Below are 144,179 nucleotides of genomic sequence, written 5' to 3'. Positions count from 1 at the left end.
CAAAAATGTTAGATGTCGATGTTAATACTCGTAGATCGAATGAATAGGTATATGTAACTGCCCTGATTTCCTGTTTTTTTTTTTTTTATTATAATAATTTTAATTGATTTTTTTCCAACTATGTGGGTAATATAAAATTTGAAGTAAAACATTGAAGAGAGAGGAGTTATAAAAACTATTACTTTATTAATTGGTAATTTTTAAACATGAAGTTTGTATAAATGCGATTGTTGCTAGTTGATACTTTGCTAGATTATTAATTATATATAAATATAATTGGTAACTTTTGACGATAAATTTAATTTCGTTTATAGTATCATAATTTATTACATTTTATAAGGAACTTGTAATTTGATGATTTAAAAACTTGTTTCACTGTAATATCGTCGAAATTTTGCAGATTGGCTTAGAGAAAAAGTGTTTATTAGGTTTTCTGAAAAAACTGCATTTTTCTGCATTAGATACCTATATGACAAGCCGTTTAGTATACTAACGAACTAACGTTCATTCACATTCAAAATAAATATTAATTGTATATAATGATATTATTTTATAACAATTAATTTATAAGATTTTGGGATATAATAAATTTAAAAAATATAACGTCATCCCGTTTGAGTGATATAATTAAGAAAGATGATGGCAATTGAATGTTTTCGTTTATGGGTTCATGTGTGTTACACGTATTATATCTATGCATTATGCAGATGCATAACTGTCATGTGTATACAATATATTTAATAATACCTATAGTTAATAATATTTATTATTAATTATTAACTTTATTATTATATTTTGCTGTACACGACAGCGAGGCGATGCATTTAAGCAAGTATTTCGTTGGAAAAAAACAGGTGAATGGCCTCTATTTTGGTGATGGAAAGAGAAAGGAAAAAGGGTTTTCCACGGTACTGGGCACACAAGTGTATGCCAATAATGGACGCTAGCGTGTATTTAATATATATATATATACGTTTAAAACATCCTTTTCGAGTGGGGAGGACTAACTTTTTTTATTACAAAAATGGAGAGGGTGCCCTTTGATGTGATGTGATGCTGCACAGTATAAAAGGCCGTGGCTCTCTCCGTTATATATTGAAGTTAATAGATTACACGCCACCGACCCCGCGACGATGTTTAAAAGTCGTAATAAAAATTCTTCGAGTAGGGCGGCCGCCGTTCGTGATGCCGCCACCCTATCTTCAATAACGTCGCCGCGTGACCCTCTTATTCTCATCATTCGCGACTATATAATATGTATTGTACACGTTTTATACTACTCTTTGTGCACACTGTGCACAGCCACCGCGTTTTACGCAACGTAACCGTTTTTATTTGAAATATTTATTGTTTTGACATATAGCTAAACCATAACTCACAATAATAATATTATTGTAAATAAGGCTAAATAATAGGTATTTAACATGTATGCCTATATTCCTTTAAATAATTACTAAAAATAAACCCGTTACCAATAGTATTCGAATATACAGGTATGATTTTATGTTTTTGTTCGATTCAAAATAGTAACATAGATTCCTCCGAGTTACTTTTCTATGAATGGATTTAATTTTAAAAATAATCATATGAGGTCACAAACTTTGTTCATTGTTCCATCTTATCATAATAACTATTATAGTTCCACATCATTTTTTTTCCAGAGTTTTTGTTTTAGCTTACAACAATATTATTGACATTGATTTCTTTTTTATTTCGGGTCACGTTGCAAAATGTTTATGTAGCATCAAGTTCTGCTACTGCTATCAATTCTTTGTAATTTTATTTAATCCTAGTGTCACATCTATTATTTTTAATTATATTTCTATAGTTGTTATGTTTATTTGATGTATATATATATTTAATGTACAATTGTTACTGTTTAAATTTTAAATGTCATGAAATTATTATCACTTACTGTACTATTTTTCTAAAGGGCTGTTTTTACCCGTTTATTAATAAAATAAATAAATATAGAGGTACTTTATATTATATGATATTCTCGTATTCGGAAATAGATGTATCATATTATATTAATATATTATAATAATAATAATATAATAATATAGACGTAAAATATTCATATAATATTTATATACATATACTACTATATATCGTATATTAATATATATTATTATCATATACTATTTATATATTATACATCATATATTTGCAATATATATTACACAATGAAGGTGAAGTAAATAATAATAAACAACAAGATAACTTATAATTAATAAGTTTTATTTTGACTTTACTTTCGAGTGCTAATTTTTTTAACATAAAAACACTTAGTTTTCTTTTGATGGCGTAAATTTTAATTAGTTTCCACCCAATTATCTTCCACCAATTGAATTATTGCTTTTAAAAGTTATAAGAAAATTTTCTGAAATTAAAATACACATTAATCAGCATTATTATATATATATATATTATTTATGTAGGGTTTAGAATTTATAAATAAATTATTAAATCTATCGAACATGATTAATAGCTATATAGTGAGTAGTGAACTGTGTAATTATATACCTAATTATGTAAATATTTTAATAAACAAATACTTATGTTACTATAGATACAATATATATAATTTGGTTTGCAATAAAAACAAAATTAATATTACAATCATATACGTTTTTTATCATTTATTTGAAATGTACCCAATTATTATACTTAATAGTTATAAAAAAAAAAAAAATTACTGCCAATAATATAATTTGAAAAATAGTGCATAAATACATTATTATTAAGGTATTCATATTTATCTATAGATATTGTATTGTTGTATCATTTAACTAATAATTTTAGTATTAGTAATTTTTTTTTGTTTGAATGCATACATCATGTATAACTACATCTTCATACATAATATGATCGTTCGACTATTAAATAATATAGTGGCTAATAAAAATAATAATAAAAAAAAAATACCTTAAAGTATATTATTTTTAATTAGTTGTGTCAATATAATATGACGTGTATTTATATTTGTGTACGAAAGTATAAAGTAATATAGGCTTAAGCTATATATTTTATATTTATAGGCACTATCCAGTATTCTCATTAATAAATTAATTTTTAAAATCTTTGTAATAAAACACATTAATTATACGTAGTTCTATTTGTTTTTATTATGATTTTAGTTAATTTTTATATAATTAAAAATAATTTAATAAAGAATCTGATTTATTTACCTACTTATGTTAAGAACCTTTTTTTATATTGAGATATCTTTAGAATTTTAGAAAGTTTACTTTCAATATAATATACCATATAGTATCAAATACATATTTAGATAAAAACATCTTACATAGGTATATTTTTATAATTTTGCCTACCTAATAAGCAGGGCTTGGATCTTATAACACTAAAAATAAATGAAATATGCGCTATAATATGACCTAAAAAATCATTAAATAAGCGCTATAATATTCCCCAAAAACATGAAAAATAGCAAAAATAAAAATGTATTCTGTTCATAATTAAAAAAAACTTATATTTATAATAATTATTGTTCGATAGGCCAATACGCCAAACTATTTAAAAATAGACATTAATATGAACGAAAACGGGTATTTTTCATATGTATTAAAAAAAAAAATAATAATTAAAATAGATGACAACATTTTTATAATTTTCATATCACATTCATTTCATTTTCATATCAATTTATGAAAATACAAAATAAAACTTTATATTATGCAAACTAGCAAGCAATAGCATTATAAAAATTCATATTTGGAGTCCCTGGTGCATAAAATAAATTTATTACACTAATGAATAATTTCACTTACAATCAGTCACCATCATTCATCAGTTATGACTAATGAATTAATAACATTTTGATAATACAGTGTTGTTAAAATGGACAATTTCTTATTTTAAGAATAAAAAAAGTAGTTAGTGACGTTAGTGTAATAGTGTACATAATATAACATATAAGTATAATGTCAATTAAAACTAATATTTTTAATAACAGTGTTATTGTTTTAAAAAAATTGACTTATTTATGGATATATACGTGTAACGTGTACATGATTTCATTAAATTAGCCTCCAATGTTCAATGCATAAAAAATATTCGTATAATAACTTCGCGTGTATGCAAATTGATTTTGTGCAATATGTTATTATTTATTTACGGTACAGGGACAAAAAACAAGTTAAACGATGTACCACGTGCATCTGATCTTGACACGTGTTTCTTTCCATTCTTATTTGCTTATTGAATTGACAAATCGTTATTATTTTTACATGTGCTTTTAAAAAAATGAACAATGATGCAAAACAATGTGTTAAATTGGCATTAATAATTGTCATTATGCGTATCCGTTACTCACATATTATTTTGATATCGTTGATTTTTTTCATCTTTTATCGTAGTCTGTAGACGAATCGGCGGCGGTGTGTTGTTGTTTATAAGGGTCCGGGATTTTTGTCGACTTAATATGGCGATGATGGCTAAACGGTGATTTTACCAGAATTTTGTCTATGGTAGTCGTATCTACTCCCATTGATAATGGTTCCAGATTTAAATTATTTCCACGAATAATTTTATTTAAATGTATGATTAATATCGACTAAATCCGAATTAAAGGTAATTTAATGATGATGATGAATGGTATTTTTCGGTTATAATAATCTGGCGAAAATCTCGATTTCGTTATCGCAGTACTTCAAACTGTACTGTGAGCTAGTATTTATTTGAAGTTCAAATTTTATATATTCCACCTCTTTCAGTTTCAATCAAAAGTAAGTGAACCTAATAATTAAAAAAAAAAATAAGATGGATAAATTATTAACTAATAACGATTTTGTGGTAGGTACTTCACATTATTTTGGAAATAAAAATGTTAGCACAATTATGAAGAACATTTCACAACGTTTGACACATTGTACGTATTATGGAACTCCTTTGAATTTGTTGAACCGACACAAAACTTAAGACCTGAAATATAATGTTTTGTACTCGAACAACTATTTTTTTTTGATCATTAAAATATTGTAGACGTTACAATTTTATTTACACGGGTGCATGATTCAAAAAATACATGCCTTACAAATTTCTGTACATTTTTTGTGATTTTATTGAAAGTCGTTTATGTTGCCCCGTTCTCTATAAACTATACAGTACTACTCCAGCATGCACACAATACACAAATAATTATATGCAATAACTTATGTATAAAAAAAAAAATAGTTTCAATTTGATTATTTTGTAAATGATTTTTAAAATATTATATTTATAAAAATACAGAATAATAGTCAATAGTCAATAGGTATTTATACATCTACTTTATATAAATTATGAATTTAGGATTTTTTATACTTAATTCATTAATGCTTTATATACAATAATATAATATGGTTAGGTTAAGTTATTTTCCTTGATGTTTAATGAAAACCGTTAGAATAAAATAATAAAAATCGATGTAGTAATTTAGCAACAATTTAATACAATTGAAATAATTTCAGAATTACCTATATAGTTAAAAAAAAATTATTATTATTATGTATAAATGTATAATATAATAAAATTAATATCTCTATTATTTTATTAAATTATATAATTATAAAAAATGTTCATCTATTTATTTTTATTTTTTTAATAAACGTAATCGTTTTAATAAAACGAATGGAATTTCTTCTTTGACCTTAGATATTATGAATCCTTTAATCCGGTCCACCCAGATAACGACGTACGATTTGATATTAAAAAACAAATAAACCATCGAAATCGTGTCTATTGAAATACTATAGTAGCGAATGTAGTGTAATAATTAAACGCAATACTGAGTACCGTGTCACTTTTTATTATTTTTATTTTTTTAATAATAATAATTCAAATTATAAAAAGGGGGCGAGTGAATTGCTGCGGCGCGTTTGACAAACGATGCGCGTGCGACAAATAGCCGTGGCTCGGATCAAGTGGAAACACATTATCGTATACATACAATACATAGCTGTCCGAGAGCAGCTGTTTTTCCGCACCCCATTTTCATATCACACTACCCGCCCAAATAAATGAATTGTTCGTGAAGACGGTGGCATCAGTGACGACTGTACGTCGAGTTTTTGCGGTTTGATTATTATTACATACCCCACGTCAATCCACACTTGCACTTTGGAGTACCAATATAATATTATTAATATTGCTATTATAATACATAGAAACGTTGTATAATTTTATCTAACCGAACTACCGTATCCAGCGTATATATTTTTTAAATTTAAATATATTTATGAGTACACGGCGTAGTCGTGTAGAGATAACCTACCTATAATAGTAAATAGCTAAAAGTAAAAACTTTTTGTGAGACATTTTTTTTACGCCATTAATTTTATCGAAAATTCAAAATTTGTGTACTAGAGAGGTTTATCAGCGATCCCTCACTACCTATTCATGTTTGATTTTTAATTATTCAAATTTATCTGCGTGTTTATTTATTTAATGCTTACTACTTACAAAACTAATATAAATTTATAAGATCATAATTTTTTGTAAGACGAAAAATAATATTTTGTATGATATACAAACACATGTTTAACATTGTATTATTTATTTCCTCTCTCACAATTTTATTCGTTTCGCCTCGCTCGTTCGGGGTTTACTGTAAACTATATAATATAAATATGTACGTAAAACAAAGAAGAATTTTAATTAAGACGGGTGCACCAAGACTTACACGGAATCTTGCTCTGTCGGCTGTGAGAGAAAGCTGCACAAAGAACGGTTGATATGCACAATCAACGACCGCAAATGCGCCTTTCAAGATTCCTCTTAATTACACAACTTGAAAATATATACATTTCACCGTAACCGCAAACTATAAGTTCCTCGACCAGGACATGTATATTATATTATTATTACATTTTACGATACACATTTTAAATATTAATAAAATTTAGATAATATAGAGCCACTACTTATAGCAACATACAAGTATTTATTCTTTATTATCTTATTTAAGGATTTATTCCGCATACCTACTCTTTTTTGTATTGCATCCTCAAAACGGGACGCAATTAAACGTACAAATGCATTAAGAGGATTCAATACCGACTTTTTCTGTCTCTATTTAATACATGTTGGGCATGGAAATTTAGTTGTGGTAATTTCCAAATATACTGTTTGATCAAGTGAAGTGATAATAAATCTGAAAACAGATTTGAATTTGTCTACTTATTGATATTGACTTTCCCACATTTTTTATTTTATCACCTTAAATTCAAAAAAAAGGTTGTATCAAAAAAGTAGAGATTAAAAATTGTCATATTTCAAATTTAGGAGAAATTATAAACAAAAAAAAGGTATTCATATTTCTTATCGCTTCACTTCATCAATCGGTATGTTTTTCAAAAAATCCATCTAAATTTCTATGTTTCGTGTGTGTTAAACAAAGACAGAAGCAGTCGGTATCAAATCCCCTTAAGTAAATAATGGTTTGGAATAAGGAATTCATTATAGATAGTGTCATTAAAAATAATAATAAGTAATAACGAGAAAACATGAAAAATAAATATATTTATTTCGAAAAATGTTGTTTTTAAAAATAGTAATAGTTTTTGAAATAATGAGTACTTACATTAATTGACCACCTAGTATATTGAGTATGGTTTTAAATTATAATATACGTACATTAGATACAATATTTTTTTAAATAGTAATGTAACTAATATCTCGAACAAATAACAAAACATATATCATACATCATACAGTATACGTCAGTAGTTGTGCATGTCAATAACTATTAGGTGTAATGTAATAAAGCCACCGTCATATGAAAGTTTATACATCAAGACTATACATAAATAATATCGCTAAGAACCCCATCTATTAATTATAAGGCAGTCGATTTATCTCTTACATTATTTCGTTTGACTGCATTTTGTCATACTTCTGTAAACGTAGGTAATAATATTATTTAGTTTTAAATTTTGCATGATGGATGAAATACAAAGAAAATTCCAATGTATTTTGATAGGTGATATTTATTTTCTCAAGAGATAACATCTCAATGGATATTTGTTTGAAGATATTTTGACTTGCTGCAGTCACCAGAAGTGGTCACCAAGCCTAAATATTATATATTTATTATTTACACAATATAATATTTGTGTAATTGTGTTTATTTTTTTTTCGGGGGGGGGGGGAGGTAAGAACTTGATTTTTTATCTAAAAATAAAATCGTATAATAAGCAGTTACTAATATTCAAGTATACTTCTAATAAGTTTATTATGGTAAAATTCACTATACCTAATAATATAATAAAAGGAATCATATGGCGAATGGCGCGTTGCTATAATTGAGATTTCGGCAGAGCCGACTGAATGAACGGCGTTATTTATGATCCGGATGATAAATTCTAAAATTTCAGCGAATCGACATGAATATATAATATACGCATGCGTGTACGCAATACTAACAGTAATTACGACAGCAGACTAAAGGAATTAGGAAACTAAAATTGGATCGAATTCTCGTCGTCGAGTATCGTATTCGAGATGAGACGACAGAGATGCTACGTTGCGTATATTATTATATTATTATTTATTATTATGTATGTATATATATATTTATATTTATATATAACTCGGATTTTATAAACAAAAATAATAATATGTTCAATATGTTTATTATACTGGGTGATCTATTTGAAGTAAGACACTCATTATTTCGAAAACTATTAACGTTTATAAAGTTAAGTATTTAAATTAAGTAATTTTAAACAGCTTAAAAAAAACAATATTTTTTTACTATTTTATTTGAACGTTATAATTTTGTTTTTTTTTTAAAAAAATTATTATTACTTTGATATATAAAATTATGTGGTGTGGATCGGAGTGGTACAACGGTATCCCGCTGCAAAATATTGATGCACTACACTCGTCATCTAAACTTAAAACATTCATAAAGTCATAACTAATACACTACTTGTCCGTAGATTGATTTATAGATATTGAAAATATTATGTTTCACAATTTGACGTCGCTTTGGAATATGAAACTAAAAATATATGTTGTTATTAAAATGAGGAAAAATCGTATTTAGTAATATAAAATAATAAGAAATATATCGTCTTTTCTCAAAAATGTTTTTTCGTAACTTAAAAGTATGTAAGCGAAATATTTTTAAAAAATGTTAGTTCGTTTTCAAAAATAATGAATTTTGTTTAACATTAAATGGATTACCCCGTATATATTAATTATATTATAATTGTAATATATATATATCTTCGCCCCGCAATTGTATGCGTATAATAATACACACACACACACACACATATATATTATAATATATTATGCGCGCGCATTTTTAGAGGTTTGTACTGTTAATTTACGACCTCACGTCACCGGTTTCCGGCCGTAATACATCATTAGTCGGGTATACGAGTCATATAATATATAGTTCATGCCGTGTGAAATCGCTGTTGTGGTAAATATAATATCGTCAATGCTGATGCCGCCGCGCGTCATCATTTTGTACATATGTATATGTATATAATATTACAATGTTATGTTATGTCGTTTAATATTATGTTTTATTAAATTGCGCGATATTGTCAATGTTGTATGTATAGCGTTACGCGTGCGTACTGCTTATATTATAATATTAATTGTAATAATATGCCATAGGTATTAGGTAGGCATGTAATATGTTGCTAAAGCTAAATATACGTATAACATTTTCTTATACACGGTATCTATTTTATTGATGATTGGCAGATTTAAAATTAAAATGATAGTTCTCAAAAACCCAAGTGTGGGAGGGGGGTATATGCAAACTTATCCACGAGTCATCGTGACATAAATATTTACCCTGATGTAATATAGATGTTCTAAATAATAAAATATAGGAAAAATCCTTCACGTTCACACATAAGCATTTACCAATTATTAAACAACCGTGAAATCCGTCTCAAATTATTCAATATTTCTATGTATTATAATCAGGGTTCGGGACTTAAGGTATTTGCTTATTTTTATGGATTGACTTAAAATGTAGCCGAGTGCTATGGAAGTGTATGTCATGTTAAAACACGTTCAATTATGAAATTTGAAAGTGCATTTTTCAAAAATTTTTCAAAAATATGCTTATTACCAGTTTTTCTGATAATTTTTGCTTTTTTGACCAATTTTTCTACTTTTTATGATTTTTTTTTCAGAAAATCTCTCGAAAAATCTATAAAAAATAAGGCTAATTATATTATTTTTAGCACAGTTACAAATTATGTCTATAATACCTAATTTATTATATAAAAAGAAAGTTTTTTTTTTGATTAAATATTTTTTTCACTTGTGGGTGTAGAGTGTAGGGTGAGTATAAAATAATTAAGTGGTTAAAACATATCTAAATTGTAGGTAGATACTATATAGGTATAAATTACTATTATATACTTAATATATGTATTTCAAAAACAAAAATAGTAAAAAAATTGGTTACATTTATTTTTACAATTTTCATCTAAACTTATCCAAAATATGTAATTTTAATATATTAATATATTATAAATAAATTATTTAAATATATTATATATATTTATAAATCTGCTCAAAATAATAAAATAATATATTTATTTTCATTCTCTCTTTTTTTTTCTCGCTTTCTCTCTCTCTTTATATATATATATATATATTATGATATATTGTTATAAACATTAAACCATCAGAATTATTGGTTTTTTTTTATAAATTAAATTAAAAATAATATTTATTAACAAATATTTGATTAAAAAACAATAACAATAATATCAACTTATATTTTCATCTATGAAAATACGAAATACGAAAACATCAAAATTTGCAGTGTGTGCACTATAATATCACCGAAATATGCGCATACATCTATGATATAATATAGTATGATTAGTATGTGTATATTCTTAAAGTAATCATAGTGTCATTATATATTATTGTTTTCATTTGAATATCTCGATTGTTCAGTTTTGTGCACGGAATTCTTCAAACTATTATTTTCTTTTAAATCACTAGAATCATCGCCCTACATTTCTTCGCCATTAGTGTTTTCTAATAAAAATGTCCAATGCAAACACGTTTGACATCATTCATGTTTGAATGTAAAAAAAAATCGAAAACAATAACATCAATAACTTTATTTGGTCTGGTCGTGCAAGGTAAAAATTTACCGAATACGTAACAAACAACTAACAAATAGCTTTTGTGATTGACAAAATAACACTGATATAAAATGATTCAATGCAACTAGGTTACAACTTACAATGATTAAAGTCAATAAAGTAAGATAATGATCTATTGATATCATTAATCTCAGTATTGCTTCACTAAACATAAAATAATAACATTTTTATTTCGAGTCTTAGATAATAATAACGCTAATATTAAAAGTGGGACATTATTTTCTACGCATGGCTAATTTTCAAAATTAAACCAACTTTTATTTATTCTACAATATATGGGCATATGCTGTAAAAACGTCGTAGACTATTTTTATGTGTAAGGGGTACATATAAAAAACATTAATTTACAAATTAAAATAATAGAGAAAAAATTATAAAATATGGTTTACAAGGCTAAACAGAAAATTAATACAACTAAAAAATGTTAACATTTCAGTAAAGTATTTAGAAATATTTTCTTATATTAATTTATCATTTTTCTTATCATAAAACGCTCTTTTATTCAAAATATTAATATTATTATAGTTATATTGTTATTTATTTATTCATTATATCGATTATTCTTTTATTTTGAGCCTTCGCCGATTTTGCAATAAAAAATAAATTTTACTAAATTAAAGTTTAACAATAATATATATATGTTACCTATTATGATTATTGAATTTTCAGTAAAATCAATATGCCGCACATCAAATTTCGGGAGTATTTAGTATAATAGTATAAAGTATAAACCGCTTAGATATATCGTAAAATCGAGTAACTGGGACACTTTTTCAATGTAATTTTACTTTAGAAATAGAGTACATAATATAATTAAATTATAATTGAGAAAAAAATGTGCGTACTGACTTACATATTATAAATTTGTAAATTTTCTAATAATATATGGTATAATTAGGTATAATAGCAATAATTTTTAATTCTTTAACGTGTATTATTTTGGTTGATAATTTCGTATACATAACAATATGATGAGTTATAAACATTGATATATTTTTTTTATCGTTTTTATCGTATAATGTTTAAAATAAATGCAATAATATAATAAAATAATAGTACGTATTGATTTTCCAAGAAAACGATTTAATTGTAAAACTTTTAATTTGATGTCATCAAATACTTAAATGTACTTACAAAGTTTTAATTGCATTATATGAATTAATGATGTAATCGCTTCTATTGTTTGGAGCTACAGAAAGTACTACTATGATCAAATAATGAAAAAATCATTAATCAAAAGATAAAAGTAGAAAGAATGCGTATATTATACAGAGCGATTCACCAACCACATGCTTGTCATTTTTATCTCTCAATAATGTAGTTATTTAAATTCATATATTTGGATTTGTTCAGTGCATATTATATTTAAAGGCAATATTTTCAAATATTTAAATTTTTATACCATTTAAAGAAAGTACTATGGAAATACAAATTTGCTTTTTTTAAATGAGAATTTTTTACTGCAAACTGTTCGGTAAATGATTTTTTTTTTTTAATATTTATACATCTAAGTAAAAATTCAAACGAGTAGCTTCTAAATTAAAATTGTACATCTACACTTAATATAACAATTATTGAAAGATATAAGATAAGATATAAAACAGATATATTTATATTTTAAAGTTTAGTTGGTACTTATTATGAGTATAATCTGTCAATTTTTACTAATTATAAAATGCTAATATATAATTAATTATTGAAACTTAAAACCATCATATAGATCTATATGTGTCTCCAGGGGGACAAGACGGGACACTAGTCCCTCTAGAATTTTAAATTTGTTTTCCAAAGCATTATCTGTATCCAATTGTAATAATTTAATGTAATAGTATGGAAACATAATAATGTATTATGATTAAAATGTATAAAAAGATCATTATTAGAATATTTGAAAATTTTAAAAATTAGATTTCAAATACATTGTATTTTACGTACATGGTACGTTATTAAGGAAAAATGGAGATAAGCAAACTTAGTGAATCACTTTGGATAATAATATAAATAATATAAATAATAATGTATAATCATAATATTATTATCTAATAAATAATTCATCAGTAAGTTTTATAATTGTAAACGAAATATTGTTTTTGAAGTAAAATGAATGATTCGTTTTTGACACTTTATTAGTGTAAATATTCAATATTATAGTTCAAATGTACATTATTTTTATTTATAACTTTTTTTACTCTATTGAACGAGTACAATTAAACTAATATTATACATTTGTGTAATATTGTTACTTTGTCAAGTCATTCATTTAAAATGTTTTATTATTATTATTTTTGATCGTTATAAACGTTTAATTATATCTATAATGTTATATATAATACTTATTTAACTATTAGTTATATTTAAGTAGTGTTTGATCACGGGGTAGATTCCTTCTTCCTATATCTATATACCATGTTAACATTTTAACTATTCTATTACATTATACTTGTTTATTGTATGTATTATGCTATAGATTCTACATTTTAATATTTTAGTTATAATAAAAAAAAATAAAATATTAAATATATAAATTATATATTTAGTATGCCATATAGTATTTTATTACTTTTTATAATTATAATATAATTTATTATTATGTTAGTTGCGCAGACGGTAGCGCGTGCGCATACAATTACTATAACAAATCTGTTTGTATAACAATTATACGTAAAATATAGAAGACATATTATATAATACCTATATAGACCTTAAACTATAGTATAATTTAATAAGTCTATGGACTATGGTAATATCATATATGTAATATACTAATGTAGTAATATGTATGCCCATATGCAATAACCACGTATCTTATACGACTAGTTTGAATTTTGAATTAGGTATATCAACATTTTTAGAAAAGTTACCCACTAAATAGTTTACAGTAAAAAAGTGGGAATATCATTTAAAAAACAGAAGTTATTGTATTACCACATAGAATACTTTTTGCATAGTACGAACAATTTCAAATATGGTCTTTAAGTAGGTATATTTAGAAATTTCAACAAATAGAATTTGAATATAATAAGTATATTGATTATTACAGGAAAAACTAGGGATGAGCGTGCTTAGAAAATTACCTTGTGCATAGTCAAACGGAAATTTTACAGTGAATTCGTGGATAGCCAGCTGTATTTAACGGTATTAACGTCTATCGAACATGTTCGTGAATTGAAAACTTTTATGGCTTAGGTATAACTCCTATAAATACTGCACAATATTATACATGTTAAAATATTATATTATACACACGAAATTTGTTTTCTTCGGTGAAAATATGTAGGTACCTATACATAAATATACGATCCTCGCTCGTGGTTTTCCACCTTATGCGTATACATTTAATAATTAATAAATTATGTCTTGTGTAATATACATTGAATAGCACACAGCGCCCTCTTCCTCTTGTACTGCAGGCTATAATACTCGTCCACCATATATTATATCCACGGGTACTCTATACACACACAATATATTGTAATATCGCACCACTCTTCCGGAGGGGACTCGATAAATCAAACGGGCGAATTATTAAATATATATACGACCCAAAGCACCTGTTTGGCGTATGCGTATATTAATAAAACAAATAATAAATTAGTTTCGGATCAATGGACGCGCGTACTTTACGATGAGGGGTGGACTGCAATACACACGCGCTCGACGTATTATCATTATTATTCGGACATATTATATTATACGCGAATACTGCTCGCTCATGCATAATAATAATAATATGTAATACTAGAATTCGGGGCGTGTCGTAAACGCAATCACGCATCACACTGGATTAATCGGAATTGTACTATATACAGATGTATTTTACGCGTATGTTTAACATTATAATAAGTAGATAAACTGCTAAACTATCTACGTGGATGAAACTAGAATATTAATTTTCAGAGTAAATTTCTGTGTTTTTGGCAAATAATGTTTTTTATAGTTTGAATTATTTGTATAACTCTAAATGTTTACGAATAAATATAATTTTAATTATTTCATTAAAATTACAGAATAACTTGGGAATTTCATATAATTTCAATCAACAAGAAACTCACCCAAAGCTATTCCAAAATGAAAACTACCCATTATAGTAAAGTATAAGTCAACACTCCAAATTCCGATGATCACATACACATCGGTTCAGTGTGGGCGTCAGTTTTTCTCACAAACATCAAAAAGTCTAACCTTTTAAAACAAATTTTTACGGATAAGTCTAAAATGGTGCCATGGTTCACGATTAATGGGTATAACATGGGAATTCCCCTTCTTCAAGACTATATTGAAACCCAGTTTAAAAATGTCTGTAAAAATATTGTATACAGACTGTATAAAGATATTAATAAAAATATTTTAATAACTATATAAAAACAAAGGCATTGTCTTGGAAAATTATTGTTTAAGTCAATTAAATAGTGCTCATGATTGACATACGATCGTCAGCCCTTTCTCACACTCGTCATTTCTTTCTATCGACTCCTCGGTATGCTTAAATTATATATATATATATTATAGAGGGTGCGCACGTCAAGAAGAATTTGTGGCTTTTGGGTACACGTCGTATTGTCGTCAAATAATAATAATAATATAATATATTCGTGCGGATGAAGAAGCAGGAAGATTCTCAGGTTATTATAATGGCTGTAGAGGGTCGTCCGGATATTTCGATCGTCAAATTATTATTATTATTATTATTACCATTATTAATAACGTTATATGCGTGTGCAGACATTATATTAAATTGCCGAGTCTTGCATCATACCAGTCCCTAGAACGGACAACAGCGAGCGATTATTAATTTTGCAGAGCAATAAATATTCTACGCCAATCGTATTGTATATTTAGTAAGCGCACAAAAAAAAATCAATACACCTATATATATAAATGAATACCATTTATAATATAGATTATGATTTTATTATGCGTTTATTGTACGTGTGTATGTATAATATGACGGCTCTTGCACATTACATGAAGTAAATATAAAATAATATAGATACAGTGTGCAGTTTTGTAAGTTTTTTTATTAAAAGTATTTGAGTAAGGGTATTTTAATAAATGTATTTAAATATTTTCATGGACGTATTTCGTATTTTTATTTTAAAATACTTTTCAAAATTCAAAAGAATTATTCTTTGCATTTTAGATTGTTTTTTTTTGTTGATAATAATCATTATATTATTTTCTTTATATCTAATTAAATATTAAAATTAGATTATCAAACATTTATTTATTTTATTATATATTTCAATAATAACTGATATTATTAATAATTAATATTAAAGTAATTCAGAATTATGATACAACAAATTTATTTTTATTTTTCAATAAAAGAACAAAGTAAGTTGTATAAAGTTCTAATGATAGATACTTATTACTGTGACTTGACAATCTTAAATTATAATAGTTATAATAATTATTACAAAATTAATTTTCTTACGTACTTGTAATATAATAAAATAAATTAAATTAAAAAAAGTATTTTAATATATGCCAAGTAGTTCTATTTGTAATTAAATGTTTATTCTTAAAATTATTTAATATATATTTTAAATGTTTTTCCGAATAAATGAACTTGTATCTGTAAGTATTTATAAATACAATGTTTAAGACTGACATTGAAGTATGACTGTACGAGTACACACACATATATATATATATATATATTATATACTGTACAAATCGCACAGGTATATAAACATATTGTTATACCATATGTTATACAAATATATTTTTTTAATTTTATTTAAAAATAACACTTTAGATATTCGTTATGTTATCCAATACAGTCTAGTAGCGTGGTCAACAGTATTTTGAAATAAAAGGGGGTGCAGGGAAAAATGGCTTTATTTCAATAAGCCGTGGTGAGTCATACATTCCATATGATATGTATTATAAAATGGTGAGTAGAAAATAGTCACTATGCATGCGATTATGAACGACTTATTATCGTAAGCTCAACTTCTATAAAAATACTCGAATCTTACGTTAAAATAAAATATTTTACATTATATTTATAATGTATTCACATTCTGATTTTTGGAATTTTTAAAAATATTGGTTTTCATTAAATGTAAATAGCTACCTTGTTTTTAAATAGGTACTTTCATTTTTTTATAGATTATAAGAAGTGTTCTGTGGCCAAACAAATTACATTTTTTTTCCAAATTTATCTCCATTCTATTTTTATTGAACTTTCGTATGATAGATGATTTTATTTTTGCTCAAACAAATAGTTTTTGTGGTAATTGCATTTTTTGTAGGCAGATGGAACTAGGAATGGAAAAAGGAGTGAGTTAGACACAAAATATGCACTTTCATAAGTCATATAAAATAAATAGTCAATGTTTTATATAAAGGTTAAGTATAAATATATAAAATATTGTATATTATGTATATACCTATTTTTATAGTGATAGTAAAATATCACTTATTTTTTTAATGTACTTTATCAACAAGAAAGAATCTTATAATTATTAAATATCTATAAGGTATCTCTTCCTTCCTTATATCCAACCCTGCGAGTCACATAGTCTATAATTTAAAAGGATTTAAATGATATGAGCATCATTGTGCTTAGTAAATCCTTCTGCGTCTACGATACGCGGTCGTCCAAAATCAATATGTGCAAAATCTCTGTCTTGAGCATTTATACATGTAGTAAATTATTATACATTTGTACCTTTATATATTATAATACTAGACACGCGTTGCTTAACCGTAGTTGCTGCACGTGCGTTTCCTGGTGACCGTATGTATACATACACACATAAGTATTATGCGTATGTACTATGTATATGAAAAAGACGGATGATTAACTCTCTCATTATATACCATACATGTATATAATATAATCTTGTCTCGAAACGCGTTTCCGGTACATATATTTATATGTGTGTGTGTACAATATGTATTTTAAACTTATACTCTTGTCGGACGAATATTAAATTATCGCGATGAGCGTGTTCTTATTACAACATTATAACTTTTCCGCGCGTTTACTTCGGATAACGCACCACCAATTACACGGTCATTTGACGCCGTGTCCAATATAATAGTATAATATAAGTCGTTTTTCATCGTAACCGCCCTCTTCAATTAATCGGCCCATTAACAACGTGTGTGTAGTATACGCGATAAAAGTTACTCTCTCTGCGCATTGCACGTGTGTGTATGTGTATACGTGTATATATATATATATAAATTGTACATTGGCATCGTTCGTTTTGCTCGGCGACGGTCCATTTATCACGTGGACTGTACGGAATTAACGAAATTTACAAGCGCGAGAAACGGTAAACCAATATATGTATATAAATATATAAATGAGGATGAGAGAATTATTTACAAAGAATACAACCGTCGTAGGACGATGCGCTGCATTTTTGACATTATTTCGTATAATAGCGTCTCGCTAGATTGCATCTTACATTCTTACATACACCCCGGGTCGATGCATCGTGTAATATTATTATTATTTGTTGAATTTAAATATATATATATTACTTATAAAGTAACATTAATCAAGTATCTTATATGATCTTAGTAAATTTAGAATTTTGCGAAACTTAATATTCGGTTTATACATTTTTAATAAATAAAGCTTATCCGATACTATAGTAAAAAGTTCAAATTTGTATTAATCGTGATAATGATGGACGACAACTAGTCTATTATTACTCATCAACCAGAAATCATGAAAAAATCAATTGATATCGTAGTTTATAATATTACGTAATATATTATATCGACAAATAATAAATAGAGTCCTGCAGGTTCTCTTATAAATACCCAACGGAGAACCCCTGAAAACGAAAATAAACAACATCAATATAGTGGGACGCAATTTGTTTATACATTTTTTGCGGGATGCAAATAAGATGACTAGCTCAATAAACGTATAGTCAATGTAGCGTCTAAAGGTCTTTTTTCTAATAAGTAATGAGAATACATTGACTACACACAACACAGGTTACCATATTATTATTTTTAACATTTTTATATTGTGTATTATGTACATATGTATTTATTGTTTTTCAACATTTATATCAGAACTATGTAAAATATGAATATTGTTGTAATATATTTAATGTTTATTAAACAATGTTTAATAAGCAAACAAACGATATATGCAATACCTATCTCTGTCATTAATTAATTCAGTAACTTGAGTAACCCTATAGTTCATTACATTTACATACTACGAATATTTGAATACGATTTTTCACCATAGTAATATGACTAATATGTATGAATATGCCTACGAATATGTTTATATTTTAGATGAATAAGTATAAAGTATATGTAATGTGAATAATTTAGTGTAGTTTATATATTATACATAAATATCATGACAAAAGTGATAAAAGAAAGGTCATTAGTAAAACTCGAATATGATAAATTTATATGTAAAAAACTGCAAAATATTTACTACATTATTTACCTATTCCTTTAAGCTATGCAGAATTTCCCAATTAGTTAACATATTATGGTTATAATTTCCGTCAGGTACATAAATAAAAAATGGCCGCTATTAGAAATAATAGCTACACACCGACTAACTATATAAAAAAATACCTTAATCTGTGGATAGTGCCATCGTGATGATAATGCTATTGACAGTTAATACTTTATTCGATCCCAATTATTGACGGTGGTTTGTGAACGCGAGTACCGCATCACGTAATATTGCCGTTGCAATACCCGCAAAGAACGTTTCACGAAATGTCAGTTGTTTTTTTTCATGGTATATTTTATATATTTACTAATGTGGTTTTCCCGTGCATGAGTTTTCCACGAAACGTTTTGCATTGATATGGAACAGAACACGGTCACTGTCCGATCGCCGATATACTGAACCGATATAACTTAACCGCCACAAAGCACGTAATAAGGCTGGTAATAAGATATTTGTTGATAATACTTATTATTATTATTATTATTATTTGAAATAAATTATGATAGTATGTTGTTTTAGGGTAGAGAATTTTAAAAATATGGAGACCAGCTTAGATGACCATAGTAGTTATCTAATAGTTATAAAGATTCGTTGGAATCAGGCCGTGTATGGTTGTATACCAACATAGTTATGAGTAACGTACCTATATAATAATGTTATGTAAGACTGATATTAATAATATAGAATACACTATACATCGAACCCAGATATTATATTATACATAACATAATTATGACCAATATATTTTTATTGCAAAGATTTAAAATTAAACTTCATTCAATTTTTTAACTTATGATTTAAGTTACGCCTCTTTTATACATGTTTTCACAAACAACTCTAAATCATCTTAACCACTTAATAAAAGATCAATCCATCCCAACATTACCATGAAATCCTAATTGTAGTTTAAAAAGAAAATGGTGTTGTGACTTATTACAAAGACATGTCCCTAATAATCGTTTCAAAATAAATAATAATTAAAAAAAAATGAATAAAAATAGTTCCACTTAATTATATGGGTGACTGCTTAATCAACTCCTTTGTGTAAGCTACAACCATAAAATGTAAGTTTATTGTGCATCTTATAGCATAGATTGTTTATTTCAAAAAAAAATGATAAAAAAAAAATTCTGACGAAAGATTAAATGTTATTGTTAGTGAATTTAAATTGGAAAACCTAGTTAAGAAAAAAATTGTCGACGTATTAAGGAATTTATAGTCTTTTAAATGATAAAATAAGTCTTGGAGATGATACAAATTAATATTTCACAGTTTTCCTTTCGTTCTACTAACTTATTGTATACAACGATACGTCTTTGTAATTATATGTTCAAGTTACCACTTAATAGATTACTAATTTTTCTTAAATTTCTTTATTCTTATATAAAAAGGGTTTGGGACTTGTTGCATTTAAAACTATCGAAATATACAGTCAAAATTATCAAAATATGTCTAAAAATATACAGCTTTGTTTTTGAAAACGCATAAAAAATATTATAATCATAAAAATGTAAAATTTGGGTAGGTGCATAAAAAAATATCGTAAAAAATATTAATTGATTATAATTTATAATTTATAAAAAAAACTGGCACTATACTAAGTTAATAAGAAATTACGGAAACGTATGATATATGCGATTAGTTAACCGTGATTAATAAACGAACACGTACTGTTTTTCATTTCATCGTACAATTTAGAATCTAGGTAGATGTCATACGATATGACAACGTCCACAACTATATACAATTGTCGATATTGTCGATAAAAAGATTGATTCTTAAGCGACAAAGAAACTTTCGTAAACAGACGTATGAGTCAGATAAAACAGATTACAACGTTAATTTATTAAAAAAATATATTTTTGAATGTTTCCAAGCATGATTTTTCAGAACAATTTTACGATCATACAAATTGACGAATACGAAAAATGCTAAAAATTGCTCAATATGCACTTTTTCTAAAATATGACGAAATATTTAAAAATATTCAAATTTAAACTTAGTATTTAGATTCGCCATAGTATTCGATATAAGACATTTATAACTCACCTAGAATAATCTATGACCACTATAAAAAAACATGCAAATGCAAGAAGTCCCGAACCCTATAGGGCACTTATAAATATTTGTATTTTTTCTTTACTGCAGAACTGTACCTTTTTGACGTTATATATTATTATAGTAACTATATACCTATATTATATGACCTTTTATTTTTTTCTTGTGATATCATAGCTATAACGTATAGGAATTACAATAGTATTACTTAATATTTCTGCTTTGAGATCTATACATCGGAAATCAATAACTTTCATACTTTATTTGATTTTTTTATACATATATGCACAGTATATATTATTATGAATTTATGCCATTCGAATTTTAGCATACGAGATCACTCTTATAATAATATATTATATTAGTACTACATATTATACAAAATTTGAATAATTTCATTTTATGTTTAGTATTCAAAATTTATAATTATATTTTATTTCTAGTTGGAGAATTTGTAAGAACTAAGTAGGTATATATATAATTACTCAATACCTGTATTGCTTTAAAAATTTCGTAAAATAAGTATATAACTAAATAGTATATACCATTATACTATTACCATACTATTTAGACAAAACATAAATATGACAAAATATGACAATTAGACAATTTTTCGAAGCGTTTAGTAAATAAGGAGACTTATAGACTCATCTTATATTATATATTTATGGTTATGCCTGAAAGGTTGTCAAAATGCACACGATGTTGACGAAAATTCTTGTAATAGACCTTGTGTAGATATTGCATATGTTATTACTATGCGTTATTACTGATTAGTTTATTACATTATAGAATTGATATAGATACTTTTGTTTATTATCAATATTTAATGCACGTAAAAATAATGCCAAAATATATAAGACACTGTATTGTATTATTACTTGTAAGGGGAGGTACGAAAAAAAAAATACATAAAAATCATATCTGTGTTCGAAAAACATAATCGGAAAAAATTTATGACGGCGTCAACAGCAGCCGCGAATACCGGTCGTATGAGAAATCGACGACGACTGCGACGGTAAAATACCACTGCATTGTGCCCGGTAGCTGAGTAAAAATTAAAATATACAGATATAGTAAATACGGTTTTAAATAATTAAAAAAACATGTTTGACATGTTAATGTGGACCACTACCTTTTTGTCGGTTGATTAATCGTCAAGCCTGTACAGAGACGTTATATCTGTCTAGAAATCTCCAGACGCAACGTACCATCGCGTTACTATAAGTATATAATATATATTATACATTATACCAAACCGTTGTCATCCCCACTCCTACATAAATTAAAAAACGTATTGTCTGAGGTTATACAGAAAAATAAATAGAATATCATAAAAAATGCACAATAAACATTATTTTTGTAAGAATATACAATTTAGACACATAATATACGTACATATACTATTCTTAATCAATGATAATATTTGCTTTCTTACCTACTGTTGAATCATGTGTTGGATATGAATAGATTAAATGAGTGATCTGTAATTGAACCACATTTTATCTACCTACTTTGTATACAATATTTGTTTATATTTTATTACCCGAGTATCGAGACACAAATTAAATTTATATTATTAAAGGGTACTCTGAGATAGAGCCATAAATGTATAACATAAAAGTAGGCAAATATATAACATTTATTAATTACAGAATGAAATTGTATATATTTTTGTTGGAATATAGCAAACGAATCTTAACATGATGACTGTCCTGAGCAAAAGCACATTTATAATTTTATTAAAAAAAAAAAAAAAAACAATAATATTGGGTAAGTGAATGGTATGCTGTACAGTGATTGTCTAGTGAATCACTATAAAATGCTGTGTTCAATTTCAATTTGGTAATACATCATTATACATGAAAAACAATTCTGAGTAAATATATATATATATTGGTTTCACATTAATATATACCCACAAATATATTCCATGGCAAAATATCCAGCATAAATATTAATTCAAAATTTAAATCTTTTTATAAAAGTTATATAGATGCAATTATTATTAATATTTATAGAATACAAAAAAATTAATTAAAAAATGTTAAAAATTATTAAAATTATAAGTTTTTTGTCAAAACTTATAATACTTATTATAATACTAAGATATGTGCTATATTGTTACGTTCATTTCCCCCAGCCCCCCTACATATCAATTTTCGCAAATTTTTTTTTAGTATGTCATTTGTTTATATTTGTTTGACCACACTCACAATTTGTTTGATGTCAGTTCATCTCGGAAAATCTGACTGGGAAACGTACGTTCTATTGTTTTTAAGTATTTATTGTTATTCGTTTCATCGTATTATCCTCTTACAACGACATTTAACAGCTCGTCCAAATTTTTATATTTTTGTCTTTTTTATTGTTGATAAAATGATACACTATACCATTATAATACAAATAAAAAATAACACACATTCACTTTAGATAAAGTTCGATTATTACTTCTAATAAAGCTTAACATTTTAAATAATTATTTACGCGGGATATTTTGTCCAGGAACCATATATATTATATCTATAAGTCTATCATTATTTATTCAGCATATTTTTCATAATATTTCGTAGTATTTTATTTTATTATTAGTATTAAGGAAGGTTGATTTAATAGTTTCTAAAAACAATGTATTTATTATATTATTAAAATGTAATTGTTATAATTCTATACATTTCTACCATATTATATTATTATTATTATTATTATTATTATTATTAGTTTAATACCAACGAATAATGTTTTTGAATTAAAAAAAAAATAACTAATTCTTCGAATAAACATAGAATAAAACAAATTTGAACTTTAATTTAAATTAGAAATCAAATATAATTTCTAAATTTCCACCACCTAAATCTCGGAACCCATCGTGCTAGGGCCACTGCCTTTTCTTTCATTAACAGTACCAATAATCATTCAAGGGCCCCTTAAACCGCCACCTCCGCTACCGAAAACTGGGTAAGCTGTTGAACTCTTCTTTTGCAAGTACAACGACACCGAAAACATATCATTGGATTCCAATTACAATTGAACTCCATAAGTTAGTGCTGAAACCTCCCGCGCGAGGAGAGAAAAGTCGGGAAACGTCTTTTGACACAATGATGTCGAATGACGTTAATATACGCTCTCAAAGCACGTTTGCAGGCTGCAATTAAAAATGCAAGAACTTCTGACTGAAAAATCTTATATATTTTAATTATGTGGGTTTTGATCAATTATTATTAATTAGTATAGGTACTTCAAAAGTAATCAACGTATACAAAACTTAGTACCATCACTATACAAATGTATGCATATTGTATAATGAATGGAACCTAACAAAATTTAAAAGGATCAGCATATAATATATGTGTCCACATATATTATAAATCCATTTAGGCATTATCGACATAATAAACATTATTATTATAAATTTAATATTATTATTATTATTTGTACCCCCATTATGTATTATTACGAAGAATTTATGTATTTCTTTCATATTTTTTCAATATTGATACATATATAGCTAAGGTATTGCTGTTTTATGTTGAAACGATAATAACATTTCCCTCGAAATGGCGTGCTCGGGACTCCGGGCATACCTTTGAATGGCATAACTTAGAATATGAATAAATATATTATAATGTCAACATTTATTATATATTAATTTTCACAGTTATACACACAGAAAAATATTAAATTATATTAACATGTATTATGTATACATTTATTATTACGTGTGTACATATTGTGTATCGTGTATGTACCTAAACTGTTAAAAACTTCATTGGTGAACAAACTACAACGGATATAAGTGTATAATATACCATTAATAGTTTCTAAAAAAATATATTTTTAATATGACGGACTGTCGACTAAATATAAATATGAACGAATCAAACTTAATTGATTGGTTTTATATACTGCAGGCATACGATAAAGTTCAACTACCCAAGACCAGATTTTGATATTTTGCTCCTCGACCTTAAGGGCAGGTAGTTTTCTTGACTGAAAATATAAATGATAATTTATTTATAACAAACATACATAACAAAATAAGTGTTAACTGTTGACTGTTGATTACAAACAGTTTAACTAATTTCAAAATAATTATGACAGTAATATCTTATAAAGATAAATATTATACGAATATAATAATAATTTTAATTTACTTATAACTATAAAAGTGGTTTTTGAATGTATAATATAAATGATGATTATTGATTGCAATATGCGATTCTATAATATATACTATTATTGATGATAAAATATATTATTTTAGTGTAAACCAAAAACCTATCCTATTGTAGACTAATATAGTGAAAGTTTATATATATATGTACAGGAATTTGTTTGTTATATTCATATTATATACACTGTGTTTAGACGTAAAATATATATATGTGTAGTTACAACACTACATATTATAGGTATATAGTACGTAAAATGGCGGTGTCCACTGGTGCAGCAGTGGTAGAGTACCTACTATTATTATTATTTTTTTTCGTATTGCAAAAATCGTCACACGGGCAGTAATAATACGCGGCGTATACAATTAACGAGTTTTAAATTGGTCGGACGGAGCGGCTGGACATGAAAGGGAACTTTTTATCGGAAGAATTTGCGGAATATCCTTTTGATGTGACCGCTTATTCTTCGTCCGTTTCTCTCCTGCGTGTGTTTTTATTTTATTATTATTACTATGTTTTTTTTTTCATTCTCCTCTCGCTTATACACATACACACACACAAACACATACTATGTATATAATATATATATATTACGTACCCTCTGTATATACCTTTCCTTCGCGGCGTATACTTTTTACCTACGACCTCAAAACTGGAATACATATTATATACACACTCGCGAGACGCGCGCGTACATTATACTATATTATTTTGTCTCCGACAGATAGATAGATCGTTCGGTTCTCATCATCACCACGCTATACGCAACTATAATATACACGCCCTTCTGAAATGTAGCTGGCAGCATGACACCGTAGCAATCGATACTGTAGATTATCCATATTGTGGTCGCCGCCTTACAGTATGTACCTATACTTAATTGGTTTGGAATACGGACGAATATACAATTGGTGATCACCCAATATGCGAACATAAGTAGACATTTAAGAAAAATTAACGAAGGCGAGCTTTTATATATATACTATACTATTGTATTCCCAAATTTTGCATGGATTAAAATTAATCTATATCGTTTTTCGTTCTGCTTTAATTTAAATATACCTATTAAGGTGATTGAAAAGAATATTTTTTGATCGTATGCGCAACCAAATTTCTATGAAAAGGATCATAAAATAAAATTTTCTGAATTTTTTCAGTTTCTAAAAATGTATTTTGGAGGTTCCTGGAATCAATTTAAGTTAATTTTTGAAAAATGTTGTTTTTTCATACAAAGGTACGTACTAAATACGACTAATATAATTCTATTACGTATTAATGTACCAATATAAAATACGCCGCTTTAGTATTGGCATATCTCCGTTTTAGTGTATACTTTATAAGAAAATCAGCATCTGTGTAAACTAATAAACAACTTATAATTTGACCGAGATGGGCAATCAATCTGTATCGGATTGGATATATACATATACATTCATCGTACATTCATACTTACGAGAAATATTGCGCTTTTTAGATAAATAACCTCTAGATAAACAATAAATGATACAAATATTATAAACAATAAGCGTTATAATAATTAAATATATTTATTATTCAGTGGCGTAATTGTGTAAACACAAAGGGCAGTTAAATAATGTATTCACTAGAATCCAATAAGTACATAACCTAATTGTTTGTTTTTATAGAAGTATTACAATTAATTTTGTGGCTTAGTAAAAATCGTAGAAACTCTAATTATTAAATAATATAAGTAGCAAAAAGGTTCTATTACTTATTTGAAAAAAATAATGTGATAATAGTTATAATTTATAAAATAATATTATTAGGTTATTTTTATAACCCACCTAGTTAATATGATAACTTTGACAATAATATGACATCATATTATACAGCAGAAGAAACGTGAAATAAATATATTTTGTGTAATGATTTGAGAATAAAATATTTTATCTTATAATTACATTCTTTCTTTATTTTAGAAGATTTAAATACTTTTACTGTTGAAATTTGAAATATTTGGTGGAATGAGTAGCACATTGGTACCTTTTCTGTTTCTCCTCATAAAATTATTACGCTACTGACGTTAGGTATAATATACATCACGTACTTGTACTTAGATATAAATCTTAAAATATTTATTTGCTTCAGTCCTAAGGGCTGTTCGGCCAGTTTATATATTTCGCAATACGCATATGACATATATTTTTATGCATACACATGTTTATAATATATAAGTATATTTTATTGTATACACGTATAACAGTGTCTTTTATAGATCAAAATTATTTTAAAATATCTCTCTAGTCGACGCGTCATTGACGGAAACGTACACATGTATACTATAGTTTATTTAACGTTTTTCTGGCACCAGACTTTTTTTTCCCGAAATTTATCGTCGACCAAACGCAAGACCCGTAAATCACAGGCGTGCGCTCGCGTTTCATTAGCACGTAACCAAAAGATTTGTTAATGGCGCAAGGACATGCAAACACGACTATGCGCGGTGTTTGGAGAAATGTGTTTAGCGTCTGCGCCCGTGGACGAGTACGCGCGTATATTATATATTCCCTGTAGACACACTAATCATCGCACGTTGTATATAATAATAATAGTAATAAGTGACTAAACATATACAAACGCTTGCAGCAGTCTGCGCTACAGCCCTTTTGCACTGCGGTCCACGCGCGATCGGTGATCGACCGCGAAAAGCTGATGATCGAAGGGTGGGTGAGGGGATATTATATATATATATATATATCGCGAGGGGTATAGGTTGGCGAGGGGCGAGCGAGAAGGAGAAAGAGAGAAAGAGAGAGAGAGAGAGAGATTGGTTTTGTTTTTATTTTTGTCATATTATCGAAATAGAATTCTGATCCGTATATATGGTGGTCCGTATCGTCTCCAATAATATATGTATTCGCGCGTTCGTCGCGTCAGTTCAAGGGTTTGTCAATGAGACCGTGCGGTATCGATGCCAAACTATTCGATTTATTTTTACACCGTTTCTCCGTTTCCCGCCGCGTGTCGACAGAATCCCAAGCACGCGGAGCTCGCGTTGATCTTTGGAATATAATTACACGACGTCACGTATATAGAGTCGCGCGCGACAGAGCGGTTCGAGCCGCGCGCACGTGGATGGATTCCAGCGCCCGACTACTGGCTACAGCAATGTAGTTTAACCATGATGATATAATATGATAATATGAATAATACGTCCGTCGAACATTGTATGATTTTGCATCTTGCGGGTGTATATATATATATAGAGCTATATGTGCGTATTGCATATTATAACCACAGAGCGTTGGGCTGCAGAAAATCGCGATCAGTATGGATAATATTATATATAGTTATACGTGTTACAGTAGATCGAATTCGGATGGCACGGAATCCGATTCGATCCGAACTTAATTAGTGTTCTTCTTTTATTATCATTTTTCGTAAACCGTAAGACATTTATGGGATGCTCCTCAACCCCTCTCATCCTCAAATTATGGTAAATATATATTTAACAAATTTACCTCCATATAGCATAATAGTTATGTATAAATGTCTAATGAGTTTATTATTATTGGCTAATTTCAGAAACTACTTCACCGATTTTGAGAACATTTATATTAATACATTTCTCGAGTTTAGCGTAGTGTTTTGACATATAATAAGCTACTTTCTTCAACCCCGCATAGCCGGATACGAGTTGTTGAGAGTGGTACATACATCCATTTTGTTTTGTCTCACGAAAATCGAATAATTATATGTTTTTTCATAAGGTTGCCACCGGTTATAGAAATAACCGGCAATGTCCCTGTGTTTGTAGCGTATAGTCAGAAAATACTCGAGTGATTTCGTGAAAAGTTTTGATTATTATTCGAATCCCGTTTGAAAAAAATATCAAGTGCTACCGCCACAGTCGAATTACCCAGTTGTCAAATTTAGTTCACAAAACGAGGTACACTAATGCCGATTTATCTATAACTGAGTTATTTACAATAACACCGAGATACACCTATATAGCATCGTATTTTATGTTTGTTTAATTTTTTTTTTTTTGGGGGGGGGGCAAGTCGGGTTATACAGTTAGTGTATTATTTTTATACACGTATAAAGAGTTTGTCATATCGTGGTTTGGGTTCATACACCGCTGTGTATCGCGTACTATCTCGGGATGACGATCCCCGTTTATAAATATTTTTAATTGGTTGACGCGGGGTAGTGAATGCATTTAAATCGAACCCGTCTGTCTATCCATAGCTCTCGTTCATGAATATACATTATACATTCTTGTATACACGTTATTATCACAATTCGTTTGAATTATTATTGCTGGTCGTGTGTTACATCTCTGGGGAATGTTATCAAATAAAAAGATCAACTGGGTAATTGAGAATAAAAAAAAAACAGTTTCCTTTAAACATACGCCACTCTTTTTTTGTTTATATACACATAATAATCTGTTGTCAGTGCGTACCCGTCATAGCCATTGGTTTTACCTTATTTTCGTTTTTACTGGTATAAATATGCTGCCGCGGGAACGACACTCGCACAAGGAGTAAATCAAACCACGCCACCACACCATTGTTAAAACGTTTTTCGTGACACAGCTCCGGTAAACGGGTATAACTGGGCCCTTTTTCCAGGGCTGAATTTATAGGGGGATGGTTTAGTCGGCTGCAGTTCAGGAGCCCTCATAGTTTTATAATAATTTAACAGTCAATACAGACAAGTTTACACATATTAAAATAATATATTATACATGTGCATGATATGGAGATTTATTTTTCTATTTAAAATTAAGTTTACACGATAAAAATAAAATATATAACAAATAAATTGTATTTCACGTATTATTTTATATACGCTCAAAACATAAGCGGCGTGTTCTAGCCGTTGCATAGAATCTAAAGGTTTTTGTGCCACCCATGAACGGTTGATCATAAAAATATTATCGAATACGTTTCTAAATAGAAAAGTAGCTACATGTACATTAGAAATTATACGTCAAGATCCATAGTAATATGAGTATAAGTAAGTATATCTATATAACAGTAAACGACGAATATTATATCAATAAAAATAATTATCGGTAATATCAACCGTCATCATTATAATAATTGAATATAGTACAACTAGCACAAATACAACGATTAATGCATTTTTCACCTTATAAAATTAAAAGTACACACGTTTTTAGTAGAGGGTAGAGACTATAGTTGTTACCAGTGCCATAACCAGGATTATTTTTCTTGGATGGGGAGGGGGAAACAATATTTTTACTACCGGATTTTTACAATATAGTAAGTATTGGCTCATACAATCATATTAAGAATATTGAATTCAAAAATTCCCATAATAATTTCTTCGCTACACCAAGTTATAATATTTTATTTTTATTTTTTATCGTCAATTTAAGCTTATTTAAAAAACAAAAATGATATTTCAATACTTAAGACTTTTTCCTTTTATTTTCAATTGAGTCATACAAATATTAGATAAGAACTATAAATTAAGTCAATTAAATAATTGTAGAAATAACTGAAAATACAAATTTGAGTACATTTGATAATAATAAAAAAAATTAAATAAATAATAATAATTTAACAATTGTTTATAATTTAAAATCTAAGCGCCTTTCTTTTTTTAAAGCAAACACATTAATTATTTCTTCTGAAGTATCTCTCTGTGAATATTCATCAACGTACAATACTACGATGGTAGATACTATAAATGAGTAACGATTAATACTCTAAGCTACAACACTGGTTGTTACTTGTTACTTATTATTACGTAGTGAACAAGTGTTACTATTTCTGAACATTTAAGACTTCAAGCCATTTATTTGGAGCCTTTGCAATTATTTCATACAAGGTAGAAGCGGCTCCAGAAACTTGATTAAGGAGAGGCTAAGTTATAATATTCATAGTAATATCATACGATATCATAGTATATTTTGTATTAGTATAGTTTATTTTTTCCCTTCGGCGTTATAACATTAGTTACACATTTTTTTTTTTTTTTTTTATATATAATATAATATCAAATTCATTAAGTGAACTGTTGTAATCCATAATCACGATGTATCTAATGTGTTTGTTTATAAATACACTTTGAACGTATTTATATTCTTGATTCAACTAAGTTAATTTTAAGAGTTAAATTACAACTTAATTGCAAGTAGTTCACACTATTCATACTTTATCTGTAGCTTCTGTTGACCGTAGTTTTTAGGTTTGGTTTAATTTGAATATATAATTGGATATTTCATTTGAATATATTAACATAAGAAAGTTGATTTCAATAAACTTATTTGCTATTGTTAAATCACTTTTGTATAAATTATGTATACTTTTTTTTTTTTTTTTGGATTCAATTATTAGATATAAATGTTAGTATATGCGAAAACAACTGCGATACTTTTTTTTATTAATGAATAAGACTGAACATTGAACACTATATACACAGAGTATAATACAATAAACAAAATTTTAATATTATTATTTTTCGCCCGTACCTATGACTACTGTACCTATACAATTTACATGATATTATTGCCGTGGATTTTGAAATGGGAAAAAAAAATTAGAATTCTTTAGTTCTTTTTAAACACGCGTCTTGTTGCAAATTTCAACCTGATATAATAGTAACATGCAATTATATATATATATATATTATATGTATTATTATGTGTTGCGCTCTGCCAAGTTTAGATCAATCGTACAGCCGTAAGTACCTATATAGCAAATTATAAATGTCACGCAACACGTGTCGCACCTTTACATGTATATACTGCTGTTGTATATTATTATGTATTATCAATATATTAAGCGATGTATACCATACGACGATTCGAGCTTTTTATTATGTGTACATACTCGCATGGTCGACCTCACACAATATATCATAAATTCATAACAATACTATTTCTAATTTTTCGCGATTCGTTTTCGTCAGTGGTTTATGTTATATCTATATATCTATATATATATATTATATTTAATTATTTTCGAGATTTCTTCATAAAAAAATCTCATAAAAAATGTCTTATACATTATTCATTAATAAAAAAAATCACTCTTTTTTAAATTGATTAGGCACATAATATTATATTAATTTAATAATTATATACCTACACGTTGATATTTATGTACAAACTATTATAAATAATATTATTATTACTAACACAATAACCATCGCATTATTAATGCATAATATGTGATATGATAAACCTATATTAAACAAAGTCATTCGCAATTATGTACACCCTCAGTTTTTCCTTTCATAATTTATTCAAATTCTAAATATTTCGAATTTTTTAAGTAGATGAACTTTTTACTTAAAGGCTGTATTTTAGATACTTGGATTTATAATATAATTTAAAAGCGTTTCCTTTGACGCTTTAATTGACAGAAGCTTTTTTTAAGAGAACCTTACTTTTGTTAAGGTGGCAGCTTTTTCGAAAAATTTTATGTATTTAAATTTTAAATAAATATTAGAACAACTCGAATATATAGTTCAGAAATCTTAGTTATGAACTCCTTCGTCAATCTTAGCCAACGCGTTTTTTAATATAATATAACTGAAAAACCTACCCTAATGAAAAAACTATTATAAAGTTATCCAGATTTCCATAGTGTGAAAGATAAAAGATTTTATACAGACTGCATAGGATCTGGTTTTATAAACTATTTTTTAAATTTATATAATAAATAATAATATATGCATAATTAAGATATTTTTTTAAATCTTTTCCGAAATGTGTGATTATTTAGACATATAATAAAACTTCTGAAAAATAATTTCTAAAATCAGAAACAATGAACCTGTATACAATTTTCACTTTTAAATTATAGAAAGCTTTCATAAAAGGAAATAAGAAGGCCAATATGGAAAATATTTGTAATGTATTTTCTCAGACTCATCTTTATAATAAATTTGTAATTATTTGATAAAATATTTTATAGGATTGTTTTCTATTGAAACCATATTTACATTGGTAAATGTTTCCGGAAAAATACGTATCCAACAAAATACAATTCATGGAAAATACGTTTCCGTTAAAATAATTTTTTCAGATTAATTTAATTCCAAACATATTTTTAAGCTTTTTACGTATCTCCAAAATAATGGTTTTTTTCTGTCCGACATGTTTAATGACCATCTCGCAACGTAACTATAAATTGCTTGATTAATTGCTTCTTAATAAATAACCGGATTCAAAACCTTAACTTTAAATACTAAGGTTAATAAGTTTAGGAGATACTATGATTATACGGAAATTATAGATATTAATATTAATTTATTAATATTTTATAATTTGTAAAAATATAGTTCTTCAAGTATCATATTTGCGTAGATTATTGAACTAAATATTACCCGTATTTTATATTTGATGTAGAACATTAAATAAATATTTAACTATTATTAAAGATTATTATTCTTGATAGAAAGTACCAGTACATAATAATTGTTAATTTTCTAAGAAATTGCTCGTTAAAATTATTTTTGATTTAGATGGAGAGGTCAAAATTATTAATAAAATAATCTGATTAAAATTCTACAGTAAAAAAGAATGATTCTCATTTGAAAAAAAGGAGTTAGTAAAATCACAGAATACTTCTTAAATTATATAGAAAATCTACGTATTTCAGTATTTGTAAATCTAGTTTTTAATACACTCAAAAATCAGAATTTTAATAAATACAGTATTAAAAGATAAAAAGAGGGTGAGCAATATTGAGAATAAGTATACTTGATAAATCAATTAATCAATAATAGGTTAATTTTGCCTATAATCTTCGTCTTCTATTGTATTTATTTCTCTCTTATTATAAGATGAAACAATACAACCCACAATATACTTCCAGCGCCTGGCATCTTCTCCCTATTCGTATAAGATCGCTGTAATTTGCTGATGCTAATATTTTCACTGCAAAATTAATTTACTATACATAATAAGTGTGTTCACTGTTACCTGGATATCACCAAATTCTTGATCTCTCAAGAAGATTTTTCTCATCAGTTTAAAACAGATTTTTCGCTAAAAGAATTAAACAATTCGTGCGTCCACATTGTAGTTGTACTTGTTACACCACTGGATTCACAATTTTAACCTTTTTATACGTGCAGATCCGATAGATTCATCGATACTTGTTTTAATCTTTAGTAAATAATTTATTATTACTATCAATTATCAATTAACTATCATTGTTCAACTAATTAAAACGAAATAATATAGAATTGGAACAATATTGGAAATAGACAAAAGAAGGATATAATATATTGACGCAGTATAGGACCTAGACAGCACCGTGTAGGCAAGGTATCGGTCTATAGGATTGTATAGGATTTTTGACATTTGATTACAGCTCTGTACGGTTTAACAAATTCCGTTTAAATTACGACCAAACACTTAAAACCAGTACATGTTTTGAACAGTCACCGAAATTATCTCAGTAGAACTCTGGCCCAACCGGGCCTGGATATACGAGTAGGTATTGTTGTGTTGCTTAAAAACAAAATAAAAAAACATATTTATAATATATTTGCAAATATTTAATATAGTTTAGTATTTAATTGATCTCGTATCTACGTTTGGGATACATACTATTATATATTTGTTCAACATTCATATAAATACAAGTCTTAATTATATTTATACAATTACGAGTAGTATACCTTTGGTAGGTTATCAATTATTACATATTAATATATATGATAATAATAATAATAATAATAATATAATATCCGAGTAAACATCATATAATATTTTCTATAATATTACATAGGAACCTACTCTAACATTGCACATCAACACACGATTCTAACAGTTTACAAAGTATAATAATAATATATAAAATGAAATATCTTATATAAATTATGAAATACATTCAAACGGATTGATTAAAAAGTGTACACAAATAAAAAATAACACTACTAAATGATTATAAATATATATAGTGAATAATATAAGTATAACTATTAGAATTATTATAATAATAATTTAACATAAAATATTGTAATATATTAGTATAATAGTCATCAGTTTTATGAACGTCTTACTTTTATAATACAATTTTGTTAAATTATAAGTATAAATCTATAGTACTTATCAGCCATGTCAGACATAAATTATCAACGAGGCCAAAAATATTGAATAGAATACAAATATTTTTTTCAACAAACTTCATTAGGAAAGTATGTAACATTTAGTATATAATACGTTGTACTTGTGTATACTAAATATATATATCTAGCGTAAGTCTGACATGTTTGCAGGTGAATATTATCATTGAATACTGTAATACAAATTAAAAATTGAATAAATCCAGCATTTCATAAAATTTAAGGTTTTCAACGGAGATTGTAGAAGTGGTGAGACACTAATATGTTATATAATATAATAATATATTATTTTTTTATTATATAATGCTTGAAAAAATTATAGATTTTGTAAGATTCTGATATATGTCATATGTGGTTTTGATAATTTAGTCAAATTTTATAATTTAAATTTATACTTCAAACTTTGTATAGTCTGCTATTAATAAAATAAATAATAAAAATAATTTAATTGGAAAATTTGACCGCCAATAACCCAAAATCTAGGTATCTCCGCCAAATTAGAATCTGGTAATCCTATTAATTTCCAGCACTACATAATATACCTAAAGCTTATAATTTGTATATATCTTTTAATTACGCTACGTCAAACAACACGATTTACATAATTATAATACTATACATGTGTCCAATACAAAATTTTTCAATTTTGCATTTATCGTCATGATTTTAATAACATCGTAATCTTATATCATATTAATAATAATTATTATTGTAATAGTATCATTTGAACGTTAAATTGTTCTGTAGAGAAACAAACCGAAGACTAATTGTAAGTATTTAAAGATAATTGCGTATTCACTGAGGTGTTGACTGTTGAGTATAACCATTTCTATTTTATACATACGTAAAAATCACTTATTTCAATATTAACAACGGAAGAATCAAATTTTACCGAAATTTAACAACAATTCTCATTAAAACATTTAAAACCAATATAGATCTTTGGACGTCTCTTGTACTTGAGCTTCTAGACCTGCAATCACAAATAAACATTATTAAAAAAGGTACAATTCAAAAGTAATACAATTTGAATCACAGACAATATTATCATGGTGAATTAAATATAATATTAAATAGTGTTTTAAATGAAACACAACATTTTATCAGCATACTCTTGACAGAAAGTACATAAATTAGAAATATAATTAACACATATAATATGTATAAAAATACATTTCTACAAGTCGAGTGAAATGTAACAGTATTTTCCCATAAAGCATTTATAGACTTCATTTTTTTTATGAAGTATTTTTCAAATGTTTTTAAATTTATGTTCTATTACTGTCAGCGGAAAAAAATGTTATTTCTTACGGAGGAAATATTTCTAAGTGCATGTGTCTTGATTTTTTTTCTAACATGCTGACTTACGAGGTGGGGGAGGTCAGGCTGCACAATATAAGTAACACTAATATTACTTATTCATATTTAGCCTCTATAAAAAATATTGTTAGATACGAAATGAAATGAAAATACAAAATCAAATATTTAGAAAACAATCGTATTTTATTAAATGTATATTATTTTTTAAAATAACTGACATTTGCTTGATTGTTTAAACACATTTCTGCTTATGTGAAATAAGTTTTCCACTTAATTCATATACTTATATATAAATAAATTATATATTATAAAAAGAATTTTGCCGATTGATTTTTTTTTAATCCAAACAGCTCACGGTTTTATTATTTGTATATATATTTAAAAAAAAAAAAAAAACTATGAATTATGTACGGCAGGCTGTCGAACTGTCATATAATCTGATATATTTTTTTTATTTCTAAAAATTATTATTTGTAACTAATTGAATATTCTTATTTGAATTATATTATTTGTATTTCGTTTGCATTTTTCAACTGTGATTTATAGTCTTGTATAGTGTTTATAGTTTTTAATATGTAGAATAATTTTAGATACACCTGTTATAACAAACATCGTTGGTATTGAAATCTGGCCGTAGACACGGAATTTGATTACTATATAAACGAATGCGTGAAAAGTGCCAAGAGAATAAAGATAAATTGCAATTCGCACAAAATGTAGCGATCCTGCCAACCAAATTTGTAAACTTATTGATTAGAACAATAGGTACAATTGAACTGTAGAATTTTAATATGATTATACCGATAGGTTAATCCAATAATTGGCTATAATTATTATAATTTATCAGCTTGCTAATACACAAATAAACATTATTTCGATACATATACAATCGCAAATGTATACTGAATTATTATTTATATATACATTATACCTATAAGTAATATTATTGTTTTATTTTTGCTGATTATAATATTATATTTTCGTTTTTAATGTAATTTTTTTGTATATATTTATTTTTATAGCAATTAATTATGACTTCTATTATTGTTCTGAATATTTTATTTAAGGCGTAAAGGCCTTTATTTTTGATCATTATAAATTATAATATGTAATAATGTATCGAAGCACGGGCAAACGCATAATTAACATTGTACTATCTAAAATTAATATTATTTAAATTAAAAGTTATATTTTGATATGCGTATTATAATTATGGTGACAAGACGTAGTATTTTTCGTAGGACAATACTCATTTTTGATGTGTCATTAACAATAGTGTTAAGTACATAACATTGTACTCTTTTTTTTTTAAAGTTCTGTTTAGTACTCGTATATAACATAAGATAATTAATAGGTTGTATTTAAAATTAAAGAAATAAAAACTCACTTTTTAGAAACTAGAAAATAAAATATCAACTAATTATCTACATAGAAAAATTTATCTAAAATTAATTTCTACTTTTGAAGTACCTAGGTAAATATAATAATATAATAACTCATTAATAATTACAAAGTGCCTACCTAAAAGTATCCAAAGAATATTTGAGTTAGTGATTACAATATTCTGGTGATTGTACATTGTTATTATACGATATATGTTATAGAAACATGTTTACAGTAAGCACGTAATTTAATAAGAAAACCTATTGTATAATATATAATTTTTGGGTGAGACGTAGCATTACTAGGATGTACTATTAATTTCGACTTAATTTAAAGTCCTTTTATGCTAAATTAATATATAAATATATATATATATATATATTATAAATAAAGACAGCGTTTCCAAAACTATAGTCTGCAGCATGTCACCAAAGGGAGTTCGCGAGTATAAATTGAAAATATTATATATAAAAACGAAAGTACCAATAAAATAATTGAATCACACTGGAAAATATATTGTTAAATAAAAGTACACTGTAGAGTTCAAAACAATAAGACTATTCAGAAATATCAGAAGCAGCAATAATACCACAAATGCTTTTTTAATCAACGTACTTTAGTGAAAAATAATTTTCTACTCGTGTGTATATACTAAAAATAAATATAGAAAGCAATTACAAATGGAATCAGATTTACGAATCCAACCATCTAATACAGTGTATCCCAACCTAGGAAAAGGAGTGTAAACGTTTCTGGGGAGATGTAAGCAGTCATTACGAAGTAAAATTATAAATATTAAATTATTTTTATTTTACAATGGGAGGAAAAAATGAAAAAAGGTTAGAAGATCATTTTTTTCAATCACATTAAACTTTTTGTTACTAATTATACAAATTAAATATTTATTCATTTATTTTTCTTATTAATTCAATTTTATATTATAAAAATACGTACATTTAGTTAAAAAAATAAAGGAATACAATTATTATTATTTATTTTTGGTTTTTTTTTTATTAAAGGGTCTGCGACCATTTTTACTATCTCTAAGGGATCCAGAGAAAGAAAAATTTGAGAAACGCTGCATTAAGGTACAGTAAAACTTTAAAAAAAATTGTTGAAACAAAATGTAATAAGTCTTAAACGTAATAACCATATATAGACGCATAAAATGATGACGATGATAAATTATATATATATATAGGTTTATATACGTGTACCTAAATACTTAAAATCCTTTGTGGTGCGATATTATGGACTGTACAGCGATAACTATATTATATTATATAATATTACAATTCATTAAGTTATTAGATATACCTGCTTATTTACAGTAAGTTAACACGTACATGGATATTGTATATTATTATACATAATATACATACATATTATGCATAATATATATATATATATATATATATTCCAAACTTGGTCTTGTTTCGTTTTTCATTTGTGAAACGAAATTTCGTGTGTTAATATAATACACATTTACATACCGTACATGAGCTTGCGGAATGATGGGTTGGTGAAGTGGTGACGAGGGGTTGAGGGAAGTATATATACAGGGATAGCACATTATATAGTCACGACGAGGGGTGAGGAGGTATACTTGTATATAACAATATACGTTTCTGAGCGGAGTCTGTGACGATGACTGTATATATATATATATATATATATATATATATATATATACACATACATATACACTGACTGAAAAGTATATGATATATATATATATATATATGTATATGTATAAAGCAAGAACGCGTATATATAACGCTGTAGGGAAGTCGAAGGGTTTTATTAAAACGGAGGATATAGAGAGAAAGGAAACTCGGAGATAGAGATGGAATGAGAGAACATCGAGAGGGAGAGGTTGAGTTATGGGAAGAATTTAAAGCCACGTCGTTTCGTTCCACGCGCAACGAGGGTTACTATATATACCTATAGTAATATGTATGTATGTACGAGCTGTAACGTCCGGGAGGGTTTGGCGTATGCGCGCGCGCGCGAATATGTATACGACTATGGTATGGTGAGTTAAAGGGTGGACTGGGGAGGGACTCTCGAAACCCGTGGGATATAGTCGGCGAATGGAGAAAAACTTTGGGATACCACCACGCCGCACCACGTACGGTTTGCCTTTTTCCGCGTGTTTGTTCCCGACAGCGTAATGGAGTAATCTACATTTTTTAGCTTTCCGGAGTGTGAGAGGCAGATAAAACACAACATAATAATAATATTATAAAATATAATCCAATGGTAAAAAAATAGTGTACAAAAAAAACTATCAAGATATCTATACAATGCGCGCGTCCTAATTATACGTAATATATATAATGTATTCCATAGGTAATATATGCAGTTACCCACTATGACTAATAGGTAAGGAAGTAATAAAGTATTTTAAGTTTAAACATATTATATCATAGCATAAGTGATCTAATTTACACAACTAAATATCATAATACAACAAAAAACATACATATATTATAGCCTATAGGTAATATACAAATGTAATGCAGGTACCCCCATGTTGTCAGTTATTTTTTTATAAATTAAACTTAATTTAAATTTGCTAATAATGTGCAATGGTGTATCTGTATATTTGTGCTCACCTACTTCATAACCATATACAAATTAATTAAGTTAGGCAAAAGTTCATTCTGTGATTCTGATAAATTCCCGATTTCTAATCATATTTTAATATAACACAATATATTTATAACTGCATGTGAAATATTATACAATTTACAAAGAAAAAATGTATAGTTTACATTTTTTTTTTTTATATTGGCTAGTATGAATCTATTTTAAATACTCATAGTTTGATAATTTTTAATATCTGTTTATAATATGAATTCATAACTGTTATAAAATCGTAACTATGTAACTGATAAGTGGTAACCAATAGTCTGATAGACTGACACAATAACGGGAATATTATATACGGTGTTCGAAACTATTATGTTTAGAAACCTAAAACTTAATAGTACATTCGATTGAAATTAAAAAGTTAGTTACAAGTAAAACACGTAAATGTCACAGGTTATAGCTATAATTAGAATGGATACGATTGCATTTGGAAACGATCGATTAGTTTTAACTGTACCGACGGTGATCTCGCAGAGTGAATGCAATTATATTGTATAAGTATAGATGTACCTATATTCTTATAAGTACAGTTCTAGACTCTAGTGTACATTGGCGCTGGATATATATTTCAATCTGTATAGTCGTTAGTTGGGCAGTATACACGATCAAACGTTCACTGCACTGTTACAAATGGGTACCGGGTATAGCACACAATATATTATATTATATTATTATCATGTGCGTGTGTGCGTGCACATTTTGGCATTTATATATGACCGCGGTTGCCTTGGTAACGTTGCCCGACCGTGTAGGTGTGGTCATTCCGAACCAATGACACGGCTCGCTCGTGTACTGCATATACCCCTCGTGAGATCGATATAATAATAATATACATATATATATATATACACTATTCACTTTCTGATGTGCGTGTGTATACGTATAAGTAAATGCGGTTGTTACCGATGGACGGTCACGCAACGCACTTTCGTATCATGGTTTTGCAAACTTCCTCTACTGTACATATACATCAAATTATATATTATCGTAATAGAATATATTAGGGACTTTTCCCCCTGATTGTCAACCCCTTCGGATGTTATTTTTGAAATGCTTAAATTATAATTTAATACACATACCTGCATTATTTAATTTATTTCTTTTTTAATTATTATTTAATTTTTTTTTTTTTAATTGTCATTGTAATAAGTTTTTATATTCCCTGAAATAGATTAATAAAAGGTATATATAGATACAGTGAAATCAGTTTGTAGTAAATTTGTAGCAAGTTTCTAAATAAAATGTCCGCTATTTGGAGATATCTGTCAAGGTGTTTCGCTGTATATACCATTATAGGTATGATAGTGAACACACTGAAAATCGATGTACCTATACAAAAACCGAGTACTATGTATATAACCTATATTTTAATCGAAGAATTAAGCAATTATTTATATTTTTCATCACCGAAATTCAAATAATTTTGACCAGATGAATGGGTATAAGTATAAAAAATATTACAATACTGACTGTAATTTATTGTGTACAACTGTACAAACTACATGATACAGGTTTCTTTTCAAATTTTTTTTTAATAGATATTATATAATATATTATAATATATTGTCAGACAATAATTGTCCAAATCTATTTCTCAGTTTTCTCACATTTTTTGTCAGTCCAAAATTGCATTATTCACACTTTTTATATTTTCTATGGTATCATTAAAATAAAATAATGACAATATTGAATATTATAGGTGGGTACGAAATCAAATTATATAATTTTTTTTCAATTTAAAAATCTCTAAGGTACGAAATTTTGAAAATATTTGAGCTTTATAGAACGATAAAATGTTTTATTAATATTTAGTTATACTATTGAATGTTTTGATTTATTTTATTATTATTAATTATTATATAAAATATATTATAACTATAAGATAATAATAAAAGTTTAAATCAATAGTTTTTTATATATATTAATTTTAAATGAAAGCGGGGTATGTTTTGACAACTTTGCCCAGGAAACATATCAAAGTTTGTAATAAACAAAATACAGTTTGTGACTGTAGTTATTATAACTATATATCTATAATATCTATCTATATTTTATATATACACAAATGATTGTAAGTTTGTTAGTACCCGGTAATCTCGGAAATCACAAAAGCTATTAGTCAATAGTCATATATGTATATTATAGGTTTTGTTTATGTTTCAATTACTTTTGTTTTAGTTAGGTGCCTAATATTGATACTAATAATAATATAAAATATATTTTATATGATTGGTACTTAAATTATTCATAAATAAAAATTAACATATTAAGTCTAGTGCCTAGGTACTACTCATTTTAAGTAAAAAAAAATTCTTACTATCCTTGCTATTACTGTAGAAAAGTTTATTAGCAAGGTTAATACGCTGAATTAAAACAATTCAATAAATTTAGTAAGACTGTATGAGCACAAATATTCTATATACTAAATAAATTATTATGTCTTCAGCAGTTTCTTTAGTTCTCAAAAGGCTATATTAAAGACTGTGATTTATTTTCCACCCCTATTTATCTGACATTTGAGACAACCTAGTTGTTAATTAATTACACAGAGAATTACCTTCGCATGAATTATATTATTATATCGTATATTTAACCAACGATGAACGTGATAAATATATAGATGTTGTTTAACTTTAAAGAGAAATTAAATAGGTAAGTATATCCACTTTAAGCACTTAATATAGAAAAGAAAGTGTAAAATTAAAAATAGTTTTGTATACTTATTGCTATATCTATTATTTTTTTCTCCATCAAAGATAATAAATTATAGTAGATTCAACGTATAGATATATTATAATAACCGAATAAAATAATTTATTTGTTTTTAATATTAATTGTATATTCACTTGATATGTAGATATTCTATGTACTCACTATAGTACTTAATATTTAATAGTATGACTATATTAATAGAATAATGAATTTAAAATTAATTATACAATCAATGAATGTATGAGGAGCATCATAACATGTGGATGGGCTATAGAAAAGACAAATAATTCTAAATATTTAAGTACAATCACGAAATGACGATATCATTGATTATAATAATAATAATACTATTAGCTGATGAATGTAAAATATGTAGTATACCTAAAATAAATGATGATATGAACAAAGTGAGACGTTGTTTTTCGTTTTACTTCCAATAATGTACTTACGTCTTACATATTATGATATATTCAGATATTTTTGTATACACACCTCTTTATAGCCAATTCCGTAAATAGGGATGCATGCCACTGAGATGCGATAGTATGCTATACATATACACATGTATGTGTAACTGATGTTACTGATATACAAGTTACAAGTATATAGTAAGTTCATTACTGAACGTTCCGAGAGTAAGTATATTATTATTGTACAATTATACATAATTTATAATATAGAATAGGTACTAAGTAGCGAAATATCACAGCAATTTCTACATTTCTATGTGCATTTTGTTCCGCCGTGAATCAAGACGACTGCAGTTGCAGTAATGTGCGGAGATCGCGCGCGTGTGTGCGTGTTTATCAAAATGAGATTATTATACGTCTAGAGATGGCGATCGCGATGTAGGTCTTTAGTTCAATTAACTTTATATGGACGATATGATGACGTGCCTGGCAGTTTCAAATCGGTTGTCAGCAATGCAGTTGGTCACGTGACCTGAAGTCCGTGAGCCGACTTGTTTTTTCATATAAATAATATATATATAAATATTATACACGCGCACGCTTTATCATTATTCTTTTCGCATCGGTTCTCCGGCTTAACTGAAACCAAGGCAATTGCTAAATTATCGTCCATTGTATCTGTATATATACCTATATAGTCGCGGCCTTCTGTTCTATACCGCTGCAGTGGCAACGATATTATATACACATCGACTATATGGTTATATATATATATACCTATAATAATAATCTATACGATATATTATATTATAGGTATATATATAAAATACTTAAACAATTTTTTTCCTATAATATTATGTACCTATATATTTATACGATAATATGTTTATTCGTTTATTGTTTATATTATATTTTATGATGTCGTTTTTTAAATTTCATAATATTTTTATAAATACACATTCGCCGACTATATACATATAGGCATTAGGGAAACGTTTCTATTTTCTACATATAATGGCTAGGAAGCACACTATAAATACATATACGTACGTGTGTATACACGCACAAGTAACGATGCCGACAATCTCCTTTGTTACCACTTGTACATATATATATGATATATGCAATGCGCATTGTGCACATTTATATATTTTGGTCTCGACACCTGTAAGATTTCAGACAAACGGGAAAAAAAAGATTATATTGTTTCTGGTCATCGATGCTTGGGTATATCTTTGTACACATATGTACGTAATATGGACAATGTAATAATTTTTTTTGAACATTAATTATGGTGGTTGATTATACGTTGCTTTTTTTCGAGACGTCAAACCTGCTGTTTTGTTGAAGTTCAACTCATAAATTATTATTGTAGATGTTGAATTTTTTTAATAAATGGCGGTTAAATAATTGTTATTTCAATGCAATGGTTACCCACGATTTATATATTATTACATGGAACTGTATCATAATGTCATGTATGTGCATCATTTTTGCATACGAAGTACCTATACCTATATGATACGTATTATATTATGTATACCTACCACTGAGCCTATTGATTTTTCTAATATTCAGATATACAATATATCTCCGTTCAGTTCGTTGCCCTCACAAAATGTATCCTTGTTAAATTCGGTTGCCTATTGCTAACATTTAGCATAACGCGTGGGGATAAAGAATATTTTTGGTTTTCTAATTTTGTGTATAAATGTTATTTCCGACATATAAACTTTAAATAGTTGTCTTGCCCATCGTTGCTTTTTTTCACAATTTATACTATAAATTTTATAGTATAATTTCATACGTATATGACAATTCCACAGAGGATCAATCATACTTATTTTAACCGGTCATCGGTGCACCAATTCTTTATATAAATTATAAATACATTGTAAAAATAATATATATATATATGAATATTGTATACATATTATCATTGTTCGCTAATTATAAATAATAATAATAATTAATGTATACTCAAAGCTATATAATAGTATACATTTATACGCAGAATTCGTTTATGGGGGGAGGGAGCACCATTTGTATATATATTAAATAAGATGTTTATTCCAATTATAAATGTAATATTTCATAAAAGAAATTATTATGCATGTTTTACTTACGGGGGTAAACCATTAATACCTCCCCACCCGTCGGTACACCACTGGTATATATTACATAAATTACAACATTATTATTACTGTAATATTTTTTTTACTATTTTCAATAAACCTTATTTTTTTTTAATTTTCTGGATGGTTTACCTATACAGCATAGAACCTGGTTCACAACCACGTCATCTGTTGTACCGAATTTGTTCCTTTTATTATATTCTAATTATTAGCCGTTATTTTAATCATAGTATCATTTACTAACTATATGATCTATCAGAGTGCCCGAGTGCCCGAGCTCAACTTTTTAACTCAACATGATATAACAGACTTCATAGTCGTGAATTCGATTTAACACTTATTACACTTGGGTATGTAACAATTGTTATACATATCGGGATTGTGGTATAAAAACACATCAATCATATACTCTGTCCAACAAAAAAAAACACGCCAATTCTACGCATCCCCACTCGACACCATGTCATCAAGACCAGTTTCACTTTAGCAAGGTGTCATCTGGAGATAACAAAAATACCGACTTTCGTTCGGGCCATGGCGTGTTCTCTCGCTGGACAAAGTATAAGTACCTACTAAATATTATATCATTATTCATTAGGTATATCACATTATTTATTATTATTATTATTATTACCTGGAACAGTAGGATATGGTGAGTAAGACGTGCCAGTATCCAAGGCCGGATGATGAGCGCTGTTGGGCCACGGTTCCATACCAGCTTTGCCATGATACTGGTGTGAATGTGGGTGACTAGATGGTGGAGGTGGCGGTGGTGGCGGTGGCGCCAGTCTAGAAGTCGGTGGCGGTAGTAATAGGCTGCCGTACTGGGCGGCCATGTTATGGTGGTGATGGTATTCGTGCACGGCCCTGTGGAAAAAAGTACACGGTTGAGTACTAAAAGGTTACTTGGTGTAATTTACTTTTAATATTATTATACATTAAGTAATTACTTATGAATTATGATTAAGTATTTATACTATAGTAGACATTTTGAGAAATTGTTGATAGATTTAATCAACATTATATTATATATAAAAAAATAACTAGATTGAAGACATAGAAGATAACAAAGATAACACTAAAATAAGATATTTCCGTGGACTCAATTCGAGTTTTATCAAATAACACCGTAAACCTAACTCATATTTAATCTAAACCAGAGATTCCCAAAGTGGTCTGTATCAGGGATGGCAAACCTTTTGAACACTGCGTGCCCAAAATTACCATTTTTTTTTTTTTATAGAGCGTGCCATGAAAAAAATATTAAAAATATTGTATTTTGTTATATTGTAATTTGATTGTATAATTAATGTATTAGTATAAAATGGTTAATTTAGGTCAGGCGTGGATATAAGGAGGGCCATGGGAGCGATGCCCCCCAAATCACGAAAAAAAATTAATTTACTTAATTAATATGTCAAACGATGAAAAAAATTAAGTTTTTTTATAGTTTAGAATCTTATATTTAGTTTTTATTTACATTAAATAATAATAAATACATTGTTTAGCGGATAGTTTTATTTATAATTCTGTAATTTTCATTTGTGCCGACTGACAACGCTACGGATGCCGAACGAAATATCAGAACTTTTTTTTTTCATAACCCTAAGTATGTGCTTAAGAAGATAGTGTGATTTAAAATTAAATATATGTTGTTATTGAATACATATTATAAATTATAATTGAGTAAAATTATTGAGTTCTCGACTCACGTTGTATTGCTGCGCAAACCAATTTTTTTCATTATTATTTAAAGTCTGTATCTCTTTGAATAATTAATGATTAAGTGTGAGACCCACACCATTTTATAAATAATAGATGTATTTTAGTCAATTTTTTTTACACACAAACACATATTGTAGTAATAATTTATTGATGCAGAGATAATTATATAGATAACATTTACAATGAAAATTTCTTCAAACACACATTGAATATTTCGAATCAATAAATACAAATTTAACAAAATATGTCAAATATTTTTCATAAACAAAAAGAAAATTAGATTTTGCTTTATAATTATTGTTGGTTTATTACTATTCAATAGTTTTTTAATAGTTTTTACTAATTGTTCTTAAATAAAAAGTGTTCTTTTTAATGCACCTACCTAGGTTTTTTTATTAATTTTTAGTTGTAAGTTAATTCCTTTAAAAATTAAAGAAATATTTATAGTAATATCATTGATTATGTATATAATAAAATTAAAATAATACATATATGATATATATATTGTAATCGATAGTAATAATTATAATATAATAATATAATTATTGTACAATATATAGTTCAGGGGTGGCCAAATTGCGGCTCTCTTCATCGACGTACGCAGCTCGCGGTCTTATTTACAAAAACCAAAATTTTAATTTTTTTTGCATACATTTATAAAAAAAAAAAAAATGTTTTATTATTATTATAATTAATATTATTTTATAATTTCATATTTCGTAATTTGATATGTTTATCGGATGTTAGCTATCTTTATTAATTTTGTGGTATAAAAGTAAAGATTAGATAATTTGGCTCTTGATATAATTGCATTAGTATATGTGGCTCGCGTACATAGTCATGTTGGCCACCTCTATTATATATAAATGCCCCCCCCCTTAATAATTACTATGGATCCGCGCCTGGTTTAGGTACATAATAATAATAATAAAGCCGTATGCTCAAAATATTTTTACCTATTACCTATAATATTATATATTATATAATATATAATAGTAAAAATTTTCTCGTGCCACGGATTTGCCATCCCTGGTCTATATCCACCCCTTGGGACCAATCTGACCAACGAGGGGTCTAAGGAAATACCATATCTTATATCTAAGTTCAAACTTATATTTTAAATGAGTCTAGTTTAATGTTCCGCAAACAGAATTAAAAAAATATTTACAGGATAATGAGTGATAAAGTGGACCCTGTTTTTGAGGACATACGGTTATATATGCGAGTTATGAAAGACGTAAAATCAATTATCTAAACATCTAGTAGGTATTTAATTTTAGTTTGAGGTTTAAAAATATTTAATACTTTTTAATCAGTATCGCCTCTTTAGTCTGCACCACTCCAACATTTCTTTGGGTCTTATACTACCCTCCTGAAGACTACAACACCTACAGAGGGGCACTGTCGCCCCCTTTAAGAATGACTGATCTAAGCTATCAAATATCTCAGAACTCAACTCACGTTTTCCCGAAATAAGGTATATATTGATTTTGAGTAAGTATAATCAAATTCAAACATCCATTATATAGATAATATTGTGAAAGTAAAATGTATGTATCAGATTAATTTCTACAATTAAATTGTTTAAAAAAATGTATTACTATCTATTAAATCAACAAGATTTAACTGATTAATCACATAACTAATGATAATATTCTAAACTGTAATCTATAAAATATTTTTCAACAAATTATACTCGATTCATATTAATCTATATCTATACAAAGAGTTTTTGTATTTATCAAAATATTATTTTTGTCTATATCTTTAAGTTACATTAAATTTCTGTGGATATGATTTATGAAAGAAGAGGGCAATCATACCTTTGCGGATTTAACTCAATCTAATAGATATTATTTTAAACAATTTAATTTATTTGTCGATTATAAGTTTTCATCTGCAGTAATATAAATCGTACCTGTGTGGACAAAATCTCAAAAGTTACCTGTGATGGTGATGAGCAGCTGCAGCTGTATATTGTTGGTAATGTGTTTGCCATGGATCTGCGGGGTTACCTGCAGTGCCGTGATGATGATACATTGTGTCGGGATGATACACTTGACTAGTGGAGTGATGCGAGTGATAATTACTGTTCCAAAACGACGCTGGGAAGTTTCTAGAAGACATTGGGGAAGTATCTAAAATTATAAAATATTACATTAATATGAAAATAAATAAATAACATGATTAATTTGTTGGTAGTATTTATGAATTATAAATACTTTATCTAAGCTTAGGCAAGTTAATGTCATTAATAATATAAATAAAGTTAACATTGAGTTGATTATTTCAAAAAATTAATAAAGTTAAATTAAAAGTATTTAGGTATCTTTATCTTTATTATTTTTTTATCTTCGTTAAGATAAAGATTAATCGTTAAATATTAATTGTATGAAGTTGAAAGTTCATCAATCACATAACTTTTTCCCTATAAATTCAAATTTACAAAGTTTAAAATAAAATTACAACATATACCTACTTTTCTTAGTAATTAATAGGTTATATAAAGTTTAAACTAATAAAATATACGAAATAAATTAGTATTTATAGACCTATAGAAAAATTAAACTATTTTCTTCCGGAATAAATTATATATGATGTAGATATATTTCAAAATTTTAAATATAAACATAATTTGTAACAAAAATAATTAAACATCTTCTGAATTTATCGAAAACAAATTTCTTTGTATAATATCACTAAAAAACGTTGTTCTGTCAGAACATATTTGCGATTATGCGTTTCTAAGTTCAAACAGTAAAAAAGTTAAAAGATAAATTGAAATAGTTACCTATATTTTATAATTCTACATTTAATCGTATTTGTCGTTCATGCAGCAATAAAGAGTTGGAAAACGCAAATTGTAAATCGCTTTCTATCTGCACGTACTTTAAAATCGAACGTGCTGTTCCGTGTCAATATTTAATCGCAGAAAAGATTTGTGAACCTAACAGGTACGTCTTATAGATAGAAAACGATTTGCAAGTGATACAAACGAATAATCGCAGAAAACCCAACTATTTTTATTAGTCGACTGGTAAAACAATATGATGCTTTAATCGTTAAAAAATGCAATAATTACTTTAAAACTGTTCTATTCACATTGTGTACTGTTGCATACGTTACGGGTTTATTGAACTCGTGTACATGGTTATATTAAAAATGCAATTAAATAAAATGTGATCAGCGCATAATGTAGTGAGAGAATCACATGGAAACATTTTTGGGTATCAACTACAGTAGTATAATAAAATAAGTGTCTTAACAGAAGTAAATCTACCTATAAGTCATCGTATAATAGTTTATATATTATAATATATATATATACCAATTAAGGCTATCCGTTAATTGATGTATGATAAGTGATGACATATTAGAAATGTTGAAATTTTTAAAACGATCATCAAATATCATATAAATTACATGACCACATGTATATGTACATAAGGTATTCATTAAAAATGTCGTTATCTAATCAAGGCATGCGTATAAAAATGCGATGGTTTTTGACACGTGTCATTGTACTTACATACGTAAATAGGTTCAAAGATTTTGTATGTGCAAATATTTCTGTAGAAACAAAAATCCCGTAAACGTTGGTACAGTTAAGCTATTGCAGTATAATATGGTATCGTATAAAGTACTTGTATATGTATTGCATAACATGCGATTACAATTTCGTATAATCTTATAATATACTGTTTGGACTGGGGTGGTTCATATTTTTAACGTGTGAAAAAGCTTAAACCTGCTCTCAGAATGAATTTAAAAATATTTATTCAAAGCATGCGATATTGTGTTATTACTTATTAACCGTTGAAAGTCGACCAAGTTCCACGCCTGAGTCTTGTATAATATTGTAATTTATATAAGTCGTTTATATGCGCGAGTGTGTGTTTGTGCTCATACCGCCAATGCCGCCAATCCGATCTATTGTTTCCCAATCGAATTTGGAGTAGGTATATATGTATATGTATATATTTACTACAGTGGTGGAAAATAAAAAGAGATACAGATCGAAGTCGGCGTTTGGACAAAAGACGTTCGGAGAAGTGCAAACGAATATATACGCGCGTGTGTACGTAAAAAATATATAAAATAATAAAAAAATAAAAAAAAAACAATGAGGAATTAAGAAGCGAATAAAACGTGTGTGTATAACAGGTTTGGTCGGGTCCAATATAATTTACAAATCTACTCGATCACACACACACTCACACATATACACAAAATACAACTGCGCGCGCGCATATGCCTTCTTCTACACCTGTAAAAAGACAACAATAGCTCTTCTAAAGCGCAGCCGAAGATAAAAATAAATAACTGAAACAGTGAACCCGTGGGAAAGCCCGAATACGACACATTTGTTACAGCCCGAACACCCGACTTACATTATAAATCTTCTTTTCGGACCGAACAATCCGCGGCTCTTTGCCCTACTGCCGACATACACAAATTGTGAGTGCTCGTAACAAACCGTAATAATTGAGCTCCCAAAATGAGTTAGCATAGTGGTGTAACCAATTTTAGAGAGATTAAAAGGTTACAAAATGTTTTATACAAAAAAAATTAGATGTAAAATATAATATTATTATGGTATCCGAGTATCCAACAAAAATATACTTTTACTATTTTTATCTTTATAATTTTTTAAGTAGTTTAATAAGTAGTTGATCAGTTATAACTTATAAGTGTTTAAAGTTGTATGTAATAATGTTCCCGTTGCCGATCCTCTCGGTTTAAACAACTAAAAAGTTACGCAAGCACCCGACAAATTATTTGAATACGTTGTATGTAATAATAATATACGCAGCGTATGTGTGCGCAATTTCCGTTTATTAAACTTTCGTTAGCACTAAGTTTCAAGAACCCTCGTCGTTGTTTCGACACCGGTCTATAAACGCAGCGGGTTTTGCAAATATTTCATTGAAACTCGAGAATATTATTATTAGACTTCTGCGAACTGTTTAATCGCAGCAAACTTCATTATATACTTACAGATTGTACATCTTTAACGCAAATAGTTCATGTGAAGCTTTATATATATATTATCAATATTGTAATCTCGACATCCCGTCCATAATATATACTACAAAATAATATCTATTTCTACTGTTAATACATGTACCACTATGAATATTACATATTATCTATAATATTATAATATTATGCATAATATATCCTTAAAGTAGTAATAATAATTAATTAAATTGTTTTTAAACGCTTGAATTTAAATCAGTTTATTTGTCAACTAATATAGTTAAAAAAATAAAATAAATAGGAAGTCTCTATAGAATATAGTTTGAGTGTATCTCGTCATTAAGTAAAATTAATTAGGTAATGAATGTGAAGTATAGATTGATTATAGTACCATATATTATTAATTGTTTATAATTTATAAGTCTATACACGACCATACTACGTAGACGTAGGTGCGCTATAAAAGATAGGTTCATATTCTAGAGTCAATGCTATGTACAGCTTAAAACTAGTTGAAATATTTTGAAAATGATTTATTGTGTATAGAAAATAATATTGTACATAATGTTGAAAAGCCCTCTAATTAACATTTTTGGAATTATAATAACATAATAACTAAAATCGTTAAAGAAAAAACCATTACTTTTCATTTAATTATCCGATTGCATAAAATATTGAATTTCAAATGTCATTATCAAAAAAGGTTATACCTATGTGTTTTTAATTGTTTTAAGAACCAAGTATTACATATTCAAGCATATTAACATATACATTACATGTATAATATTACATATACACATTGTATATAATTTTAAATTAGGAAATAATTAATTTTTACTCGTAGTTAACATCAACAGCTAATAAAACAATTGGAACTTCGTTTATTCGATATTTTAATATTGGTATAAGTACATTTTATGAAGAATTTCGTATTGAATAGTAAAGCTTTTTAACCAAGTAAATATTTTTGTATTAAAATTGAGAAAATTTCAAACACTTAAAATAGCTCAAAAATTAGTCTGTATATTTTGAACATTTCATTGTGTATAAAAATGTTGATTTAAGTAATAGTGGAAAGTTTCAGGTTTTTATAAAATTGTTATTCGTTGAATAATAAAAAAATAACAAAAACCAATCGAAATTAAATACTTAAATTTCTAATAAAACATTTATTTTTTTTTTGCTTTATGCTTAAATACGTCATTATTATAAGGAACCTTGTAGAAAATTTTCAAATCTCAGATGTTAAAATAATTTTTTTTTTTTGAAATTCAATTACCAAATAAATTGGAAAATACTCGTAATTTTGACCACTTATAAGAAAAAATTTACCATAAATCTCCATATTCCGTAAACTGCTGTTAGAATTTTCAATGAAAAATATTATACATTATCATTATTATCAACATATTTAACTTGCATTCAAAAATTATATCCGCATAAGCCAAAAAAATACTAAAGAAATGCTATTACAAATATTTAGTAAAAAATGTAAAGCTCCTATGGTTAATTATTTTTGAATTACAACAAAATAAATGTTATCAAAAGTTGTAGGTAAATATTCCGATTATCTACAATTTATTTTTTGTTTTACAAAGTTATTTAGAAAATTACTATAACTTACCCCAAAATATCAATTAGGTCCAATTTTTTACCACGAGCCATTTTCAATTTAGTGATAGAAGCATTTTTACTGCACTTACAATTATTGTAAATCAAATAAATTTAAACATGTACAATATTATATCTAAAAATTGAACTCGCATTTAAAACACATGACAATAAATACCTAATTAATTTATGATTGATTTAAAAATTTAAAAATTACATTATTTATAATTTAAACGGTGTTACTTTAATTGTCCAATTTATTTACTAGTACTAGATTTAAAATATATTATAAATATTTTTAATTAATAAGCGTAAGTCGGGTTATTTTTAAATTATATTGTACATGGGCATAATAGCAAAAAATAAACCGCACGTAATTTCACGTTCCACTGATAGGGTTTATAGAACAATTAATAGACTGATATAATTTAAACATTTAAATTGTTTATCGCCAGAAATGATTAATAGGTACAAATATTATTGTAAGAATAATTATTAAGGTATGAAATTTCTTATTATAAAGATATCTTACAGATATTTAGGAATACGTGTACAAGTATATAATACATAGTCATAATATGGAATCTCAACGTCAATATTGTAATTTAATAATTAAATAAAATAATTATAAAAAAAACATAATTACAATTATTGTAAATATACAGGTAGGTCGATTATTTTATACTTAGGATTAAGCTTTTTTGTATTATACCTATGCAATATAATATAATTATTAAAAAAAACTATCATTTTCTTAGTTTACACCTATACAATAAAAATAATACATAAAGAATATAGACACTACGAAAAATGTTTTCTGTTAATATTCATAAGATAAATAGAGTAATTATTGATTTAATTTGTAAATAATAATTATTACTTGCTTTTCTGTTTAACACATAAGTAATACGAAATGAGTGGGTATACACTACAATCTAAACGTTGTATCAGTAAGAATATAATGTTGTTTCCAATATTTCTTATAATTTTTTTTTTTTTTTTTTAATGGTTTACGACATATATTTTCATTTTACGACAGATCGTGATTGTATCTCTAACAGGATTTTTAAGGTGACCCTAGGTTAAGTTAATCACATTAATTCTTGTTTTTTAGTGTGTGTTTTTTGATCAATCGTGGATAAACAATGTATTAAGTATACACGAAAACATTATATAGTGAACAATTTTAGCGGTGTGTTGCCAGCGTGTTTGTGTTTAAATAATATATATCATACATATATACACACAGTAGTTTATACAATACAAATAAAATATTTAAATGATGATTACTAAAATATATTATACGTTAAGAAAACATTTAAGCGATAATTTGTTGTCAGAGAAGTATATAATCAATTCATGTAGTGAAAGATACACTATTAACGTTAATAATTATTCTAAGTACTTACCTTAATAAAACATTAAACAATCAAATACTTTAACGTACCTATAATTATTACAAAATTAAGTATATTTAAATTAAGTTCTGACTTTAATCGGATTATATTTTAAATATCTGTATAATTAATTAATTTTTTTGACAGTTTTAAAAATTACAAACTTTTACCAAATAATAATAAAACCGTTAAATTATCAAACTCTGTAAACAGTAATAAAAAAAGTAAATATTTTAGCCACTACAAACATTGACCGAATGTCATTGAAATTATACAGTACATATATATATATATAGGTACTCAAAATAGTAATGCCGAGTTTCATAATAAATTGATTAATTTAATGAACCAATCATAAATATTTTAATATTAGTTATTTTATAAAATTATGTTCTGCAGGTGAAATGTGTTTATTTATCACTAATTAGTCTTAACGATTTTACGTTAATTTAAATTAAAAGATATTGACATAAACTAACCAGTTTTTATTTAATATTAATACCTATTTGTAACAATTCAGTTTTTCTGAAAATTTTACTGTACAAACCACTAGATACATCTTTATGTTTAGCTTCAATAAATAGCACGCGCGATTAGTGTCCTCGGAGCTTGACGATATGTAATGATATCATAAAAAAAAATAAGTAATGTATCGTCGATGCGAGTTTGGCATGTGTTATTTCATGTACACTCACATGCGCATTTGCTTGTATACACAGTGCTCATACGTGTGTGTGCGCGCTCGCGTATATATGATTGTTGCGTGGAAAACCAGTTTATTCGCGATGGAAGACGCATTCCTGTAGGAGGTGTTTTACAAGTGAAAGAGTTTTCTTGTACTAATTAAAAACCTATTAAAATAATGCTCAATTCTCACGCGGTCAGTATATATAACAATAAATAATGTGTCGCCGCGACTCACGGGATGAAACAGAAGAACAATTTTTCGAGAGAAGTAAAAAAAAGAAAAAACGGCTGTGGTCTGAAATGTTAAGTTTTTTCATTCCAAAGCTAAAACACATTCTCAGTCATAAGGTCATTCCCAACATCGCCGGCGGTTCATGTATTTAACGCGCGGTAGACTTAAAGAAAATAATATTATACACTATAATATAGAGTGAGGAGAGCGAGAAAAAGAAATTTCGATGGTATATCACAATTAAACTTCTCCTATAAGTATGTCTTCTCACAACTACGGTTAAAGATCACTAATCGATCTAAATATGTATAGGCTTCCCCTTGAATTCACCAATTATTTTAGTCGTGAACTATAGTATGAATAGTTTGATACTATATTAGTATTTTATTACATTATTATGTTCGTTAATAACTTTTTTTAAATAGTATGTGTTAATTTAAAAAATTAAAATTGAAATCAAAACTTTTTAGCGATTTACCTTTAGTCGACGTTTGATGGGCGTTGTTGAGTTTTTGATCGCTGTTCAACGCCCTGGAAAAGTGTTCGTCAACCACAGTGGCGACGTCCCCAGTATAGTGAGTGAACACCACGCAATTTACTGACACGTATTGCGCGTGTGCGGCAACACGCCTGTCCCCGCGCGTTCTAGAATCGTCCTGCACGTTGTCCTCGTCCTCGTCCATTTCAGTACGAGCATCTACAAAAAACACCAACCACCAAAAAACATAAATAAAAGTCCTTGAGAGCAAAAAAAAAAATAAAACTTTTTAAATCCATCATCATAATCTGTTCATTATATCTCATTTTCCGTTTTCGTCTTAATTCCGTTAACGACGCGAACAACAAGGAAAAAAACAGTTTAAAACTATCCCTCTTTTGAATACATTACCACCTCGTTAAGTCACCGTGGACTGAATTACAATTCGGTATAAAACTTCTGAAAAAGGACGATTTATGTACCACAATTATGCGTTGTATATTATAAAATAATGTTTATTAAGACGCCTCTGTATTTTGCAAGACGACAAAGCAGATTAATCTCAATATCACGAGGATAAAGCATCCTTGAGCACATTAATTGAAGAGGATGCTTTGGGGCGATGAATATTGTCTTTTGTGAACGCTTCTAAGTATTTTAAGGATATTTATATATCACACGCTTTGTTTAAGAATTGCACAGCTGTAAGTATTTAAAAAAAATTACAAAACATTCCAAAACTTACTATTATCTAAAATATACGGCAAAATTATTTTTAGGTACTTATATAAAAATTGTATATCTATGAATGATTGATTATATGAATGAAATTATATAATAAATTCACAAATACATATTAAATAACTTAAGATATAATAAGAAAATATTATATATAACTAATATAATGTAGATTAAAGTCAAAAATAATATAAAATACTAAAGTTATCTTTAACAGGTGTATCGTGTATATATATATTATGTAATTACGTTGTATTGCTTATTTAAACCTATAGGATATACATTTTATGAAAATATAAATTACATTTGATCGACACCTATACTGAAAGCCTCATATTACTTTCATGTACCATATGAAACGGGGCTGCAGGTGTTATTATATATATACATATAACAAGGTTTTAAAGCAATGTATAGCGAATTAGCGTCTGTTAAGACAATCGATATGGATGACTCGTAGAGGAATCAGAACTGTACATAAGGTAATAGGTATGTTTAATCGCAAACACGTAGGTAAGTACATCATTCTATATCTGTCTATATAAACTTTTTGATAATACGAGTATAATAGTTTTTATTATTTTAACAGTTATGAAAAATACAAGCTGCAGCTCGTGCAGTATAATAATAGTGATTGATTTCTCGGAATATAATAACTGAATAAACATGTAATTTTTAGATTTATTTATGAAATCATTAATAATCAATAAACATTACCTATATAATACCGATATAATAGAAGGATTTAAACTGTGAACATATTTTTACAGTGCACTCATTATTTTTAAAATTATTTTATTTTAAACAAGACATTTTCTACTTGAAAACTTTAAAAAATATAGCTACACACAAGCAAAATATATTATAAGCTTAATGCATTTATTTTTACATTCTTGTTGACTTCATGCGATGGGTGGCAAACAAACAATCAACTTTAGATTTCAAATCTTATCTAACATATTTTATTTTATACATTTATAATACAAAAAATCTTTTTATTCAAACTATTATAATTATATAACAATTTTTAATTTTTATGCGATAAACTGTCCATTTCTGTGAATTGAATGACTTTTAAATTTATATAAAAGATAATTATTATTACCGTCTCTGGATGTGTCCTCTTCCTTGTGTACTACCGAAACGCTATTGGCTGTGGCCGGCGAGGACGCAGGGCTCGCAATTCCACCAACAGGGCCCACGCTGGATGCTCCGGATCCGACACTGCTGTGATGTGAGTCTGTATGATCTGCAATTGTTGTCCATCTGTTAGCTGGTGAGTCTCCACCGCCAATCGGCGAAGATGTGGATGCTTGCTGGTGTGTTTCCAACGCTCTCAACTGTAAACAAAATCATAATTTGAATGCTATAATATTATATTTACAGAAACAATTATTTATAATATTCGATTATACAAGTGCTCACTTCAAGTGGTACCACTAAACATTACAGCTGGGTAGCCTTCTTGATATCGTACCTGGATTTAAAAGGGATTTTCGGAAAGTGAAAGAAAGTATTTAAAATAAACGTTTTAATAGAATTAAATATTGAAACTATTTCTGTATGCGTATTCTCAATACAAGTTAAATTTTTTTTTAATAGCAACGTTAATAATTTTTTTATAAATTTACATTGTCATTTCTTCGTATATAAATAATAATTTTGGTTTAAAAATAATTGTATAGTTACCTATAAATTTGACAAGGTTAAGTAAACAAAAAATACTGTAAATTATGTAGATAAAATTTATTATGAGTTACCATACGCCAAAGTTTTTGTATTTTATGAATAATGGATCGAAACATAATTCTGAAATTATTATACTAACATAGTAATATGCCTATTCACATAATATGGTAATTGGTAAATGATAACACACCTAAACTGCGCCTGTGTTTTATAGATGGATAGACGCAGAGATAATGACATAACGTGTATTATATTAGTTTATCAACTAATATAATATACAAACTTAATATTTTTGATTTAATTAAATTTCACTACATAAATTATTAATATGTGAAATACTGTTATTTTAAAGATTTTGATTCACAAAATACTTTATATCTACATTAAAATGTATTTTTGCATTAATAACGTTAGTTATTAGATTGTGATATAATCGCATTTTATTTTACCATAGACTGTTTAATAATAATTATTACTCGCTATCATAAATTCAAAACTATAAACATCTTGGAGACGTGTTGATTGAATTAAATATAATTATCCACAGTTGCGGCTTAGCCTTTTAGACTAATGACGGTCAATTAATATTAGTTATTATTATTACACAATGCAAGTCAAACGAGTGCTGAGAAACCGGTTGAGTGTAAAAGACACGCGTATGAAAAAAAGTGGTAGCCCAAACTTTTTTCTTCCGAAAAATATCAATTGTCTTATCATACTACCTTTCGTATAATATAACAGTCCATTGTAGAAAAAATAATAATAAAGAAAAAAGAAAAAAGTAATAATAAAAGAATGAAAAAAACCTAAACAAGAATAAATTGTAAGATGGACCAGATACAGTATAGGAATGCGGAGTCGGGCTGGACTTAAAAGAGCATTCCTCATGTCCCGGCACACACCGGCTGCCTCTGATGACCATAAATCAACATGGATACATACCCGTATATACCTATAACACAGTATTTGTACGTACACTAAACTTTACAGCGCGCGGTAATTTTTTATACTTTGTTTTGTTCAAATAGTATTTATTTTTTCATATCTCCCATACACCGGATACCGTTACACAATAACACAACAATATTATAATATACATCATTTAAAATATGATTTTCCTCATATTATGAGGGAAGAGGCGAGAATTTCCACAAATATGGTATTATTATTATTATAACAATAAGTATGTTAGATTTTTTGTTTTTTTTTGGTTGGGGCGCCGCAACACACGGTAGCACGAAGATATGGAATCCCACTTATCTCAGCCATTCCAATTTGTTCATTAGGCTTGGTTCATATAAAAATATTTGAAATGTTTCTTTCATGTACGTCGCATTTTATGCATGCGAGTAGGTATTTCACGTCCACTCATAGTGCTCCTTGCAGTATGCGCCAAAGAAATATTTTCACACGGCCTTTAGAAATATACAAACTCCCAAGGAAGAACTAAACATAAACGCACGGTAGGAGTATATAATAATACACTTTAAACGAAGTTAACTACAACTAAGAATTAATTTATTAATGTGCCATACATGTTAACTAAAAAATAATATTATTTTATTTGGCCTACATAATAGTTATATCATATTATGATGGTAAACTAAACTATTTTGTCTATATTATTATCTATATAAATATATAAATTATACAAAATCTTATAACACACATTTATAGCACCTATAAATCCATCAATGAGTAAATAATCTAGGGTGGAAGTGAGCCAGAATCGAACAATTCAACAAAATATTTTATACTATCTATTCTTAAATTAATTACTAAAGTATTTTCAAACTCAAAACATAGCTTGAAGCTTAAAATTTTATACGTAATAGTTAATATAATATGCATGGATAATGCGTTTATTATTATTATTACTAAATATAATTAAAATTTGAGTACTGAATAATATGATGTACTTACTGTAATTGCATTTAAAAATGTATAGGCATCTAAATAGCAATTACTTATTTAATAGCAACTAGAGTTTCATTTGATAATGTAATTTAATTAATTAATATCCAAATACGTTAAAGTAAATATAAATAATATATTGATGACAATTGTGGACTTACTATAATGTATAAATTGCTTTTATAAAATGAACCACTTTTTTAATATCAAGTAACGAACAATAAATTAAAACGAAACATTATTTTTCAAAATAATCACGTATTGAGAAGGTTGTCAACATAATACGGCAATACAGGCGCGTGTCGTATAAATTTGCCCATACCATTAATATTATCCTGTTTTTACAACATTCTACAAATAATTCACAACCGTAGTCGACACATTTAGCAAAAATATTTTATTGTATAAACTCGTTTTTTGTTTTTATTTCCACCCTAAATGTATTCTTATGATCTGCATTAAAGTATTACAAATCACTTAATTAAGTGATAAACTTGTTTTAACATTTATTTGAAAATATGCAATGCGGGTGCGTATAAACAACTTGAATAAACAAACGCCACACGCGCATTTATTGTCTTTATGTTACAAGTAAACAACTTAGAAAATTTACGTTAAGTATAGTTCACATTGAAATACATCAGTTTTAATATTAAAACGAATAACTTATTAATTATTGTTATGAAAATTTAAAAAAAAAAATTTTGGATTAGGCCAATATTATGTATTTAGTTACTATTTTACATATTTAGTTTAAAATATAATCATTGTTACCACTTACCATAAATAAAAAATTAAAGGCGTATATATACTTGAATAATAGTAACATATTCATATCATCATCATATTACAAATATTAATATACTACCTACCTATAGAAAATATATATACCTATATTCTTAATATCTAACAGTGTTTGTTCTCTCTACACCTTTAAAATTCAAGTTATGTTCAATTCGTGATATATACATAAAAAAAAATAGGGAAATATATAAAAAGCTTTTCGATTATTCAAGTCCAGCCATAATACTTGAAAATTATCTGCATTAGGTATAGATATTTCATCACGTCTATGAACATGATTTTAAGCAAAAATAAACAACTAAATATGTTTAAAGTTTGTATATTCATTAAATAATTATTATATACAGTTAATTAATGAATCTAAATATGTACTATAGTTGTAGATATTAATTTATCACTATAATGGTGCATGGTCACCCATTGGTAACATTTTTAGGGAGCCACAAAAACATCTCAAATTTAAGCTAAATAAAGGTTTATTTCAATATATAAATATAAACGAATTCAATTATATGCTATTATTTATAAAATTAAAATTTGTATTGATATATTACAGTTAATTAAAATAAATTTTAATAAATACAGGAAAAAATATAGAAAATAAAATATAACTAAATGTATTATTCTGTATCGGTTATCGGTAAATTAGAACTGTACATTTCTTCATTTCGTCTTAATGTAGTTAAAACAATTATTTAATGATGTATAAGTCATTATAGGTAATAATATCATGATAATATTTATTAAACTATAAGTTAATATTATTTTTCCAGAGAGGCGAGGCCAATTGCCCCGTCTTGTCAGCCTCCAAAGAGCGCCCGTGCTAGGTACCTCATTATTCTAAAGAATATTTAATGCAATTATACATAAGATATGTAAAATCTGTACTTACAAAATATATATCCTCTATTCTTAACAAACCCAAATTTGTATGTAATATAATAAAGTAAATAAGTGTTCATTTCTAATATAACAACTAATTTTAAACAGAATTTATAATTCAAGTTAGCTATTTAGAAAACGTATATGAACACTGAACATACTCGTATTAAATAAAATGATAAATTTGGTTTGTTTATTAAATAAATTATTATAATATTAAAGATAAATAATTCAAGTTTTTATTTTTCGTTATTTTTGATCAATACATCTATAATATAGAAAATGGTAAATAATTTACTCCTAATAAAAATATTTTACTAAGACAATACAAGTTCTAATAAATATTGTACAATAATATTGGAATTTTTTTAATAAATTAATAAATTGCCACTCACATGTATTTATGTTGAAGGATAATAGCATTTGTTAACAGCTAGATATCAAATTTTATCGACAAACATTAACTAGTATCGTTGTCTCTCTATCTGTGTTGTATTTTAAAAGACAAGTTTTCCAAAACAACCGGTTCCCAGTTTATATGCGACAACATATGTGTACCTACATCAAAAATAGGTAATGATCAACCAAGAAAATAATTTTATAAAGCGTGCTCAACTAAACCCATAAAGAAGTAGAAATCATATACATATAATATATATATTTATAATTATTATTATATCGTAGGCATAGTTGATTAGATCTGTATGTTTACTGTCAGGACGTGTTTGAAATTTAATAATAATGTACCTATATCACTTCATATTAAATTGATAAACTGCATCGAGAACACGTGCTATAATGCTCTACGTTATTATTGAGGAGAATTTCAAAAGTTCAACAGTATTAATTACTTCTTAGTCAAAGTCTTGTATAATAAAATATATTTCAAGCATTACGAGGCCATTAGTTTATGAATATAAAAACCATTATCTTTTATTAAATTTTTAAACCTGTAGGGGCAAATATCCACAAGTATACACTATACTTAAGTTTTATATTGTCCTTGTGTTTTTAATTTACTTTACAAATAAATGATTTCGAATAATCACAAAATAAATATATTGTGCAATACACACTAAATAGATTTTCTATTTTTATTTGTAAAATGCATTAAAAAATAATTTTGAAGTAAATGTCATGTATCATGTAGGCAAGTAAATTTTTAAAGAAATACAAAATTATTATTTTATTTATGACATTAAATACTTTAAAATGAATTAATAAAAATTACTTAGGTATAGAATAAACCAATTAATAATAATTTAGAAATAAAAGTTATGACACTTTAGAGAACCTAGGCAAATAAAACAGAGTAGATATAACAAATTTCACAATTCTAAAAAAAATTTTAATTTAATATGCAGCTCTTGGTTTATGTCGAGATTTATGTTAAGTATAATAAAATATCGAAATATACAATATATTATTATAAATTATAATCTAACATATAAGCCTATAGTAGGTCATACCTTTCTATTTATAAGTAATAATATTGAAGACTTACAAAATATTGAAATCAATTTAACTAAAAATAACCAAAATACTTAATTTCTATACAGCATAGACAAATGCATTAAATAATCAATTCGTATTTTACAAAAAATCTTCTAAAATAAATACACCACAGATAAAACACTAAAATAGTTATTGTTTAGAAGTAAAAAATGTATTTAACACTTTCCAGAACGTCCTTATGTATTTTAAAAGACACTAAACAAATTGAAAATATTTCCACTTCGGCATCGATAAAAATGTCTGCCATTATATGTCAATATAATAATAAGGTGAGTCATCAATTCTTTATTAACTATTTAATGGCAACAATATCAAAATATTAAAAATTGTATTATTTGCAATGACTAATGGAACATAGGTATGTACTATTTATCATTAATATACAATAAATGTTATAAAGAATAACAAAATAAAGTATATATTTATACTATACAACTGTAGGTACACATACGACATACTTACCAGAAAAAGTTTTAAATCTACTATTACGCACAAATAGTATAATATTTACACACAAATGACAATTATAGAATATAAAATTATAAAATTATAGCTAGTCAGATTTAAAGCAGATCTATCCAAATGCTATTTCAATCAATGTCTAGTATTAATATAAAATAATCAATTTTTTAAGCAGTAAAGGAATTAAGAATTAATAGGACTAAGTATACCTTCAATAGTAATATTTTGATACACAGTATAAAAACTTTAGAGATAGATATTTTTTCTTACATTGTAAGTGTATTATAGTTTCATTTCGTTTTTTAAATTATAAATATTTAATTAAACAATTAATATAAATATACAAATAAACGCAAGTATCTACTATTGATATTGTTAGAGGCGTAAGAATAGACTATAATAAGAGATTTTCAAAAGTTTGTATTACCCACTGAAAGTCAAAGTATTTTGAATTAAATTTACAATTTATATTAGTTAAACAACGACGATCCTACATAAATATTGAAAAAGATTAATCCAGTTAGAGTTTGAACTCCACAACCTGCCTAACCTATGAGTATTATATTATTTAATACATTATTACGAAAAATATAAAAAGGCAGTGAATTAGAAATTATTAATGACAATTTTCAATGTAAAGACTATAGTTAAAAAATACTAATAGCCCAAATGTCAAAGATTAAACTATAACCTCTGCCGATTGTAGTCTACAAAATATAACTAGGTACATACATATAATTATTTCTTGTTAACCGTGGTAGATAGGTTACTATTTGCATTGTTACATAGTCTCTGCGTAGATACCGCATAACTTTTAACATTGAGTGCACGAAAGTTTCGTTTGTTTATTTACAATTTATAATCTACATAATATTATGAATAAAACGTATTAAAGATGCATTCCACCAAAAAAAAAGTTAAAAGTTTTAGAGATAATAATTTAAGTTATTATGTTATAGTATTATGAAAGTGTGTACGTACATATTATAGGTATGTTATTAAGTACGTAATTATGCTCTACAAACTCGGGTCAAAAATTCCAGGTTGACAAAAACTAAAATTCATTTGAGTATTAAATTTCAGATATTTTGTAGTATATATTATACTATACCTACACAAAACGCTCAATGTTTGGTCAATAACTTCAAGTATTTGAATATAAATATCAATCATTAACAAAGGTGAATATGTTTAGTATTGTAGTATCTATTGTAATACAATATATAATATAATATTTATTATATTACCTAATTCTTAGTAATAAATACAATAAATATTTTTATTTTATTCATATTATAAATAATATTTTAACTGACAAATTTTTGATTTAGACTACAATATGATATTTCAAAGTTGAGAATAATAAGTATTATCTGTAAAATTGAGTCTGAAGTCGAATATCCTCATGACTATAATCTATACATTTTAGAGAGGCCCAGTAAAGATTCAGCCACCGCTACTAAATAATATATATCTTAATTAATATACCTAGTGTTAGCCCTATCATTTTCCCTTAACATTTCCATTATCAAATAGTATGTCAAGATATAAGATAAGTATACTTACATATTCGATGAACATTGACTTTTAACTAAAAAATCTTAAATAATGTATATTATACTAATATACTTCCACTTATTACATTTTTTATTATTATTAAATAAAATTATATATGACACAAAATAAATATTATTTATAAAGTAATATCGAATTATATGTCATTATTACATACATATAAAGTATATAATATATGTGTATATAAATAGTTATGATAATATTTTATTCAAGTTTTTATAGCTTTTAAAAATCATTAATATATTATTTTTAACTTGCACGTGTATAAATATTTGATATAACTATTATACTATATTCACCATATAATATATTGTACTCGTATTATATTATTAATATCATACTAGTGTAGGTATTAAATAGTTGTTACCAAGTAATTCATAATTTTACTTTACCCATTAATAATAATTTTTTATTTGTTTACAATATTAGGATATCACTTTGGGTTGGATGGGTACAACCTAAAATAAATATCTACTATGGCGGGATTTTAGAAAAATGATACTTAATACTAGGTACGTATTATAAACATTACAAAATTTTAGGCACAAATACACAATGCATTCCTTCACCCCCTTTCAAATCTTTTCACTAATTTTTATATGTGTAATGTTTTAATTGTATTTTTTCCTACACATTTATAAAATTTTACTTTAATATAAGAATTCTAATTTGTATTATTAATTTTATACGTCTACACTGTTAATTAAATTGGGTAATAATATTTTTATATTTCTTGTATTATACGTACATTGTAAATAGACATTTTAAATTAAGAAAATGATAACCACAACAGTTTTATCGACGACCTATGAGCATAACGAATAGGAATGGGATACCCGCATATGCAATGAGTCACAGATACGATAGAACGGTGCACCTACCTCACCATGTATCTATTCTAAAAATACCTAACTTTTTTGCACATCGATTTCGTTGTTTAATGGTAAGAAAGAATAGTATTGAATAGTTAATTATGTAAGTAGCCATACATAATGCATAATATGATTATAAAAATAATTTATTTCTAAACAATTAAAATAACGTTATGCATAATATAATATATGAATCGACAATTTATTTGTTGATACCTACGAACAAAATATTTAGTGAAGGAAGTGAATATAGGTATGGACCCCGGGCCCAAAACTATTTTAATCCGGGTATTGGGACATTTTGTAGAATATCCATGAAATTGACAACTCCCAAATACAGTATTGAAGGTACCTACAGATATTATTGAACTATGTGTTACCCAGATATACACAGTGGACAGGGATGTGAGGGATGTATATAACTACCTACATAAATAGGTAAATAACAATATTTTGTCTTACCCGATCATATTGATGGGTGAACGGCGTGAAGTGATGATGCGGTGCCCTGGTCGGTGGAGCAGCCGTGCCCGAAGACCTCTGGTACAGATACGGATAATACGCTTGATACATAACCTCTGTGCAGCTCATAGTCCGCACCCGACGCGCGCCCGACACATTTATTTATAATATCGCGTATGGATTATAAACGGTTTCAACAAACACGCACAACAACCATCGAGTATAATATTGTAATGTGATGATAAACGATAAACGCACGAATCAAAAATTAAAAGGAAAAAACCCGAAAACGTTGAATTATATAGATGTATTAATACGCAGCACAATTATCATTCGATTGTAATTTGGCGGCAGCGGTGACTTGAAATTCACGCAATCACTACTATGCTGTAAACAGTGTAAACCCGTAATAATCGCTCACGTCAATTAATTGAAAAGAAAACAGAACAAATATTTTATATCGCACTCGTTTAAAAACGATTTTATAAAACACAAAAATATGTAATAATGTAAATATTTGAAAAATCACGAAACGATAAACGATATACGCGACGCGAAGGTGCGTACGTCTGTGCGTGAGCGCGGGGACTGCGGCATCGGTGTACGTGAGCGTTTCGGTCGCCTCGTGCGGCGCCCGCGTAACGTCGCCACCGCCACCGTCGGAAAGGCTTGGTTAACCAGCGTCCCCGGACACGCCCACCACGCCGACCAATCGCTGTGGACGGTCCGTTCGTAGGTTCGTCCGTGCGTCCGTGCGTCCTGTCGGCCGGACCCGTAGGGGTACAGGCAAGGTCACCACACAACCCTCCACCATGTAACCGCGCCATGCCGCTACAACGATTGTTGAGGATTAGATATTATATTATTATTGCATTGAAAATTCAAATTTTAAAACACTGAAACCCAACGTGGTATAACGTACCAGAATGTGTGATTATAATACCATTGGAGATTCCCCTCTCCTGCTACGATATTGTTTCATACTGATTTTATGTTTATTCGATAGGTACATACAGGACGATAAGAAAGTGAGTAGTAATGTATATTATATATATATAGGTAAGTGTTATGTATAAATTAAATAGAATCAGTTCTACGATTATGGTTACACAATAGTAGTTGGTTGTCCTTTTATAATATCCATTAAACATAAAAATGAATAGATTCTGATTAGTTTTTAATTTTTTAAATATATGTATAGTTAGATACTCAGATGACCATATTTTCAAATTCTTGAAATTTTTTATTACTTAAGGTGTATTATATGGTACAACAAAATTCTGCTTTTAAAATGATAACTCCCCTTTCTACTCTAAACTATATTAAGTATTTTAATAAATAATTGTCTTTAAAGATATTGATGATAATATAATATATACCTACCGAATTCAAAATTCAAAACAGTAAAGGTTCACAGTACCTATTATAAATTATGAAAATGTTTATACTATTATGAACATATTATACCAAAGATATAGTCTATAGTCCTTAAATATGGACTTATAAAGATCTAAAGTATATTTAATATTGGATCTAATATTTATTATAGTTTGATAATTTTTACAAATTATAAATTTTGAATCTTCCAAATTTGTTGAACTATCATGGTCCTATTTATATCCTTAGTATATATCTACAGTATTCTACACACTATAATATAAAAAGTTATAAATAACTTAAAAACTGCTCGTTAGAATTTTGATTTTGGTACGTCAACGTTTTCAAAAAAAATATCCACTAAATAATTTACATTCGAAAAGATGGATTATTTTGGACACAAGAATTTTCTTAAGGACGCCAGCATATATCTAAAACCTAATTCTATTCTTGAATATGTTGTCTCTGTTTTATATACTACAGTATAAGAATTTGTGTTATTTATGAAGATAATGGGTTTTACTATCCATTATGTGTTAGTTTATTTAATATTAGGGTGAATTTACCTATTATAATAGTTAAAGGTACATTAGTAAAAGGATATTATCTGCAGCGATGCAGCGTTGGATTTATTTTAATATAAATATTTTCAAACTAGATTATACAAGCATTTTTAATTTGTATTACAATAGTAATAACTTATCCGATCATCGCTAGTCCAGATATTCAGATAATTCGGACAATTTATACTTCGTACTTTAATACTTATGTACAGGGCCCCCACATACAATATCGGGCCCCTGTACTAAATGTTTGTCCGGGCCCTTTATACAGTTGTATAAAAATTATAAATTAATTTCAACGGGCCCCTGTACTCAAGGTCCATCAGCCCCTTCCCCCTTGTGAGGACCCAGCTTATGTATGCATTGTATATATAGGTATATACACATAAATATTGTATAAAAATGATTTATGTCAACATCGATTGTTATCTACTATAAGATATATATATATACTTGTATATTATTCATACATAATTGATATATATATATATTATATTCTTAGGTACATATATGTACTTATTTATAGCATGAATGTAGGAACCTATACAAAATTGGAATTATCTAATAGTACACAAGTTGAAAAAAACGTCATTCCGTTTAATCCGGATACAGTCCGATCCCATCAAATACAGATCAAAAGGACTCTACTGTATTTCAAATACTTATTATATCTTGCAGCTTAAAATTTTAAACATTGAAAAAAATTCATCGCTATATCATTGATAGTATCTTAATCTTTATCTTTGATAACAGAAGGTAACTCTAATGTTAAATCTATAACAATACATACCCGTAATAAGTTTTATTACTGACCGTAAATTTGCCATGTTTTATATATGTGTGTAAAACGGAGACAACACGGGTGTGCCGTCCTCTTAAGACAAATATAGTATCAACAAAAACTAAATAATGTTAAAATATGGTCTTAATGTATATTATTTAAAAATTTAAAAAATCAGATGTTGAATAACTGATTTATTGAAGAAAAAAATGAAGTGAACTTTTCTGCTAGTGAATTTATTACACTATTGTATACCTTTCGTAGTGATAACGTGTAGCTAAATATTTATATTTTATATTTAACAGCAATTAACAGACTATAGCTATAGCATTTACTTTTACAATCATAATATGGTATAAAATAAATAATTATGAGTACGTTATCGATAATTATATATATACGTATATACAGTATGTGTAATATGTATATTTATACGATGCCAGACGTGAAAATTATTTTGTAAAAGTATTTTAGTCTTTAGGATAGATACCAATATATTGAACCTATAGGTATCTATATATTTTAATATGTAGATTACCATCAAATGGCGATAATAATAATGTAATGCTATTGTATTTATATTCCATAGAATGACCGAAGTTCATATAGGTAAACCGTATTAATGTATTATATAGATACTGCATCTATATAATAGATTAATAATTATTTCAATTTTATAAGGTAAAACTAATCATTTTTACTGTGTCAATTAAAAATATAATTTAGAACTGTCCTGAAAACTGTATCAAAACTATTCGTCTGTACCCAGGGCCTCCACATACAATATCAGGCCCCTGTACTCGAGGTCCGTCAGCCCCCCCCTGGGGGGGCCCTAGCTGTCTGTACCTAATACCAATACAATACAGCAATACATTATACTCTGATGCAGTATAGGTATCAGTTGTACTCTCACTCACTCATCATATAGGATATAGATGCAAAATTGTACCCATTTTATGTGCTCTGTGCAAATAATAAGAAAGAGAAAGGGCATCACCAAATAATAAACGAAACTTACGAAACCACATGAATATATAATAGTCAATAGAATGCGCTGCTCTAAATATGGCACACACATAGGTATAAGTGTAGCTGTGTAGGTACATTCTAAGTATAAAATCACCAATATTTTCAAGCACAGTTTTTAAAAGAAAATATTTGTAATATCTGTACGGAAGCATTTTTAAAAGTTTAATAATCCACTTTAATAATTTATTGAAAAATACAAAAAAAAATCTTAAGTTTGAAACTCGCAAAAAATTTACAGGTTTACCTAAATATAGATTATATTCTAATTTATATTTCTATGAACATTTTGTGATTTTAGTATAATTACAGCCAGTGCCGGGTTAACGAATATGCTGCCTTGGCAGATTTTAAAATGTCCCCCTTTACAAGCTTTGAACTGTTGTACCCATAATAAAAAAAAATATTCGCATAAAAACAGTGTTTTTAATTCAAAATTGTTTAACTGACATATATTTATAAACATATTGTAACATCGGTAGTTTTAACTTTTAATATAATATAATAGAGTCCGGATTCATATTCTGCTAAAACATTTAAAATATAATATTTATATGAAGTAAAAATTGATGAAATATTCCTAAAATGTTTTTAATTCTTAATGTATAACTTCATAAGCAAAAAAAAATAATAATAATATTTTAAATACTTTATAAATTATAATTTTGTTAAATTATATTGTTATATAATATAACTATTAATACATAGGCGTGCGCACGGTGGGTTCTGGGTGTGCCTGGGCACCCCCCGACATATAATTGGAGCCCTAAAATTTAAGTCCTATAGCGGCTATAGCATATAATATATGGGCCTATATTTTAAATAATGTTAATAGAATAAAAGTAGTATTTTTTCTAAAATATGTCGTAAAAAAAATAATACAACGTAAGATATTTTAAATCTGCGTGTTAAAACTTATTATGATTATAACAGGTAGATGTTATTGACTACAAAAGTAAAAATAATAAATAATTATTGCTATTATCTTGCAAAAAAATAGATAAAATAGATTTTAAATCCAACTATCTAATGAAATATTGTATTACTTGGTACTAGTAATACCACTGATTAATATCTGATATAATGTACCTAAGTAATATTTATTCGTGCATTATAATTTATTAAAATATGTACCTGTCTTGTAAAGAGAAGGCCCAAATTAAGAAAAAGGCCCGAAAAAATTGTAGGCACCCCTGAAATTCAGGTCTGCGCACGTGGCACGCCTATGTATTAGTAATAAATATAAACATTTAAATATAAGTTGAAATTCAAAACATTTTCTGTGAAACAAATCCTTTAATAATATTAGTTATTTTAATCCATACTTTTTAGAAAATTATTCTCAATAGACATAAATAATGAGGTTCTCTAGTAGTTATTCACTCTCTTTAAAACTGAGGAGGATTTCTTCCCGCTAACGTTTGAGGATTATTAGCATTGATTATAGATATTTTTTTTTTCTTTTTCTGAAAAATATTTCATTAGTTTTAAATTGAATAATGTCATTCTCGAGGTTAGGTTCTAAATCTTCACTAAAAATAGCTACTAATTGTTTTGATTTTTCGAGTAAAATGTCATTGTCAAGTGTAGTAGCAACCAAGTTCTTACTTTTTTGTATTAATTATAATATAATATATAATTTATTTTAATTATTAAACCCGTAAAATTTCAAATTTTAACATCAGGGAAAATAATATATATTTCTTTAATTGTAATTACCTAACAAATTATAATTATTTATTTAATATTATATAATAGGAATTAGGAATGATAATATCAATAATCACTACTCACTAGTCATAGAATAAAGATAGTAGAAGTTGACAGTTGTAGTCATTCAAGATCTATAAAGAATAAAGATCTATAGATCTTGATAGTAGTTTACCTTTTATGTTTTGCATTTTGCTGTATAATTTTTATCCTCTATCGAGTATTCAACGCAATCTAGTGGTAATGTTTTTAAACAACTCATAACTGCAGTGTATAATTTATTATACAAATCCACTGAAAAATTGACTTTTTATCATACCATTTCTATTATTATTAATAATAATCCAAAAATTAAATGAATTGTGAAAATAAAATTAAAATAACTTAAATAAATTGGCAATTTCAGAATTTAATGTATTTTATATTCAGAGTACGGAGATGGTCCGTGATTCAGAGTAACATAGGTAGATAGAAAATAGAAGTAGAACTACATCCACGGCCATAGAATAATAGGACTTTACATACCGTCTACCATAATACATAGATTAGGATATGTTCAATGATACTACCACAGTCATCTGACCACAGTAAAATTTAGAATCTCTTTGAGATTTAACAGCCGACTGTACTCTATCATTATTTGTTATCTTTATATTCATAAATCACTATAGAGTGCAGCAAGCTAGAGAGACCGAATGACAGAGGTCATTTTCTGATTTTCGTATAGCAACTATCGTTTACCTCATTATTTTGGATTTCTTCTTTTGGAATCAACCATTTATTATAACTGTAAGTATTATTATTTTTGCTCGTCACATTTAACCGATAAAAATAAATATTATGTTTTCATTCTAGAAATAATGGCTTTATTTTTACGATCCACGAAATTAGCCGCTAGGCTCACACAAGGACCAACTAAATGCTTTTCAAGAAATTACGCTGATCAAATGAACTTCACATTTGCTGCCGCCAATCAAGTATGTAGAGTATATAGAATTCAGTGAATTTAATAAATGTAAGACTTTAAATATCTAATGAATATTGAAATGTATGTACATTTGGTTATCATTATTGTTGATAAGGGTTCATTCATTTTTACAAATATGTTATATGTTTTATTCAATTTATTTTAGATTTTTTATGCCAACAAAAATATCAAGCAAGTTGATGTACCATCTTTTAGTGGTTCATTCGGTATCCTACCTAATCATGTACCCACATTAGCCGTTCTCCGCCCTGGTGTTGTAACGGTATATGAAGATGAAGGAACCTCTAAAAAAATATTTGTTTCTAGTGGAACGGTAAAATTCCTTTGTTTAATACTAGCTAGTTCTTATGTAATAAGTTAATTGTGTAATTTTTAGATAACTGTAAATGAAGATTCAAGTGTTCAAGTTTTGGCTGAAGAAGCTCACCCAGTTGAAGATATTGATGGATCAGCCGCACGTCAAGTACTGCAAGAGGCTCAGAGTCAACTGGCAACTGCATCAGGTGATGTTGCTAAGGCAGAAGCTGCAATTGCCGTTGAAGTAGCTGAAGCACTTGTTTTAGCAGCAAACTAATACTGAACGTAAACTATGTATTATATTAGTGTGGAAATTTGTTTAAAAATTTTCTCATATACAATTAGGTTTATAAAATTAAATTGAATTTCTACATACTCCATTTCATTTGTTGATTTTTGAAGTTAAAAATTATAATTATTCACATCAGTATCCAATAAAAAAAATTCCATAAAAATTGTGAGTTTTAGTTTTTACTGTTTTTAGTTTTGCTAATAATATTTAAACCTAATGATATCCCATTAAGTATTATTAAACACAAAATATTTTGCTTAACTACAAAATATTAAAATATATTATTATTTTATTTTAATTAAACTGTAAAAATATTTGATTTATTATGCAAATATCTTGATTTTGAATTCATATTAGGTGTTTAACTAAAATAATAAAATATGTGTGGCAACATTATATTACTGATGCGTATAAACTTAATAAAATGATCCTAGTCATGTTAGCCAACTACTGAAATTACAATAGATATATAGCATATAATATTATTTATTTTTCACATTTAATAGTTTAATATTTTAAATAGAATATTTTAGATATTGTAAACAGTATCACTGTAAGTTCAGTATACTTAGTATTGTTGTCTGTTGATGTATATATTTATAATTATACCAAGATTAACTAGGGCTTAAATAATAGGCATGTCTGATATGAAATGACAAAATTACTGAATTTTGTAGGTTATATAGCACTGTTTTTGCTTAACATGTCTAAGTTTACTAAGTTAAATTTTATTTAAAATGCCTTAAATAATTTTCAAAACTTAAAACTATCAATATTTTAAAATTAATTTTGATCATTAAGAAATTTTATTTTATTCTAGATCTAAACCATTTAAACTGATTTACACCTATTGAATCTTCTGTTAAACAATTGTATAATAAAGAAAAGTACTGTAGCGTCGCAGTAATTTGAAGGGAATTGAGAAAAGGAGTCGTTTGGATTACTTATAACTGTTACAAAATTATCTTACATTTTAAACTTCAAAATTTTTTTAATTAATTAAAATTATTATTATTTTAAATTAGTACAATAATAGAACGGTGGCGATGCGTGATGTAAACTACTAGTCCATTCGGGTTAGCCTTGGTTAGGTTACCATAACACTACTGCATATTATTATACTATACATGAAATTGATAAAAATAAAAATATTGTTGAAATATTTTCTTGTATCTTATTTTGTAATATTGAGAACCAAGTTTAATGTTTTTAATACATTACCAATTTAATAAATTTATTTTAGATTCTATAATTAACTTTTCTATTTATTTATATTAAAATTAGTTGTTGAATTTGCTAAAATTTATAATTTATAAATCAATTTTTGATAAGTGAATGTCTAAATTGTTCAAAAATTGTTGGTAAGATATAAATAAGACAAGATAGCTAGGGAATCTACACTTGGTTATAAATCCATATAGCATAATTAGATTGATTGGTATTCAATATGCAGGAATAAAAATTGTTCTTTTAGTATGAAAACAGTTTACTACCCTTGAATATGTAATCTCCGTCATATAAACATTCAAAATTAGCAAATTTGCATTCAATAGAACCAATTGTGTTCTTACGTTCAACTTTAATAATAGGTCAATTAATTATAATATAGTTAATAATACACAATTAAATATTAATTCTACATAACACACGTTTTATATGTTGTAAATTAATAAAATGGTAAAAACATATGTAAAGGTAGTGTCCTCTAAGTAGTAAGTGTTATTTTAACACGTCTTACTACCGGATGGTCTATCCTTTAGATAAAAATTTGGCATGATGTTATTTTAATTTTCTGAAAGTTACACAATTGGAAAATTGTTGAACATAGATAATATGTTTATTGGAATAAATCATTTTGAAATATATTCATGCCTGGTGCACTTATTTTTTAGACATTATTTTAAATCTTCATATATTTTAATAAATAACAAATATACATTTTCAATAATTTCAATATTTAAGATAATTATAGATTCAAAATCACTATAACAAACAAGAGTGGCAAGGTGATAAATTTTATGCGGCATACTGGCGAGGCGATAACAAACAAGTACCTTAATTTACATTGATAATATTGAAGAAACTTGTACCTAATTATAATAATAAAATTTGTATTTACAGTAGTTGATAAACATTTTTATGCCCCATGTTGTTTAATATTTCCACTTACAAAAATGTACTGTACCATACACAATTTAAGTTAAACTAGCTATAGTAAAAACAAAGAGTAGGTAACTATAACTAGTAATAATAATTATTTAATTATTCTCTGGCAAATAATGGTCTATCAGTTGTAGAATTTTAGACAGGCTTTTTTCAGTTTAATGAAATTAATATACTAGTTTATATCTTCACCTTAGTACTCTGTCAACACTTGGAGGGTTCAAATCATTTCAAATTTTAATTATTGCAATAAACAATTGCATTTATACAAATACAAACATTAAAACAACAAACTATAATTATAAATTAATAAATAAAAAAGTAGTTGATTTACAAATCAATTATTTATATGTTAAAATTTATTTATAAGTTATGGGTAATAAATTATATTCAAAAATTACTTGACTAATTTTGACGAAAAATTCAAAGATTGAAGATTCCAGAAGGTTTTAAGATTTAGGTTAACCAATCCAATAACCAATAACCAAGTCTAAGAAGTGACGCTAAACAAACTTTTAAGTACTTATATATTTTTATTGATTATATGCCATAAAAGATAAAATTATGAATTAAATATATTTTGACTAAAAATTAAAATTAAATATTAATAACATAAATTTAATAAGTAATACATTTTAAAATCTATATAGACAAAAGGATTTTAAAAAAAATGTTATTTGAATAAATTAAGGTTAATTGTTGTTAAATATTTTGATTATAATATACATAAATAAAACATACATACAATGTTGTAAGTATAAAGCAGGGTTTAAAATAGAATATTCTATCTTAAACCGTGGTATATAACGAAATGAAAACCAGTTTTGCATTAAAATCCCTAAATTCATTATTTTTTTTGTTTTTCCAGTTTGTTTTGAAAAGTACTGAGAATTTTCACTTTTAATTTTTAAAAATACCAAGTACCAACTTATATAGTTCCAGTTTGCTACCAGGAACGTTATTAAAATTAAATATTAAAGAATGTTTTCTATACATAAAAATATAAAACACACATCGTTAGAAAATAAATAAATTCATTGCTAAAAATCTAAAATCATATAACCTTAAAATATTATATAATAGACAATAGGTATGTATAAGTTATAAAACTAATAAATAACTGTTAGGAGGATGCTACACCCGCATATGTTGTCTCCATAGAGTGCGCAACGTAACAAATTTACGCTCAGCAGATCACGTTTAGCTCCGTTAGTTTAAAAATTGGAGTGAATCTACCTATTATAAAACTTGATAGTAAGAACATTATCTATGTTTGTACGTTGGTTTTTTACGATTATTCAATTTTTAAGTGAGTTATGAGCATTTTTAATTTACGCTATATTATTATATACAAACAAATTGAATTACCGTAAAAAATCAACATACAAACACAGATAATGTTCTTACCATCAAGTTTCATAATAGATCGATTCACTGTATAATTTTTAAAACAATAGAGCTAAACGTGATCTGCTGAGCGTAAATTTGCTATGTTGCGTACTTGTAAGACAAATACAACATATGCGGGTGCAACGCTCTCTTAAGTCAAGGTGGAAATAAATGGATTATGGATATACATCCACCTTGCGTTAAGTATAATTTTATTATAACCTGTAACCCGGCTGTAGGTATTTTATTTTGACAAAAATTGCCAAAATTGGTTAACATCAGTTGAATGAATACTATTAAAATATAAGTTTGTTCATTTTGATTGTAAATGGTGTATAGGTGACGCGATTACTTATACAGTCACATACATTATAGGTACATTACCTAGTTACTATAACACTTATGGAATAAGCAAGTTCTACGAATTTAAAGTTAATAAATTATAACAACAATTATAGTAAAAGGAATAATAGTATATCTAAGATAAGATTGAGTATAATGAAACATTTTTTTTTATTAAAGTTTGATAATTTATTTAAAAAAATCAACTTGTAAACAATTTTTTTGAGCAAAATTATTAAATATTTAAACTTATAACATTTATATTATTCAACATATTATTTTCAATGTTTAATAAAGCTCAAGCATTTAACCGATTGCTGAGATTGGTTGATCTTAAATAGTTCATTAGTCTTTTAAAAATTGAAAATGATCTCTCACCCGAACAATTTGTCAATGCAGCTAAAAAATATATTCTAAAAACTATACATAAAATAGGGAACAACTCATCAAAATTATTATTTATAAATAAATACATAATATGTAGCACTGAGTGAATTTCAGTATTCTTAAATTAGTTGAATTCTATCTCCTTTGACAAAAGGGTTACAAAATGGTTGTATTCGTCTGTTAAAATTGAGTCATTTTCAATATCCGAAACAAACCTAAATCAAAAATTAGATATGTATAACAAATATTTTTATTAATAATATAACTATTCATTATAAATTTGTAAGAAATGTAAAATATGAAAATTATTCTAACTTTTTGGCTACAATGTTGCAAGTGTCTCTGATATCTTGAGTGTTAGGTATATTAAATAATATTGGAATATACCCATCAAAAGTATTTTGATGCCTAATATATGTATTATTTCTTAGTACTAAACTATTGTACATACACTATTCTGGAAATAACATACTATAATAATTATGTTGTCTTATTTGATAACTATTATAACCTACGTTCGACAATACCCATTGCTGACTGGCGGCTATTGTCTAATCATTTTTGGAAATAAACGATTTTAAACTGTTTAGCTAACTCACAAAATATAAATGCACAATAATGAATAAATGGAAAATACAGATAAAAATATACCTATTATTATTTATCTCAATGCAAACAAAACAAAAGTATTAAGCATTTAATTTTATCATTTTTTAATAAATTTTCAATAAAATTCAATGTAAAAAAATTATTTTTTTAAAATAAAATGTAGGACTTGACACAGATTCTGTTTGGCGCTTTTCAAAATTTAGCGCTCTAGGCAATTGCCTATACTGCCTATACGTTAATCCGGCCCTGCATACAGTGATCCACAATTAAATAGCCATAAATAAGTATTAGAAAATCGTAGATAATAATTTTATAATCGTCTTTTTCATGAGAAATGAAAAGAAAATGAAGATAAACGTTTAACATTTAACAGAATAATAATGGTTAATAAAAGTTACTAACTTTAAAGGTAGGTACTACAATGATAAGATAATAATACTTCAAGTTGCAACAGCCCAAAGTTATATTTATATTTTGTTCACTTCGGTATAATTTAAAAAATTAATATAACACGCGAGAAAAACGACGATACCCTGTCCATGATTAGTATCCTATCAGTTGAAGGTTATATGTTACACATCGTTTTCATTTTTAATAGCAAGTTTTGAGCAAGGTTTTTCGGCGGAAATAAGCTACGAGTAATTATAATACTTTAGGATGTTTGGAAAATTTTTCATCGGTGTTCGCTTGGTCAAATCTATTTATAAAAAAAAACCAAGTATTAATTTCAATTAAAACGTAGCTTAACCGAGAGTTCACATATCATATTCACATTATCGCGAAATAAGTATCATCATTATTCATTACAAATAATATAAGGCACTATTAAATTTATTAATCTTTTCAGGATTGGGCCTGCATAAAACCATCGCAGAAGTCAATGTTCCGACTATTTTAATAAGTCGAATTCGTCATTTAATTACTCTCGTCTGAATGTTGTATTCATTAGTATTTATTGCTAAAAACCTTAAAGCTAGGTCATAATTTTTTTCTTTGTAACAACACCACGTTAAATTAAATCTATAATAACTCGAATAGGCAATATTAGTAATAAGTGCAAGTGATATTAAATTTAAATTCTAAGATAAATATTTCCGGGAAATGACGCTCATACAATATTAGTTAAAAATTTGTTTACGATTTTTACGGTATAATTTTATTCTATTATCATCAAACAAAAAATGGGTACCTACTGCTTTACTGTATTTTAGGTGTCAGTGGCATAGATGTCACTATAATGAGTGTGTTAAATTTGAATTCAACAATATATTAAACTATCAATTATTATTGTATGTACTATGTAGCAATGTAGCCATGTAGGATTCTAATTTCTAAGCGGAGACCGTCTGTCAGCCTATATTACTAAGTATTTATACATTTTATAGTATTTTTTTTTTTAAATTAATATTTAAGTAATTTATTTTATTATTAGTAATACAGTATGTACTATATTTTATAGTACATATAGTCTATATAGGTTGATTTAATTCTATCCAAAAACATTGCATTTATTATATTATTAATTATTAATTAATTAGTACAACAGTATATATTTATACAATATGATATTATTATGTATTATTATCCAATTTTCATAGTTAATAATACGTTATTGTAATAATATGCAAACATTTAAACAACATTTTAAATCACACATCATAAGTACAATCTGCATCTAAATTAATTATGACTGTGTCTTGAACATCACATCGTGACATGAAGTTTTTATTAAAATTGTATACTTCTTTAGAGATTTTTCCACGCTAAATTAAAATTATTGTAAATTAAAAATATAATTAGCAATATTTTCTTTATAATTGTTCTAACCCGTGAGCCTCAAAACCTTTTTTTTTACCTCCCCAACAATTAAATTAATAATTTTTTTTAGTAATTAAAAATTAAAATCACAATAATATTATAAAAAAATTGTTAATTCTAAATTATTCTAAATATAAGTAACTTAATCTGTAATGTAATAATTTGTACATTATATAAAATATAAATAGGTAATAATATAATTTTTTTTCTTCTGACGGCTCCCGGTATTTTTATAAAAGTGTAAATTGGCCATCCTGGTATAAGTATTGGTATATCTAATTTAGATTACTTTGTATGTTCATTAAGTTATAGTGACTGTATTTATGTACATAGGCTCCAATATTAATACTTGATAAAATGATAACTCATAAATGTTTGATAGACGGTACATCAAAATCTAGTTACCTATTTGGCTACTTATTTGGTCCGTCAAGTTTTATTTTGTTAGAATAAGTTCTGTGAAACTAAATATCAGTATAACAATATTAGTTAGGGGCGGTCAAATGATTTTGTCATGGGGGATGTGGCTGATTTTTTAGTATGTACTACTTAATCATTAAAATATAATTTATGGTTATGCACTTATGCCATGCCTAATATTAATTTTTTAAATAAGGTAGATCAGTACTTTATTTGTAACAAGTGAGGGTGAGTTAAATTGTTATTGAATATTGACGATCATCGAGCGGGGTAATTCCCGTATATTTTGTATAAGCAACTAAATATTAATAATAATAACAGTCTTGTTCCTAGAATGAGTCTAGAATCTAGAAAATAATTATATGTACAGGCGTTGTTTTGAGAAAAAAATAAAACAAAATTTAATACATTAACATTATAGTATAATATACATACATTTAATTGTTATAAATATTAAAGAAAAAAGTCATGGAATATCTATCACCCTCATTCATCCCCCCGGTTTGACCACCTCTAATATAATTAATCATGTATTTATCTTTAAAAATAATCAGAACTATCAAAACATTTAAGAACCGAGTTAATGATTATAATAGTTAAGAACGATGAGCGCCGTAATAATGACTTAACAATTCATATCTATGAAGAAGAAATTTTTTAATGTTTTTATAATTTTACTCCGTATACTCCATAAGACATGCTAAAAAAATTATCGTGATAAAAAATACATAATTAAAATATTTTATCGTTGTTGATGCCTCTATTCGTACATATATTATATATAATATATACATATGTCATATATAATATAGGCATTACAATTAATGTTATTATTTTACTATTAACACAATGTTTAACTAGCATAAAATTAGAAATTATCTTTATAAAATTGATTGTATAAGCGTCGTATATTATTATTAAATAATAATTTAACTGTTTAAATTACCACTAAATATATGTATGCACACCAGTGACGTCAGTATTGTCTAATCACGATCGCTAAGACTTAAAATGAATAACTTCATATCCACTCAAAATTTCTGTCGTTATCAATTAATTTTAGTATTGTTACATTATGCCAAATTTTCGATTACCGTTCTAATAAGTATTTTATGTACCTACGTCCTACATACGAGTCTTCAAATAAAGGTTAACTCTAACTTAAATCTAAATTAAATTGTCTAAATGACTGATATAATGTTAAACCAAAACATTCAAAACAACTTTACAAGTTTCCATGTAAAAAAACTCAAAGCGTTTGGTGTAGGTAGTTCAATGTTTTAATAATATTACAGCTTAATAATAAAAATTCCATAATATAAATGCGTCAATTAAATTTTTTCTAAATAGATCGTAACAAAGTTTTAAGAACTATAGGGACAAAAAATAATTATCTAACAATGCCTATTTATAGAAAATATTTGTGATTTTATATTTTTATATTTTTTAGTTCCAATATAAAATATATTTTGGAATATTATATTATATAATATTCAAACCTTACCTATAAAAATTAAAGATTTTATAAATTATTTACTGCGAAATACTTGCATTTTTTTAATTCTTGGGATTTTGTAAGAATTTTAATTTTAAATGTTTATAAAAAAAAAAATATGCTTATATATTTGTAATAATTGTATACAAATATAAAACAGCTTACGCATTATCTTATATTAAATTTTCAAGAATTTTGACCAATCAAATATGTTTTAATTGACAGTTACAGAAAAAAAACCAAAAAAATATTTTTATTTTCCCGATTATTAAGATAAGTATTGAGAAATTTTACTTTTGAGTCCCGCAAAATTTTAACTAGTTCAAATTTCCATCAAATACCTCCTCTCCTCAAAAAAAAAAAAAAAAATGAAGAAGGAAACATGTTTATTGGTTGAATAGGTGGTATTTTATAAATTAAAAATTAAAATCAATAATGAAAAACCATCAAACGTTACAATACTGATACAGTGAAACCTCCACTAATGGACACCTCCCAATAGCGGACTTTTTTTGGAGAACGGGGACATTTTCACTACTTTTCAATAGGAAAACCTCCGAATAGCGGACTCTCCGAATAACGGACATTATTTTAAAAGCGAGTTTTTCAAATAATGGTAAATCCCTAATTTTTATTTGAAAATAATACGTATTCACATTCATATGTATTCTCGTAATAATGTAATTACAATAACAAACTTTACAAAGTTTACATGATGCTTTGTCTGTTGTAAAGATTGTAAGCTATTTTATTTCATCAATAGAGATAAAGAGAAGTTCTATTTTTACTTCTACTGTAACATTAACGAATTATATTATACTAATGAGATTACACAGAGACCAAGTGCGTATTTGCGTGGGGAGGGCGAAGGGGGCATTCGCCCCCCCCTCACTCGTATTTTTTTCTATATAATACATTAATTAATAATTTATTTAAAAAAAGTTCTATTTGATAAAGATTGTAAATCGTATTGATATCAATATATCATAATACTTAACATTAAAAGTATTTTATGCCTATTTAGGTAATCAACTGTAAATTATTTTTAGTTTGTATAAAAGAAAAATGTATTTCCCGCTCCCTCTTATGGACTCAACTCAAATATGCCGTTGACAGAGACGATGTAATTATAAACAGACAAAGCCCACCGATTTTTTCAAATTGAAATAATTGTATAATACATGTACATAATTTTGATTTTAATTGTAAAAATATACTTTAAATAATATTAATTAATAATAATTTGTAAAAATATAAAAATGTAATAATTTATAATGAATAATAAGTAATAAACTAATAACATCATATCTACATACATACATACATACATAGTATACATTATTATACAAATGAATTTCAAAAATGTATCCCCTCTGAATAACGGACAAAATTTTGGTGACCGAGAGTGTCCGCTATTCAGAGGTTTCACTGTATTTATAATCATTGCCCATTGGTACTGCTTTAAATCATAGAAGAAAATCGCTATATATTCGCTAGGTTATTCACTTCATACTCAGTCTTAATACCAAACTACTCATGTACAAATAACTTATTGTATCTATCTAGACCTATGACATCCAGTTAAAGGATGTGGCTAAATTATCAAATGTAAATAAAATACCAAAATTCAAATCGATCACTTTACACATGATAACAAGAACCCTTAGTATATCTCGAATCATACACTTCATATACAGACCTTCGTTTCAAAACAGTCTTTGATATTTCCTCAATTATATACCAAAGTGTTTGTTTACTATTAGAAATTCATCCAAATCTAATTTCTGCATTCAACTTTGACTTAACACTTGTAAATCCCTAACGAGGTTTAAAAGAAGATGGTGTTGTGACCTGAATTCTTAACCTTAATAATTAAAAAAAAAAATAAGAATAATACAATTAATTAAAAAAATCAGCTATAAACGGTGACCACAGAGATTTGTCACTCATGCCATTGTATTTTAACGTATATTCTTTTTGTAAATAAACTTTTATAGATTGTATATTTATTAATAAAAAATAAAATAAAATGAAATACGTATCAAAATGTTTTAAGATATAGATAATACAATAATTGGTTCATTCAAGTGTACCGTTCCTAAACTGTAGTGTCATCCTAGCGGCTGCCTATTTTGCTTTCGTATTGTACCTGTGTTTCACACATTAAAAGGTACGTCTTGTTTAATCGTATTATAAAATATAATGAAACTTTTTAAATATATTATATACTTATTTAATTATGCATGATAGTATAAAAATATACAAATATTATGTATATATAAGTATAAACAATGATTTTTTTAAATCCATATAAATTTTAAAAAAATAGTTGTATTTCGTGAAGATCATAACATGTTATGAGTTCAACTTTTTAGACACATATACTTTGTTTTATTTTTTTGTATACATAATAATTAAATATATATCGAACGTGTCTTATAAGTTTTAACCATTAATGGACACTGATAATTAACTAATAAATATGCATATAGTCACGTGTGGATAACATAATATGATGACCCAATCAAAATAACCTGAATTTATGGTTAGCACATATACACAGTTTGTATATCTATACACAATGATCTCGTTATGGATTGTGGTTAGCTAGAGTTTTCTGGTACCGGTTTTTCATAATGATGAACATACTTACACACGTACACTGAGACCAGTGACATAATTAATATAAAGCCACTCACGCTTGCACTCGCTACAAAGAAAGTAGTCGTGTGTGCGTACCAGAAGTCTTATTTGAATTTCGTATTTGAAAACAGCAACAACTCAAAACACAACGTTCATTTTTCTCGTGAGTAAATTATAAGGACAATAATATCAAATACAAAAATATAAGATATTATATACTATTTAGTGTATCTATTTTAAATTAAACATGCGTGGAAATTATTCTCTGATGGTTTTCCTACTTTTTGGAATTGGACTACACGAAATTTATTCTCAAAAACAAGAAGTAAGTATTTTAATAATTATTAATCGTACTTTATATCATTATTAAACTTTTTTTCATTAACTAAAATATATTTATTCATGCAAAGCTATCAGGAAAGTGCAGAGCTCCCGATAAAGCACCTTTAAATCTTGAAATAATAATTAATATTTGCCAAGAAGAAATCAAATCCGCATTACTTCAAGGTAAAGTTGAAAAAATTATGTTCGTTAATTAAATTTATTTTAATAAATAAATACTATTATAATTTACAGAAGCTTTAGATATCCTTAATGATGGCACTTTGGAACAAAATACACCTGCAAGCTATAGTAGATCAAAAAGGGACGCTGATGAAGATTTGTCAAACGAAGAACGTAGAGTCGCAGGGGTAAGCCAACCATGTTTTATTTTTTTAGTTAAATTATAATATCAACTATAATACTCCTCCGATAGATAACTGGTAGTAAATATTATAAAATTTCACGTATGAAAATACATTATTACTTAATTAATTAATATCACAAATTCATAAGATATATTTATCGTGTTAATGATTTTATTTTTATTATTAATGGGTATTTATACTTTAAAATAATGAATATTTTTTATTACTTCAAAAAAATTATAAATTATAAGTTAAATGTTGGTAAAAAATTGTCTATACATATAAGCCTACATTCATCTTAAGTTACAACTTAAATAAATTCAGCGTATTAAAAATAATTTCTCCATTATAATTAGTTGTTTAAAGAATACTAATTCAAATTATTACTTTTTATTATATTTAGTCAAACATTATAACAAAACAATGATACATATTAAGTACATAAAAGTTATACAGGACGATTTTTTTTTATAGTTAACATTCATTATCTCAAAAAATAAAAAATGAATTTTCTATTGTTCTTAAGTCATTACAAAATAACATTTTGTAAAAAACTTAGTTATGAGTATTAAGTAGAATAAGTAGATAAGCAATTAAAGTACAGAGGAATGGAGTGGTATGGCGGGATAGTACACTAAAAATATTGGTCAACTTTTTTCGCTCATTTTTCATACTTAAAACAATTAACTATTTGTTCAAAATTTGATTTTAACTGAAATTCTCAACAAATCCTTTTTAGAAATATGAAATTTGAAATGTACGCCGACATTCAAAATTATAAAGTTCTTATAAATTATGACGATAAAAGTTGTAAGATAAATAACTTCTATTTAAAAAAAATTGTTTTGTAATGTCTTTAAACTATGTATGCATATAAACATTTATATCATTTTTTTATTAAGAAAAATATATTTCCAAAGTAATATGTACGTTTAAAAACTTGAATAGATAATTTTATTGGAAAAAGCATCCATAAAAAGTAGACACTATATCAAAAATATATACTTTTAATAATGTTTATACTTTTTTAGATATTGAGTTCTTAGTTTTTTACTGTTAAAAAATCCACTTTGTATAATTATACTATTATTCATATTTTTCATATTACTTATTTTATTTTATTTCAATAATATAATAACTTGTAAATAATTTTTTATTCTATAAAAATAATGTTCAAAAAAATAGACAGCCGTCATAGTTTAAGATAATAAAAATTCGAGAGGTTTTAGTTATCTTAAAATTGTTCAATATCATTCTAAGAACGAAGGTTAACTCAAATATTTTTTTACATATTATTTTATTAAAATCTTTCAGAAACTACTAGGAATGCCACGACCTGGAAAATACTTATTTGTAGATACAAACTGCGTTTAAATCTTAGCTATTATAGATATAAGAGATACATTGTATAACTTTTTGAACTTTTTATTTCCAAAGACAATACTAATCTCTAATATAGAAATATATAATAACAATAATATATTTAAACTAATTTTTAGCAATGATTGCAGATTCTTAACGTATTCTATATTTAATATTCTATTAATATTTTACAACATATTAATAACTAAATACCAACATTTTGCTTTTATGTTTTATTCATTATAGTTTAAGTTAGTATTATTATTATCATAACAATTATAAAAACCATTACATTTCTATAACTTTCAGTACACCACTGACGTAAACACCTAAATATTATAAATATAATATATATATATATATATATATATATATAAATAAAATTTCGAAATTTATCATATTACACAATAAGATAGAACCGGAAGCAAATTGCACCCGTTAAAATATGTTGTATATACTTTTATAAGTATAATTATAAAAGCCGCTTTATACCCACCTGTAGTAGCTGCTGTAGTATACCTAATCTTAAAAGTGAGTAAGTGAGCTATTAAAAAAAAACATTCACTTGTTGCATAACTGAAACCTGTTCCAAACGGTCTTGGTCATTCAATAATAAAACAAAATATATCTCATTGCATATTACTGCACATAAACGTATAAACTATAAATTGTATTACGACTCTTCTATAATAGTAATTATTATTGTTTTCAGTGTTTGCTCCAGTGCGTCTATAAGAAAGTGAAAGCAGTTGAGTATAATATTTTTATATATTTAATAACTATACCTATATTTGTTGCGTTCATCTTATATTGAAACAGAATGAATCATATGCTTTTTGATCTATATAATATTATACTATATACTACATAATTAATTTAGGTTGATGAAACCGGCTTTCCGGTAGTCGAAGGTTTGATGAAACTGTACAATGAAGGAGTCCAGGACAGAAACTACTACATAGCTACATTATCCGCAGTTAGGCATTGTATTTCAATCGCACAACAGCTTAAACAGCAACAGCCCTCAAAAAGTTTTGGTAACAAACATTTACGAAACTTAATAAATAATATATAGTATATACAAATTTAAGTATTAGTCTATATATTGCCTTGTATAATTATAATTAACAGTTGCAATGAGTTGTATTAATAAAATATACGCAAAAATAATAAAAAACAATTTAATTAATTAAAAATAAGGTAAATAATGATTGAGATTTTATCCAGTTTCCAAACTAGAAATTAAATTGTACTTTCTATTTTTAAACCAAATTTTATAAATGTGATAATAAACAGTAAGACATTGTACAAATGTACAATTCATATTGATTTTAAATTATAATAAAAAATGTAAATACCTATTATTAGAATAATCATAATAATATACAGCTAATAAATAGTATATAATATAGCCTATATTACATTCTATTCCCTTTAACAAATCAAATGCCTATTATATACATAAACAACTGTTACATTTTAAGGCGATAAAACTGAAATTATATAAAACGATTAATATGTTATTCAGTATTTAAATTATAAAAATATATTTTACATATTTATTTTATTATAAATGTAAAACAGAGAAAGTAATAGTAACCTTGAAACGTTGTCTCTTATTACAAAATAACTTTTCTTCGTAACATTAATTTTACGTTTTGGAATTCAAAAATACATTTTGATTAAAAACAATTTTTAAAAATTTTAGGCACATAAATAAATATATGTTGTTTTATTTTTTATCGTCTTTCACATTATTTTTAAAATATTGTGAACTGGTAGAAATAATGAAATAAAATATTTAATAAGGTAACTACAATTTTAGTACGTAAATAATAGAGATTGGTCTATCATAATACACATATTTATGGATTAATAAAACTTTGACATTCACACAGTATGTAACTGGGGTATTATTATTTTTGATTTTAGATGACGGACAAACGTGTGATCTTGCTTATGAAATGTTTGAATGTGTCAGTGAAAAAATTGAAGAAGTACGTAGTAAAAAAAAAAAAAACAACTTAAAACTATATTAATACTTATAAATATAGTTAATAAGTAATATAATATAATTATTCATTATTATTTTAGAACTGCGGAGTCGAAAATAAGTTGAATAACTTAAGCCAACGTCAAGTTTAAATATTTTTTTTTTTACTGTATTTTATACATACCACTGTACATAACCAACTATTTTTAAATTGTAATTAATTAATATAGTCTTATTTTATTTAAATTCAAATTAATTATCGCAGCTGTGTTAATTACCAAAAAAATAAATTTTAGTCAAATTGTTTGTTAAACTTATTTTTATAAAATAGAATACTTAGTTAATTGTTATTATCTTATCTTATAATATTATACAAAATAACGTAAATTTAGATATAAGTTAAAATATTAATTTTATTTGAAGTTTTTATCTTGAAGGTCGTTTATCTATTTTGTGGTAAGAAGACATCCTGGAAATATACGTTCATAAACCGATAACCTCACGATTGACAACTCTTAATCATTCATTCAAATCGTTGACTACTAAAACAATACCTGCTATTAAAACCGTTTTTAAATATAGGTAATTATTATAATAAATCGACATTTAACAAATTATAATTATATTCATTTGTAATCCAATACTTATATTGAGATACATTAATACTTGTTTATGTTAGTACTATGTTAGTATACACGATAAAAAAGTGCTCTGTTATCCGGTTCACAGTTGTTCTGACCAAAATGAATGAATCAATTTCATGCTTAAAATTTTAATTGGTAAAATAGATAAATAATATGTTAAAAAAATATGCTAATTTAGTTGTAGATAGTCGGATATAATTTAATGGTAATGCGCGATTAACTGTTATACAAACCTATTGTTACATACAAGGTGATTTAATAAGTATAATACATATTTTATTATTTTATTTAATAAAAAAATCTTGGTACATCATTCAATTATAAAATAATATAATAATGCTAAATATATTATCTTGTTTACGTATCTATTAAATGTAAATTCGATAATAACAAAAAATCCGATATATGAATACCTTTACTAAGTGTAAAGAAGTTAGAAGATAAGCATTTAAAAACGAAGATAAATCATTAAATTTTGTAATTTAATGTAATTAAATGTACATTCATGAGTTACTATTATAACTATTAACTACAACTTTACAATAATATTCATTGACGTGTACATGCGTACCTGTAGTAAATGTTAGATCTTGCTTTCCCAACATATTTTAAAATAATTAAGTATGTTTTTTCTACAAGAAAAACATTATTCTCCATTTTTATCGCATAAAAAAAATAATACAGCTGTTTTACACTATAGGCAAGAGATAATTATAGTAGTAGTATACACGAACTATTATCATAGAATAGATGATTAATAAAATTTTAAGATATACAAAATCATATGATTAATTAATCCACCACTAAAAAACTATTTTTGTATTTTTTTTATTTAAAATTTAAAATTTGTTTTTAATTCCTGAATACAACACTTTCTTAACTATGCTAATACAATATAATATTGTATATAAAAAATATTCTGCGTACACTTATGATGATAATACTAGTATATTAGTAGCTTGTACTATGAATATATAAAAATAAATTAATATTACTCAAATAATTAAAGTATAGTTAGTGCAATATGTTTAATAGTATATTATTTAATTTAGTAGATGGAGTTTTTGAACTAGTATTCTAGAATACTTCTAAGAAATTATTTTCTAATAATCACTTCATTATATTTTATCTCAACCAAACTTTGTTATGTAAGTCAGTTGTAACTTTGTTACCGGCTTGTTACTCAAGCTTATTACTTCATTATATTTTATTTCAACTAAACTTTGGTAAGTAAGTTGTAACTTCGTTACCTGCTTGAGTAATTTTATGTTACTTAGTTTATCAATTATCTATCCCATATTACAAGCCACTGGCTAGTATAATAGGTACTAAACATTTAATAAATAGCTATTAAAGATCGATTAGTTATAAACTTTAAGTTTTAAAGATTGATGAAACTACTGACTAAACTTAAAATATCTTAGAATCTTATATTCGTAAAAATGTAAAAACACAGCAAGCGCCTAATGACTACAACTTAACATAGTTTATATTTATTAAATGATCTTGATTTAGAATAAATCCTCAAAAAAATTATATATTTTATATAATATATTGGATTTATTTTATTATATTTTACTTCTTACATACAGTTATTTTAAAAATCTATATAATATGTCCTTATATTTTAATTGTATCTTCTGTAGTATACGCACATATATATTATATAATATATACTCATAATTTTACAAACAATTAACTATTTAAATGATTTCGTAATGTTAATTCAGGTCAAAAATTAAATTACTCTATTTATATAATACATTAGTATATATATGTATACAATGGGATAAATTAGAATTCCGCGAGCTTAACAATGGATAACAAAGTGATTTTTGTTTGTAAATATTTCGAATATAAAAATTGAAATTAACAATATACCAATGGCACCTGTTGACCGTGACGTCAGTGGTATCTTCTTAGCATCTTCACGGTGCAATAGACAAGACCTTAAATGTATACGTCGATTCTGCATAGTACGAAAAGACCGCCGGCTACTTGTTTTGGCAGCATTCTAAATAAGTCAGCGCACCAGGCAAAACCTCTGGATCGTTTAGAAATATTTTAAAAGTATACATAGACTCATTTTTTTTGGGATTTCAACATACAACATTTTTGTAAGTATTTAATCTTACATATATTTTATTACCTATAAACATTAGGCATAATATTTATATGTATATTATAATGATTTAACGCTCGTACACTATTTTCTATTCACAGTCAATTTTTATATTTTATAAATTTATAACTCATAGTTTCTTATAAAGCTATAATTGAAGTTTTTAAAAAAAACGCTGTATTTAAAATTTAAATTTAAAATCAAGTTTCATATTTTATTTTTTAAATGGCGAATGAAAATGTTGGTGCAGAATAATTTTCTGACTAATGCTTATTATTTATAAATGTTTTAATTTTAGAACAGTTGATATAAGGTATATTTTTGAGTTTTGTGATAATTTCTTATTACATTTCTCGATATAATTGTTGCAAGAAAAATAAATCACCATAAATAATATACATTATTTTTAATAGTTAATAAAAGTAATATAATATATATACAAACAAATAGTATTAATATAAGATTAAATTTTCCAAATTCATTAACAGAAATAAGGAATCAAAAATATCTTATGTTAACTATTACCGGTTTAAAAATGCATAAAGTAAATTACTTTTTATAGACATTTTAAGTTCCAAATACAACATTTAAACTATAAATAATGATACCTGCGCTTATTATTTTCATATAACTTAAAGACATTATTCGTGAGAATTTAAAACTTTTACGTATATTATATTACCATGAATTTTACCATACGCAATAATATTTTTAATTTATTTAAAATATAATCTATTTATAGATGTTACAAATATTTTTTTACTGTTTTACGGTATTACTGCAGTTACCATTATTAAATGTTGAGTTATTTAAGTGGATATAATATGGTATACATATAAATATATTATTATAATTAAAGACTGTAATACTAAAATTAAAATGAATTACTTTAATAGTCATATTAAATAAAGATATCACTTGGTGAATTAGGCTGATGACTGTTTCCACTCAGAATTTTTTTTCGTATACAATAATATAAATTAATTCAAATTCAAATAGTGACCCAGTCGACACCTAGTGTACATTAGAAAAGTACCCACCCACATACCTATTTTTTAAATCGTTTCTATATAATGTTAAACATCCTTGGATTCCCATTATACAATATATATATACTATACCTACTTTACTAAAATCGAAATATATTTATAAGTTTATAACTATTATTTACTAAATATTGATTATATACTACAATTGTTTCCATCTAAAAATACGTAAAATCAGTTTTTAATTTAAAATACTGATCGTTTTTGATTTTTTTTTTTTTGAAGTTACATTTTGTTTTCATGTGCGGTATTGAAAAAAAAACTATTTGTATTTTTTATTAATTGAATTTTTATTATTGTTATACAATACATTTTTTTTATTGTATATTTTTCACAGAAAATGTTGCAAATCACATATATATTATGTTATAATTAGAGTAATTCTCAGGTATAATACATCCTTGGCCATATCATATTCTCTTAAATTTTCCCATAGGTTATAACACTTATAACTTATAATTACTAAATTAAATAATATAATAACACGCGATTATCTACCTATGTCAACACTTCGATGCTGTTATATTGCATGTACATTGCGCCGTCTCAAACGATTACATTTTTATTTTTTTATCATAAAAATATAATCATTTATTTACAATTATTTATTTTTGGCATAGACAATCATCGGTAAACATATATTCATAATACAAATATGAATTAGACAACCAAAAAATAACAATGAAAAAAATTGTTAAGTATTTAGGTCTTATTATATTTTATTGCCCAAATGCATACTTATTTAAATTCAAATACATAAAATGTATATCATTTATTTATAACGGAATTGACTGGTCGAGACGACCGTCCAATTTATTTGAAAGTTATATCATTTACTCAGTGTATAGTCGTATTTATTATATTATACTTACTAATTAGATATTATAAATATATATATATACATATATAAATATATAATATGTATGTTGTAATGTTGTATAATGTAACGTGTGAATGGGCGATGACCGTCACTGTTGCGGCGATTCATGTGATTTTTTTTCGTACCTATCTTAAATATTATGTTATTATTATTATTATTATTGTAGTTTTTGTATTGTACTCACTGGAACTACATATAATAATATCATATACGGTCAGGCCAGGGTGTATCATTGCTTATTTATTTATCCTCGTACAAACACCAACCTATCTACTCTATGTATACCTATCCGATACACAGCTATAAGTTGAAATATACATGAATTATACAGATATTTAAAATATTTAAACCAATTTAAGTTTTATAAATTGACAGTATATCCCCATAAAGATAATATATCAAAAATATGTCCAGATTTATTATAAAGCGTAGTCATAAAATAAATCATTTTAATTGTATTTGTATATTATGTATTTTAATTGAAGCAAAATGGAAATCGATTGAAAGATTTGAAGATAGATTATTTTAACCCAAGTCGAAGTCTGGTAATAAAGCTGTAATATCGTATATATTTCGTATAATATTATATATAAAAAATACAATGTCATTGACAATATTGTTGTCACGATGCAAATCGAACCGGAAAACGAGTGGATGCTTAATTATATATTATTTTCTAGCCAAAAATCACGTATATAAGTAGATATACCTATTCAATACATTGCATTAGAGAATATAGTGTATTATAGTAAATATACATGTTATATGATCGTAGAGCTAATACATGATAATATTATGTAAAATTATATAATACAGTGATACACCGCCTCCGTCTGCGGGCAACCGTTACGCGAGGCGCGAAATTGCGCAGAGTATCGGATGACATGCGCGACTAGAGATAGGTACAATATATGTATATATACATCGATCGAGTGATTTTGGGAATTAATATTTTACATAAAACGTTTAAGAGGACGTTGTACTCACGTGTATTGACTCCGTCTTACTAACGCACCACATGGTTAATTCTATTATACGTCAAGAAGAATCCATTTTACTATGTTATTTTATTTGTATTTGCCTACTGTCAAATTTAAATTTAAGAATATTGTCTAGACCTCTTAAGGTACCAAATAGTAGGTGTTATTTAATATTATAATTTTTAAACAGGTTATAAGAATTAAAATAAATGTAAATAACAAAATAAATAGTAAATAAAACTATTTAGTTGTCAATTCCTGGAAAGCGTTAACCAAAATATATTTTAATAAATTAACTGATTTTTTTTTTATTTTTAATGTTTCTTATTCTGTCTTAATTTTTTCGCAATATTTTTTTTACTTTATAGTTAATGAACTCTAAAACCAAATTTTTGACTTTTTTATCTTTTATGGCTTAAAAATCATAGACCGTAAAATAATTTAAACCACTTTCTTAGGACATCAAACTTTTTATAATATTTATTTTGAAGTTGATTTTCGTTAATTTATCTGGACTAGTATCAAATACCGTTTGCTCAGGTTCGAATCAGGTAGATAAGCTATCGAGAAAATTTCAGTTGGCCGCTTAAAATATGGGCTAGTTATAAATGCAATTTTTTTTTATGGTAATAATAAATAAGTACAAACATAAGTAGAAAATATTTGAATCAAATTCCATTGTTCCATTATACAGTAGCTGTATAGTATAACTGTAATCAAACGTTGGAAATCCTAAAACTCGATAAGCTATTGTCTATCCAGCACTATACGTACTCAATCGTTCCATAAAAATGATTACATTTTGTGATGTCGAAAAAAATTATAAATGAGCATTCTAAATCGTATTACTAAAATTAATATTCATATTAACAATAAGTCACAGGAACACTGATGCGGTTGGCCGATTAACGTCTATATTCTAATCTTCGATTTTTCAGTTTCGTTGTTATGGCGCAATCAGTTTGGTGGTCATTGATAGCAATGTTGATGGCATTTTCAGTGGTAACAGCATCAATGCCAGGAAAAGTCGGGCGGCGTGCAGCCGTAGAAAAACGGCAGGCGCCCACGGAAGGCGATTTCGCCGACAGGTCGTCGGACGGATCGTATGCGTTCCGGTACGCCGACAGAAATCAGTTCCACTCGGCCGCCGCCAATAAGGACAACGTCGTGTCCGGAAGGTACTTAATACTTACCTCTGTATGTTTGTGTATGTATGTGTACTAACACAGATGGATTTTAATTTATTATAATACGCACACGCGTTTGATTATTTGTATGCTATACAGGAAATTATATACTAACTCAGTAAAACGCAACAATTACATTTCCGCACTTTCAGCTGCAGTAATAATTATTATGGTTTTATAAGGTCAAAGCGTATATAGTCACAACAACGTTCGCTCCCGACAGTAGTTTAAAATGCATAGTATTTAATATTCATATAATAGACAAATAATATATTTTTCGTTTTGATGTGTTACTCATGTTATGCTGATTTGATTGCACACGCAGGTTTGGCTCCAGAAGTCCTGAAACTGGACGAATCGTGCAAACGTCGTATTCATCCGGTCTCCGTGGTTTCCGTGCTCGTGGGCCGGATATTGCTAGGCAAACAGATCTGTCGCAAGTCCGTTTACCTTACAACCCACCTGTGCCAACTGATTCGTCCAAATACGACCCGGCCTATGACCGATACTACGACCCAAACGAAGACCCAAGCTACAAATTCACCGTTCGGACGCCCACACAATCGAAATCCGAAACCGCCGATTCCAGAGGCCACGTCGAAGGTGTATATTCGTACTTAGACGATGTCGGTAAGTGTACATCTTACGTATATATATTATATACCTATCGTAAATAATATTCTATTATACTCATGTGAAAATAATGATCATTTTATTATACGATATAGCCCACTAAACATTAATCGGAACTCGGCGGGGGGTTGAGAAGATTCAAAACGAATATTTTTTTGTTATCCTTCAATAATCGAGACGCTTGTGAATGATTACTTATTAAGTTATAACATTGTTGCCAAGCTAAATGTTATATTAATTTAGCACCTATTATTTCCATAAATTTTTAATTTTAGTCTAAACTTGGAAAATTAATCATTATACAATTATAATAACTGCTATGGAATAAAATATTTATGATGTTAGACGATGGTATATAATGTTATTGTTATGCCTATTGGCATATCATCAATAACACGTGTATACTTTCATTCATTTTCAACTTAAATTTTATAACTGAAATATTCTAAACTTTATTACATTTTTAGTATTCAGTTAAAATCGATCTTACAGTATTTTTGCGTCTACAGCATATCAATTGTCACGATTCGGTTTCTACCGACGATTGGTAATTGTGAATAAATATAACAAAATACAGTAAAACCTCGATAAGACGGAATCGCTTGGGACCATGCAATTTTTCCGTGTTAACAAGGTTTCCGTTTTGCCGAAGTTCCGTCTTATCGAGATTTTACTGTAACAATCGTTTTATCATAACATACTTGAACAAAATTGGTCCATACCATAATCCGTTCCGACCCATGTCCGTTACACACAATCTTTGGTAAAATTCAATAATTATACCCTTGTTCGTCATAGGCACAATTTGAGGTGGGCTTGTGCGACATTAGCAGCCCCGCAGTATTTTAAAATAGTACCCTCACAACGTATGATTTTTTTGACCAAATGCAAAAACAAGGGATTCAGCACTTCCAGTTTTTTTTTCCATTAAAGTTGTTCGTGCTTTTTTCAGGCAAGAGACACGATGTGCAGTACGAGGCGGGAGCCGGTACCGGATTTCACGTCAAATCGGCGCACCCAGATTCAGACACGTATGGAGGTGTGTTTTACAGCGGCCCGCCTGGCAAACCGGGCGGCCGGCCGCGCGGTCACTCGTCCGTCGTGCTGGGCAAAGACGGCTCGTATGGATTCACTGCATCCGGGCCGGATCAGCGGCGGTCCGAGGTAAGCGACTCCAATGGCCGTGTGCAAGGCTCGTATACTTACGTGGACGACAAGGGCGTGCAGCGGACGGTGCAGTATGTGGCCGGACCCAACATCGGGTACCGGGTAGTCAACAACGCTGCGGCCGGCGGCGCGGCCGCGGCCCCATCGTTGCCGGGCAGCAGTGTCGTTGTCGGCGGGATCGGTGGCGTCGGTGGCGGTGGCTTGGTGGTGCCCGTGACGCCGTCCGCGTTGCCTCCGTTGTCGTTGATCTCGTCATCGTCCACACCGCTGCCGCCAATCGCTTTCGAGCCACAGGACCTGTTCGGACCCGCAGCCAGCACATCCACGCCGCTCCCGGACCGCCGGCGGCCCGAGTCACCCGTCAAAGGCTTTAGTGGCGGTGGTGGCGGCAGCGGCCTGTCCGACGAATTTCTGTCACCGGACAGCACGCTTCCGCTCGGTTCGGCGTTCCCGGAGGACGATCCCGCGCTGCCGCCCAAGAAATGGCCCACCACGTACAAAAACAAGGACGAAGAGTCGTTCTTCCAGTCGTTCGAAAAATTCGACAAGCGAAGGGAACAACACAGTCCGCCGAAAAAGGGTGGGTACCACGCGATGCCGGTAGACACAGCGCTGTCTTCTTACGGCCAGTCAACGACTGGGGCGTACGGCCTGCTGCAGCAGCAGTCGTCTACCGGCAGGCCGATCGGGCCACCGGACACGTCGTACGGCCAACCGTCCCGGCCGATAGTGGTGGACGACAAGTACGGCCAGTACGGCGGCACCGACTATCAGAAACCCAAAGACGACGGCGGCTCGAACACTTTCGGTGGATTCCCGACCGGCACTGTGGTCAAGGCCCACGTCCAGAGTTTGGACATATTGCCGTTCGGTTACAGGGTGCCGTCGCCGTCGTACGTTCTCGAAAAGCAGTTTGGCAGCGGTGCTGACGAATTGAATTCGATCAAGAAATAAAACGATATATACGGACAGTCTCGCATGGTATAATTAGATAGTTGCTAATAATATTATGTTTATTAATGTATAAGTTCCTCACCATAATAAGGTTTGATGTTTTTCAAACGCGTGTGCGTTGTTCTTAATTTCTGACGATATTATATAATATTGACCATTGTCCATTATGGACATATAATATTGTATATATTTATATATATATATATATATATATATATATTATATTTTATATTATTAATTGACGCGTGTCATAATATATTGCTAGCGTATTGTTGCAAAAGTAAAACAATAACATTAACAATATTAGGTAAATAGCGTTTTATATATCTTTATTTTACATATGATTGTATAATATGTCATAGTTTTATTATTGAACATAATTAGATTATAAGGACGAATACATTATAATAGTATATTTTAAGAAGGCCACTCGTAGCTCGTAGTAATTAGGTACTATAGTATATAATAAACGAACGTGCACTAAACTATAATATAATATAAATATTTTATATAAAATGTATTTTTTAATTTTTAATGAATTATAACGTAGGTATATATAATATCGTATACTTGTATTTATTTACGATTAAATGAAAAGTAACACGAAATTTTTGTAGTTCTATTTTCTTGAAGTTGGTTCAGCCGTAGAATGTCGCCATTTCATCCTTCTATTCTGAAACCACACTTTTACCTATAAATAACAATTAAAAATAATATAAACCAATATATTGTATGGGCTGGGGGAGCATTTATATATAATATAATATAACGCGCACACGAACACCAACTATAACTTGCGTACTACTATAAGACTTAAAAATATGCTGAAATAGCTGGGTGTGTAGTGGTGTAATAGCTCGAACAGCAGTGGTCGGAATCACCGGGAAAATACTATTGAGCAGTTGAGCTATGTATAATGCGTGTTATGTAATAGATGTCTAGTGCATAAATGTATATATAATATATGTGTATATGTGTGTATTATAGACTTAAAATAATCGATAAAGATAACTCTAATAACAAATGGTAACTCAATAACGCGTCGTTGAATAATTAGCAATTAGCATATTATACAATTCACAATGACAATAAATTACAAAAATAAAGCATATATGTCATGCATGTGTGTGTGTCCGCTTTCCAGTTATTCAATAATATGACTTGAGTTGAGAACGGATATAGATATAGATAGTCTATCTAAGATAGATATTTCAATATTTTATATAGTGGTGGCGCGAAAGGCTCACCGATACTATCACTAATTATAATTATAAATTATCTCTCTTATGGGCTTTAACAAATATAATTATATTATGTTAATGGTGTAGGATATAAACTAACCTGTAAGTCCGTAAGTCCAAGACTGGAAGCCAGTATCTTTCTGTTCTGTTTGGTAATGTATTTTTCCATTTGAAAATAGTATTCTAACCAATTTTTTTGTGTGACCGTAAACACAGCTCTACCGGTAAACTTTCCTTTTTTATTCGCCGATCGATCTATTATAAAATTAATACGTGAGCATAGAAGTAGTACCTGCTTGGCTTCTTATAATGTGTACGAATATCTCGATCACAAATTAGGAATATGTGTTTATGGGTATAATTAATTATTTTATGTATTTTAAATACCTATATTATACAAAATAATATATAAACTTGTTACAACTTAAAAGTTGTAAAAATATTGATTAAAACATTTATGTTGTTCATAGGTACGAAAAATTTATATTGTTTAAACTTTAAAGTATTAGCAATAAATATGTGTTTTTCGCACATAAATCTTATTTTTTCGCTTTTTATTTTTTTAATATTTTTTTCATTACTTCGTTACGATTCCAAAATATATTTTAAATTTCTATTATTTCACTTATAAAATAATGTGGAAGATAAATAGCCAATAGCACTGGTTCCCATTGATACGAACATTAAATTCGACAATTCGAGTTGAATATATATACTTCTAAACACTAAATTTAGACCTTTTTCATAATATTAATGATATAGTATACATTCATTACATTTAATATTTACCCGAGTCAGTTTTAATATTCAGTATTCTATCGATTCCAAAATTCAATGAGTCAGGTACTTGCAGACACGCTTGTGGTTGTCGGTAATCCATTTTGAGTACTGAATGTTTAAATTCACAGTTTACACTTTTTTATTTTTCAAAGAATATAGAAAATATAGAAGGGGAGAATAATTAATAATTGAACAGTTCAACATTGTTCATTTGTGTCTTAAGAATCTAATTTACGACCGTTGTGGTTTAAATGTTCTAAACGTTTAACAATGTTTACGCTACGTAAACCTAAAATACAAAGTGTCAGTTTACATGTTAAGAGATTTGTGTTGTTTGACGCCAGAACATTTGGACGCAGCTGTTGAAATAAAATCATTTATATTTTATATACAACTATAATCCTTGGTGTTTATAAATATTATTATTGTGTTTAGGTAAAGTCTGCTTACAGACTTTATTTCTGAAGTGTATTGGTTGTGGTATAACTTATAATAGTTATTAGTTAATGATTCTAATGATTCGACAGTGCCCATTGGACTATTTTATATGTATGAGCAATACGGTTAGCTATATAATACAATTATTTTAGAGCTTCAAATGATAAAATTTGGCAAACAATTTTAAATATTAATCAACTGATGATACCCACAGTAGATACCTACCAAATACCAATTGATACTTTTTCTTAAATAAATTAATATCTAGTTTTGAATGAAATATAATTACCTATCTACCAATAATTCAACTAAATTGTTTGTGGTAATTATGTGCTTAAAATTACAACGGAGATATCTTTTATAAAATAAATCAATAATAATAAACTTTAAATGAGTTAGTAAAATATCAACTTCAATGGGTGTCTGATTTTAATAAATAATTTAAAATATTTATTATACACGGTACCTATACAAGCTTGTAATTATACCTTTTTCATTTTGTAACAGATAATTTATATATATTTAAAAACAACTTAACACAAAAATATTAAACATATTAATATTTTATGTGGTTATACAATACGTATATATGTATACTTTATTTGTAACATTCAATAAAAAAGTAAACGCGTTGATATTTACGTTCATTATCCAATGAAATTAATACAGGGTTCATGCTTACAATAGATATTTTTTGTTTAATAACGCACTCGTACTTTGAATGTTTGTCAATTTTTCATAAAAATGAGCGTATTTATTAGGTTTAATTTTCATTCAGTGGCGTCATTTCAGTTTTTGTTTGACTAGGGCAACTACTCACTGATTTCCCGACTCAACATTTATTACACGCAGATTCACATAGGATAGTGCCATTGTAGGTTGTGGTGGTGGTGGTGGTGGTGGTGGGGGTAAATTTTCAGGTATATGAACGTCACACACGGGATTTTGAAGTATTAAATATTTATTAGAATTAGAAAGTCAAATAGAATAATTAAGTAATGTGTAAATAAATAATAAAGTGGACATCGGTAATAGGTACCTTTTAATAATGATTTACAAGTAGTTAGCAGTATTTATAGTCACATAATGTAAATACTAAACATCTTATAATATACTTCTTTAAAAAATACAACAAAAAAATTAACAATAAATCTTTATTTATAAAATGTCAATATTCAATAGTAAGATTTATGACAATGGCCTTAGTAGTTAAAAGTAAGACTTCTTATAATTTTTAAATGTGCTGACTTAAGGTTGATGTAAATGTTAGACTTTCCCCTCCTCCCCAAATGACGCTACTGGTTTCATTAGCTATATGAGTCGTATATAGGCACTATAGTCACTAAAAAGTATTATGTAGGTATATTATATTATTATATACGACTATAGAGCTAATATCGTTTACACCTGGGTACACACAATGTTATAAATTACTAATTAGTAATCATTTTTAAATGATGTTCAATAATAATTCAAAAATAATAAATTTTAATTATTTTTTGAAAGATTTAAATAAATTTAATTTAATTGCACTTGGCTATATAATTATCTACATTTTTTTATCATATGTATATGTATAGGTAGGCATTTATAATATAATTAAATAATTAGGTCACATCATACCTACTCTCACATGCGCCATATAACACTGTCACTTGAGACGACATAAATGTGTATGCCATTTAGTGCGAAACGATGCAATTAAAATACCAGATCCTGATCATATAGGTACCTACAGCAAGTCGACGAAATAAAATAGTTATGGGCATCAGTCCTAAATAGTGAGGACTTGGTGACATATTATACAAATATCATTAGTACATATGAATTAAAGTTAACAATGAATACTTTACTGATAGGATTAAGCTTTTCGCTCATATGTTATTTAAACGGGCTTGACGACAAAAAAACATATTGGGGCACAGGAACTATGGATTTAGAAGCATTGCCATTAGAAAAACTTTTGAAAATGAAAAAAGAACTTCGGATAAAAAGTAAGAAATGTATTACTTGAATTATAAATTATAAATATACCTACTATAAATAATTGACTGATAAAATGGACATTATTTGCATTACACCTAAGTACTTCTATAAGGAATCATATTCAAAATAAATGTTTAAATAAAAGTTTAAACAATTAAATTAAAATAGCCAATAGATAATTCAATTTTTGTATTGATGTTAAATATAAATAACAATTAATGTATAATATTTTACCATTATATGATTGTTAATTTTAAATTCTGAGTGGAGCGATAAATGTATTTTACAATGATATAATATTTTTTAATCATGATGGTTGGGATTCCATAGCGTTCGTATGTTTCTTATAAATTATAAGTTACTTAAGAAATAGCAGAGTACGCTTAAAATGTTATTTCATAATTCAGAGAAATACAAATAAAAGGTGAGTAAGTGGATATCACTTTGCTGTATAGTAGAGATGACGAGTAGGTCACTATAATGGATGTGTTCAATTTGAATGTAATGACAGGTATTATTGTATACGAAAAACCATTCTGAACGGAGATGATGTATCGGATAATTAGTAGGATATATTAAATTATTAGCTATATTTCAATTGTAATATATCGTTATTTTACTTGATTTCGTAAAAAAATAAATTTCATACGCTTATAAAATCTTTTCTATATTGACTCTGTAATTTTTTTTTTACAGTTACATGAAAGAAAACCTATAGATAACCGTGTATTGGGTTTTTTAACCTTAGGTATAAATCACAAAAATGTTACGAATTTTCAACTTCAAAATTCCTTGTAAATTTTCGCGATTTTGATATATTTCGTAAACATTTGAACTTTAAATGCTTATAAACAAAAATTGTGACTAACGATTTTTTGATTTTTTTTTTTTACTACAATAAGTACAACTTATAATAAACCTTGTATTAAATTTTAAAGATTTTTTGGAATGCCAAATTTTTTTATAATCATTTAAAAAAAAAATTTAGAAAAATCGAAAATTTTAATTATCTATAAATAGCTTAAAAAAAGTTCAAAATATTTTGAAAATTTAATCGTAGCTAGATAATATAAACATTTGACGAAAATTTCAAGTATTTACAATGATTCGTTTTAGAGTTACAACAAAATAAAAAAACCGATTTTGTCGAAAACCGATTATGCGTAAAAATTCCCGGTTTTCCGTCACTTTTTTAGGGTTTTCCTAACGCTTTTGAAAACTACTGGACATTTTTACTTTTGACCCTCTAAGTACCAACTAAATGAATTTTCCTTTTCAAAGAGGGACCGAAGTCAAAAACCAAAGCATTATTTCTACTCCAAAATGTGATGACAGACACAAAAATAAAAAAACATACATCATTGTAAAATCAATATATTTTTCACTTCACGGCTTCGTTCAGAATCTAAAATTGAATTTTGTACATTTTGCGATTTTTTAAATTTTAATACTATTTTTGGACATTTTTACCTGTTTTTAATCAAAACTAGACATATCGTATAAAATAACGTTTTAATTAGCGTAGTTTTAGATTATTATCAATCGAATTATTCAAGAAAATATAGATACATTAAGACCATTAAGTAAATACCTAGCTATAGCTGCAATAGTTTGGATGCGCCGACGTGACACGCGCTAACCGCAACGTTCACAGTTAGGTACATAATATTATGTACACCTATTAAATATTCAATTCTAATAAAATTAAAATTTTTGTTATCTGCTGATATTGATGTGATTTTTTGTCAATGTGACAACGATTTATTTTTTCTTTCTACATATTCTGTTTATTTTTAGCATATGTTTAGCAATAGTAAAGGTAATATTTTACCATGTACTCAGCAATAGTAAAGCCAGTAAAGGGGTAATATTTTAACGCATATTTTTATAATTTTATTTTTAAACGTGCTCTAAATGTCCATCTTGTTTATCTTAACATAAAATGTACGCAACTCATCTATCTACAGATGAACGTGCGGAACGACGGGCAGACGAGGAGTCGGCGGCGTCCACGTTCCCGGTGGAAGAGGACGTCCCGAACGCCATGGCCTTACGGAGAACTACGGACGTTCTGCACTCGTCGGCGGCCGGCAGTTCGATGCAAACAGCCTTTCAGATGTCCCTTACCGTCCTGTCGTTTTTAGCGTTCGGCGGCTACGTGATCAGCCTGGTTGCGCAGAACATGCGCAGACCTGCACAGTCGCACGACGGTGTCACAGCGTCGCACCCGCTCAAGGCCGTGGTGGTCAACCGAAACAAACGGCCGGGTTTGTTACTCAGACCGTCCGGTTCCACGACCACGGTCAGCTTCGGCCGGCGCAAACGGAGCCGAAGGTTTCCGCGAACCACGGCGACATGTTTTTAGTAACGGTTTTTTTCTATATTGTGCATTTTTAATTAAAAAAAAATAGTAATAACGACTGACTTAAACGTAATATTATTATTTTAAATACCGTATAATCGTAATATTATATAAACCATACCTATCAATTCAATATTAAGTTATTTAAAACCTTCTGAATTGTACGAATACCTACCTCGTAACATAAATAACATGTTAAATATCATTTTCTGTTTTTTAAAATGTTGATTTGAATTTGTATGAAGAATTTAAATTCCAAGTTTAAATATTAATAAAAATGAATTAATTTATATACATATTATATTATTATTACCTACACTAGTATACTAATACTACTTACTAGTCTACTTTATAGTACTGTGATTAATATGATTTATGATTACTTATATTACTTGTAAACTATACTTTTACCTACTATATAGTACAATACTATATAATTATAATTTATAATAATATAATACTTATAACAGGTACCTATTGTAATGATAAACATAAAAACTAATGATAAGGATTTTAAATGATTTGCGGTTATTATAGGTTATTCAAATATTTCAAACCCATTTTTTTCAAACAAATAGAATTGAGTCGTAAAATGATACTATCTAAACATTCTAAACCTAATGGCTAATAGATAAATTATACCAGAGCCGTTAACTGGAGTGAGGCGAGTGAGGCGCTTGTCTTGGGCGTAAAAATATTAAATGATTAACTTAAGAAAAAATATTATTACCAATATAAGATTTTTTACCAATTCGTAGGTATAATGTAGGCTAAAAATTGTATTTCTTGTTTTGATCGAAACCAAATTACATAATAATTTTCAGATATTTCCTACTCTTATCATGAAATATTAAAAACTGCGAGTGTGTCACCCCCACCCACCCACCGCCATCACCTAGATGGTGTATTACTAGAGTTCTGCCTCAGAATAAAAAATGACTCAAAACGACTCTGAATTATACTATGTAGGTAGGTAATAGGTATGATGTATTTATAAGTAATATCGTGGCTATGTTTATTTATTCATAGGCAATATGATATAAATATTTTCAGTCACTTACATAGTTTTCAATTAACTAACTATATTCATATACCATATATATTTCAAAATTCAAATCTACACATTAATATATGTTTAATTAATGTTATTTTTTTATATATACCGTAATCTAAGTATATATTACACGCTATCGAAACCCGAAGTATTAACAATATTTTATCACAATTATAACTGTATTACTGTAGATAGGTAATAATATGATAGGTACCTACTACCTACCTACAAATTGTATGCAGTTGTAATTCTTGAAACAAATACGTTATCCTGTAAACTCTTGTCTACCCAAACATCAAATTATAAATAAAATTAATAAAAAAAAAAATGATCTATGTTACACCAATTATGAAATGTTATTTAGAATATAGTTTATACTTAATAGTTTACTAATAATATATATATATATATAACGAGGCAATGGTACTATGCTTATAATTATATAGCACAATTAAATATGAATAGGTATTTCTAATTAAGATTGACGATAGCAAAAAATAGAAATGGACAACAAAATTTCAATATGATAAAAATCCTTAAAAAAAAACTTGTTCACGCATTAAGTATATCCATAATTACATGATATGAACGTTTTTTCACAGACCGTGGCCTACTATCCCCCTTCTGCGCCTAATGATTCGTATATATACATTCCTATAAATTATGTAGTACTCAGACTTTCGGTTCTTAGCAATTCAGCGTGACATATTGCATCCATCATTGTAGACACGTCTCATTTGCCTGAAGTTTTTTTATACAAGCTTGACCTCTAATAGTTAATACCTCATTACCTATCACACCACAAGTGTTTGTAACTCACCTCCTTTTAAATAATTTTTTGTTAAATAGATATCAATAAAAACGATTCATGACAATTTTTACAGAGTCGAGAAACCTAACAACAATATTAATGTAATAAACAATAAAAAAAAATAAATGATTCATTTTTTTTTTTGTTAAGGTAACTGATTTAAAAATACAATATCAGTTAATATAAAAGTTTTGATTTCTCGTTCACTGAAAATAAATCAATATCGTAAATTTAAGCGTATGTAATACTAACAATAAAATAGATTACTTAAATAGATATATCAAAATACTAATTTTGAAATGTACTTAGTAGTGTCGTAGTGATAAAGGATAGAAAATGGCCACAGCCCAGAATTTTATTTTATATACAATGATATATCATTGAATTCAAATTCAAGTAATTCAACAGATCCATTACAGTAATCATCTTGCCACAGTGCCTTATCCAGGGGGGGGGCTTTTGAGCTTAAGCCCATCCCGAAATCTTTTATTTTAAATAATATGTGTACATACAAGGTGATTTTTTAAGCATGCTAACCTCATTATTATGCTTAAATTATGAATATAATCAAATTTTGATTATTACATAGTTTCAAGTTGTTAAAAAACAACGTTTTTACTAAAAAATTATATTTTTTATCCTTATATTTAAGTTTTTTCTTTTTTGAATGACAACATAGTTTTAATTTCATACTCCAAAGCATAAACATTTTCCAAGTATTTAGATATATAAAAATCAAATTTAGGGCAAGTAGTTTATGAGTTATAAATATTTAAAGTTTAGATGTGCAGAGTGGAGTGGTACGGGATTACCCCGCAAATTGTTGTCCACTACTCCACTTGTCTAAACTTTAAATTCGTATAGCTCATAAACTATTCACCCTAGTATATGTTTTTAAATTATTTCCTTTTTTTTCTATAGAGTTAAGTACGATTGTTTAAGTCCACCCCGAAAACAAATCCTGGGTACGGCACTGTCTTGCCAACATTTATTCATTTTAATATTTAATTATTAGTTTCCATTGTATCAATTCATATACAATATGTTCATCAATTTAGAAAACCATAAACTTCCATACTAGATTTAATCAAAAGTATTTTAACAAGCCATAGAAAGTACCATGGTACATAAATCTATATTTACAGAAAACAGTTCAAATTTTTAACTGCCAGTCTCTACATACAATTACATATTATATTTCCTTAAATCACTAGTAACATATATTTTTAATACTATACTCAGGTAGTCAGGTAAGTCTATTATTTTAAAATAGTTTTAACTTGATGAATATGGTTCTAAAATAAAAATTAACTGAATAAGAGCAATATAAAATTATTTAAATTATTTTTATTTTATAAATAAATAATAATTTCACTGAATAACATATTACTATATATATAAAGACAAATCAATAATTCATACAATGATGCATAAATTACTGTCAATTGTCTAGTAATAAACATCTGAAAATCATCAATGATGCTACATAGTTAATAAAATAAAAATGGATAAAAAAAATAGCACATATATAAATAAATAAAATACTAACTTATAAAAATATTTCTAGTGGTACAAACTATAAAATAAATACATAAATAATATAATAATGTTTATAAACTTTAAAAACCTTAATACTTAAGAGGACATTATATCCATATGTGTTATCTCTGTCTTACCTACATAAAAAATAGAAAATGTTTATTCAGCAAAATCAATTTTGTGTTGTTAGCAGAGTGAATTTACAAATCAAAAAATGTATAGGTAAAAATTGTATCAAGGAAATGTCATGCTTTTATTGATATTATCATTTTAAAGCGAGTTATGAACATTTTAAAGCTGTAATATTTTACATACCTAAAATTCACTTTAAAGTGATAATATCAATAAAAGTCTATGACATGTCCTTACCTTTAAATTTGATAAAAAGAAAATTGATATCAATATTAAAGCTAACAATTTAAAATATGTTCTGCTGAACGCAAATTTGCTTTGAAATACGTTAGTAAGGCAGAGACAACAAAGGAGGTTAAGGTCCTCTTTAGTTTAAAAATGGTTTAAATGTTTATTATTTTACAATAAATTATGTTATGCTGGTATATTTTTTTTACAATATTTGTTTAATTTAGATAACTTAATCTTATCAAAATTAATATACAAAACAACTAAAATCATCAAAATAATATTGTTTAATAAACACAGGTGATTAATGTATAAAAAAATATGATTAGGTAACTATATTTAATATAAAATGTCATGGCATTAAAATATCACAAGGTTTTTATAGTTTAAATTAAAAATGAACATTTAAGGACGGTTGAATGATAATACAATGGATTAGTATGATAAAAATAAAACAATTTTTAACTTTACCTATATAAATATTTTAACTGGAATGAAGTTGATTATGATATAAGATACAAATTATTAATATGCTAAGATATTGCTCTAAATTTAAATTGTAAAAAAATTAAACATTTTTTTAACTGTTTTATTTTCTATCAAATGTTGATAAAAATTGCTTTTTTTATTGATAACCTAACAATTAAATAAATATTAAGTTTTTATGTAATATGATGGACTTACTAATAAGTTATTTTAAATAAAAATCAGATTAAAACATTTAGGTCTGTTTATTATTTTTTAATCAATATACTTTCATTATGTGTGGATTTAAATAAGGTTTGTTAAAATTCTTTTAATTAATTATCATACTTTTTATTTAATACAATTTTAAGTATTATTAATTATTAATTTTTAAATTATAATTATATCTTCTTTTACATAGTTATTATATTTATCAACTTATATATAGGTATATTCAATTTTTCAAAAAAATATGTTTTGTACATAATTTAATTTATATATTATATAATTTGTTATTAAAAAAATAATCTTGTCTATATTGTTGAGCACTTTTTTAAGGACATACATTACATTAAATGTAACCAAATTTTTGTTAAATAAAACATTAATACAATAAAAATAGCTAGTGTTTGTGTACATAATTACATAAAATGTGGTATATTATGTAAAAAAAAATAGGAATATACTTTATTAGTAAAACAAAAGGATAACTTTATAAAGAGAAAAGAGAAATACTACTAAATTGTTTAATTCCTAATATTTCTTAACTTTTTTTTTTGATTTTCATGATGATAAGACATTTTTTTTCTTGGTAATTTTTGTGTGTACATACGACTAAGATTTTCACATACAATTTTATAAGAAAACAAATTATTAATTCAAAGTTATTCAAATGCAACAAAAATCATTAAAAATGTAAATTTTGTGTATATATATTATGAGCACTTATTTTTTCATTTCTATAATTTATTTATAAAGTTTTATTAGTTTCAAGTATTTTATATATTTTGTAGTAGAAGTCAATTTAACAATAATTTATAAATAAAAAATATTATAGTCGGATATACATTTTTTGGTTTTTTGTTTTTTTTTTTAATAATAAACAGATATTAGTTATTATATTTTTATCAAAATATTTAGTTTAATATTTAATTTTATTATTTTGAAATAAATTAAAAAAATGAATTTTGTATACCATAGAAGGGATAAAAAAAAAAAATTAAAATAACCAAAATAATGAAAAATTTTTTTTTATTTCAATTGATGACTAAATGTGAATAATTTATAATTTAATTATTTTTCCAATTATTTGTATTGGTTTATGAAACTAACAAATCATTTTAATTTGTGCAGCAACTAAATTTGAAGAGTAAAAGCATGAATTGGGTTTTAATTTCTCATTTGAGCAGCGATTCTTTCAAGATTATTTAAAAACTAAAATAATTATACACAAATAAAACACCTGATTTTCGCATCACTGATTGAGATTAAACTTCAATATTCATGTCTGATCGAAGTCCACGATTTTTAAGTTTTTCTTCTGCTTTTAGTATAGGTTCTTCAGTTCTGGTATGCCACACATACACCTACAATTATAAATGATTATGATTATAGTATAATATATATCATAATAAAACATAATTTGTGCAAACTTACTTTAGTACAATTATCTGCCATAGGCTCCAATTGTTCTACAGTGGTTACCTGTGAAAGTATAGCACTTTCTTGGAAACCTCGACTGACATCCCACGAAAATTCAGCATTCGGGCGTTTATGTAAAAGTTTTAAATTAATGGCAAAACCTGCCATATCAACGGGAAACGGTCGTTCTGGTCTCCAAGCACTATTCCAACCAATTACTTTACCTTTACTATTTATTAATGGTTTTTCTACTAAAAGACCACCAACAAGACCAACTGGCCATACACCAACACCTTTTACTGTTCGCATCTATTTAAAAAGAAAATATGAAAATAGAAATAATCATTACATGTTATAAATGATTGTTAGTGATAATATTAAAAATGTTAGTATAGTAATATTTACTTCATTAAATAAATCAACACTATATGTGTTATCATCATCAGCAAAAAAAATTATGCCCTCATCATTTTCTTTAGCTTTGTTATTCCTTAACCATTCTAAAGCCTTATTTCTTTGTTTAACTCCTCTAGGTTTCTTCCATTTAGGTTCCTAAATGTACATATGATTAATTTAATAAAATAAAAATTTTAAATATTTTAAACTAAATACTTTTAATTTTCTCTTCCATTCAGCTGGTGTTCCTATGGCTAAGTGAGTGTAATTTAAATTACTTTTATGCAGCAAATTGGCTACAAGTGACGTTTTTATTTCAGAATCTTCAACAATAATCCAATGGAAATTATTTACTAGACGAAAAGTGTTAGACAATCTATAATATAAATAAAAATTTTGAAAATGTTAAAAATTATTAAATAACTCCAATTTAGGAGTTAATTAAGTTTACCTTGTTAGTTCAGCTTTTTGTACAGGTCTTTTGTAAGTAGGTGTGATAGCATATATAACTGGAATGTTTGGTTGCCATTTATCACATATACTTTCAAATCTTTCTTTTAAAATATTATAATTTATATAATTGATTTTCAACTAAAAAAATGTATACATAGATAACTAACATACAGTTTAAATAGAATATATTAATAATTTATCATATTATACAAATAAGAATAAATATAACTCATGAGGGCTATTAGTTACCAAGAAAACCACAGGTAAAAACAATTAAACATTATCCATTGTACATTTTAAGAAAAATCAATAAAAAAATCATTTGCAAACTATTAATGGATTGACTAATTTTAAACTATGTCAGTAACCCCATAATTTTAACCAAGATAGATGTTACTAATACATTTTAGTAAAATTTTGATAAAGCAGTTATTAACAGAACAATTTATATTAATAATACAATATATACAAAAAAAAAAAAAAAATTATCAACACAAAACAATTGTAAGTAATTTTCTTATTAATAGTAGAAACTTTTATTTAATTAAGTCAGTCTCTCAATAAGAATTGTCTACTTTACAAGCATATTCTGAAATATCTAAAACAGTAGCATAGTAAACTAAAGAAGTGGTGTAGATATAAAATATAAATGATAATTTTATTTTTCAGATAGGTGGATTATTATTTGTATTTATATAATAATTAAAGCTCTATGTATTTATGCTGGAACCAGCTTAAAATAGCGAGAGAAATTTTTATCTGTAGCCAGTGGTACATATAGGAATTATTTTCACAATGGGCCAATTTACCACCAGGCACCAGCTTGGATGCATATATAACTGGAACATTTTTTTGGTGGCTGGGTGGTTTTAATTATGAAATTTTCACAGGATTTTAATTTATAAATACATATTTATTATTACATTACACATAATAGCAAATTACGTAAAACGCATAATAAAATGTTTTGATTGCATCTGAAACTTAACTATGGGCCCAGTCCTAGGGCCGCCCTCTATATACACCACAGCTTGGTTATTTAAATTCATAATATATTACTTTTTTTAATTAAAAATAATAAATTTAGATGGTAAATAACATTGAAGGATATTCGTGGATAAATAACTTTTTTTAAATGTAATAATTATACTACTTTTAAACGTAATGGTATTCATACTTCCTCTTTAGTGTGTTCCAATGTCTGTTTTAAAATTTGATATTGTGATGCATCTAATAAAAATAAAATATTTAAAAATAATATTATTCTTTTAAGCAAAATTAAACCAAAAACTATTTACCTCTACTTCGAATTCCAATGAACCAAAAAATTAGTAATGTAAAAAAAACAAAATAAAATATTGTTCTTCTTTTATTAAACATGTCCAAAAACTTATAGTTAGAATTAAAATTAATCATTTTGATTCACTCATAACATTTGAATTTGTAAAAATATCAACTGATTCTTAATAATAAATTGATCTAAACTACAAGATATTAATTATCTTTCACAATAATATGTCATGGCCAACAAATAAGTATACTTAGTATTCAATTTATATATTTATTTATTTTATAAATATTACAAATACTAAAAATTATTTAACTAAAATATAATGATTTAACAGAAATACATAAAAGTATAATACACAATAATTCACTAACTATTTAATATTTTAATGTCAGTCTTTTATTATATTATTTTGGAGGAATCTCATATATTAAAAGAACCATTACCGTCATGTTTGATTATTGGTTTTGATTATAATTTTGTTGTTGTGGTGATTTTAAAACATCTTGATAATAATCATCATAAAGTAGTTATATAATGATAATATTCTTCGTTTCTAAGTTCAATGTTTACAAGGATTATAGATAATAATAACAACGACAAGATGGACATGCGCAGCTGTTTTTCAATATTATCAGGATTGATTGTCTGTATGTGGTGTCTGAATTGGACAATTAGTAAATGGTGCTTTTAGCCACTTTTAGCTGCAGTAAGCTATGGTTAAGCGTCGTGCCGTTTGTATTTCGTAGTCTTATTATTTGTAAGTTGTAGTAGTGATTAGTGACGACTGTAGTAAGTAGTGTTTATTGTTTGGTGATTACTGATCTCATTTTTTGGTAAGTTTAATTATTATTGTTGTATAAGTGTAATGTTCTATTTCCCAAAAATTTACATTTTTATATGGACATGTATATCTAGATAATATATTGATAGTAATTTTATTATTCATCCAAAGTATATAATCCACCTTGTATTCACTATTTTACCTTATTAATTGTTTCGGTTAATTCGTTAGGATTTATAATTTAAAAAGTCACTTAAACTACCTATATTTGTTTGATAATTTTGTATTTAACTGTGTACACATGTACCACTCTAGAAAATATATATCATATAATTCAATAAAATAACATTGTTTATTGCAGAAATTCATCATTATTAAGACAAGACGTATCATCTGATTCATCTGAGTGTATCAAATGAATATCACCATAGATGCAACATCTTATCAGTCTAGTTAGCTATGGGTATGTACTAAGTAGATACCTGTTTTATAATTTTAAAAATACATTTTAGGCTCAAGTTAATGTTTATTTTGAATTCTGGTATCGTGATGTTATTACAATATTCATTATCTATATTCGTTATGTGAAACAACTGTGAATTAATTAAAAAAAAAATTAAATACATATCAAAATTTTAACTAATACCTATTTAAATTATTATTTTTTTAATATATAAAAATTTTGAATAATCTATCATGAGCTGCATGGATATTTGCAGGTACAACTATTATTTGAAAACGTTTTTTTTTTTTTTAATTTTTTTTATTCACATTAAGGTGGTTTATACACTTGTACAACTTTTGTATTAGAATTTATTTGTTAAAAAAAAAATATTTTGAAATAAGATTTTGTTTCAAATCTAATTTTATTGTTAAAGTTAGGAAGGATAAAGTTATATGTCATATTGGCTAATAAATTAGGGATGTCTGATGTAGCTATAGCTTTTTATACTTGGTAATGGTTCCATGAAGAAAAATTTATTGATAAAACTTAATTATGGTCAAAAATACAGTGGCGTGTCCAGCATAAAATAATTGGGTAGGCCAGTTTTGTTCTGTAATACATTGTTTCCCAATTGGTGTTCCGTGGAACCTAAGAGTACCGCCAGCCGGTGCCATGGGTTCCGTGAGAAATTTGGAAAATAAATATTAATTAATAATATTTTTGATTTGAACATAGAAAAGTTCTAAAAATTATATGGGGGTTCCACAAAACGTTTAAGCTCCTGCAAAGATTCCGTGAGTAAAAGAAGTTGGGAAACACTGCTGTAGTGTGTAAGTGTGTTTATAACTATTAAGGAAGATTTTTCCTATTACATGGAACCAAACAGTCAAATAATAATTGGGTAGGCTCAGACCTAATCGGCCTACCCTGAAAAAATACCTACTATATAAATTATAGGTAAATAAAATTATTGTCGTACTAATTATTATCAGTTTTTCAAATAATCATTCAACGATAAGCCACTTAAAAAATAACTGTTTCTTACTATATTTTACTAATTGTCATAAATGTTGTAGTGATGTGAAAAATTAGTAAAATTTTCACTTTAATTGATTTTTTTTTATAATTGTATAACTGATAGAACTACTAGATATTACGTGCTCTCCGATGGTAAAATGTTTATCGAATTATAGCATATACTTTTTAACTTTGTATATTTACAATAGAAAAGCTTATAATTAATAAGATTATTTAAAACTAATTTGATTCTTAGGATTGTCTTTTTAAAAATATGTTCAACAAAAATGTACTCAGATTAGACTTAAATTGTTATTCACAATTTTTAATTTTATATTAACAGTTAGCAAATTTATTATCTTTATATTACATATTATTGCGTTTTAATGTATTTTATATAATAAATAAATGTTTATTTATTGCTGTTAGGTTATAAATTGTATGAATGTGATTGAAATTACCAGTATTATGGAAAGCTGCATAAACAATTGTTTAACAATTAATACGTTAACCTAACCTGACCGCCAGCAGTAGTTTATAATATTCAAATTTTATACTTTTGTGACCGCTATACCTATAGTTTATCATTATTACCATACTACATTATAGCTGGAGATCATAAATTAATATAATTTTAATTGTTAATTTTTCTATTGTGCTACAATAATAAACTCAAAAAGTGCCATGACATAGTGGGAATAATTATGATTCATTTATTTTAATAAAAATATTAGCAAATTAGAAATAACATGGAAATATATGTTTAACATGCTAATCAATCATATAATATGACCGCCAACAATCACATTGTGGTTAACATATTAATAAATCAATAACGAGTTAACAGTTTTTTAAATAAGATTCAGTGACTTAGTATTAGTCCATTTAATTAATCAATGTTTTTCGTAATTCAGTATTAGTATGAAAAGAAACAGATAATTAAATAATTTTTAATAATTATTACTTTTAACTATATGTTAGTCTGGTTCATCGTTTTTTTGTTAGCATAGACCAGTCAATGTACAATTATTTTAAGTAAGTCTAGTCTGGATAGGGGACATTTTCATTTATTTAAAAAGTCTGACCCTAGACTGGGTTATTTTTTAAAAAAAATTTCTATAATTTTTTAGTTTCTACATTAATATTTTTATATTTTTATACAAGCAATACAAAAATGGAACAGAATTTTCAATATTTAATTTAACAAGAAAGTGGTTTATAATTTTTTCTAATCAATGTTTCAATATTCAACGTAGTGTTTTGAAATTTCATATTTAGGTATAATAGGTATTAATATAGAATAACTAAAATAATGAAAATATTATTAGATTATTTTAAGATAATAATAAAGGTAGGATTTAAATATTCTAAAAACTACAAAACTATGAAATATTCCCATAAAAATATGCTGGTATGCTGTAAAAATGTTAAAATATACTCTAATAAACATTGTTATGCATTTGTTTTAGTAGAACAAATGTAATATGTGTTTGAGAAAAAATACTTTGGCTATTAATGTGGTAGTATGATGAATAAACAATTAAACATTTTTGTTAATAAAACAAAAAAAAACTTAAAACAAATGATGTATGAAAAAAAAAAAAATAAATTGACGTATAACATATCAGGAAATTTTACAAATAAACTCAATGACCTAAATAATTTTAAAATAATAAAATATACAGTTATCTTCAACATTTCCAAAATAACTTATTATTAATCATTAGTAAGTTAAACAAATTCTATCTTGCTTAGCTATATTTTAGATGTACTAAAAAAAATATACAAAATTCTATAGCCTATAACATTTTAACCATCATAATTTTAAACGAAATAGTTAATATTTTTTAATAGTATCATTAAAATTTTTAACAAAAATGCATCTAGTCTGGTCTTGGATCTGTAATTTAATTAAGTTAAAAAAAAGACAAGTCTAGAATTTTCTATTTTTCATGTAGAAGCATATTCTTCTAATATCTATTATTCTCTTCTAAGTATATTCTTGTAGCTTTAACTATATAGAAATACAACTTAGCCCGGATATGATATATCAAATAAAAGGTCCATTACCACTAGAATTGTATAGAGTCACATGCTCCTAATGCTTACATACTAACAAAATATCACAATATCTGATAATTGATTTAATGTTATGATTTAATATAGATTTGTAGTCTTATGTTTGTACTATGAATTTTAATTCTAAAATAATATCCGATTTATTTATCAATTTACATAGAATATATTTTTGATAAGTTGTATATCTAAAATAAATATAAGTATAATAATCTGTTTAAAATGGAATAAAAATAAACCATATAATATAAAATTTGTCATAGGTGCAGATAAAAATATAAAATTATGGTAATTAAGTATAATCAGTGTTTTGTTGTAAACAAAAACCAGTCGGTGCTTGAAGTTATTCATATTATATGAGACAATAGTATCTACAGATAACTTTTATAAATAAGTGCAGCAGTGGTTATATATAGGATACAATTTGCCTAATAAATAACGCCGAAAATTTAGTTCCCAAAAAAATAACCCCATATGAGATTTTAAATAATAATAATTGTATTATATTCAAAACTAAAATGTATATTCTAATAAATACGTGTAAGTCTAATATTTTAATTTTTAAGTGAATTATGAGCATTTTCAAATATTTAATATTTTTCATACTCATAACTCGCTTAAAAATTAAAATATCCTAAAAAACCAACGAGAAAACACAGATTATGTTCTTACCTAAAAGTTTGATTATAGGTCAATTCACTCGAATATTAAAACTAAAAGCACACATGTTGTAGATGTGACGTCCTCTTAAGATATGGTACCTATATCTTAATATCTGCAAGTCCTATATTTATACTTATATTGTTAAAATAAAGACTTCCTAATTTACTCGTGTTACTAAGTAAATTAGTTTAAAATATCAATAATAGGTTAAATACAGTTGCTGTCAAAAACCATTTAAAAATTACTCTCATTGTTTATTAGCAACTGTTCTCAAACTTATTTTTCTTTGTTCAGCAATTGCTTATCATCAAATGGTTAACAACTGATACAAAACTAAACTTTTTATACATAATAATAAATTAATTAACACTTAATAAGGTTTTATTAATTAAATAAATGTATGTTGTTATTTAAGTAGTCTTTGTACCAGAGTATGTTTGATGTTGAATTATTTTAGTCGTGTAATTTTATTATTAATAGGTTTAATTAAATTTTAATGTATCCTAAAATGTTAAGATATCTTGCTTAGTGATGGATATACAAAATTGTCTCACAATGATAGTTATAAATATATTTGATATTTATATAGTTACATAGATCTTATCATCACTCACACATTGTTAATAAAAATAAATAGTTATCATATAAATTATAATGACAAATAATTTTTATTTTAATTCAATAACAAGTTGATTTTATTACACTTAAATTTCCATGTACTAAGATACATATTATATACCTAATATTTAATAGCATAGTTTATGTATAACTAAGTAATCATGAGTTTATTAATTAAATTGGTTAAATAAAACTTATTTTAGTTACAGTATTAAAAATGAATTAAATTAAAATATATTCAGTAGGTGACCTAAATAGGAGAACACAAAATATATTTTGTGTTGTGTATATAATATATAGATAAATATTTAATCTCGAAGCATTGGTAATGTTTCATGTAAAACACACGTAGATTTTGTATCAAAATTTACAATTGGCTCTTGGCATTGATTATCACTTTGAAGCACATTGCAAGCTCTGAATAAAATTTGCTTTGGATCCTTGAGGATATGTTTCTTACAATACTTACTTTTTGGTATCATTTTTCCTGTGCATTTTATACCCATTTCCACATATGTACAATGTGGAAGATGTGATTTTCCTTTATTGTTTAGTAACGAAGTTGCTCTTATTTTTCTATCCATTGCTGTTTTAAATACTACTGCCTCTTGTCCTATTGTCATTTTTTGATAGTGTTCCAATAGTTTTAATTTACGGAATTTCGCATATTCTTCATCATTAGTCCATTTTGATTTATTTAGTTGTCCATATGATTCCGAATCACATTTTTTATTAATTAAGTATTCTCTACGTTTTACTCGATACTTAAATAACAAATATCTATAGTAAAAAAAAAAAAAAAAAAAAACATGAGTTATTAAATTAAGTATACATTTATTTTTGTTTAAAATCAATTTTTTTTTATTTTACCTGTATTCTTGTGCATATAACAACTGTAGTCGTATAAATTTATTCCTCACTCTACGAACAGCTTCTTTTTCAGATAGTTTTGGCATATTACACAAAGGATCTGATTTAGTCAAATCTATATCTTCTAATAATGGAATTTGTTTGAATAAGTCCACGGTGACAGTTTTAATTGGTTCTTTGTCTTCTAAAGGTTTGGAATCGTCCAAATTTTGTTTGTATCTTTCTTTGAGAAGTTTTTTTGAGTCTATTTCATTGAATGGGTTTAAACTTTTATATTTGGTAGCATAATGACCAAATTCTTTTTTTAAATCAATTTGTTTCTTTCCTTCCATTTCACTAATGTATGGTTACAATGCAAATATACAAGTGTTATGATAAAATTATTATTTAGTTTATTCTCGTATATTCAATTATAATTAAAATTATATATTTTAAATCTAAAGTTATAAAATATATGTATCATACACATAAATCAGTGGAAGATACCGTTCACCGTCCCTCAACGCTAGTTGATGAAGAAGTAGAGCTAGAGAAAACGTTGAATTTTGATCATAAATCGTTATTTGTTATATCATGTAATGTATATTATTTATGCTTGCAGTAATTTTCGGATAATATTATGATAGATTAAATGAAAAAAGTATCTATTTAACACTGTAATATATTTTAAACGTTTTAATAATATGATTAGTGATTACTGATTATTTTGGTGTTTGGTTTATTATTTTACTTATTAGAGTATTAGACACACGCACATAACCTCAATAATGTGTTGTGGTAAGTACCAATTATTCTGGTATGCCTGGTACAATATGGTATGTTCTTGGTTTGTCATCAATCACGCATGCGCACACTCATATGATTTAACAGCTGTTGAATCAATCTTGTTTTTCCATTGTCTTTTCATGACGTTGGTCTGTTTTGGGCAGTGGAGTATTGTATTTTGCGACTTCCGTGGTCGCTAGTTTCGTTTACCTTTAGTAAGACGTTGAATCGAATTATGGGAGCTTATGTTCGTCAGATTTGGATTAAGTTTTCTATAAGAAACCATGAACACCAATTGTTTTAACAAATCATTGTACACAAAAATTCCCAATACTATTCGCTTCCGGTTTTATGGTGAGTGCTAAGGAGGGATAGAGGTGTTGGGTTTGTAACGTCGATCATAGTACCTACTTGGACTAGCTTCTAATGAGCAGCGATCGTCTGCTAGTTATTTTGTTTTGATAAAATATTTCATATCATTGATTTTATTTTTCATTTTAAAGTTTTTAGTTATGGGATTATAATAATTTTCTTTAAAGTTGTCTAATTAAAAAATGTATTTTACTGATTATTATTGTTACAGGGAATTGTGATTTGATTGTGGCATGATTAAATTGCTTGGAGGTGACGTCTATGGCCGAACAAGCTAGTTCCGCGTTGGTTAACGCGTCTTCTATTAGTACCAGGTTAGAAATTAAAATAGTGTTTTCTTACTACAAATATTATTTTATATTTGTGACTGTAATTGGGTAATACATTTACATTTTAATTACAGGAGGGGAAATATAGAAGGAAATACTAGATCTAGAGTAAATTCTCGCAAGGATAGTAAAAAAAGCACAAATAGTCAGGTGGATGTGGGTATATTAAATTCAGATAATACTGAAACACCGTAAGTTTTTTGTTTAGTATTAGTTATTGAAACATTTTTATAAATTTAAACTATTTCAGAATTGTGAATGATTCAACTACATCTATTCAAAGTATTCGTAAAAGTAAATCAGCTACTAGGAATACTCGCACCAGTAATTCTAATACACTAATAGTAAGTTAATCAATCTTATATAATATAATATAAAATAGGTAATGTATATAATTTGAATGAATTTCTTAAAATAAAATATTTGAACTGTAAGTTTTTAAAATATTTATAATTATCTATTATATAGAATTTAGTATGATAATATTTTTAAGCATATATATATACAGAGATTCATAATTTTTTTTCTAATTTTGTAGCAAAAAGAATCACCAAGTACCAGTAGAAAATCAATAATATCCAAATCACCAAAAAATAGTAAGCATATTAATTTGTATTATTTATATTTAAAGAAGAGTAAAAGTATAATAGCATCATATGCATAAGTATTTTTAGTGTATAAGTAAATTGTAATATTTTTGTATTCAATGATTATCGTCGCATAAAAATGTAATATATATTTTATAGTGACCTAATCAATTTAAAGGTACACACTAGACATCAACTATACAATTATGCAATTTCTTTGGTTTTTTGTAACTGTTCTTTGAATAAATTAGCTAAAATATTTAGTATCTTTCTTTATGTATAATCACTTTTCTTGGTTAAAGTATTTTATTTTTTCATTGATATATTTTAATCTCACTTTATGTGTACATTGAATGAATTGTATATTATTATATACACATGGATATATTAAATGGTATATATGCTAAGAAATGCCCCTAAATATTTTGGCTGGATAACCTTACATTGGAATACAATTTTGTAAAGGTAAAAAGGAGTACTGAAGTATTATACATTTTGAGAAAATTTCAAAGGCTTATTTCTTTCGATACACAGTTAACATTATACAACTTCTTTCTTTTTTTATATATACAAAAAGCAATACCAATTTTTTTCTAAATTCAGATGAACTATTTTTTTTTTAGATAATTTAAAAAAAAATTTCCTCGTCAAATGTTAATGCAAGTTAAGATTTATGATAAATTATGATTATTAACTGTAACATTAGTGTACATTTACAATAGCCATTTAACAATAATAAATAATTTCTGAAATTATTTTTCAACTTAGCTTTATATATTTTGTAATTAAAAAGTTTTAAATAACTTTTTTCATCCAAATTAGTAGAAAAAAAATTGTTGTTATAATAAAAAAAAATAAAATTAAGTTTTTATTACATATGCGTGTACTGAAAGTATTAACGATATGAAGTTTTCTCAGAATTTGTATTTTGGTACCTAACCTACCAAGACTCAAATTTCAATTATCTAGCTACCACATTACTTTTTAGCGTAAACACATTGTATTTTGTATGTAAAACTTAATTTATTAATTATTTTTTTTATAGGAAAACAGAAAGTAGACAACTTGACTTTTAGCCCTGCTGAAAATAGATATCCATTGCGCAGTAAATCAAAAGGGCCTTCGCGCTCTGAAGAAAATAATTTAACGAACGAACTTTCTACCCAAGAAATAGAACCATCTCCAAATAAACGCCCAAAATTAGAACTCCCTACGCTGGGTATAATTTATTTAATTTTTGTATTTTGTTAAAATTTAAATGCTCTAACTTTTTTATAATTATAGGTACGTCTTCAAGTCAAAGTAAGAACAAGGAGGAAACTAATTTACGCGCGTCTTTACCGCTGCGTAGGAAACGAGGAAGACCAACAACGGGGTCTTGTGCTAGTAGCAGGTATTAAAATCTTAAATATTTTTATCAATTAATTAATTATATATATTTTAAAACTTATTATAATTATTATATCTTTATTTACCATTATTATTTATGTAGTCGCCGCGGTAATACCAAAGCGAGTGGAAGAGAGGCGGCAGAATTGGCTATGGAAGGCGTGGTTGAAGGGGATGGAATGGCTGAAGGCAATGACGACATGAATAATATCCTACCATCTACATCTAGTTCAATTAGCACTAATGCCCCTGATATGGCTACATCATCTACTACTTCCAATACCAATCCTTCTTCATCTGGATCACAAGCTACTGGAGGTGGTGTAAACTGTAATTTTTTCAATTATATCTATATTAAATCTTTACTTAGGAACCATTATAACTTATTTTAAAATTTAAGGGCCTACAGCATGGAGTAGTGGCACTACTAGTCATGATAGTGAAGAAGAAGGTGAAGTTGGACGTTTACAAGCATTGTTAGAATCTAGAGGATTACCACCTCACTTATTCGGTGCATTAGCCCCTCGTATGCACCATTTGTTCAATCGTTCTATGGGTGCTGCATCTACAAGTATGATTTATTTAAAAAAATAAAATTGTATTGCTATTGTTGATCATATTTTTCTTTAATTTGTATTATTATATTATATTCTTTTGTAGCCTCCAAAGCTCAACAATTATTACAAGGAATGCAAGCTACAGGAGATGAAGGACAGCAGCTTCAAGCTGTTATTGAAATGTGCCAAATGTTGGTTATGGGTAATGAAGATACTTTAACTGGTTTTCCTGTGAAACCTGTAGTCACTGCACTAATAATTTTACTTTCGATGGAACACAATTTTGATATGGTATGTTGTACAAATCAAAAACTTATTTTAATTGTTAAAATATTTATAAATTTATAGTCAATTTCCATAAATTAAATGTAAGATAGTATGCAAAAATTTAAACATTAATTAATTACTTTTTAAATACATTGATTAATGTGATATAAAAATACCAAGGTATTAAGAATGTTTTATACAAAAACAATTATGTTCTAATATCACCATTTTATTTTTCAATATCATACTATATTATGTAATGATATTTTTAGATGAATCATGCTTGTCGTGCTTTGACTTATATGATGGAAGCACTTCCACGTTCATCAGCTGCTGTTCTTGATGCTGTTCCAGCTATGTTAGATAAACTGCAAGCTATTCAGTGTATGGATGTTGCTGAACAATCTCTTTCTGCTTTAGAAATGCTTTCTAGAAGACATGGACGATCTATATTACAATCTGTAAGTATAGTTGCAAGTACTATGTTTAGGTCATAAACATAAAATTTCTATTGAATATTTATGTTTATTCTGCTAATAATTTAAACTGCCAATTTATATTTCCAAGTACATAACTATCATGATAATTTTACAAAAACTTATAATGGTTAAATTAAAATATTGGAAACTTATTTGTTTTTAGAATGGTGTGGCTGCATGTTTAACTTTTATAGATTTCTTTAGTATTAATGCACAAAGAGCAGCTCTAGCTATCACTGCAAATTGTTGTCAAAATATGAATGCTGATGAATTTCACTATGTTTCCAAGTCATTGCCATTACTGTCAAGTCGTATTACTCAACAGGTAAACACTATTTAAAAAATATTAAAATGACCAATATGTTCTTAATATTAAGTATTAACTTGTGATGTGCTGATAAACTGAAAAAATCAAACAACATTTTTTAGCATCTTAAACTGTTAGGAAAATTAAACTTGTAATTACTAATTAAACTATGCTTGCCCATTAGCATGGTTTTAGAAAATATTTTTAGATAAACATCTATTCAGGAATTATTTTTGAATATTTTTATTTTACTAATATATTTTTCGTATTTAGGAAAATTTATTTTAGCCAAACCCTTTAAAATTTTCTTCTGCTGTGGTTGTTCTGTTAATAAAAACATTTTACATTATACCATTAATTTTAAATACTCATATATAATCAATGATACAATATATAGTATAGTAATTTTTATAAATTATTGTCAAAAAAGGCATGATTAAGTAAAAGTGAATGAGGCCCACGTGGAATTAGTTGAAACTATCAATACAGTAGATTCCGTTTAATGTGGACACATCGGGACCAGTCCTGTTTGCCCACATTAAGTGATTGCCCATAAAAACCAAAATTAGTTGTATTAATTATTTAGTATTGGGACCATACTTTTCTGCCCATATTAACCAATGTCCACATTAGGCGGAATCCACTGTAGTAGATCATAGTAAATCTAAGTTCTTGAATCCGATTTTTGTATTTGGCAGCAAATTTGGTCAATTGGTTATTCCTGTAGTTTGACTAAAATTTGATAGTGTGATGACATAAAATAGGGATAAAATTGTTCCTAAGTAATTGAAAGAAGAAATAGGTAAAATTGTATGGGAGGTAGATTTAGCTAGCCTGTCAGCCATTTCGAATTGTGTATGCTGATGTAACTAAGAATCCACATAAGTGGAATTAAATTATTTGACTACCATTGCTAGTTAATACAACTAAATCAGTTTAAGATATAGAAATGTCAGAAAAATATAAAACTTAGGATTTGTATTTTGTATAAAAAGATTCGGGTTTTGTCTGAAAATTGTCATCAATTGCCAATGAAAAAGTATGGAAGAATGGTTGAAGTTGAAAACAAATATTTTAGTTAGATTTGACCTATTACTAATATTATTATAAAATTGTATATTATGTTATATTTTTAATAGGACAAGAAAAGCGTAGAAAGTGTTTGTTTAGCATTTAGTCGCCTAGTTGAGAACTTCCAATCTGATTCAAATAAATTAAAAGAAATTGCAAGTGATGAACTGTTGACTAATCTTCAACAATTGGTAATATATTTATTTAGCTTAGTTTCCAATTTATAAAATTTTAATCACTGTATTACTTATTTAGGTTGTTGCATCTCCTCCTGTTATGAGTACTAATACATTTATTATGGTGTTAAGAATGATGTCAACATTATGTACAAATTGTCCAGAATTGTCACAAACTTTACTTAAAAATAACATTGCTGAAACTCTTGGCTACCTTCTTACTGGATCTCCTTCTCCAGAACTTACTCAGGTAAAAATTAATATTTAATCATATTCTACTTGATATAACAATTTGCTTTAAAATTTAATTTTTATTAACTAGAAAAAAATAGAAAAAGGAACACTATAGAAATGGTATCTGTTGATTGATATTGTATATCATTGTCTCATATTATTAAATTTATTCACTTCAGTATATCTGAAAGTAATTTTTTATTAACATTTTTCAATATTAAACAAAATTATTATTAGTATTGAATAAACTTTTATAAGCTATATCTATAACTTTTATTGGTGTATTTTAGATTGAATTACTTCCAAGAAGTTCTCAAGAATTATATGAAGTTACATGTCTAATTGGTGAACTCATGCCAAGATTGCCTGCTGATGGATTGTTTTCAGTTGATAGTCTTCTTGATCGTCATGGCATTTATGGCACAATTCAAGGAACAGGAGCTTCTCAACAAATGGTACAGTGGCAATGGAGGGATGATAGATCTATGTGGCATTCTTATACATCATTAGATTCAAGAATAATCGAGGTATAGGTCACAATTTATATTTTCACTAATACAATTAATAACAACATAGATTGTGGGTTATAACTTAGAGATATAAAAAAATTAATATTTCACATAGATTGTTTATTACTCAAATTAGGTAAAAATTTATTATATTTTTGAGATCACCATGTTAGTCGTACTTCGCCAGTTTAATATTTTTATATATACTAAAATATATTAGAAATTCTTGAGATTAACTAGAGTTGCATCCATGAAAGATACTGAAAATTTATTCCTTAATAACATAATCATTAATATTTGATAATTTGTAACCAAAATATATTGTTATTATTTTTTTTTTTTTAATAAATTGCATAGATTTATCAAAACAACTGATAGTCACAATAATATAATTGTCCATATTGTTTGCAATCATAAGAACAGCAACTTATCCGTTATTTATCTATTATAGGTTGCACATCAAGCTGGTGAAGATGAAGTTCTATTAAGTCATGCTCCTTACACAATTGATCTCCATTCTATGAGACAAATTAATGAAGATACTGGTACTACACGAGCAATTCAACGTAAAGTTTTAACAGTTCCGTCATCTTTTAATAATAACCATCAAACAAGATCTACCACTGACGTAGAAACAGTGGTTGCATCATTTGGGTAATGTGTTTTTCATTATAATTAAAATTATTATAAATCAAAACCTTATCCTTTCAACAAATCAATTTTATATTGTTGTTCTAGTAAAAGTTTAAAATCTATATTTTATTGATTAATGTTGTTTAATGTTTTAGTGAAAATGAACTGGCTGGAGCATTTGTACGTTTATTATTTAGTATATTATATGAAGTTTATAATAGTTCAGCTGGCCCATTGGTCAGATATAAATGTCTACGTGCATTATTGCGTATGGTTTACTACTCTCCAGCAGAATTGCTTTTGGTAATTAAAATAAATTAAATAATAATTGTGAATTAATATTCCTAAAAAAATAAAATATATTGATACATAAGCACAGTTATGTATAAAGTGTTTTGTCAATCATTTGTTTTTTAGAAATTAACTTTTTATAAATTTGATAATTTTTATATGATAACTATTTCTATACTTGGGAATGTGATATCATTTGTATATTTGTTAATCTATAAATGTTTTGTATTAGAATAGTATGAATGTACAAGAATAACATGTTTAAAGTTATGTTTACTGATAATATGTTAGAATAGGTAGATTATTAATTGTTAACTACACTTAAAATATTAAAAGTTTTATAATATTTCATGTTTGTAAATATTTTTGATCGTTTTAGTATTTAAAATGGTAATAATAATTAAATATTTATATTTTTTAGAAGGTTGTTACTCAAAAACAAATGGTTGCTAGTCATATCGCTGGTATGATGGCATCTCAAGATTTGCGTATTGTAGTTGGTGCAATACAGATGGCTGAAATTTTAATGCAAAAACTTCCTCAAGTTTTTGAAACTCATTTTATACGTGAGGGTGTTATGCATCAAGTTAAACAATTAGCTGAAGCTGATATTCAAACACCTGTGAAGTGTTCACCATCTACTTCAAGTGCTGGAATTGAAGGATTACCAGGGCCATCTAGAAGTACTCATAATGGTTATTTTGAATTTTGTTAACTAAATATCTAATACATTTTTATAATAGAATAACTTAAATATTTAAATGATAAACATTTTTAGACAACACTAATCAATGTCCAATACCAATTGAAAATGGAAATGAAGTTCAATCAACAACCAGTGGTACTGAAATCGAAGCAGAGTCTATACCTGAAGCAACTATCTTAGCTCAAGTAGCTCGTTGTTCTACTAAGTATGTAGATTGTAAACCTAATGATAAACAAGGATTAAAATAGTTTTTGTGCTTGTTAATTTTTGATCTTTTATCTTATTTAAGATAAGTTACACTACAATCTTGTAAAGCAGTTAAAATAGATTCACATTATGAATATTTATAAAAATACAAAACATATCCATGGAAGTTCCCTCACATAATGTTTTTAAATTATAAAAAAATAATTTATAGTGTTATTTATTGCTTAAATAAGTAACTTCTTCAAATTTGAACTTAAAATATCTATATAAAATGCATTATATATTTAGTAGATTTTATGGTTTCAGTATGAACTATTATGAGAAATCTTGTATTAATTTTTCAAAACCGAAGTTTAAAAAAAAGTTTTTATGAATTTCTGACTACAAAATAGTTAATAATTTTTTGAGATTTCGTTGTCAAATTTTTAACATTAAATTCATATTAAAAAAAAATGTGCCTATGTATTATTAATATGTTCTACAGATATAAAAACAAATAATTTTTTTACTTATCTTTTATTATATTTTCTAGCATTTCTGATCAGTAAATAATTTTGAAATGGCATTTATAGAAGATAATAAATTGAAAACTTCTTATGTCCATAAATATTCAAAATATTTTGAAAATTTCAAGTATCTGTGGTTATTCATTTTTAAGCCAATAGAACTAAATTGATTTTATCAAAAATTGGATATGCATAATATATTCTAGCTTTTCCATTTTATGAAATTGTCTTCAATAAACTTTACTTTTGAACCCCCAAAATACCAAATAGATCCAATTTGCTACTACAAACCACTGCCATTTTTGAAAATCAAATAATTTAATTTTTATTATCCCAAAAGTTGATGATAAATGACAGAAAAAAAATAAAATTTTAAATATTGAAAAATCAATACATTCATTATTGTTTTACCTAGAATCTAAAATGTTAGCACTATATATTTTTTTTAATAATTATATGATAATTAATATTTTTTAGCCGTATGTCAGAAGTATTTAAACGAAATAAAAAACATAACAAACGGCAGTCTGCCAGTGCTGCACGTAAAAAAGGAAATCAAGACAATGAAGTGAATGATGTACAAACTATAGCTAGTAGTAGTGCCAGTAGCAGTAATACTATTTCACCAAATTCTGCTCAAGCTATTACACTACATGAATTTTTTATATCTAAAGGTAAATATTTATTCTTTATGTTAAATTATTACAATCATAAAAAAACCTAGTGTTAAATATAAACCATTCTCTTTAGTTTTAAAAAAATATTCACTTTTTTAGAACTACAAAAGTATAATAATAATAATATTTTCAATTTAAGGTGGTAACACTTCTGCATCGCGTGCTGTAGGTGTTAATTCATCTTCATCAAGAACACGTTTTTCCAATTCAAATTTTAAATCAACTTCAGGGTTTTTAGCATCTTTAAATCCAGCAAGACTTTTAAGAAGTACAGAAAGGGCATTTTCTAAAGTAATTATAATTAATTCTAGATTCATTTATACATGTATGATATTAATAATAATTTTTAAGGAATTAAATAAAAATTCCAATATGCACATCAATGGAGCTGCAATTTTAACAAATCAAGCATCAAATATAAGTGCTGTCAATAAAGAAAAGGCTAAATTATGGGTGAAAGAAAGATCGCAACATTTTATGATTTTATATGATAAAAGTACAAAAGATGAAGAAATGACTGCTGAAAATGAAAAGTCTGAAAGTATTTTAGCACGACTTACAAAAGCTATTAGTAAATTACAAAATGAGGTAAAAACTTAGTATAGTAATAAACATGATGTACATTTATAATTTTATTCTTTTTATTATTTATAAATCATAGGGAAATGACGATATAAATGCTCTTTTGGAATTAAGAGAAATAGTCTTGACCTCAGACATATCACCATTTGAAGTCAATCATAGTGGATTAATTAAGTCACTTACTATATACTTAACTGAAGTCACATTAGGTTTTGATCATAGAAGTGAAAGATTACGGAAGTTTTTACATGTTTTTGCTGGTTGTCCTGTAAGTGTGACAAATAATAAGTAATAACATCCAAAGTTTACAATTCTTTACATAATACTTAACTTGTATTACAAAGTGATCCATTTTAATGCTTTATTATAGCTAAAAAAAATTAAATTTTAATTAAACTTATACTTTTATTTCATATTTCAAAATGAAGGAGTAGTTAATTAATTTTAAGTATTTAAAGTTCACAAAGTGGAGTAGATTGGCACAATAATATCTTGCAAAATGTTTTTGGTCTACTGCACTTACATAAATTATAATTGCTTTAAACTTGTTAACTGTTCATTCTGTTTTAAAATATGAAATTAAATATGTATATTATCATTCAATAATGTTAATGTTAATGATTTTAAGAAGTTATATAAAACTATTATTTTCCTTTGAGTTTCTTTTAAAAATAATTAGTATATACACTTAAATTGATCACTTAGTGTATAAATAATTATGAAATAGGCAATATAAATATTTATTTCACATCTGGTATAGTAAAATGTGTGGAAAACAATATAACTTATTTTAAATTTAGATGAACATTTTTGATCAAAAATATCTTTATGTATAAACCAACTATTCAATATTTATTTTTATTTTTTAGCTCGATAGTTTTGAACCATTTACTGCAAAGAATCATAACAATGTAGAAACTCGACCATTTTCTGCATTAATAGGAAAGTTGGGTAGTTGTGTATCACAATTGGAACAATTTCCAGTTAAAGTACATGACTTATCAACTGGGGCTGGAAATAGTGCTCTGAAATTTTTTAATACACATCAACTTAAGGTAAATGATTAAGATATTTGTTTTCTATATTAAATAACAAATTATTTATAAATTCATTTTATTAGTGCCTGTTACAAAGACATCCAGATTGCAATAATTTGAAACAATGGAAAAGTGGAACTGTTAAAATTGATCCATTGGCTTTAGTACAAGCAATTGAAAGATATTTAGTAGTTAGAGGCTTTTCTCATATTAGAGAAAATAATCAGTCTAAATCTGATGATGACAATTCTGATGATGATATTGATGACACTTTGGTAAAAAAATTTTATGTTATTACAATTTACAATACAAATTATATAAGATAAATCAAAATGTATGGTCTAGCTATTTTATCTAAAATATTTAAAATTATAACCTGTACTTTTTGCAACTTTTAGGAATATATTGCCAATTAAAATTTAATTTGAACATTTTTTTAAAATATGTAAAGGCTTATAAAAAAAAATACAAAAATATTTTTGACCTCTGTCAATTTTTACCCTTAAAATACAATTAGTTAAATTGTTTTATTGTTTAAACATGTTAGAGTATTATTGTTTTTTAAATTCATAAATCTGAAATTTAGGTATATAATTATGTGGTGCAACAATTACTCGTGTAAAATATATTTAAACAATATACACCAATATTATAACCATAATATGGATTAAAATATTAATTATGACTGTTTTATTAATTTTTAAATGATTAGGATTAATTTAATTATCTTATAATTTTTATAAACTAATACTTTTATTTATTTTTTTAGTATTTAATACATTTTTTTTAAAAAAGAATATTTTTGCTTAAAAGATTATTTTGATAAAATTATAAAACATATTATTTTTAAGATTTTTGGTGTATATAAATCTGGTCTCTAGTAATAAATATTTAAAGTTGTTATGAGCAAAGTTGAAAAGTTATGAGGATACCTTGCAAAATATTGGTCTACTACTTCACTCACGTTACAGTAATAATACTTATAACAGTTATAACTACTCATAAACTACTTGTTTGAATTTTCATGTATTAAAATATAACTAAAATAATTCTTCATATTATGATTACAAATAAATAATAGGTTCACATTTGAATTTCTTATGTTAATTCTTAAAACTCCCTAAAATATTGTAAAAAAAACATTAAAATTTCTAATCGTTTTGAATATTTCTTAATAGCATAATAATTGTATTGAAATTTTATATTATTACAATAAAATGGCTATAACTTAAATATTAAACCACTCTGTATACTACTTAATTATACACGTACTACTGTCTTTTAATACTTAATGTGGATCACTAACTATGACAATATCTGAGGCCAGTGGTTCCCAATTGGCATTGAGCCACGGACCCTTAGCTAAAACTTAAACTGGACGGGGGACCCCTCTTATTTGTGATTACTTACTTTTCAATTTTATTTAATTATATCATTAATTGTCGACCTTTTTCACGATAATCGAGTTTATCTATCTATCTATTTATTAATAATACCTGGAATTTCAAACCATTACATGTTTAATAATTCCACTAAAATAAAATAAAAATATCACTTCGGGTACTACATAACCACGGACCTCTTAACATCAATACGCACCAATACCACCAATTGGGAACCACTGTCTTATGGCTATAGTTTAAATGTATTATTTAAATATCTAAAAATATATAGATCAAATTATTGAAATATTTATAAGCCAAATAAATTATATTTCTACAAATCACATGATAAAAAGAAATATTGTTTTTATAAAGGTGTACCTACCAATTTTATTTAACTCATATTTTATATTTCATTATTACGTGTGGCGTATTGTCATGTTGGTTTAGTTAAATTTAATATATGATTCTATAGAAAATACGTTTAATTTTGATGAATTTCATTGAAACTTTTAATATTAAAAAATGCTATTATTTATAATTATGATACAGTTAATGTATTAATACTTATTTCTACTTAAAAATTATATTATAATTTATTAAAGTAATTATATTAAATAAATGTTTTATTCATTTGTATATATACATAATAAAAGCTTGAGTTTTTTAATTCTAAAATTATATTTATAGGCAGCAGTTGTGATAGGACAAGGATCAGCAAGACATAAATTGCAATTCCTTATAGGCAATCATATACTTCCTTATAATATGACTGTATATCAAGCTGTTCGTCAATTTTCTACAACAAGTGATATGGAGACTGATAATGAATCTGAACTACCATTAGGATCAGCTGGAATATGGGTGCAAACACATACAATTTATTACAGGTAAAAATAATAGTCATACAATCATAAAATATTACTATAAATATAGTTATCTCCTCAATACCAATCTTAAAATATCAAACTTTTTTTTAATTTTTATTAAAATGATGATGTGGAGAATATTTACATGATAATGTAGTATGAGGATAGAGGCTGTCTAGTAACAGAACCCATTAGCAGTATTATTTTTAGGGATTTAATAAGTCCCTACATCAGCATGTTTTTAACTGATGAAGAATTTTCTGGCAAGTTGGCTCCGTCTTGAATTTTTATGAGTGAGAGCTACTTTGGATTGCAATTTTTTGTAATGGTTTCAATGTTGAGATCATTGTAGAGCAAATTATTAGAAACATACCAAGGTAAAAGTTAGTAGATGGAAAGTAATTGATTGGAATGCTCGGATTATTTGGCATTGTCCCATATCTGTATTCTATAAGCTCAAATGTGTCTTAATATTGATTTGTAAATATATATATTATTTTTGGTATCAAACATCTATACAAATACACTCGAATAATGTCTATGTCATACACATTATTAAGTCTTATAAATTTTATTAATTGGATCATTTGGTTCCAAACAAACTAAAACGCCTATTTAAAATATATACAAATTAAATTATTAAATTTAATTTTGTTTGTTAAAACAGTTTTAGAGCATTCTTTTATTTTGCATTTGTTTTTTGTGAATAGATTTAATAGATTTAGCTGTTTTAAAAGACCATAACTTACGAGCTTATTTTATTTATGTACATTTTAAATGTGTGTTTTGTTTTGATCTAAAATACAATTTTGATAAGGATTAATTACGTATAACATCACACTATTCGTCCGTATTACTGTGATGTGGTGTCTTAGAATGGTACGACCAAGTTCTTTTATCTATTTAAAAGTAATCTGATGTTACAATAAATGATGTTTATAATTTTATATTATTTTGATTTTTGAAATTATTTGTTAGTTTTTTTATCTTCTATCATTTATTTCAGATTTATATTATAATTTTTATTTTTTACCTAAGATACTAAGAATTATTTAAAATTATAAGTTTAACAATCTTAACAATGTTATACTATTACTTTCTATTATGTTTGGTTGTCATTATTTAGTTATAACTTATATTCTAATTTATTATAGATGATAAATTGATTTTAAATAAATGTTTTTATTATTGATACATATTAATGTGTACGGTATTGATGAATGGTTTGATTTGGAAAAGATTGAGGAATTGATGTATAAAAGTTTGAAATTTTGTGGTTTTGACTTCCATTTATTTTTATTACTAATTTATATATTTATTATAAAGTTTTATAGATACTTACTACAAGTAATGAAAATATATATTTTTTTTTAAGGCCTTTACCTGAAGATACAGAAGTACATTCACCTAAACCTACTACTAGCAGTTCAGGTAAAAAAGGTAGATCAGGAACTCACAAAAGTGCCTCTAAAAAAGTGAAGGATGAACTATGGTTAGGTAAATTATATACCATATATATATATATATATTTATAAACATATTTTTTTTTTAACTAGTAATAACTAATATCTGAAATATATTATATTTATCAAATTTTGGTTATTGTAGAAGGAGTAGTTTCTCCCATCAAATCATCTCTTGAACCATATCTTCAATTGTCATTGCCTGAGTATGTTCAAATTCAAGATCCTTCATTACCAGTACTCAGTCTTTTAAGAGTTTTAAATGCCATTAATAGATATTGGACTTCATTATATCCAACACAACTTCATAATAATTCTATAATACCATTTAATGTAAGTTAATAATTAAATATAATAAAATATTATATATTTATACATAATGCTTGATAACTATTTATTTTAGGAATTTATCAATGTTAAAATATCTGCAAAAGCAAACAGACAACTTCAAGACCCGTTAGTGATTATGACTGGAAACTTACCGGCTTGGCTTCAACAAGTTGCATCAGCATGGTAAGTTAACTAGGAAATGTTTTTAATGTTTTTAAACTTTAAATGTATTAATAATTTTTTAGCGCATTTTTATTACCATTTGAAACACGACAATTATTATTCTATGCAACTGTATTTGACCGGGACCGTGCATTGCAACGTTTACTTGACTCTAGTTCTGAACTTCAAGGTGCTGGAAATAATACTAATGGTGACATGCATGATCGTGTTGCACCACGTTTAGATAGACGTAAACGTTCAGTAACTAGATCTAATATTCTTTCTCAAGCTGAAGCTGTGATATCTGAAAATGCCACTTCGCGGGCCTTACTAGAAATACAATATGAAGATGAAGTAATTTTGACTTAAACTGTTCAAATTCAATTATTATTTAATTACATTTTTTTAGGTGGGGACAGGTTTAGGACCAACTTTAGAGTTTTATGCATTAGTTTCAAAAGAGTTACAAAAAGCTGATTTAGAATTGTGGAACAATCCTTCAAGATCTGAATCTGACCCTTATGTTCGTTCATCAGAAGGACTTTATCCCAATCCATTATCTCGAACTAGTAAACTTCCACATCAAGTTAAAATGAAATCAAAATTTAAATTTTTAGGAAAGTTTATGGCCAAGGCTATTATGGATTCAAGATTAGTAAGATATTAAATAGTAAATTGAAATATGTCATTCATTAATTAATGTTATTTTTAGCTGGATTTACCATTAAGTATTACCATGTATCGTTGGCTATTAGGCCATGAAAATTATCTTACACTTGGCGATCTTTCATACATAGTTCCTGAAATATACAAAACTTTATCACAACTTCATCAATTAGTACTCGAAAAAAGACTAATCCTTATTGATAATACTCTAAGTGATGAACAAAAAACTGAAAAGGTATTTTCACCTTACAGAGTATAATGAATCTTGAGCTTTCATTAAAATTTTTTTTTTAATTTAGATTAGAAAAATTACTTTAGATGGCTGTCCAGTAGAAGATTTGGGACTTAATTTTACATTGCCTGGACATGCTTCAATTGAATTACGCAAGAATGGTGTAAATATAGATGTCACAATTGATAATTTGGAAAAGTATATACAGGTAATTATAAAAAAAAATTATTTATTCTACCTTAAGTGACAATCTTTGAATTAATTTTTTAGTTGGTTTGTCATTGGTTTTTACGGGAAGGCGTTTCCAAACAGATGGAAAGCCTTCGAGAAGGATTTGAAAGTGTATTCTCTCTTAAACGCCTTGGACAACTATTCTATCCTGAAGAGCTGGAAGCAATATTTTGTGGACATACAAACACAACTAAAAATTGGGATGTGCGTATGTTATCTGAGTCGTGTCGTTTAGATCATGGATATACAGGAAATTCTAGAGCTATCGGATTTCTTTTTAAAATATTGTCCGAGTATGATTACCAACAACAAAGAGATTTTTTGAGATTTGTTACTGGAGCACCACGTCTTCCTGTTGGAGGTAAACATAAATTTATGTACACTGGATTTATAACAAAATCATGTATAAATAATTTTACTAATTATATTCTATGTTATAATAATTAACCTAACATAAAAGTTGACTTTTCTAGTTATGATATTTATTTACATTTAAAAATATTCATAATAATAAATTATGACATTAAATGTTCTAGGTTTCAAGTCACTTTCTCCTGCGTTGACCATTGTGCGGCGAATATTTGATGATAACGATAATCCAGACGATTATTTACCATCTGTAATGACATGTGTGAACTACCTTAAACTACCAGATTACTCTAGTATAGATTTAATGAGGAAAAAACTGCAACTGGCTGCATCTGAAGGACAACATTCCTTCCACCTTTCATAATTGCTGCAGAGTAATTTCTTAATGTAGTCTCAAAACTTTTTAAAAATATATATAAATCTATTTACGATATATTCCAACTTAAATAATTACATTGTACTGTTAATTACAGAATAATCTGGTTAAAACTTACATTATTAATAAATAAAAAGGCAATATTTATATATATATATTTCTATCTATAATATACATATATATTATTTAGTAATTTTCTTTTAATAATTTTTGTGTAAATAATGCAAAACAAGTTTGTTTTTAGGGTTACTTTTTATTTTTTAACTATTGAAGTTGCTTTTATTTTAAATATTAATTTAATATTTATAAGATCTCTAAAATGTTTCTTTGTTCTTGGGTGTGTGATATATTATTTAATATATATATAATAAATATATATATATACATACTTTTTTTAGCACGTGTAACATTTGAAATACATTCCATTTTAGTATCTTTATAATTTAGATATTGTACAAAAAAATCCCAAGAAGTTTTGTCTTTTTTTTTATAAATATTAATAATATTTCATTAAATTAATTTAATGAAAAATAAAACATTTTGTTTACAAACACATTTATTATCCAATTCCAAATAAATATTAATTATTTTACATTAATCACAATATTTTCTTATTAGGTGATAATTAATAGTAAATTATCATTGACACAATAAAGTATTAGTTTAATTATGGAAACTTCCACTAATAAATATTAACATGTTTATGTTAACTAAAATCCATTTTGTGTTAATAAATATATAGTAAGTAACTCTGCAAACAATATATAACCAATGTTTCTAGAAAAATAAAAATATTTAAATTAAAATTTAACATTTACCAAACTTAATTATAATAATCAATTACCATGTGAATAATTATTATTTTTCTGGATCTATTGGATGAAAATTCATTGAAGCACTATTAATACAAAATCTTCGTCCTGTTGGTGGTGGGCCGTCTTTAAAAACATGTCCTAGATGTGCATCACATTTTCCACACTGCACTTCAGTTCTTATCATACCTGGATTGGTTATCAATAACAGCAAATTTGCTCCAACTGTATCCATCACCGTCATAAAGCGACAGCATTGTTTTATATTATAGTCGAGGAATGAAGGAAACACCACCAACACCACATAAATTATTTCATATATATTTAAATATTAAGGAAATTTCTGTTTGGGTATTAATTAAAAAATTTTTCCATAGTCTAATATACTTATACACAAATATAAAAAAAAAAAAAAAATTGTATATTATAATTATGTAGAACTCTGTGATATCATAGGTTATAATATGCGTAAGTTATTACTAATAATAATAATCAGTGCAAAAAATGTACGACAACAAAGAATAAATTAAATATAATATAACATTATTATTTGGTTAATTTAACTTGGTAAAATGCTATTAATTTAATGAAAAGTATTGATCGATAATTTCTCAAAACAAGGGAATGCTGCAGATAATTTTAACATAAGTTATCTACCTCCACTGGATGACTTCCCCCTCTCGTCAATCAAATGTCATCCAATTTACTTATTGTATAACATAAAAACAGATAGTAAATTTATTACATTTTGTTTCAAATAAAAAAATAAAAATAGTTATTAAACAATATTTACTTAAAAAAATTATCAATACACAAATTTACTATTGCAGAACAGGGTTGGACTAACTCTATAGCACAGCCCGGGCAAAATCATTTTGAACGACCACAAAACTTAATTAGGTACCTACTTAATCAAAATTAAATATTAACTGAAAATATATCTTCGTAACTCAAAAAAACAATATATACATAAGTACATTTGAATATTTTCAGATTTAATGTTATACCTTAAATAAATCAAGTTTACGCATATCTTAATACACCATAGAAAATAATTAAACTTAACTTTTACAAAAAGTAACATAAATTCATTTTTATCCAATACTTAGCTTCTTTATATATAAATATATATATATTTTTTTTTTAAATGGAAAAACCTAAAAAATTGTATGTGTATTTATAATTGTATACTAAATTTTATTGAACAACTTCATTAGTTACCTATGTTTTCAAATGAAAGAGATTCTAAAATGTCTTTGTTTATTTTTATCAGTATCCAAATTATCCATCGACAAATAATTTCTGAATCGAGTTTTATGTTCTAACTATTCAAACTACGAGTTATCTAATTCAAGGTCAATATTTACTTTAATATCAAAACTAACAGTACAATACTGAAACTGGAGGTTGAAGATTTGCTATGTCGTACGTGGGTAAGAAGGAGACAACACATGTGAGACTATGTCCTCTTAAAAATAAGACCTACTGATTCTACGTATTTATCACAATTATAAAGATAATATATATATTATAAAGTTCTTTATAATTGTAGTATTTATGTACCTACTTATACTATACAGCCTACAATAATAAATGTATTTGAAGTTTCCATTTATAATATTTTGATAAATTATTTATTTTACTGATCAATACTCGTAAACTATTAATTATCAAATCAGAAATTTTACAAATACTGTAAAAAACTAGTATGGAAAATTTGGAAGTGCTAAGCACTCCCAAGCTCCCCCTTAGTTGCGCCCATGCCACTGAGGCATGTCCTAGTAGCCTAGTTCAACCCTGTTGCAGAACAAATATGTACAATGTACACTAAATTATCACTGAAAATATAGTTGAAGGTGATTAAAGATAAATTGTTGTCTGCAGTGTTTATTTTGGCTATTCTCAGCTAATGCAAAATTATATGCTGAAACATTTTACTAGATATCCATATATTTTATAGGTAAATAATTAATTTATCAATCAATGAAGTATCTTAATAAATATCAACCCACTCAAATGATTATTTTTTTAAAAAAATGTTAGTCATTTAATACATAACATTACAATAGATTAATTAATTTTTTTTTTTTAATGTGATTGTATTGTCTACAAAATCGATAGTATTAAAAAGCTTTAGAACAGTTTTAATAAATGTATATAATATAGTAGCATTATCAAATCTATTGCAAAGATTCAATCAAGTAATAAATAATGAAAATTAAGCGTTGTTAAGTATGGAGCGTTTCCAATCCCTCGACAGATACATGAAAAAAAAAGAAGTATCAAAACTGTGGCCACTACCAAACCAAAACATACCATTTGAAGTATCAGTCGTTAGTTTGACTTTTTTCTGATCGATAACGTCATTAAAAGCTGGCCAGCCGCAGCCAGAGTCAAATTTTGTTTCCGAAGTAAATAATGCTTCATTGCACACTACACAAGTATACAAACCAGCTTCTGTAGTTTTGTTAAACTTGCCGGTAAAAGCTCTATGTAACAAAATTATTGATTTTTATTAATTACTATAAGTATGTACAATTCAAACAATTACCTCTCTGTTCCTTTTTCTTGAGTAACATGGTATTGAATGGGCGATAAACGTTTTTTTAAGTCTGCCTTGTAGTCGGCCGATTCTCCTTGACTCATGGTCCTTAATCTAATAAAACCGATGTTGTTTCTAAACTGTAAAATGTTACTGGATAAACGCAATACTCTATTCCTACAATACATTCATGCACACATTGACTATCTGGGTCAAAGAATTTTTTTCGTGAACTATTCAACGGTTTATAAATAAAATGAGTAGATATTAATATGATATTATGTAAATGTTTATAATATGCGTATGTGTATGTGATGACCGTATCTGGTCAGGGCCCAAACTCCAATAACTAATGAGCAACACATCAGACGTAAACAGATGGACTACTAAGTACTGAGTACTAACTGACCACAGACAACTGACAAGTAGGTATAATGAGTTTTCTAAAACTAACTTACTACTACAATATTATGTGTAGATGATAATAACATATTAATATTATCTACATCGTGATCGTGGCCGCAGCTTACACCACGGCTTAAAGATTAGATACTATGGTAGTATGGTTGTAACTTGTAAAACGATTCGTGATTAGACGTCCATGAAAAGTTCTTGTGTCTTTCTAATACCACCTAGCGCCATCTAGTATCTATAGTCGTAGTTCGCGATTTTGCATAACGAAATCTGATAACACGTATTTCAAAATCTCAAATCACTGCAGTACAATGATATCTATTTAAAATTTTGTAATTTAGCTGACTTCTGTTTTCTGCAACTTATTCTAAAACTTTTTTGTTTATTAGTAGCAGAAATATATAATGTATACTTTTTTTTAGCCTTAAAATAATATTGAAATAACCACAAGATTAAAATATTATCTACGTCATATTGTTACTGATCCTATACAAAACTTCCAAAAATAAATATCACCATAGCTTATTAAAAGTCTCCAGGCAAAAATAATATGATTTTGAGAATTGATGTTTTTTGTTTTATTAATATACCTATTAATTAAATGATTAGGATGATTCGGTGTATAGCATGTAGACATGCAGTGCATTGACCTATTGACTATATCATAGTATCGTACAATACTGATCACATCTATAGAATAAGCAGTGGCGTACTGGTAAGGAATACCAAGATGCGATTGAACCCCGGTCCCCGAGTCCCATGTACACTTAAAAAAATAATTTAAATAAACTGCTTACAAGAATTATTTATTGGTATATATAGCACTATAGTTCTTAGCGATATCACAATC

The 144,179-nt window shown here is 26.7% G+C and overlaps 10 protein-coding genes across 11 annotated transcripts; 5 read left to right on the top strand and 5 right to left on the bottom strand.

The window, feature by feature from the left end:
* Positions 1 to 35,830: 35,830 nt before the first annotated feature.
* Positions 35,831 to 68,688, bottom strand: LOC113552271 (protein vestigial). The gene is made up of 6 exons (XM_026955065.1): positions 68,557 to 68,688; positions 59,487 to 59,721; positions 57,644 to 57,862; positions 50,204 to 50,396; positions 47,168 to 47,400; positions 35,831 to 36,891 (listed from the first exon to the last, which is right to left on the bottom strand). The coding sequence occupies exons 1-6, from the start codon at positions 68,683 to 68,685 to the stop codon at positions 36,842 to 36,844; spliced, it is 1,059 nt and encodes a 352-aa protein (XP_026810866.1). The 5' UTR covers positions 68,686 to 68,688; the 3' UTR covers positions 35,831 to 36,841.
* Positions 68,689 to 74,658: 5,970 nt separating this feature from the next.
* LOC113552839 (ATP synthase subunit delta, mitochondrial) lies at positions 74,659 to 75,683 on the top strand. Its single transcript, XM_026955811.1, has 4 exons — positions 74,659 to 74,802; positions 74,869 to 74,990; positions 75,147 to 75,314; positions 75,378 to 75,683. Exons 2-4 carry the CDS (start codon positions 74,874 to 74,876, stop codon positions 75,573 to 75,575), a joined length of 483 nt encoding a protein of 160 aa, XP_026811612.1. The 5' UTR covers positions 74,659 to 74,802; positions 74,869 to 74,873; the 3' UTR covers positions 75,576 to 75,683.
* Positions 75,684 to 86,882: 11,199 nt separating this feature from the next.
* On the top strand, positions 86,883 to 91,171 carry LOC113551689 (general odorant-binding protein 70). Its single transcript, XM_026954082.1, has 8 exons — positions 86,883 to 87,019; positions 87,083 to 87,181; positions 87,267 to 87,363; positions 87,433 to 87,548; positions 89,620 to 89,655; positions 89,788 to 89,944; positions 90,840 to 90,904; positions 91,002 to 91,171. Exons 2-8 carry the CDS (start codon positions 87,104 to 87,106, stop codon positions 91,050 to 91,052), a joined length of 600 nt encoding a protein of 199 aa, XP_026809883.1. The 5' UTR covers positions 86,883 to 87,019; positions 87,083 to 87,103; the 3' UTR covers positions 91,053 to 91,171.
* Positions 91,172 to 93,535: 2,364 nt separating this feature from the next.
* On the top strand, positions 93,536 to 100,753 carry LOC113553293. The gene is made up of 4 exons (XM_026956556.1): positions 93,536 to 93,661; positions 97,511 to 97,750; positions 98,085 to 98,389; positions 99,345 to 100,753. Exons 2-4 carry the CDS (start codon positions 97,521 to 97,523, stop codon positions 100,511 to 100,513), a joined length of 1,704 nt encoding a protein of 567 aa, XP_026812357.1. The 5' UTR covers positions 93,536 to 93,661; positions 97,511 to 97,520; the 3' UTR covers positions 100,514 to 100,753.
* A 61-nt stretch (positions 100,754 to 100,814) lies between these two features.
* LOC113554568 (H2.0-like homeobox protein) lies at positions 100,815 to 102,634 on the bottom strand. The gene is made up of 3 exons (XM_026958467.1): positions 102,544 to 102,634; positions 101,855 to 102,009; positions 100,815 to 101,204 (listed from the first exon to the last, which is right to left on the bottom strand). The coding sequence occupies exons 1-3, from the start codon at positions 102,632 to 102,634 to the stop codon at positions 101,133 to 101,135; spliced, it is 318 nt and encodes a 105-aa protein (XP_026814268.1). The 3' UTR covers positions 100,815 to 101,132.
* A 2,178-nt stretch (positions 102,635 to 104,812) lies between these two features.
* Positions 104,813 to 107,329, top strand: LOC113554735. Its single transcript, XM_026958702.1, has 2 exons — positions 104,813 to 104,966; positions 106,926 to 107,329. The coding sequence occupies exons 1-2, from the start codon at positions 104,813 to 104,815 to the stop codon at positions 107,321 to 107,323; spliced, it is 552 nt and encodes a 183-aa protein (XP_026814503.1). The 3' UTR covers positions 107,324 to 107,329.
* A 5,493-nt stretch (positions 107,330 to 112,822) lies between these two features.
* On the bottom strand, positions 112,823 to 115,477 carry LOC113553674 (galactosylgalactosylxylosylprotein 3-beta-glucuronosyltransferase I). Its single transcript, XM_026957137.1, has 7 exons — positions 115,338 to 115,477; positions 115,217 to 115,269; positions 114,038 to 114,177; positions 113,803 to 113,962; positions 113,596 to 113,742; positions 113,206 to 113,499; positions 112,823 to 113,135 (listed from the first exon to the last, which is right to left on the bottom strand). The coding sequence occupies exons 1-7, from the start codon at positions 115,453 to 115,455 to the stop codon at positions 113,037 to 113,039; spliced, it is 1,011 nt and encodes a 336-aa protein (XP_026812938.1). The 5' UTR covers positions 115,456 to 115,477; the 3' UTR covers positions 112,823 to 113,036.
* A 5,551-nt stretch (positions 115,478 to 121,028) lies between these two features.
* On the bottom strand, positions 121,029 to 122,565 carry LOC113554835 (KAT8 regulatory NSL complex subunit 2). Its single transcript, XM_026958893.1, has 2 exons — positions 121,801 to 122,565; positions 121,029 to 121,710 (listed from the first exon to the last, which is right to left on the bottom strand). The coding sequence occupies exons 1-2, from the start codon at positions 122,130 to 122,132 to the stop codon at positions 121,239 to 121,241; spliced, it is 804 nt and encodes a 267-aa protein (XP_026814694.1). The 5' UTR covers positions 122,133 to 122,565; the 3' UTR covers positions 121,029 to 121,238.
* Positions 122,566 to 123,198: 633 nt separating this feature from the next.
* On the top strand, positions 123,199 to 139,549 carry LOC113554834 (E3 ubiquitin-protein ligase TRIP12). Its single transcript, XM_026958892.1, has 34 exons — positions 123,199 to 123,251; positions 123,341 to 123,457; positions 123,517 to 123,610; positions 123,805 to 123,862; positions 124,899 to 125,072; positions 125,138 to 125,246; positions 125,346 to 125,572; positions 125,643 to 125,813; positions 125,903 to 126,090; positions 126,339 to 126,527; positions 126,709 to 126,870; positions 127,992 to 128,114; positions 128,179 to 128,349; positions 128,624 to 128,860; positions 129,294 to 129,496; positions 129,631 to 129,778; positions 130,188 to 130,461; positions 130,545 to 130,677; positions 131,663 to 131,859; positions 132,002 to 132,153; positions 132,214 to 132,450; positions 132,524 to 132,712; positions 133,314 to 133,499; positions 133,565 to 133,756; positions 135,554 to 135,753; positions 137,108 to 137,229; positions 137,341 to 137,528; positions 137,599 to 137,708; positions 137,771 to 138,041; positions 138,097 to 138,342; positions 138,400 to 138,588; positions 138,653 to 138,793; positions 138,856 to 139,177; positions 139,353 to 139,549. Exons 1-34 carry the CDS (start codon positions 123,199 to 123,201, stop codon positions 139,547 to 139,549), a joined length of 5,970 nt encoding a protein of 1,989 aa, XP_026814693.1.
* A 636-nt stretch (positions 139,550 to 140,185) lies between these two features.
* Positions 140,186 to 143,416, bottom strand: LOC113551475 (peptide methionine sulfoxide reductase MsrB). Of its 2 annotated transcripts, none has more exons than XM_026953733.1 (4): positions 142,925 to 143,416; positions 142,690 to 142,862; positions 140,406 to 140,598; positions 140,186 to 140,338 (listed from the first exon to the last, which is right to left on the bottom strand). In XM_026953733.1, the coding sequence occupies exons 1-3, from the start codon at positions 143,101 to 143,103 to the stop codon at positions 140,420 to 140,422; spliced, it is 531 nt and encodes a 176-aa protein (XP_026809534.1). In that variant the 5' UTR covers positions 143,104 to 143,416; the 3' UTR covers positions 140,186 to 140,338; positions 140,406 to 140,419. The 2 variants fall into 2 exon arrangements, with proteins under 2 accessions (XP_026809534.1, XP_026809533.1); XM_026953732.1 differs by having other exon boundaries at positions 140,406 to 140,562; positions 142,925 to 143,414.
* Positions 143,417 to 144,179: the final 763 nt, after the last annotated feature.

This window comes from Rhopalosiphum maidis, chromosome 2, assembly GCF_003676215.2.
Source record: "Rhopalosiphum maidis isolate BTI-1 chromosome 2, ASM367621v3, whole genome shotgun sequence".
Classification (NCBI taxonomy): domain Eukaryota; kingdom Metazoa; phylum Arthropoda; class Insecta; order Hemiptera; family Aphididae; genus Rhopalosiphum; species Rhopalosiphum maidis.
The sequence above is the reverse complement of the archived record's forward strand: the minus strand, read 5'-3'. Positions and strand labels throughout refer to the sequence as shown.

Bases quoted from the DNA above. Each gene is read 5' to 3' on its own strand.
- LOC113552271 (XM_026955065.1), bottom strand. From the start codon at position 68,685: ATGAGCTGCACAGAGGTTATGTATCAAGCGTATTATCCGTATCTGTAC. The intron at 50,397-57,643 runs GTAAATCGCTAA...TTATAATTTTAG, and splicing joins CCATCAAACGTCGACTAAAG to ATACTTCCCCAATGTCTTCT. The intron at 47,401-50,203 runs GTAACTTTTGAG...TTTTTTCCACAG, and splicing joins GCTGCTCATCACCATCACAG to GGCCGTGCACGAATACCATC.
- LOC113552839 (XM_026955811.1), top strand. From the start codon at position 74,874: ATGGCTTTATTTTTACGATCCACGAAATTAGCCGCTAGGCTCACACAA. The intron at 74,991-75,146 runs GTATGTAGAGTA...AATTTATTTTAG, and splicing joins CATTTGCTGCCGCCAATCAA to ATTTTTTATGCCAACAAAAA. The intron at 75,315-75,377 runs GTAAAATTCCTT...TGTAATTTTTAG, and splicing joins TATTTGTTTCTAGTGGAACG to ATAACTGTAAATGAAGATTC.
- LOC113551689 (XM_026954082.1), top strand. From the start codon at position 87,104: ATGCGTGGAAATTATTCTCTGATGGTTTTCCTACTTTTTGGAATTGGA. The intron at 87,549-89,619 runs GTAAGCCAACCA...TATTGTTTTCAG, and splicing joins AAGAACGTAGAGTCGCAGGG to TGTTTGCTCCAGTGCGTCTA. The intron at 90,905-91,001 runs GTACGTAGTAAA...TTATTATTTTAG, and splicing joins TCAGTGAAAAAATTGAAGAA to AACTGCGGAGTCGAAAATAA.
- LOC113553293 (XM_026956556.1), top strand. From the start codon at position 97,521: ATGGCGCAATCAGTTTGGTGGTCATTGATAGCAATGTTGATGGCATTT. The intron at 97,751-98,084 runs GTACTTAATACT...TTGCACACGCAG, and splicing joins GACAACGTCGTGTCCGGAAG to GTTTGGCTCCAGAAGTCCTG. The intron at 98,390-99,344 runs GTAAGTGTACAT...TGCTTTTTTCAG, and splicing joins TTCGTACTTAGACGATGTCG to GCAAGAGACACGATGTGCAG.
- LOC113554568 (XM_026958467.1), bottom strand. From the start codon at position 102,634: ATGGATTACCGACAACCACAAGCGTGTCTGCAAGTACCTGACTCATTG. The intron at 102,010-102,543 runs GTAAATATTAAA...ATTTTATAATAG, and splicing joins GAATATTAAAACTGACTCGG to ATCGATCGGCGAATAAAAAA. The intron at 101,205-101,854 runs GTTAGTTTATAT...TGTTATTTATAG, and splicing joins TTGGACTTACGGACTTACAG to GTAAAAGTGTGGTTTCAGAA.
- LOC113554735 (XM_026958702.1), top strand. From the start codon at position 104,813: ATGAATACTTTACTGATAGGATTAAGCTTTTCGCTCATATGTTATTTA. The intron at 104,967-106,925 runs GTAAGAAATGTA...ATCTATCTACAG, and splicing joins AAAAGAACTTCGGATAAAAA to ATGAACGTGCGGAACGACGG.
- LOC113553674 (XM_026957137.1), bottom strand. From the start codon at position 115,455: ATGATTAATTTTAATTCTAACTATAAGTTTTTGGACATGTTTAATAAA. The intron at 113,963-114,037 runs GTAAACTTAATT...TTTATATTATAG, and splicing joins CAAAAAGCTGAACTAACAAG to ATTGTCTAACACTTTTCGTC. The intron at 113,500-113,595 runs GTAAATATTACT...CTTTTTAAATAG, and splicing joins GTGTTGATTTATTTAATGAA to ATGCGAACAGTAAAAGGTGT.
- LOC113554835 (XM_026958893.1), bottom strand. From the start codon at position 122,132: ATGGAAGGAAAGAAACAAATTGATTTAAAAAAAGAATTTGGTCATTAT. The intron at 121,711-121,800 runs GTAAAATAAAAA...TTTTTACTATAG, and splicing joins TTATATGCACAAGAATACAG to ATATTTGTTATTTAAGTATC.
- LOC113554834 (XM_026958892.1), top strand. From the start codon at position 123,199: ATGGCCGAACAAGCTAGTTCCGCGTTGGTTAACGCGTCTTCTATTAGT. The intron at 123,458-123,516 runs GTAAGTTTTTTG...AAACTATTTCAG, and splicing joins TCAGATAATACTGAAACACC to AATTGTGAATGATTCAACTA. The intron at 137,529-137,598 runs GTAAGTTAATAA...TATTTATTTTAG, and splicing joins ATTCTATAATACCATTTAAT to GAATTTATCAATGTTAAAAT.
- LOC113551475 (XM_026953733.1), bottom strand. From the start codon at position 143,103: ATGTATTGTAGGAATAGAGTATTGCGTTTATCCAGTAACATTTTACAG. The intron at 142,863-142,924 runs GTAATTGTTTGA...TTTGTTACATAG, and splicing joins CAAGAAAAAGGAACAGAGAG to AGCTTTTACCGGCAAGTTTA. The intron at 140,599-142,689 runs GTATGTTTTGGT...TGATGGATACAG, and splicing joins AACGACTGATACTTCAAATG to TTGGAGCAAATTTGCTGTTA.